The 144179-nt window shown below is 38.7% G+C and overlaps 1 protein-coding gene across 1 annotated transcript; it reads right to left on the reverse strand.

Annotated features, from left to right (window-relative positions):
- Positions 1-10494: 10494 nt before the first annotated feature.
- Positions 10495-71170, reverse strand: LOC119040711 (translation initiation factor IF-2-like). Its single transcript, XM_053663965.1, has 3 exons — positions 71123-71170; positions 13039-13883; positions 10495-12491 (listed from the first exon to the last, which is right to left on the reverse strand). The coding sequence occupies exons 1-3, from the start codon at positions 71168-71170 to the stop codon at positions 12368-12370; spliced, it is 1017 nt and encodes a 338-aa protein (XP_053519940.1). The 3' UTR covers positions 10495-12367.
- Positions 71171-144179: the final 73009 nt, after the last annotated feature.

Here is a 144179-nt window from a genome sequence, read left to right on the forward strand (position 1 = left end):
TTTCAAATATTAATAAATAAAACTTTTTAAGAGTAGGAAACAAATATCCAGATCCCTTGGTGACAAAACAATTCTCAATTACTCATTCATTCATTATATATTTTATTTATTTTCCAAAATCTCCTTTAAAAGAATACTGACTTATAATAGAGGCCAGAGTTCCCCAGAGAGGAGCTCTCCAAGCTTACCAGAGTTCTGTGGTTGTTATCACCATACTCCCTCATTTGTCTGGGACCCTCCTCTCCGACTTTGGCTGGCATTCTCACTAGGGAGGGAGATTCCTGAGGGTCAGGGCATCCCAGCCGTCAGGCTAATAAGGGATTTTCCATCCCACTCCTCCTGCCCTTCTCCCTCCCCTCCTTCAAGCCACCTCAACTGTCAGCAGTTCTCAGGCAGCATCCCTCAGACCACCTGCTGGCTCAGCTCTTCCCCCCCATCCTTAGGGGTTCCTGCTCTGTTAGAGTGAGCGCAAAGAGCAGCTCTTACCTAGGAATACCCTCCCGGTTCTGCTAACATTTAAGGTCCCATTTCTAAAGGGACATTAGAAATTCAAGAAGAATTTAATTATAACAATGACATGGCAGAATTCCAAATTTAAACAGTCCTTGTTTTTTAAAATTAAAACTACTAAATTCCCCGAGACAGTAAAAATTCATCATAATTAGTGTTGTAACTTCTGAGCAATGAGGAATTATTTTAGAGGAACATTTCATAATTTAAAATATTTGTTTTTAATTTAGGGTAGCTATCCATGGTTGATATTTCTATGGATATTTTAAGACAGTTAAATGATTTTTGAATGCTCTTAAAATTTTGAAAGTAATCTCCCATTTAGTTCACTTAAAAAATACTATTAGGAAGTATTTCTTAGTAGTAGCCAAGGTTAGTTTAGAGTATTTTATTAATAATTTTGTATAAATTAACATCAGTAATTGCCATAGAAAAATAGCCAGATTAGTAACATACTTAGAACCCAAGCCCTTCTAGAATTATGTAATCAGTAAAACAGGTTACAAAGCTCTGAAGTGATACAGAACATTAGATACCCCATCAAGTTAAAAAAAAAAAGACAAGAAAAACCTGCATCTGTGATATAAACAATATCATGTCAAAAATTTAGAAATACATGTTTTTCCTTGCCCCCTTTTTGGTATTTTATAAGTTTTCTTTAATGTGAATACTTTAATATGAATATTTAGAAAAAACTGATCGACCCATTTCAGATATAAGAATTAATATCTACCATATCTCAAGAGTAATGTATAGACAGTACCAGACATTTCTCAAGGACAGTTCTCTATCTGGATAAATCTTTGAAAAGAGAGAAGATTATATAAACTCTGAAGGCCATGATTCAGTTTCAAACACTATTGTGTTTACTGGGGCATAATGTGTCTTACACATAGTAGGTGCTCAAAGTATATGGGCTGAAGTTTTTAAAATGTTCATAAGGAGAGAGTCTTAAAATACACCCAACTTATAATTATCCAGCATCTTTCTTTTGAAAACTTATGGGCTCATAGTGCTTTAAAAAAATTAGGTTTTTTTTTTCCCCCTTTAAAAGTGCCAAAATAGACAAAAGGTAATCATTGGTCCATGGTTAGAGCCAGAGCTATAGTATGAGGATGTGATCACCAACCCTGTGGTTTAAGGACTGGTCCTGGTGCTTCTGCCAAGGTGGAAAGACAGGGAGCACTGGGCCCCTTTGACAGATGCCTGGAACAAGCAGGTCTCTGTCACTGAGCCTATTGTCCCTGTGAATGGAAACTATGATACCTACACCTCACAGACCTCTTATGAGAAATGACTGAGATGGGAGACCACCATGCACGTGTTAGTTATTTTTCCTTATTACCTTCTGATTATGAACATGTTAGGACATATTAATTAGAACAGTGCTTCCTAAAGGAAATAAACTACAAATGTCATTTGGGCTTTTAAACTTGCTACATGATCTCATTTGACCTCACCGGACATCAATTTCCTCAACTGTAATAAGAGGGTTAATCAGATTCTTTTTAAAATCCTTCCAGCTATAAAATCCTATGACTCTAATTCCTTCAATTGCTTGAATTTATAAGGTAGGAGGTGGGAACTGGAGTGAGAGACGGTTGGAAGAATTTTTTAAAATTAATCATGTACAAATCATGGATGCAGTCATTCCCCACTACAGCATTTTTTCTTAACACAAAGAAGCACCAAATATCCTGCTTCATTCACCATCACTTCCCACACCCACACTTTTTTTTAAAGCAGGACCATAAGATACTTTGGTAGTATATTTATGGACACAGTAGTTAGTTGCTGGCTTATGAAACTTTCAATAGAACTTAATTATCTCCAATACCATCTGACATGGAAATTGGGTTTTAAGTAGCAAAGGAGGCTCATATACCTTATACTTATGGCAAGCAGTGACACAGCACACAGAAAACAGGGATAAAAAATTCTTATTTAGAGTTGAACTTTGAAATCAGGTTGCAAGACCTCTACATCATTCTGTATAGAGAAAGGGTAACTTAACTTGAAACAGCCCACTGCACCTCAAAACCAAACACTTTCAGCAGAGTTTTACAAGTTAATGATTGGCTTACACCTTTTCGGGAAATTAGCAGCTTAGTTGCTTGTGTGATGGTATTTCCAGACTTTCAACAAAATAAGTGTAAACTCACAATACAAAAAAACATATTTCAAATAATAGTTACTAAAAAAACTCACATTATGATTTCATTATATTATATTCACTTAATTAATAAGTACTCAACAGCAGGTTTGTACTAAATTTGAACCACTAGGGACAACTGATGATGGAAACAGTGTGTCTGGCCCTAATTTCGTTTGTAGATTTAAGCATTAGAATGGAGGTAAAAAAGCTTAGGTCAACCAAACAGGGCAGCCACAGAAGCAACAGTGACAAACCACCCACTACTGCTTTGCTACTCTTTCCTCTAGGGAAGAAAAACAGTCTGAAAAGCATGGGATAATTTCCATAGCTTCTAAAGATCCAGATTCTATTTCTGCCGAAGAAACCTCAGTGTGGTGGTAATCTAGGATGTACAAATGGGGAACATCTGGTGAACAGTGCAGGAAACCAAAAATGTCTGTGATTGTAGGAAAGGCTGGGTAAGTGGAGAAAAAAATGGATAAATGAAAAAAGAACCAATGAGAAAGAAGAAAACTCCCTTCCCCCTTGATATTCCCTAAGGATAATTTATTAGTGATTCCTGAAATGGTAGGACAGTATGCTATCGCCATAGAATGATCAAGAAAAAACATCTTCAGTTTACTCTTTGTTTTACTGATGGGGATCCAGTGAAACCTGTTAATACTAGGCCCCTCTACCTGGAACATGAATAACAAATTAAAAATAAATTAATTTCTTCAAATCAATATTTTATCATTTAGATTAGCTCAACATTTGTGATTTAAAACAACTATTTTTCATAAATGCTACTGAATAATGTACCTTTCTACAGTGTTAGAGAATGAATAAAGAGAGAGACTCCAGGGGACCCTAAAATGAATTACCAGAAAGTTTAAAGGTAAAATCGACCACATTATTTTGGATGTTCTAGAAGCATCATGATTTAAATGATTCTATTCCAATAAAGTCATAAATCAGTAAAAAATACTTTCAGACTAGTGATCTGATCAAGAAAAGTCATTATACATGATTTAGGGAGCATCCGAAAAAATCCTCAATTCCCTAAAAAATTCATCTTAGTTTTATATTCTATGGGATGAAAGTTCCACACTTTTATTTTACCTAAACTATCTATTAAGAAAAGAGAATTTATATACAAGAAGAGAACTTTAAACCCATCTTAAAAAATAATTGATGACCTCACACCTGTCAGAATGGTTATCACCAATAAATCAACAAACGAGTGTGGTAAACAATGTGGAGAAAAGGGAACCTTAGTGCACTGCTGGTAGGAACACAGACTGGTGCAGCCACTGTGGAAAGCAGTGTGGAGTTGCCTCAAAAAAATTAAAAAATGGAACTGTCTTATGACCCAGAAATTCCACTTCTGGGACTATAGCCAAAGAAAGCTGAAACACTAATTCGAAAAAATACATGCACCCCTATGTTCGCTGTGGAGTTATTTACAATAGCCAAGATTTGCAGCCCAAGTGCCCATCAGTAGATGAGGGGACAAAAAAGCTGTGGTACATTTAAACAGTGGAACACTGCTATGCAGCTGTAAAAAAAGGACAAAATTTTACCTTTGTGACAGCACGGATGGACCCAGAGAGTATAATGCTAAGTGAAATAAGCCAGCTAGAGAAAGACAAGTGCTATATGATTTCACTTATACGTAGACCTAATGAACAAAATAAACAAAATAGATACAGAGAACAGACTCGCAGCTGTTGGAGGGAGGTGGCTTGCAGGACTGGGTGAAAAAGTGTAGGGATTACACAAAGAAAAAAAACCTCACAGGCACAGACAACAGTATGGTGATTACCAGAGGGAAAGAGGCAAATGGTTATGGAAGGAGACTTGACTTAGGGTGGAGAACACACAATACAATGTACAGATGATGTATTATCAACCCGTATACCTAAAACCTATATAACTTTATCAACCAATGCCACCCAATAATTCAATAAAAATTTTTAAAAATTGATGGAACTACCCTAATTTAGTGAAAACACTAATTAAAAAACCAAACAAAAAAACTAAACACATTGGTTAGCATTCCAGAATCTGACAGTCTAATTTTTCTTCTTATTTTTTCTTATTTTTTTTCAGTTTAAGTCCATCATTTTATTTTTCTTAATTTTATTTAGTTATTTTTAAAGTACAGTTTTTTGTCTATTTCTCCCATTTCAGCCCCCCCCACCCTGTGCCCCCCAACTCCCTCCCATTTCCACCCCCCTTAGTTCTCATCCCTGTGTCCTTCCTATTTGTTCCTCCAAATCCCTCCCCTTTTTTCCCCTTAAATTCCCTTCCCTCTCCCCTCTGGTCACTGTCCCCTTGTTCTATTTTTTCTTTCTTTCTAAAGCCCTTCTTAAAATTGCCTGTGGTATTTTTTAATGTACTCAGAAGTCCTAGGATTCTGGAAGTTTTTTAACTAGTAAAATAAACACAGCCATCAAGTGCCTGCAGTTCTGCTAACAGTATTGTTTGTATTCTAAACCCTGTTCACAAAGGGTACAGAGAAAAATATCCAGTATAAACAAATATTACTTAGATACCAGTGGCATCTTAAAGCAGCACACCCAAGTTTCAAAGTGCAAAAGGAGAAATTTTCCACTCCCACAGTGCATAACTCCCTGGTGAACCTCATGTCAGGAAAAGAGAGTGAAGTTGTCTGTTACTGCAAAGTTGGGGAGGGGGTGTGGATGTGAAAGTAATTGGCAAATATGTTTTCATTTTTTATCATCCTTTTCCCCCTCACTAAATAATCTCTTCTTTTTCATGATGTCTCTCTCCTTTCTCGACACTTCCTCCTTTTAGCTGTTCCCTCTCATCTTCCTCATTCCAAACAGAAACGATAGCTCTGTCCTTTAATCTCATTGCTTAACATCAGCCTCTAAACTTCATGCAACACTAAAGATAAACACCACTGAATAATATTTTCAAAGTAATACACAAACTAGAGCAAGGAGAAAGGATGAAGTGGGCTGAAATTAAAACTGGGAAAAAATATTCTCTACTGGTATTTGCAGTCTAAGCTTCCAGCAGAGAGGGAGAAACTAAACCCTTAAGGGAGAAGAAGCTTGAATCCTGAGAAATGTTAGGAGGTAAGGCGTTCATACAGCCCTGTGAGCATCACAAAGAACCGGTGTGGCCTACCTCGCCAGGCTTCCCAGGCAGCTGAAATCTACAGCAATGGTCTTTAGGCCTTTGCCTCTATGGCCCAAGGCTTCAAACTGAGGAAAGAAGACTTGTTGCTCGTTCAGACTGGGCCCTGCCGAGTTTCTGGTCCTTCCCACATAGACCCATAGACCCATTTTCCCAAAACTCTCCAGTATCTTTTTGTTGACCCTTAGCAGTACCATGTTATCCACTCTGCCTATACTTTCCACTCTCCCCCAACTTCAGGTGCTACCCTAAAATAAAACTCCATGTCTTAGTTTTCACAATTGCAAAATGATAATAACTATAACTATATAATAATAACTATAACTATAGAGTTAAATAAACTAATACCTGCAAAATATTTAGAACAGTGTTTGGTGCCTAAAAGAATTAGTTATTAGGTATAAGAATTAGTTAAATAAAATGAAGAGAAAATAAATTAATATATCCACATCCAAATAACAGAATGCAACTTCTGATGGCAAAACATATTTCAAACAGAAAAGAAGAGCCAATATACTAATTTCATAAACGTGTATCATCAGTCCAGTCAAATTACCAAGAGAGATTACCCAAGGAACCAGTCTTTAGCTTAACGTTCTTTATTTAACCTACTCTAGCTGGTCCTGAGATACTTAATTATCGAGGAAGAAATAAATCTATCTGCTGAAACCACAGTTTACAAAATGGAAGTCTGATAGTTCACCCTTAGTATGGGATATCCTGTATCTGACTATTCAGCATTGAAGTCATTTGCACTATTTACGTATTATTTGAAGCTTCATTGTCTAACCTTAAAAAGGATAGAGTTTGAACTTAAATGTTTGGATTAAGGGAAAAGGACTCATTTTCCTTCGGAGGTGGGACCATAATGGCATGAAAAAGATTGCTGTAATTTATAAAATTGTGAACAGAAAAAGGCAGAAGAAAAGGTAGGACAATATGGAAGGAGAGATGATGATGAGAAAGTCAGTGTCATGAAATGAGAATCTGTTATGCTTGTAATGTGTGAATGAAAAAATGATATAGTGACATCAAAACTTATAAACAGGGAACAAGATACATCTCAAATATAGAGCTACATATTGAAAAGTGTAAAAGTACTGCATGAAAATAAATTCTATTTTAAACTTTATCTTTCCTATTTTAAAATTTCCCTTAAGACAAAAATATTTTAAAAACCCATGTCTGGAGTCTCAAAGAGAAACTACCCAGAATTAGTCATTACAAGCTTTTAATATTCTATCAATATTCAGCAAAAAGTATAGCTACCTTTCTATAATTAGAAATATTAATTTAGAAATCTGTAAGACAGCTAACCATATTAAAAAGCTATTTCCATAGACTGATTTTATAAATTTCATACTCAGAAATTTTTTTGACATTTCAGCAAATGTCCTCTAGGTGATAGTAATAAAATGTTAAACTATGAAAAATAAATATATTTGAGTTTTTAAAAACAAATACCTTATTTATAATAAAATTCCACTCACAGCATTTCAAGGAATATAATTACTTTGTGATGAAAACAGATCCTTTGAATCTTTGTTTAATAAAAAGAATAGCACTGATAGTTTTAATCTATACAAAAATAATCAAAAGATTTGTGAAAGTTTATGTTAAAAATATGTAGTATCAAAATGTTAAGCTTCTTTAAATTTTAGCATTATACCTTGAAAAGTTCTGACTGCTGCCAGAAGCAAAGTACACTTTAACTAAGCAAAAAATTTCCATTGCTCTTATATGAAGAAGCCACACCCCATACAACTAATGACAGGAAAACATTTCAATTCAAACTTCTTGCACTATCCAGCCTGAAGCAAATTTTTTTTAAAAGACAGAAAAATAAAACACAACTCACATTTGCAGAGACGAAAGGAAACTCTGGCTAAATAAGTAGCAATTATGCTGAAGAATTTATATGCTAGGCACGACTGAATGTAAAAACATCCGAGCAGTCAACCATAGCGTTAGCACTTTGAGTATGATTAACAGAATGAACTTGCAAAGGTCAATTAAATGTCAACACACTTTAAAGACATATTCTTCTTAAGAACGGTCAGTGTATAATAGCACATAATAACTTAGGGGTACCCATCTTAATTCAAGGGTAATATGCACATGATATATGCACATACAACATGTCATGTCAAGAGTCAGATTACTATAGAAAGCCCTCTAGCATCTACCCTGGAGTTGTGATCATTTAAATGTTTTTAAGTTATAAAATAATTATAAAGAAAATATACTTATTATATAGCAATATCCACTGAAGTTGAAATGCAAACTACATCATAAATGCTAAGACTAAGGTTTATCCAATTAGCTGACCTTATTTATCCTATCATAAAAAGTCATTTACAAAGAAAACCCTTTATTGTCCCTAATACATCATCCAACTACTTAATACATCCCCCACTAACCTGCCTTGAATGATTGTGTTTTTAAAAATTACCAAAAAAGGTATAAGGCATTCAAAAATTGGCAAGTTTAACATTAGCAATCTGTGGGATAGACCAAGTCTTGAAAGCACTGAGTGCCCATTCCTGGCATTTTTCACTCAAGAATGCAGTAAAAACCTTCATCCCATCCCACCTAAGGAAGGCCAAGTTGTCCTAGAACCTCAGAATGAGAAGGGACCATCCATATCACCTGGCTCAAACCTCTCCACATTCACAGCTTGAGAAATGTAGAACTAAGGTAGAGCAACCTGGCTTAGCTCCCACAGCTACTTAACAGATGTCAACTCTTTAAAACTTAATTAGCTTAGTGCTCTTTCTCTATATCAAATCTATCATATACTTTCCCTTTATTAGGACTTTAAGACCAGATTAGAATGAACAAAATAGCTGTGGCTACCATTGGAAGTCAGAGGAAGATTAGAAGTTTTAAGGCATAAATGACCTAGGAAGGCTTCGAGGAGGAGATAAAAATAGAAGAATGGGTAGAATCTGGGTGGCTTGAGAGGAGGTGTTATGAATGAGGGAAGCAGTATGGGCTAAAGCATTGTAGTGAGTGAGATGGCCATGTTCCATGGACTATGGAGAGAAAGCTTTCAGAGGATGTAACAGCCTGGTTTCAAGATCACTATATAAGCCAGGCAGAGGAGGTTCATTAATTGGGGGACAAACATAAACTAAATAAAATTTTTTTATTTTGGAAAACTAATGTGCAGATAGCAAAGATTAGCACAGCAATAAATTTGCAAGACAGAATGGAGGTGTGAAAAGAGAAACATTTGTGGTGCCTCCTAGGGGTCTAGTAATGTTAATCATATTTTACAGGGTTAGTATAAGGAAAATGTGAGCTGATGTGCGAAAAGTATAAGAGCTCTAGAAAGTAAAAGCATTTTAAAAAGTCAGGAGCATGGGTCTCTGATCATGTCCCCACATCTTGATGGCATAAACTTCTCTGAAAAGGCAAATGTGGAGTTGAGAATTCTGGATGCATTCCTAAGGGGTTAGGCATAGAAATCTCTTCCTTTGAATAATTCTAAGACTTAAGATTCCCAAGAGAAAGCTTTCATTCCAAGCCCCTGCGAAGCTGAGGATTACTGATACTAACATACAAAACCAGGATTAATCATTTGAGGCCGACCACATAGTCAGTATCTCTCAGGGTGAGTCAAAAAAGTATATAAAGTGCTGAACAAGGTGGTACAAAAGGGAGGAGGGGGAGAGGAGCCCGGGCGGCACAGGAAGAAGCCCAGGTTATTACCAGGCACTGAAGTCTGCATTCTTCTCTGGTCCCTTTCCCTTTGCTCAACAATTACTATTTAGTGGCATGACCTTCCCATGCGTCCAGAGCTACTTATCTCCTCCTGTGTCATCTTCCTCTCTACAGCGACTTTCCGGGACTAAAAAAGAAAAATTTAAAAGTTACTGTAATAAATTAAAAGCCACAAGTATAAAGTATATAATGAGTGACAGTTATTATCTGTCACTAATTTGTATCTTACATAACTAATAACCTTACATAATTACCAAAACAACTCCTATGAGGCAGGTACTGTTATCCTCATTTTTCAAGTTAGATTGAAAGCTTAGAGGATCAGGGATGCAGCTCAAGGTCACCTGGGTAGTAAATGGCAAAGCTAGGATTTAAATCACATGTGGTGGACCCCTCAGTCTATGCTTTGAATCTCTCTCCTAAACTCTTCCTTTTTATTTCAATAAACATGAAAGTCCTCACTTATATGTCAGGGATTTTATACATAGAGACGGACATTACAGGACCCATTATATGGGTTTGTAGTCGGAAGTTTTAACAATACAGGGCCAGGGGCCAGGGTTTAGGCACATACTGGTTTACCAAATTATCTGATTTAGGACTGAAATATTCAAATGTGAGTGTTGAACTGTGTTGAGGGGATAGCTTCAAATTCAGCCTTCTTACTCGGTCTCTGTCAGGCCTTGGGATCAATACCCAATTATTTGCCTGAAACCTTATAGCCCTAGTAGAAAAGAAGGAGGTGACTGGGATTGCCACTCCCACAAATCACTTACAGGATAGGGGTGGTGGTGAGAGGATCCGATAGTAGGAGGGGCCTCTTGGGTCTTGTACCCCAAAGCAGCCTTAACTTTGTTTGTTGGTGGTGTGTTGGTTTGCTTGCAGAAATAGTTCATGAGACGGTGCCTGGCTACAAGGCCAACGAACAGATAAAACCAACGTGTCTGGTGCTGGTGGGAAAGTGACCAGAGCAGTGGGCTTGTCAGGATGCTTTTTTAATGCTACTAATGAAAGCAACAGCTGTCATTAAACACTGTCAAGAAAACTCTAACATTATTTCTTAAACTTTAGTGTAATTTGGGAAAGTTTTGTTAAGATTACAGGTTTTAGATTCTGCTAACAGCAATTCTAATTCTCTAAGCATAGAAAGATGCCCAAGAGTCTGAAGTTTTCCAAGTACTACAGAAGATTCTGACACAAATGGTCTAAGAACCACACTCACAGGGACATTAAACCCCCACGAGGCTGTCTAACCAGGAACCTGCTCTGAGAGAAACACATTCCACAAAGAAAGTATGTTCAAATTTTAATGCCAGGTTCTGGATTGAGTGGTCACTTTTAAATAAAGCCACTAGGCTTTCCAGAAGTTTCCAGGCTTAGAAACGTCGAGGACTTATTTTCCTGATATCAATAGAGAGGTCCCTTGGGAAAAACAAAATATCTCATGAATGATGCAGTCCATATAGGATCTCTTCACACAGAGTGCTTGTCTAGAGTGAAGACCTTCTTGGAAAGATGTTATTTCCAATGCTTATTTTATATTTGGTATAAGATTGGAGATAATTTTTCTCACTGCAGATTTACTTGATTTCAAAGATACATTTTCCTTCACACAACTGCAATGAAAGGCTTATTTCACGCTATTTTAAAAATGAGTTTAAAAATGAGACAGCACTCAAGTGAAATATTACAGTATGATTAGGCCATTTAATTATATATTCAATCACAATGCAAACACCTACTGATTATTTAAGGAATATACCTTTTCAAAGGTTAGTTCTTCAAAGAAGCTAGGTCATAAAGGGTATTATGTTAAATCAGTATTGCTATCTTTCTCCCAGAAACCCCTATCAACTGTCTTGGTCTCTTTCAAAATCTGAATCCTTATTTTAAGCTATAAACTTTCAGATTAGATACTAGAATTAAGCTCACCTCCCCCCCCCCCAGTGCTTTTATGATACCCTCTTTCTTTCCCCTAAAGTACGATAATAATTCTCTTTAAGGTTGGGCAAAAAAATTTTAAATTATTATCCAGCAAATATTTGTTGAGTATCTATATTTTAAAAATCAACTTTTGTTGTTATAGGCTCCATGAGAAGCTTATTAAGAAGCTTAATTCTTATGAGAAGGTAAAATGCCAGTGAAGGACCTGACATCTAGAAGGCACTCTCATGAATGGTGAGAAAACTGGGGAAACTCATCATTGAGAGAACAAAAAAATTTTTTTTTGTATTTAGTAGCAACAAGTAGATATTTAATATTTGAGAAAACTGTGGTTAGAAAAAATGTTTGATTTCACTTTTTGTGGAAAAAATGAGGGTTATCATAATAACCAAACGTTAACACTCCATTGTATTGCAACACAACCTGTGATGACAGTATTTCAATACTATTACCAGATCAAAGCTTTAACATAATTAATTCATCAAAATTATACATACCACTAACACATCCCCAACAAAGATTATGTAAGTGAGCCATCTTGGCGTCAGTGATACTAAACACAGAAGCTATTTTCAACCCTTCATTAAAATTAGATCAAGAGGTACTTTCATTATGTGTTACTGTTCCTGTAAGAAATATTTACACTAGTTTAAGATTAACTTTGGTTATAAGTGACATTTTCTTTTCCTTGTCAGAAGTTAGAGCCCATCCCCCACTGGCCCCCGCAAAAGTTTTCAGTAGAAAGAAGCAATACATAAAAACAACAGGGGAAAAAAACACCTGCCCCATGTACTCTCTTCCTTGTTTATTAAAAGCCTTATTCTCCCCCTAAACTGAATCCAAAGGGACGAAGGGATAGCTTAGGGTATCACTTGAGGGTACCTGTCACTTTACCCTCAAGCTTGGTTTTCTGTTCTCAGCCCCAGCCCTGAGAGCTTTAAGTGGTTCAGCAGCGTAGACAGTCTTGAGAAGCGTCTTTAAAACAAGTAATGGGTAATTTATTTTTTCACTGGAAAAAAAAAACAATCTTGAAATGTTACTGTTTTAAAACATTAGCCTTAAAAGTTACTTCTCAGTAGAATGAAAGGTGAATCCAGGCGCAGGTAAATCTATCCTGGCCTACCGCTTCACAACTCCTGTACCACCCTGAGGCCCAAGGAAATCTCAAACCGAGGTATATTTTTAAAAAGGCAAGACATGTATGTAGCTGTTGTAGCTCTAGCCTCCTGTATCACCCAAGAGGAGATCTAAATAGTTAAGTCTCTTGTCCAAGGTCATACAGAGCCACTTAGTGACAGGCAGGGATGGTGCGCGACCTTCTAATTTTTCCACCCCCACCCCCGCCCTCCCGCACAGGCCCTCCATGGCCCCAGCTCCTAAAGGGTTCCCACGGATACGGTTCACGAGTCAGCGGCATGTCAGCGCCTTTTAAGCTCTCGCACTTTTATTTGTTCTCCCCCCCTGCTCTAAGAAGTACTAAAAGCTCTCTCCACACCTTCTCCCCAAACCCAGGCGCCCCAAACCATTTAAGCCCATCGCACCCAAAGCCAACTCACCCGCAGCCCCGGGCGCCTGAGCCCTCGGACGGACTCCGGCCCTCCCCCGCCGTCCCCGCTGTCCGCGCCGCCGCCCTGGCTGACGACGAGTCCAGAAAGTCACCGACGGTGACCGCGGACGCCAGGGGCGGGCCGCACCGCCCCGCGGAGGGGGCGCAAACTTTTCCCGGCTGGCAAGTTGTCGGGCTCCGCGCCGGCGGACCGACTTCTGCACCGGCCGCGAGAACGAGGGGGCGCCCCTTTCCCGGCCAGGGGCCAGGCCGGCCGGGAGGGGGCTGGGCGAACCGGGGCACCGTCAAGTAGGGGCCGACACTCTCAGCCCGGCCGCATTGTCTCCACGGCCTCGGACCCAGCCCCGGCGGCGGCGGAGGCACGAGCGGGTGCGGCCGGGAGTTGCTGTCCCGAAATTGTCGCCCCCTTTCGCTGCCGCCGCTCACCGCGTTCTTTGTGTGTCTAACGCCTCCGTGGGTCGCTCCGCCGCTCGCCTGACAGCTGAAGGGCTCTCCGTGCCGGGTCCCGCGTCCCCCACTGGCAGAGCCCGGCCGGCCGACCGAAGGAGGAGGGGAGAGGAGGAGCGAGCGTTGACAGATGCTGGTTCCCAGCGGCCAACGCCGAAGGAAAACCGGGACTGCCCACGGGAGCCACGGCCAGGTAGCAGCCTCCGCACCTACTCCCGCTTCGAGACCCCTTCCGCACTGGGACCCTCCCGCCCTCCTTCCTCGGCGGTCTGCACGCCCAGCTCCGGCCCGGCGCCCAGCGCCCAGCTCCGCTACCGAGCGCGTTCGGTCAAGACTCCGGGGAACCCGCTCCGCCCCCTGCCTCCAGCAGCCTCCAATGGTCTCGGCCTACTGGGGCAGTTCCGTCCAATCAAGTGCTGGAAAGCTCGGCCAGTCCCCAGGAGTGTAGCCAATAAAAGACGACTCCGGCAACACACCCCGCCCTGATTCACTGGAACAAACCGCGCAGAGCCCGAGGTGGAACCCGGATCCCGGCGCCCAGAGCAAGTCAAGTCTGCCAGTCCTGTGTCACAAAGTGAGAGTCCATCAAGGGAATTCCGGTGCTTAAATTACTGTATTATAATATAGGGTCTGGACGAAAATAGGAATACTGGATTACTTTGATAGGTGAACTGAAACTCCTCTGCGAAAGTTCAAGGGTGAAGGAAAGCTGTACACATTGTAGCAGTATTAACTGTTCGAGTTAAAGACTTTCCTTTTAGAATACTGCATTCAAGTGTCTAAGTAGGCTGTGCTCAGATTGGTACATCCGCCGTCCTGAGCATTTGTATTCTTAATACATTTGCTAGAACACCACGTATCTAAAACAGTTCTCTATTCTCTAAAACGCAGGAGGTCATGGCACTGCCAACGTTTTTTCTTTCCTACTTCATTCATGAATGAAAATATAGAAGTTTTGTATTCAAGTCGTTTTTGTTGTGAACTTTATTCCTGCAATACAGTCACACACTATTTTAAATAGAGGTTGGATGAAATAGCTGAGAGGGCCTGAGAGAGGGAGGACTTGATTACACCACTGGCTATAAAAGACTCCAGGTCTCGATCACAGCACTTTGAAAATGATAGGCACTCTATAGTTGTTTATTTGATATGAATAAGATCATTCATTTATTGTTGGTCATATAAGATTTGTAAACTTTATTGAGCTTTTTACTGAAAGTGGACTACACTTTGAAGAAAACAGTTATTGGTGAAAATTTAACATAATTTGCATATGTTAAAATGAAATCTTATTTGTATTTCAAATAACTATCACATACAGTTTATTTCTTCTGGCAATAAATGAATTTAAACATTTTGTACACATATGACAAAAATTATGTTGGTGACTATATTTTTTAAAAGATATGTATGTAGAATGAATAATAATAATAATAATAATAATAATAATAGAAAAATCAACTAAGAAAACAATGGCTTGTATTACCGCTTTGCTTTTACAATTGATACTCATTACTTCTTATCACATTAGCTTCAAGGGGTAACATGGACCCCAAGACTAAGTTTTGTCAAAGGACTCTGGATTGATCTTGAGCAAATGTCTTAATGACTAACTCTGTTATGAAAGGACAGTATTCTAGACTGGTTGCCTCATCTAGGTGCTGTGAAATGCAAACGAGATAGTGATGGCGAAGAATTAGTTTCCTGTAAGTGTTGTGCCAAGTGCACAGCAGGCTTAAATGTGTCATTCCTCTTCTTTGCCTTCCTACAGTCAAGTAACATGATACTTGCCCACTAGCGGTCTATCGATATTTCCTGAATGAATATATATATTTTTTCAGTCTGAAAGTTTGCCCTCAAACTAAATGTAAATGGAACTCCTGCTTCTCAATTTTAGAGCAAAGAAATACTTCCAGCTTTTTCTGTTTCTCTCTTTCCCTCTCTCCCTCCTTCTCTCTTTCATGCAGATGTTAGAGGAGAAATTTAATTAACATAACCTATGACTACCAACAGGCATAGTTTCACATGGAAGTTGTTAATGGTTGGGTCAGATTTATATTCTTATAATCAAGTAATTTACAGCCACTTATCAGGGATCACTTAAGGTATTTGTATTTAATTTTCAAAGAGAAATAGCAAGTGTGTATTTTTAAAGATACTTCCATGTGTCATAATATAATTTGTTTACTTTGTTCCGAAATATGCAGTCTAGTACAGAAGTTTAATTATTACTTCAAACAAATGTGCATATGGTAACACTAGAATGTGAAATTTGCTAAATTTAATTGAACCAGCAGTTGTTATTTTCAACTAATTAACTACACAGATTTTCTTTTCTGAGTGAAAATTGTGGAAGAATTGATTTTTATGAATCTAATGTGTATGACTTATTAAATATATTTAAGTCAAAACCAGTATTTGGTTCATTGGCATGCCCACACCCATTTATTTCAGGGAATGAATGTTTTATCATTTGTCTGGATAATATAGGTGACTCCACTGTGATGATGTGTCATTCACTAAGTGATATTTTCAAAGTTTCTCATCGATGATTTCTTCATTAGTTGTACATTATCAAAAAGCTCTCTTCGAGAGAAGTATCAGTTTTAACAGATTTAAATGTTTACTAGAGAAACTGTGACTTGGGGGTAGTTTTAGCATATGGGAACATAATTGTTTGATTCACAGACATAAGTCCTTTATAAGTTGAATCATGTGATCTGACTAATGACAATATTGTTTTCTCTGAATTTTTACATTTAAACTACTGTCATGAGATTTCTTCATCAATGAATATAGCAACTGGATTCACAATATAGATTCTGATCATTGATATGCCTCTGAATTTTTGTGTGTCTTGGACAAATCAAACTTCCCATGTGACTTCTCTCCAATTTACTGAATCAAAGTCACTCATTCGAAAATGATGGTATTTGGAATACTGAAATGATATCCATTAGAGAGAATAGAAAAATAAGTCCCTCATTTTCTTTTCTATTTCTGAAGTGGATGAGGGAAACTTTTTTTCGTGAATCACAATATCAGATTTTTTTAACTCTCCTTTTATAAAACTTGTATTTTTTGTTTTTTTTAATCTGACCATGGAGTTTCCTCACTGTGGTGTATTTGTGGCAAGAGTCAAATCCATGTGAAAGAACAGAAAGAAAAGAACAAAAAACATTGATGAGGGGCACACTGGACTTCCCTTCTCGTTTTATCTTGGGTCATAGTCCCAAGGAAAATTATCTTTAGAGATCAGTATTAGGAGAAATAAAGTCTCTCCTGAATGGGCATCTTTTTAATGTCCCCTTTTTATTTCCACTATTAGGCACTTCTGAACTAAATTTATAGTTCAGTTAAGGAAGATATAGTGGACTGCCTCATTGTGACTTTTTAATAAAGATATTTACCTTGTCTTGGTTTATTATTTTATATACCACTTGTGTTTATATGTGTGCATTTTATTTAAGCTGTAACTAAAATACTTTCTGAAATAAGGTGAAGTATAAATGGAGGAATAATGTATTTTGAGCCACACATAAATCCTGGTTATAATGAACTGAGCATAACTCAAGTAGAATGTGTAGCGAGGACAACAGGAAGATTACTATGGTTTTTCTTCACAGAGGAAGAGGAATCTGATTTGTCAGGTATCTTCAAACTTTTTTCAAAGAGGCAGAAAAATATAGAGGTACAAGATGGGGAAAATTTATTACATTTATATTTTTAAAGTTAAAGTTATGGGAAATATAACTGAATGTTGTTGTCTGAAAAATCAGGAGTCTCACTCAAAAATATAATATTTGATTTAAATTTAACCTGAAATACGTATTATAAATTATGCTTAAAGCATGGTCACTTCCCATGTTATCCACCAGTAGCCTTTATAGTTAAGACAATAACCCTTAGAATATGTTTCAAAGGCAATCAATCTTTTCAGTAGGATTACTACTCATCTATTTCCTTCAATTTTAGTAGCCTCTTTTAGAAAATAAACAATGTGTTCCCTGTTTTCAAATAATATTCTGCAATGATTTATTTTTAAGTCTTTTTTTGCATAAATTTATTCTCTTAGAACTTCATCTTATTTTATTCTGTTGTGAGATACATTTTAATTAACTACAGCTAACAGTTTAAAAACCATTCATCCTTTTAAAATACAGCCATGAACACGAAGTAGGTGGCAGCGTGTCCTTTCCTGGCCGGCAGGGCAGCATGAAGCAGGTGCCCAGGGAAGTTAGGAGGGTTTCTGCTCTTGAGTATCAAAAATTCAATGTAACCTGACTTAAATATAAAAAAAATTATTAGCTCACATAATTAGTAGTTCGGTTACAACTTTGACAAAGTAAAAGTAAATGTAAAAAACAACAATAACAACAACAAAGAGTGGAAGGTGAGAGAAGGGAGTGAAAGTAGAAGATGAGGCAGTGAGAGCCTTATTCCACCTGGAGGGGCATCGAGAAACCGACTCCCATGTATTGGATGAGAAACAGAAGTGAAAGCAGATGTTTCTACATTACAACCAACCTAACTTAAAAAATAATAATATAATTATCAAAATTGCAGAGGATTGAGAAAAGAACTACGGGAAAGGAACTAAAACCTCATTTTCCATATCTAAGGGTCAAGCACATAGAGATAGGTAGATAAGGAGAAATTTATAAAAGTTAGTTATTTTATTATTTCTATTTCATATTTTTTCCAATAAAACTAAATAAATGATCTGGTTTTCTAAAAGCAGACATGGTTGAAAGACTTTTCCTTTGGGATAGGGGCTGGTGTTCTGATTGGGTGTAAAAAGGATTGTAGTCATTTCAAACCAAGTGTGGATATTGTTTTGATGAAATTTTTCAATAACACAAAAACAGTCTTAGCATGAAATCTGTTAAAAATATAAATGTTGGGTGTCAAATATGTTGGGAAACCACAACTGTAATTTTTAGATAAAGTAAAAGGAGGTTTTGGACTTCAGTGTGCTGAAATGCAAGCATTAGTCAGGAATATGTAGATAGTGGTTTTAAGAAAGCCACCAAATATAATGAAATGTATAGTTCAATCATTTCATTTCCTTCACAAACAATTCATAATGTAGTAGATTACTTTTTTGTGCTTGAGAACAACTGTGCCTTTGGATCCCACAGATTCTAGTACATATTGGGTACTGAGAGGGTGTGTTGTTAAATGCCTGTTTTTGATGAAGTAATTGTTTCATTTGAAACCCTTTGACTCAGCACACAGGAAAATTCAATAGAAAATGTATTCAATTGTAAGCTTTATAGCTTGAGAAATGAATGAAATTTATGGAAAGAAGATTCTGTGGAAAGTTAAAGAAGAAATTAGAAATCTGGAACGTAAAATATTTGAGTAATTAACATTTTTGAGCTTTGGGGAGTTCCATATTTTGCAGATATAATTCATTGTTAATTTTCTGTGCCGCCGAAGGAACATGTTGGGGCCACTGTGAAAGGCCCCAGGGGGTCTCTTAGAATCAGTTCATCTTGGGTAAGAGGGAAATCAATCTCTTGGACTTCCAGTTTGCATTTTAAATATTCAAAGACAAGAAAAAAATCATTACCAGGAACCACGGAGGAAGAAAATGTGCATGCCTGTGTGCATGTGTGTGCGTGTGTGTGTGTGTGTGAGGGACGAGGCTACATTAATGATCAGATCACCAAACATTTGGATCCGATGCCAGTTGATAAGGTGCAGGATAAATCTAAAAAGAAGGTCCAGAAAAGTTAAAGAATATGGTGAAAGTAAAAATGACTGTCAGAGGATAATGTTTTAATCTTATTATGTAAAGTTTTATTTTAGAAAGCACAGGCCATTTGGAGAGGATATTTGTGGAAACTACCTGAATTCTAACCAAAGCATTCTCATGTACGTGGCATCTCTAAACGTTTGTCTGAAAATAAGTATGGCAATAAGAACTGGAATTTCACTCACTTTTTAAAAAAATAATTTGGAAAGAACCTTTACATATGTAATGTCATTAGATCTTCATCGTTTCCCTCCAAATTATGAGAAGACAGTGCAGTGTTGGGATTCAGAGACATTTTTCAACTCTGCTACTTTATGGGACTCAACCAGGTCACTGATTCCTTTGGGCTTATAAATGAAGATGATCATAATTACAGATGTTATATCTCTCTTGCTGTATTGTTTTGAGGGTAGAGCAGCCAGTTTGTTAGACTGTACTTTGTCAATGTGCTCATTAGCATAGTTTCTATTCCCATATTATAGAGAATGGACAGGAGACACAGCGATTGAGATGAGTCCTCTGTTACCCATTTGGATAATGGTGGGTTCATGGCCCAGATTCCCAGGTCTCCTAATTATTCACAAATGTTCTCTTAACTACTTTGATGCATCCTTTGAACTCTGGTCATCCTTATATAACAGTAGAATAATCTGATATTTTCTCAATTAATTTTTTGTATTAAAGAGTTAGATTAGTAGGTTACCAGGACCTTTCTGGGTGGAAATCCTAAAATAATAAAGAACTCGGTCCTTCAACTTTCTCAGGGGTCTCTATTGACTTAGAGGGGACCCAGGCAACCCAGGTGGTAGATGAAGAACCCCGGGGGGAAAACAGAGAATTTCCCTTGCTCCTGAGAGAAGAAAAAGTGTGCAGAGAACCAGGGACCTGGTGTGAGATGGGAGTTACAAAGGTTATAAAACAGTTTCTGATGATATCCTGAATGAGGGGATAGAAAGAATGTGGATAGAGGATTTCTAAGGTTCAAGGGCAAATGTTCCAAGACATCTTTTGAACACACAGGTGGCCTTGTTTTTTTCCAGTGGATCCATATGGAGCAGAGGTGACCATGAAAATATAAGACACTCTCTTTCTTCCCCCAGAATTCTCAGAAAAATTGTTGGGATTTTTGCTGTCGATAGCCAGATGATACATAGCATAGGATGAATAAAAGCAGAGAAAGACAAGCCATAATTTTATTTAAGTGCCCACTTTTGTTATTACTAAAGCCTGTGGGTTAGAGAAACACAAAGGAAAATTGTAGCAGGTGGATAATATTGCTTAGATAACCAAACATTGTGTGCTTTACTGCTATAAAAATAATTATTTGAGAAAGCTAAGTATATTTATCATAACAAATTTTTCCCTTATTGTCCAGCAAACATTATATTTAGTTCACATAAGGTAGAATATATGTGATGTGTTAAGTACATATATGACTATATATGAATGAAATAAAATCTAGAATGATCAACACCTAAATATGGTTATTTCTGTGTAGTATAGTAGGATTATGATGAGCCATAAAGTCTTTTTTAAAGGTATATAACATACAGAAACTCATTTCATTGCTGAATTACTTACCAAGTTTCTGAACAAAAAAGAAAAGTGCATGCATTAGATGTATTAAATTATCCACTTCTTATTGAAAATCTCTTTACTTGGACTTTTGAATCAAAACTTTGAATGTTGATTGCAGTACAATAATTTAGATGGTTTTCATGACCAAGTAAAAGCAATAAAATCATGTAAGAAAAGTGAAATAAATTTTCAGTGTGGCAGTTATCTCTCACATCTAATTCCAGGTTTTTTTGGTCAGCTGTTTTACTTTGAAGGATATGAAAAATCTTAGTTGCTATTAGTTCATTTTAGGTACGATATTTAAGGACTAGTAAAAGACAAGAGAAGCAAGCAGTCCCAACATTTCAGAGACAGGAATTTTTACTTTTTGAAGACTTTGTGGTAGATAAAGTCTCTGGCTCTGTGTGAATGACATAATTTAGAACAGAGTTCTCAACTAGAAGATACTGTGCCCCTGAGGGGACTTTTGGCAAAGTCTGGAGACATTTGTGTTGTCACAAGCGGGAGGATGGGGATGCTAATGTCATCTGGTGAGTAGAGGCCAGGAACACTGCTGTATACATGCTGCAGTGCACAGCACAGACCCCCCCACAAGGAATTGTCACCCTGAAATGTCACTAGTGCCCAGGTTGAGGGAGCCTGCTTTAGACACCTTTTTATTTATAAATAAACAAAATGGTATCATCAACATCAACATTTACACAAAGAAAATAATTCTTATTTTTTCAAGCAATGGAAAATAGAAGTGACATTTCCCTCCCCCAGAAATCAAAAGTGAAAACACTTCTAGTACATTTTTGTGTTATAAAATAATATCTAAAAGTTAAGAAACCTAAGGTAGCTATTCAGAGTTTGAGAGAACAGAATTGGAATACTACAACTCACGGGAAAAAAATGTGCTTTGGCAAGTTAGTTGAGAATGGCTTTTTTCCCCCCAAACATTCCTCAGAGACTATTTTAGGTAGTAATTCAAAATGGTTGGGAAAGTGAATCCAATGATATGTCATGAACATACATTAATAATGACTGCCGTTCTCCCAAGAAATAATGAAAACACAAAATGCACTTATGACAATGTTTCATGTACCCTTCAGAATCACGGGCTATTGGAAAGGCAGTTTTGGTTCAAGATGCATGGGTACGGGGCACAAACCTTCCTCCCCACATCCCGGGGTGAGACTTGGGTTCTCGTAGGAAGATTCTTGGATTCAGAAAACACAATGACAACGACAGGATGTCTGGTGGCACTTTGTATTGTGCGAGACCCACAACCCTGAAACATTTTATTTCAGGGCATCTTAAAATATACTTTCAGTTGGTTAGTGTATGAAATTCAGTGAAGTTCAATAAAGGTCACTGCATGCCTTTTTCTTCTCCCTAGAGAAGGCATTAACTTAGTTCCCTATAAATAAGGATGAAGACTGTTAACTAAAGCATGCCTATTTGGTCTTTAATACTCCTTTCCTCAAAAAAAAAAAAAGGGCACACTTTCATGAAGGATGAAATGGGATGTCATGATTATATTTTGTTTTAGATTTTAGTTAAATGTATAGTGCTTAAGGAGCCACAAAATTATCTTTGGTAGTTTGGATGAAGACATACTGAGGATCAAGGTGCTTTATGTTGCCAAAGCCTTTGTTTTAGGGCACGATAGAATTGATTCTATGACCTTAATCAGAAAGGCATAAATCCCCTTCTGTAAATATTTGGTACGTGTTTTAATTGGTATAGTGATCAGGAAGGAAAGAGGATTACAGGATTACAGAATTACTTTGCAAACATTCTGTTCTTTAAAATTTTACAATATTTTTTGGTGAATGATTTTCATCTGGTCATAAAATACTACTTAACATTTGGAAAATTCAGGAAAGCGTAAGAAGAAACAATTCTCTGTGAGACTTCCATTTCCAACACGGGCCCACTTCCTTCCAGTTCCTCCATGAAGTGAGTCACAGTGTGACCAGTCCTGCCTTCTGCAGTGAACATTTACCCATCTCATGAAACTTCTTCCAAAACACAGTGTATGGCTGTATTGTGTATCTTAAATGGCCGTACCTAACTCAGCCTTATAAGTGGTGGATTTTTTTCTTCTCTGTGATACACATAAATGTAGAATTGTTCAGAAATCAATGAGTTCTGATGTACACATAGAGAACAAAGACTCTGGCTTATGTAGATTCCCCAGGGCATATGTCCCCGCTCAGTTCCTCCCTCCCACTCATATCACGTATTATTATATGAGTAAGAGTCACTAACATTATAGAGGCTGTACTCATTACAGAGACTGGACTGAACTCTAATTTATTAAATAGTGTTTAGAGTTTAGTACTTTTACTGTCAACAATAACAAATTACTCTTAACACCCCTCACAACTGATATTGAATATTTTGTGACATCTTGGGTGATTAACACTAAATTTAACTAATACAGGTATAATCTCATAATGAATGACTCTACCTTCAAACATCCCCTAATTATTTTTTAAGATGAATGGATAAAAGTAGAGTTATTCAATTTAAGAGTATTAATTCTTGATATAAATCATCAAACTTGTCTTCCAGAAAAGCCATTCCAATTTTAAATCTCACATCCAACAGTTATGGTCTTTAGAATTAAGTTTTGCTAATTTGATATGTAAAAATATAGCCTTTAACACAAAAGTACTTGAAAATGAATAATTTAACCTTTTATTTCATGTATAGTTTTTCCTTTTCTTTGCTTTACATATATGAAATATAAATTGAATGACTATTGCTTTCCTTGTGATATATCTTTATTAGTATGTAATGACTCTTTAGTCCTCATTAATATCTTTTACCCTTTCTGAAATTAATATTTCCTGTTTTTGTGAATATCCAATGAATATTTGCCCATTCTTTTATTTTTATTTTGTCTGTATCAGTTTGTTTTATTAGAGTCTCAGAAGTATCATGAAGTCCTATGTTTTTAACCTGGATATGAATTGTTTTCACCTTCTATGAGGGATTTTTCAGTTATTGAAATCATTTTGAAAAATGATGTTTACTCATATTTCTCTTATCTTTATTTCTCATGTTTTCTTATTAATGTTGCTAGTCATACATTTCTACACTCTCTAGTATTTGTATATTAATTGTACAGAGATTACCTTTAGATTTTTCAAAATTGTACTTTAGTTCATATTTTAAATAATCAGGTTAACTAAAAAAGAAAAAATATATAGCCCCCGATGACGTGGCTCAGTTGGTTGGGCGTCATCCTGCAAACCCAAAGGTTACTGGTTCCATTTCCTGGTCGGGGCACTTGACAGGGATGCAGGTTTGTTCCTGGTTGAAGCACGGGCAGAAGGCAACCAATCAGTGTTTCTCTCCCACATCAAAATTCCCTCCCTCTCTTTCTCCCTCCCTTCTCCTCTCTCTGAAAATAATAAAAAAATTAGAAATAAAATTAAAAAATTAAAAGATAGATTTTTATTCCCTTCCTACAAAAGGAGATATTTAGATTAGTTTCCTTCATAGTCTGTCTTTATCTCACTTCTGTGTTTCCCTTGCTAGAACCTCCAAAATTAGACCCAGGCAATTATCATTAAATTAAATTTTTACTCAGTATGTTAATTTTCTATTTTGTGTCAATATTAACACTAGCTCTTCTGATTACCCTTCTGTTGAACTGATTAGATGTATTCCATGACTTCCTTTTCTTGAGGTCTTTTGTAGGATTCATTTTTGTGTCAACAACTTTAACTTTTTCCAGAATCACACATGGATGCTTATTTTCTAAGTTCTTGCAAACCTAAGAATATTTTTCTTTTTTCCTCCATACCTGAAGGTTATATTCTCTACAAACACAAGTCTTAAAACTTTGACCCTCACGATTTTTTTCCTTAAGAGATGTTACACTGATTTCCATTATTTTGTTTGTAGAAAAGGTCATAAATAGCAGGGGGTTAAATTTTATTAGAAGTCATTATTTTTTTTTCTTTCTGGACGCTTAAAATAAACTTTCTTAATGTTTGAATTTGAAGTTTTTTCCAAAATATAACTGAATGTGGTTCTGTTTCATTTTTTTTTAGTGAATATTTGCCTTGAATATGGTAAATAATTTCAACCTTAATATTCAAATCTTTTAGTGTTTTTATTCATATAAAGATTTGAATTTCCCCCCTCTTGGGTTTCTTTCTTGATCATATCTACTCTAATTGCTTTTTCTTTTTTCTTGAGATTACTTGTAACTTCTGAGGTGAGTTTCGATTCTCTGTCTTCCTTTACTAGCATCTCCTTTCTTAGCATTTTCATTGTTTCATTAGTTTCCTCTGCTTTCTAAGAAAACTCTTCAAATTCGTCCTTAAGATCCCTGATCTGATTTTTCCTAGTAAAACTTATGGGATTTATTGCTTTTGCTGTGGGCATAATTTAACTATGGAATAGTTTAAATATTCAAAAATATACCTATTCATTATTTCTCTGATAGACATTAGGGTTGTTGTCAGATTTTTGCTATTACAAAATACTATATGATAAACATTCACATATATAACTTCTGGTACTCCCTAATAAGAGTCTTGCTAGGGTTAGGTACCTGTCTGTGAGTGGAATTTCTGAATTACATTTGCATTTTTAGTTTTCTTCTATGCCTTTTGTTTGTTACTCATGTCTCTCACATCTTTATCATACTTTGTTTCCTTTGATTCTCCTTATAATTTCCTACCCCTATTTAACAGACAAAATATTTTCTTGCATCTTATGAAAGATGACAAACATCATTCTAAAGTAATTAAAGTAACTTTAAGAGGTATAAATTATATACATACTCATACATATACATTTATGTTCCTTTTCCTTTTGCTGCAGTTATACCATTTTCAATTTATTGTGGCTTTGGGATTTTTTTTGTCTCTACTCATACTTAAATAAATAACCATACTTTTCTATGCAAATGGCATGTCAGGAGACTTTAGCATCAGTATTTTCCCACTGTTAGGATTATATTCCATCTCTTAGAACAATTATTACCATATGTTCTAATTGAGAATTCTGTTGACTTATGTTGAAGTTTTCTTCCTAAATCTGGAAAGTTGTACCCAAAAAGCTAAGGTTCCCAGCATGTCCTGCTATGAGGGTTGTTTCTCTCTCTGCCCAGTTGTTTGACATCCCTGGGGGATCCCTCCCAGATTCTGGCACAGGTTTGCCTGAGAATCTTAGTTTCCTTGCATTATATTCACCTTTTCTTTTAACCTTAAACAAATTTGGGTGAGGGTTGGGAAAAACTTTATCCTGGGCTGTTTAAGCCAAACAGATCCTTCCAAGCCAGAGCAACTTGCTGTTGTCTTAATATCTCAAGTTCTGGAGGGCACTTAGGATATTTGTACCTGTATTACTCAATTAAGCAATCAATGAAGAGAATGAATAATTCAAAGAATTGATCATCGCACACATGCTAGTGTTGGTTTTTTTCCTAGCTTGGTGCTTCCTGCTGACCTACTTATAAAATAGCACAACTATTCGCTGCCGGTCCTGCTGAAACTAACAGAGAGTGCCATCTGTTGATGCTCATAGTACACTCTCTAGTATCAGTCCTTGTTGCTCAGTTGGATTCAAAGCCCTCCTCCATTTTATTTTGTTTTTAAATTTCAAAATATCTCAGGGGCTCTTTAAGGAAAATTTAAAATTCCCATCTTACAGATGATCAACCTGAGGCAAAGAGCAAGGGACTAGTGCTATAATTGCTCTAAAAACTAACAGTGTACCCAAGTCACATGATTTCCAGGTAGACGGGTTTTTTTTTCATTCCTTAGCATCTGGTCAATCTCTTCTTTTATAATGGCTACTTAAAACAATTTGTGAAGTGCATCCCTGCATAGTGCTGCTCCCTCTGGGAAAGTGGCTCTCTCTAAAAGCACACCTTTGCAAGCATACCTTGGGGAACAGTGAGAAGGAAAGGGTCACTGGTCCAGCTAAGTGTGACACCCTCACATTTACTGTTTAAAGAATAAGCAATCATTAATTTTGATTAAATATTTTTGTTTAATAGGCTAGCCAATATTTTAGTAATCTTAACATATCTTTGATTAGAGAATTACTCATTGTTTGCATTCAGAGCAACCTGGCTTGTTCTGAAAATTAGAGGTCTTAATGGGGGTGTGTCAACTCAGACAAAAAATTGTGAAAAAATGTCTGATTTTTCTATTACCTTTCTAAAAGTTTTTGTATTTTTTTAGTGATTTGTGCTTTGGAGAGATATATGTACCTTTAGTAGTTGTGGCTCACATTTACAAAACTTAGGCTTCAGGACTATCAGTCAAGATAGAGGCTTAGGTAGACACACTTTGCCTCCTCACACAACCATAGAAAGAATTACAACCAGATCTCAAAACTAACAACACCCAGAACAGTCAGAATATCAAGCTGTATGGAAGTCTGATAACCAAAAATTTAAAGAAGACATATTCATTCAGGCTGATAGGAGGGGTAGAGTCATGGAGACAGGTGGGCAGGTGGTGTGGTTTGCAAAGGTGGTGGTGTTGGAATGGGCGGGAGAGATACCTTGGGAGAGAGCAACCCCAAGCCAGGCCACACAGCCATGGGTTCCAGTGCTGGGAAGATAGGAAATGGATAAAAAAAAACTGCGGTACATTTACTTGATGGAATACTATGCAGCAGAAAGAAAGAAGGAGCTCCCATCCTTTGTGACAGCATGGATGGAACTGGAGAGCATTATGTGAAGTGAAATAAGCCAGGTGGTGAAAGGCAAATACCATATGATCTCACCTTTATATGGAACCTAATCAACAAAGCAAACAAGCAAGCAAAATATAACCAGAGACATTGAAATTAAGAACAAATGGACAGTAACCAGAGGGGAGATGGGAGGAGATAATTGAAGGGTTTTCCGGAACAATTATGAAGGACAGACAGAAAAAACCAAGAGGATGGAATCAGGGGAGGAAGGTGGGGATGGCTGGGGTGGAGGGGAGAGGCAGAGGGAAAAGTCAGACAACTGCACTTGAACAACAATAAAATTTTTAAAAATGGGGGGAAAAGAACAAACTGACAGTAACCAGATGAAAGGTGGGAGGGCATAATGGGAGGAAAGGGAGTAAGGGTTTTCAGGAACATGTATAAAGGACACAAGGACAAAACTGAAGGGGGTAGGATCAAGGGTGGGAAGTGGGATGGCTGGGGTAGGGGGAGGGGTGGAGGGAACCGAGACAACTGTATTTGAACAACAACAAAAAAGAAGATAGATACCTGTTGTGGTAAGAACCAGTGGGGGTTGAGAGGGGGTGAAAGAAACTGCCATATTTTTGCTGCTTAAAGGCCCAGCACGGCCTTAGAACGGACACACACCCGCCTGCTCTGGGATTCACCACTGAGACAGCAACTGGAAGGGTGCTAGTTGCACCAGGGAAGGGGGTAAAGTGACTGGAGATTGGGCAAGCACTGGGTGAACTGCCAGAAGACAGGAGGAAGCATTGTCCCCCCTCTGAGCCCTTCCCACACAGCCAAAAAGCAATGAAGTGGTTTGCCCTGCCCTGGTGATAACCTAAGGCTCTGCCCCACACAATTTACAGGTGCTTTTTCTACATAGGACCTGTTCCTAAGACAGGGAGTGAAAGCAGCCCTACCTAATACACATAAGCAAACAGGGAGTTTGCTAAATTGATGAGACAAAGAAATATGGACCAAATGAAAGAACAGAACAAAACCCCAGAAAAAGAACTAAGTGAAATGGAGACAGGTAACCTACCAGATAAAGAGTTCAAAACACTGATTATCAGGATGATAGAGAGCTCCCTGAGTATGGCAAAAAATAAAGGAAGAAATCAAAGTTACACTAAGTGAAATAAAGAATAACCCACAAGAAACCAACAGAGAAGGCAAGGAAGCTGAGATTCAAACCAACAATTTGGAACATAAGGAAGAGATAAACACTTAACCGAAACAAAAAGAAGAAACTGTTTTAAAAAATGAGAATAAGCTTAGGAAGCCCTGGGACATCTCCAAATTTACCAATATCCAAGTCACAGGGATGGCCAAAGAAGAAGAGGATGAGCAAGAAATCAAAAATTATTTTAAAATGTTGAAAAAAAACTCCCCTAATTTGGTGAAGGAAATAGGCAAACAAGTCCAGGAAGCACAGAGAGTCTGAAACAAGTTGGACCCAAAGAGGACCACACAAAGACACATAATAATTAAAATGCCAAAGGTTAAAAATAAAGAGAGAATCTTAAAAGCTGAAAGAGACTGTGAACCAGCCAATCGAGGTTCGATTCCCAGTCAGGGCACATTCCTGGATGGCAGGCCGGTTCCCTGCAGGCCAATTCCCAGCAGGGGACACACAAAAGGCAACCACACATTGATGTTTCTCTCCCTCTCTCCTTCCCTTTCCCTCTAAAGATAAATAAATAAAATCTTTAAAAAAAAAGCTGCAAGAGAAAAGCAGAGAGTTACTATAAAGAAGTTCCCATAAGACTATCAGTTGATTTTTCAAAAGAAACCTTGCAGACAAGAAGGGACTGGCAATAAGTATTCAAAGTGGTGAAAAGCAAGGGCCTACAACAAAAATTACTCTATCCAGCAAAGCTATCATTTAGAATCGAAGAGCAAATAAAGTGCTTCCCAGACAAGGTGAAGCTAAAGGAGCAGCATCATCACCAAGCCCTTATTATATGAAATGTTAAAGGGTCTTATTCAAGAAAAAAAGATCAAAACCATGAACATTAAAAAGGTAACAACTCCACAACTATCGACAACCTAAAAAAATAAAAACAAAAACAAACTAAGCAAACAACCAGAACAGGAACAAAATCATAGGATCATTTGGAGGGTTATCAGCTGGGTGGAGGAAGGAGGGAATGGAAGAAAAAGTGCTGGGATTAAAAAGCATAATTGGTAGGTACAAAATAGAGGTATGTTAAGAATAGCATAGGAAATGGCGAAGTCAGAAACTTACATGCAAGTCCCATAGACATGAACTAAGTGGGGTGGATTGCTGGAGGGTAGGTGGGTACTAGGCAGAGGGTAAAATTGGGACAACCCTGTAATAGAATTATCAATAAAATATACTGAAAATATAAAATGAGCTAGACTTTATGTCTAGACAAGGAAAGATTACAGGTACATTGTTCAAGAAAAAAGCAAGATACTGAAAAAATAAAATAAAATAAAACTTAGGCTTCAGTAACAAAGGGGTATCTCCTCTTTTCTATTAAGGAATAGAAAGAGACAGGAAAACACAGGGTAGAACACTAGTAGTGGTAGTAGTAGTAGTAGTAAAAACAACTCAAATTTTCTGTGTGATTACTATATGTCAGGTCATTTTCTACAGGCATTAAAATTTATTTTATCTTCTGTACCCCATATGAGGCAGTTAACATTATCATCTTCATTTCAGAGATGAGAAAAATGACAATAAGAAACCCTCTCAAGACCTTCCAGCAAGTGTACCACAGGAGCCAGAGTCACACCCAGTCAGTCTCAGGCCAGTGCACAAACTCTTCCCCATCTTGCTATTCTTCTTGCAAAGAGTGAGCCAACAGATTTTTTCAAACTTGTGTATATCATTACATCTAGCTGATAAGTTTACCAACTAATCCTTGGTAGATGAAACAGTACTCAGTTCATATGAGAGAAATTAGCAAACCATTTCCCAAAAGAACAAATTCAGGAAAAAATAATAGTGCTATCGGGCACAAGCTTATGGAGATTAATTCAAAAGAAGAGTCTCTTTGAGACATCTCTCCACATTCCTTCATTTGTTTCACTCCACTGGGATTTGCCCAGCCCCCAGCTTACCCTTTGCTTCCCTGGCTTACTTAGTAGTCTCAAAAGTTGGAAACATTATGAAAAGAAGCACAAGTGTCCGAGCCACCAGCTGGCAGAGGAAATTCCAGTCATGTTGTGCATCCCCTTGCTAGCTTTTTATTTCAGTTGTTCTTTGGCACACACAAAGTCCAAAGCTCAGCCGGCTGTCTGCTTCTTGAGGAATGAAAATTCTGCAATATTCCAAATGTCCAGATGCACTTACCCAGACCTGGTCTTCGTGGACTTTGAGCAAACTTTAGTGAGGGGAAAAATTATAAGCCAGGGCTTGGGTCATAGGTTGTTGAGAAATAAAGCCACAAGAATAGAAAAGAACAACCCTCTTTATTCTGTGGCATTGGGTCTGCAGTAGGTTAAAGGCTGAGAAACAAGTTCCTAAACACAGCGCTGTTGTATCATAACCAGGCTCAGAACTGCTCTGGGGCTCACTGGGGCTGAGAGAATAAAGTCAAGGCATCACGTGTCGTTTGAGGCGGCTGGTGCTCTGGCTACACAGCCTTCTGTGCAGTCTCCTCCCTTGGACATGCCAGGCTTCTATTCATCAGCTATACAACTGCCACAGCCGTGCCCTTGTCTGCACGTGACATGCATTCTGATCGGTCAGGGTCGTGCCTTGATGGGTGTTAAATCTTTTTTAATGTATCACCATATTCACATATATTTCAAATACCATACTTTTAAAAATGAAATCCTGTTCACTTCTTCCACTGGACCGTATGCTTTTTACAATCACTGATTCTTTCTTATTCCATTTAATATTGACCAAATGCCTAGCTCTTTTTTGACCCCATAGTAAGTGGTAAACAAATTTATGGTATGAATAAAAGAATGAAGCCTGCTAGGAGAATATACTTCTGTGTTTCTTATGTCACCCTGAGAAGGTGAAACAGTTGTGGGCGTGCTATCCTGAGAAGAAAGCGAGTCTGTATCTCCTGATTCTATTGGCTCAGGCTTTCCTACAGCCTATGGGAGTTCAGGGAGACACTGTGAACCTGTTCTGTGTCTCCCTGCAGGGAGCTGGGAGGATCTCCTCAGAAGCTCAAACCGTTTCTGTGGAAAAAGCAAATGTTAGGGCAATACACAGGGCCCAAGGAAAGAAGAAGAAAAGGTTCCCAGCACAGAGAAATATTCAAGAGTTTCCCTCAAGGAGGACCCTCTCAGAGGGTCCTCTGAGCTCTGAGTGGCCATGACAGCAACCACCATTGTCTGCCCAGGTGCCAAGGAATGAAAGAAACTAATAATTATTCAATATCTAGTAGTGCTGATTAGAAATATTTTAGAGTCAATCTCAGACTCTCCTGTCAGGCCGCCCCAAATCAAGTTCTGCTTCTACCACTGCCTAGCTATATTACCTTGTGCCTCCCTTTCCTCCCAAGGTAATTTGGAAGAATAAGAGTATCTACCTCATAGGATGATCAATACAGTTATAAAATAAATAAGTGCTTAAAGAGTGAGAAACCTGCTCCAGACCACACAGAACTCTCCTTCTCTTCTGCCCTTCCTCTCTAAAGATAAATAAATAAAATATTAAAAAAAATAAAGTAGTGAGAATACAAGCTACTATGTACCAAATAACGTATAAACATTTATTAAATAGAAAATGTGAACACATTATTTCCCAAGAAACATTGTTTTACGTGGAGTTTGTTGTCATTTTATAGGCACTAGAATGTTCCTAGTGTTACTATCACAGTAGCCCCAAACAGAAAACTGTTCAGCTGGCCCTTAGAATTAGAATGGAGAAACACATTGTGCTATATATTCACACAACAGCACGCACAGAGCAATGAAAACAAAGGACCTACTAGTACTTGGGAGAGTATGAATGACTCTCACAAACATTATATAAAATGAAAAAAACCCAGATACACCAAAAATACATACTGCATGACTGGGTATATAAAGTACAATAACTAGCAGAACTACCCTGTGCTGTTGGGAGTCAGGGTAAGTGTCCCCATTGTGTACAGGAAGGGTCCTGAGATGCTGGCAACACAGGTGTGTTTATTTGTAAAAAAAAATCATCAAGTAGTTGGTTTAGGATATTTGTTTATGATATATTTAATTTTTGTGACTAGTGTACTTAAAGAAAGTTTTAAACATGATGTTATGGTGAAACAAAAAGTAGAATATATTATAATGGTGAGTTAGTAAATGATCATAGATTAGTATATCAATAGGAAGGTAATTAGATAATCAGTAAAATTTTTGGAGTATGTAGTTGGACACCTGCTACTGGTTAGAACCAACCAAAAAAGGACTCGCAAGGCTTTAGCTAATCCACTAGGTGAGTTGTCTCTCGGTCCTTTGTGGCCATCTCAGATTTGTGTCATTTTTGCTTCTCTTGAATATTTTAATTTTATTTAGCATAGGTTCAGGTGGTCTGGATGCACCGGAGAAGGTGCCCTCCTGTCTCAGCTTTCTTCTACTTCATTTCGTTCTCCCCACCAGCACCTGCACACCCACCTCCCCGTGCTCACGGAAGTCTCCCTCCTCTACTGACACTGACTTCCCTGACAGTTCATGCTGTTTTAGGGGCCTTTTCACATTTTTAAAAAATGTTTTAAATTTAATCTTTAGTGTGTTTTTTTTTACATTAACTTTTAGTCTCCTCATGCTCCCCTCTCCCTAGCAATCACCAAAGCCCATGGAATTCAGGGAGACATTGTGACACTGCTGTCCATGGCCATGAGTCCCTTTTCCTTTTGCTCGATCCCTCTACCCGCTAACTCCCTGGCACCACGCCATCTGCTCTCTATCTATGAGTCAGCCTCTATTTTGCTTGTTAGCTCAGTTTGTTCATTAGATTCCACATAGAAGTGAAAGCATATGGTATTTGTTTTTCTCTGACTAGCTTATTTCACTTAGCATAATGTTCTCTGTGTCCATCCATACTGTTGCAAATGGCAAAACTTTCTGTTTTTTTTTAATGTCTGAGTAGTATTCTATCGTGTAACTGTCCCATAGTTGTTTTATCCACTCAGCTACTGATGGACACTTGGGCTGCTTCCATATCTTGGCAATTGCAAATGACATAGGCTTGCTTATGTTCTTTCAAATTAGTACTCTGGGTTTCTTCAGATACATTCCCAGAAGTGGGATAGCAGGGTTGAAAGGCAATCCATTTTTAATTTTTTGAGGTATCTCCATACTGCTTTCCATGGTGGCTGCACCAGTCTGCCTTCCCACCAACAGTGCAAAACAGTTCCCCTTTCTCCACATTCTCATCAGCATTTGTTGTTTATTGATTTATTGATAATAGCCATTCTGGCAGGTGTGAGATGATATCTTGTGCGGGAGCTTTGCCCTCAGAGTCCCCTGTCATCTGCAGATGACAATAGGTATACCAAGACATTATCTGCTCAGGGAGGAAAGGTAGCTGATCTCTCAAAGGAGAAGGGCCAGTAGCCTGTTCCTCAATGGACTTTTATTGGGTTCAATTTGCACAGGAATACAGGTAAAGCTCATCAATAATCATCAGGCAGTAATGATCAAACAATAGACAACATACAAATAACTATGAGGGCTTATTCTGGGTCACGGTCAGTTAGCTAAAGGGCTATAAACCTTTGGGAAACCAACTTATTTTATGCTTGGACCCTTATCAGAAAATTGAGGACATTCTTAGCAAAGCAGGTTTCACAGGATTTTTTGCATTCTTTCTTAGGCCTGATTGCCTTGTGGAACCATCCATTCCTGCCCTGGGCTGCGTGAACCTCCAGCATTATTTCAGGCTTAAGTCTGTCATGGGAAGTAAGGCAGCCAAGAGATTAGGAGACTTCTTACAGACAGAATGAGTGCTCAGGCTATGTCAAAACCGAGGGGTGAGGGTCCATCACCCCCTTTTGCTATAGCCTCCCAAGTCCTTCCCTGAGGGAACCATGTGGGAACTTTTGTGACCATGCCTGTCTTAGGTCATCCCTCCCTTGAGGAATCTTACCCGTCATTGGCTAACCAGTCATCCACCCAGGGCCAAGCAGGGTGAAGTAAAATGGGGCAGATGCGACATCCCTGCCAGGAAGATAAGCTTTGTCTCCTTAGTGGCTTATGGTCCCAAGGTCTCTTTACTCAGTTTTAGCCATGGGGGTTACAGCTTCTGAAACCAGGCAGGGCAGTTCCCCAAAATGTGTCATTTTGATTTTAATAGATATTTCTCTTATGATTAGTTGTTGAGCACCTTTTCATATGTGTATTGGCCCTCTGTATGTCCTGTCTGAAGTAATGTCTATTCAGGTCCTTTGCCCATTTTTTAAATTGGATTGTTTGTTTTTTTGGTGTTGAATTTTGTAAGTATTTTGTAAATTTTGGATATTAGCCTCTTATCAGGTGTATTGGTGAATATGTTCTCTCATTCAGTGGATTGTCTTTATTTTATTGATATTTTTCCTTTGCTGTGCAAAAACTTTTTAGTTTGATGTAGTCCCATTTGTTTATTTTTTCTTTTGTTTTCTTTTCCTGGGGGGATACATCCAATAAAATATTGTTAGGAGCAATGTCCAAGATTTTGCTGCCTATGTTTTCTTCTAGGATTTTTATGGTTTTGGGTCTAACATTTAAGTGTTTGATCCACTTTGAATTTATTCTTGTGTGTGGTGTAAGAAGGTGGTCTATTTTTTCTTCCTATATCTGTCCAATATTCTCAACACCATTTTTAAAATAAACTATCTTTAGCCCATCATATGTGTTTTCTTCCTCTATTGAACATTAATTGACTATAAAGGTGTGTGTTTATTTCTGGACTCTCTATTCTGTTTCACTGATCTATGTGTCTGTTTTTTATGCCAGTGCCATGCTGCTTTCATGGCTACAGACTTATAGTATAGTTTAATATTAGGTAACATGATTACTCCAACTTTGTTCTTCTTTCTCAGGACTGTATTAGGGGTCTTTTAGCACAGTGATCCCTGTGACCAGTCAATAACCATTCTACATTTTTATCATTACTATAGCTTTCAACAGAAAATAACTATAGTTAAGGAATTAGAATTTATTATCACAAAAGCAATTAAATAACTTTCATGTGAAAGCATTGTTCATCTTACAATGAGCAAATTCTTAGGTAGTCTCTTTCTTTCCTTTAAAAAAATGCCATTGGTATCAATACAAATGACACAGATATCCAGAAAATAGTAAATTAATTGGTAAAGTTATTCTGGTAATTATATAATTTATTAATATATCCCAGAAAGTATGCATATATGAAGGAGTGACTTGAGGGATTCCAAAGAGTTGTGTAATTAGACAAAGGAGTGACTAGGAGAGTTTGCTAGTTTTGTACTGAAGTTAGAGTCCTTGGAGGAACTGGTAGTTCAGAAGAGGCTTAATTAGAGAAAGCCAGTTGGGTGATGGAAGGATAGGTAGATGAAAGACCCTTGGCCCGTGAGATACTTGTTTCTTTAGTGACCAAACAGATGAGTAATTAAAATATGGTTGGCTTTTGATGGTTCTTGAATTGAAAAATGAATAAATCATTGAATGAATGAAAGAAATAGGTTCATTTAAAACAAAGACTTTGAATCTGTTAATCATTTTACATTCTAATCTATTGTGTGTGGATCTTTAAGACTTCAGAAAGTTAAACTCAGAACCCATTCTTGTCTGGGTTCTAGATATTCAATTAAGAATGTTCTCAATATTTCACATGATTCTGAAGACCCTTTGTGAAGTGCAATGTATGTTCCTGTTGATATATTTGGGCACATGTAGATGAAATTTATATAAAAAACATTTAGACAAATTTTAAATCTTTGATAAAACTTAATTATGATGAGCACAAATTTTAAGTATAATTAGAACAAAATAGTTTATTGTATTTTAAGGAATTATAGAGTTATTTCAGTTCTTTCTGATAATTGCATTTCCAAAAAGATTTGAAAGACCTATAATTTTGAAAAATTGACAGCTTATTATCAGCTTATCAGTAGAGAAAACAATTATTTGTTATGTTTATTCTTATTATTTCTACTTTATGTATTTAAGCAATTCTTTTAACTACTGGGTGGTAGGTATTATAACTTTTACCAATGAGAATATTGAGATTCAATGAGTAACTTGTCCAGGTCACAGTATGCAAGTAAAAGAAGCAACATTCAAGACAGTTTTATCTGATTTCAAAATTTGCTTGGTTTATGCTGTGCAACCCCATCTCTTGAGAGAGTCACATGCATGTTAGATGAAGGGGCACACACAAACACGCCATACATATTAAAGTTCTCTCCATCCTAATCTAAAACCTGGTATTAGCATCAAAAGCATACAGGTGCTGTAATAATAATATAGCACATATGAGTTGGGTAGAGCATGATTCATTCTTATTATTAAACTGGAAGTAGTCTTTCCATTGACTCGTTGTAATCAAAGCACAGTGGAAATTTAGAAATTTTAAGGATGACGGTTCTTTTCACTTACCTCTCCCTTTGTAACTGTCACTGGGCACTAGTAATCATCCCACTCTGAAGGATTCCCTCGTTTCATGCCCCGGTTTTTCTGACACTGTGTTTATTCATATGATGACAAAGGTGGGGGGCACTTGATGAGCCCCCTTTTGCACTGGTATGTGCCAGTGAAATTTAATAGGACAGGTTCTCTCAGGTTTCTTCAAACACCATTTCTCCATTTCAAACTGCTACCAAGTATGTCCCTACTAAATCGAAATTTCTAGGGAAAGAAAGAAACCATATGTTGCTTTTCCCTTTAGCATATTTTAACCATATGGTACTAGAAATGGGAATGTAACAGTGCTAGTAATTCAGACTCCCTGCGCTGTCAACACCACCGCTCCCGAGCTAATTCAGAAAGAATCCTTACAACTGGCCTGGAAAAATTGTCTTTGCCAAGTAATTCGGGAACAGGGTTAGGAGAGAAAATGGAGCTGAAAGGTGCACTTACGACGAAGTGGGCCTGGGCTTGAGGACACCACACTAGACCTTAGTTTACACAACTCTTTGAAATCTCGTGAGAACTCTGTTCATTTGCATTTAATACCGCCCGGAGCAGAGCTCCCCCCGGGTTGTCCCTGATACACTTCTCGGTGTTGTTAACATAGGGCTAAGCCTGTAGCATTATATTTCGTCTGATTTACATTTACTGAATTCTTCAGAAGTGGCAGAAGTTATTCTGGGTAAGGCTATAAAAATATTTTTAACAGTGAAAGAATGACAGTATCTTTGACATAAAACTAATAGGATTTTAAGTTTCTTAAAAAGTGCACATTAAATAAAACTTTGTTAAGGTGACAAACTAGAAAAATTAGGAAATCAGTTAAGTAGAAATGCAATGTCCATTGGTCAAATACGGCAATTATTATACATTTTAAGAAGATCAAATATGATATGAAAATCATGTTAATTACACTTGCTCATATTTTATTTAGTGTTTCTGCATCTATGTTTATGAGTGAGTTTGGTCTATACCTGACTTACATCCTCCTTGCCTGGTATTGATTGTTATTTTGTTGTGATTGTTTTTGTGCTTTTCTGTACCATTTATATAAAACAATAATATTCTTTTTCCTTGCAGTCAGGTTACCTTCAACATCATCTGGGCTACAGATCCTTTGTGGGATCTAACAATAATCTAGTAATAATACAATTTTTAAAAGGTTTATTACCTTATTGTGGTTTTCTATTTTATCTTGAGTTTTTCCTAGTGATTTATATTTTTTCTAAATATTGCCATTTCATCAAATTTGTAAACTTTATTTACAATTTTCCCTAGTATTTCCTATGACTTTTTAAAGATTATTCTGGTATCTGTAGTTAGTCCTTTTTAATTTCTTTCTTTTTTTTTTCATGTCAACTCTGTCTCTGGAACAATATTTCTGGAAGTTCTAGTTCATTTTCTTGATTTGCTCTATTGGCTTCTTAGCTTTCCATTTAATTAATTTTCCTTCCTTTTTATTTTTTCTTTTAGTTTCTTTAAATTCGCCCTGCTATACTTTTTTTAGTTTTTTGAGTTAAACACAGTTTTTTAAAATTCTTTTTATTTGTTTTCAATACATGCACTTAAGCCTACAAAGTTACTGTAAATGTACTTTAGGTTCTCACACACATTTTTACATATAGTATGTGGAAAAATTACTCTAAATATTTGATAATTTTCATTGCTGTTTCCTCTTTGATTGAAAGATTATTTGGGAGTTCTCAGTTCCTATTTACACATAAATATTTCACTATATTTTCATTGGTAGTTTCTAATTTAGTTTAGTTATTGTCTGAATACATGTTCTATATAATAGGATTATATTATAATATAATCTACATTATATAATGTAATATAATCTATATAATATAATATAATTTCTTTACAAATTATTAAAACTAACTTTGTGGACATATTCTTCCTTGTGTACGAAATTTTTATTTCTTTTTTTGGCATATACATCTAATACATATATAAATATATATATTTATACTGTATGTATTAGATCATTATTATTAATATTACTTTCCAAATTTTTTATGCATTTAGTTTTTTTTGGACTACTTGTTTCCTCAATTTCTAATAAAATTGTGTTAAATGGTTAATACTTGTGATTTTGTGAGTGTCTCCTTGTCAGTTTTCCTACTTGTCCCACCACCTTTGAGAGTTCTGGTCTATCAGGTAGGGCATGATCAGAGAATCAGAAGTACTGTGAGCAGTGATGAAGGATGGATTTAATATAGGGGTTTGATGGAATACAATTGTGGACTCTGGTTAAACTGTTTGTGCAGCTTTTTGTCTGGTGATGGACCTAAGGAGAGCAGGGCAATGACCAGGAAGGAAAATGGACACGATGTGGACAGAGCAGGATCAGCTGGAACTCATGGGACAAGCTGAAAACTGGAGGTCAAATTTGAACTTGTGTTTGTATCTTACTGCCTTCAAGCCTGGACCTTTGATGATGCAGGTGGCCTGCAGGAGAAGCTGGTACTCTTCGCCACAGAACTGTGTACACTGGCACAGATGGCAAAGCTTCTGCAGGTGACGCAAGAGGAATCAGAGCTGCTCTGAGCCCAGGGGCTGCCCCAGGTGCTGCTGCTGCTGAGCTAAAGAGCACAAGGGTGACTATTACTTAACTTCTGACCTCCAAATTTCATGTGAATTTCTATTGAGGTTAACCTTGATCTGGAAACATTTAGGGAAGGAAATTCTGGGTAGCTTATTTCCAGTTAGGCTAAATTGATACAGTGCAAAGTCCCCATTGGTTCTTTTTTATTATTATTATTTAGTTTCTTTCCTTATTCCCTCACATTCTATTAACCTTTAACTATTTTGTCTCATATTCTTATTCTTTTTTCTTTTGTTTAGGTTTTGCTTGATAGAAATTTCCTATCCCTTTATTGTAATTCTGTCTGTGGTAGCCATGAAAATGCATGGCCGGAACTCCTGATCAGAAACCATGGTTGACGAGGTGCTCTAGCTACTGCTCTCTGCATCCACCACCACCCCCATGAGGTGCTGTAGCTGCTGCTTTCTGCATCCACCACCACCACAATGATGAGGCCACACTTGCCACAGGCACTCCCAGTGGAAGACTGGGCATATCCAGAGAATGCAGGCCCATTTCTGGGACAGGTAAGCCCCTTAACCAGGTGACTTTAACTTGAGGACTACTGATTATAGTGTTAAAAGACTCTTCCTACTTGGTCTCAGTCCAATATTCTTCCTACCTGGTCCTTCCTCCCCATTTTCTTTACAGGGTCCGGACCTGTGTCAGAAATGGAAGGCTCCTACTCCTTCCCCTACTTTTCCCTTTTGTCTTCACAGGTGTTTTCTCCAATACATTTCCTACATATCTAACCTTGTCTTAGTGTCTGCTTCTTGGAAAATGTGAACTAATGCATTATGTATGTATGTGATATTGGTGTATTTTAAAGAAACACATAAGTCAGCCTACCAGACCTTTTTTTTAATAAATGGATTTAATCTACTTAAACTTTATTATGATTTATAACATAGGTAATCTTACTATTGCCTTGTTTTCTGTTTGCCAGTCTTTTTTGTTATGTTTAATTTTCCCCTTGCATGATTTCAATTTGACTGCTAATGCCTATCAGTCAAAAAATCTTGAGATACTAGAATGATGCACCCAAACTTTTGCTGGCTTCAAATCAAGGTCATTTCTCATTCATTCTACATGATCATTGTGGGTTAGCTCATTGAGTCGCTCAGGAACCCAAAGTGATGCAAACACCATCTCAACACAGGCTTCCTTAAGAGGGCAGAGGAAAGAGACTGTGCCGAACACTCATTTGTCTCTTAAAGTCGCCATGTACAAATGACACAGGTCACTTTCTCCTCCATTTCATTGACCAAAATAAGTGATTTGCTCACTCATGAATTCAAGTAGAGGGAAATGCAATGCTATCACTGGTCCAGATAGAGCAGGATGTTTGTATATGGCCCTTTAACTCTATACCATTTATCCCCTGCTGGGTCAGAGGCTATAAAATAGAATTTTTGTTATTATAATGGTTATTCCTAAGCGGGTTTTTTTGTCTTCCTGATAAAGTCTAACATGCATATAATATTTTATCTTCTACCCAAATTCAGCAAAAGCCTTAATGGTCTTTAACTGTATATTTTTGCTTTTTTTTAAGTTATAGATTCCTTTTTTGACCATTGTTATATATCAATGACCATATTTTTTATTTAGAGATTTCTAATTGTTTTATTTTTTATATATCTACCAGTTCCTATTGCATTCCTGCCTGTTTTTGTTTTAGAATTTTTATGTTCCTTTAAATCAGAAGCCTGAAACTACAGTTCATGGTCCATATCTGGTTTGCCGTCATTTCTATAAATAAAGTCTTATTGGAACACAACTACACCCATTCATTTGAGTGTTGTACTTGGCTGCTTTCACTCTATAACAACAGAGTTGAGAAGTTACAAAAGAGGCAGTAAGACCAGCAAAACTAAAAAATGTTTACTACTTGGCATTTTATTTAAAAAAACATTTGCAGATCCATGTTGTAAACAAATAATAGGGCTTTATTAGTCATTTGCTGTTCAACTGTATTAAAATAATCATGGTGATCAAGTTGTTATATGACAGTGTAAGTTCAAGTTACCTCTCCCATGGGTTACATCACATTTTGAAAATGCTAAGTGTTTAATGGAATTACCAAAATAAATCAGATCTTCAATTCAGCAGAAAAGAACTATTTTCACAGAACACAATATAAAATTGATTTCAACAGAGAATCTTAGTTCTGCATTTGAAAATGACAAAAGAAAAATAAAATCAGTTACTTAGTAGAGCTGTAAGTTTTTTAACAAGGCAAAGAAGCAAAGGCAATTATATGAACAAAGAGTAAGTCATGAACTATGATACCAGTAATGTCTATTAATAGTTTTTCATTTCATCCCCAAATTTTAATTTTAGTTCTCTGATAGTTAATGTCCAGCTGTTAGTTTATTGCTTAATAGCTAGGAAAACAAAAGAAGTGATCATTGTTTTTCTTTTAAGATTGGATTTAATTGCCTCATGTAATGTTTTTGTTCTCCTTGATTTCGATGAACCCTGAGTAGCCTGTGTTGAAGGACCGCAGGTGTTTGGGAACTGAGTCCCTGGGTCACTGTTGACCAGAAACACCCACAGCAGACTGTTAGATGAGCGAGACGTGAACTCGTGTTGCGTCACTAGGACTGGGCGGTTTATCTGCTACTGTAGCAACGCAGCCACGAGGCTGCCATCGCATACCCATTGTCCCAGAAAAACTTTTTAAAAGTGTTTTTAGCGTATAGACATATGATTTCCTGTAGCTTTAATGCACGTATGTCAGAGGAAAGCAGGAAAAAATTTTCCCTATATTCATAAAGCGTACTTCTACATAACCAACTCATGAGTTTTTACTACCAAAAGTGAGCTATTTTCAGGTAATAAGATTTTATTTTTATTTTCCATTAAAGCAAAATTAGATATTTTTATTTATTAAGAGGTCTCTTGGTGATCTCTTTCTATTCTATGGATGCTTATTTAATTCTTTAAAATTAAATAGAGTCTACAAAGCTGAAATGGGGTTTGAATAAGGTCTATGGGATTTTAAAAGTTACCATCGGATGGATACGCTGCTCGGAGCACTAAATCCTGGATAACCAAGAACTGGGTTTGCCTAGTGAAGCTTCAGAAAGACTATTTTAGAACCAATAAAATAAAGGAGTTTCAACACTTATGTAAACAATTTGCACTACACTCTCTTGAAATTGCTTATCTCTCTCTCCTAACAGATATTTATGGTGCCATTGCCATGTATAAACTATCACTCTGGGCCCTGCAGGCCATGAACAAGAAATATGAGTCACTGTCTCACAGCCTCTGCCCTCCAGGTTCTTAAATTTTGGAGGCAAGATGTACTCAAATACATCATATGAAATAGTGTGTGATAAATGCCAAGAGTTACAGAGCAATAAGCAATACAGGCACGTAATCCAGGAGGGGTACAAAACCTTCTCTAGGTATAGAACGTGTTTGTTTTTTTCTTATTCTGTGACCATGGATTTAGGTTTCTTCTCTCTTAGGAAGGGTTCTTCCATTTCTGGAATTTAATTCATTTATATTTCCTTTAATCTTCAGCTTTCTAATGAAAAAAAAGTATAATTTGTCTGTCTTGTGTTTTTCTTTTTTAGAGGGGGACTGGTGGTCTCATGACCTCATACATCCTAACTGGAATCATCTGTGTCCTTATAGTAAACTCTTTTTCTGCTTTAAATAGAATTATTTTTGGTGTTTATAAACAGGGAGCAGAATTCACATTATTCATCGTGCAACTTAGTGGCAATCACATAAATTGAAATATAAAATCGCCAAATTTTAGATAATATTTAAATAATTACCATAGGGAATTACAGTAGCCTAGTACATAAAAATATGACTAGTGCCTCCATAAGATCTTAAATTTTTTGATTCAACTAAATCCCATTTCTTTTGATTCTGTCCTAAAGCAAGATTTAAAAAAATACAACACAGAGTAGTCTTTTTTAAATAAACACATGAGTATCATCTTTTTATATATTTCAAAGCTTCTATTTACTATATACACTAATATATATATATAATTGTAATATTTTACATACACACATTTTTAAGCCATCAATGATTTTTTTCGGCCTCTTCTTTGGGACTTCTATAGTATCTTATAATTCTATGATCATAGAAAGACCAAAATGAGATATTGTGTTTAAGAGAGAGAGAGAGAGGAGAAATGCAATGCATGTATTAGTTTTATTATTTCTATTTCTTTCAAGAATCACTGTATATTCCACAAGATGTCATTACTTTAAATTATTATGTGTTGATCTTCTAAATAGATTCTTAATCCTCTATCTTATATCCTTGCATTTTATTTTATGTTTTTTTATCCAGTGGATACATGATTGGAAATAAATATTACTAGGTTATCAAGTACTTGTATGAATTTTCCAGCTTTAACCTTTCTGAATGGTTACAGTGCACTCATGCAATGCAGCAGTGCAGTTCATTTCTTAAAGAAGATATTTGAAATAGCTACATACAGAGGTATCTTAGTTTTTAGTTAAATTATTAAAATAATTTAAAACGTGATTTCAGAAATGTCTGAATAGTCTTTTCCTTTGTTTTTATTTTATATTTATTGTTGGTTTATTACCTGATGGTGATGGACCTTTCTGCCCACTGACAAGGGCCTCATTATCTTTTGTTTACCAATATATTTTCATAAGATCCTAATTCTTCTACTGTTTAATGTATTCATTAACCTCTATCATAATCAAATCCTATTTCCTCTCCAAGAGACACTTCCCATTTGGTAGGGGTGGCCCTCTCCTAGCTGAGGGGACTGGTTCACCACTTGTTCCACACAGCAAGACTGACTCAGGAAGGGCAGGGCACCTGGTCAATGAAGAACATAAACCATAGAATCAGGAACCGAGTGATAAATTGTATTAATGTCAAAATTTGCTGCCTGTTCATACTGGACACTACTATACGTCCCCCATGTGTGTAGATACGTTTACCTGATATCAGGTTTTAGCATATACCTTGCTTTGGCTAAGGAAATTTGAGTAGCAGTTGATGAGCCAGTTCTGGGCAGACTCACTGGAAGCCACTGCATGGTTCTGCCATTATCCTCTTCCCTCTACTTTAAGAGTAGCAATGTCCCAGGTAAGGATTGATCCTTCCGTCTGTATCAGAAAAAAAAAGACATGGCCCTGGTTGGGTAGCTCAGTAGGTTAGACATCATCTTGATATGCAAGGTTGTGGGTTCAATCCCCACTTGGGGCACATACGAGGAGCAACCAATGGATGTATAAGTAAGTGGAACGACAAATTGATGTTTCTCTCTCTGTCTCTTCTTCTCTTTTTCTCTAAAATCTATAAACAAAAATAGAAAAGAAGACATATGAACAGTCTCTGTGTAACATGAGCAAGAAATAAACCATTTTACTGTACACCACTGAAATTTAGGCTTTATTTCTTACTGCAAAATAATTTGGTAAAGTTTAATTTTACCCAGAGGGGATTTTGGAGGTTTAGAATTATATGTTATTTTATGGCTTGGTTCCCAAAAGCAAGTATAGGAATACAATTCTTCTGGAAGTGTTTGAAATATTTATATATGTTGATTCATTAAAATATTTCTTGTAAGATTAGAGGTGGAAACTTCTTTAAGAATTTTTTTCTGATTTCCCAGTGTCCTCTAGAGACTCTTTCCCTTTTTTCTTTAGCATGCAGGGCTACACGTATGTATTAGTTTGCTTAAGTGCCTCATCAACTAGACCATACGTTCCCTGGGGAGAAGGGTTTTGTCATATTTGATTTTAGGCAGAGCGTCTAGCAAAGTACCCAGACCATCCAGGCACTCATAGCTGCTTATTGATATGTAGGCACAAATTCACAACCTCAGAAAAGCCAGTGTCTAATGGGCAGCCAGACCTGGCCTGATCTGAACTCTTTTGCCAAAAAACCTGATCTAAATGGAACCAAAAGTGTTTATAGTTATTAACCCAAACAGAATGAAAGTTTATAAATTTGGCTGGAGAAATATTAAACGTTTCATTGTAGGGTGCTCTTTAGGCCCCCAAGGTGACGTTATGTTACATCGTACATAGTACACAAGAGTATATTAGATTACCTCCCCGAAGTCTGCCCAATCCTGGTTTCTAAAACACTTCTGGCTCCAAGAGTTTGAGATAAGAGATTATGGATGTGCATTGGCAAAGAACGTTTTCTGGACTGCGACCAATCCTTTTTCCTTCGTAGTCATGTCACATGCTCTTGTCCTTCATATCAGAAAAGTGCCCTTTTGGTTCTTCACAGAGCCATCTTGAATTAATTTCTAACTTTCAGATTTAGGCAAGGACATGGAGAAAAGGGAACCCTCGTACACTGTGGGTGGGATTGTAAACTGGTGCAGCCAGTGTGAAAAACAGTATGAAGCTTCCTCAAAAAATTAAAAATAGAAATACCACGTGACTGAGCAATTCAACTTCTGGGTATTTGTCTGAAAAGATCCAAAACACTAATTCAAAAGGATGCATGCACCCCTAAGTTCCTTGCACTGTTATTTGCAATTTCCAAGATATGGAAGTAACCATATCTTGAAGTGGTTCAGCCAGGGCCAAGTGGCTCAGTTGGTTGGAGAGTCATCCATACACCAAAAGGCTGCAGATTCCATCCCTGGTCAGGGCACATACCTAGGCTGCAGGTTCGATCTCAGTCAGGGCATGTATGGAAGGCAACAGATTGATGCTTCTCACAATGTTTCTCTCTCTCTCTGTCAAAATCAATGAATATATCCTTGGCTGAGGAATGCACACACACACGAGCTGTGGTAACGTGTGCAATAGAATATTTCTTAACCATGACAAAGAAAGAAATCTTACCATTTGCAACAATGTGGATCAACCTAGGGTATTATGCCAAGTGAAGTAAGTCAGGAAGAAAGCTATCATATGATTTTATTTATATGTGGAATCTAAAAACAAAATAAACAGACAAAACAGAAGCAAACTCATAAATACAGAGAACAAATTGGTAGCCACCAGATGGGAGAAGTGTTGGTATTAATAGGATGGGTGAAAAGGGGAAAAGGATTAAGAAGTACAGGCTGCTAGTTATAAAAACAGTTACGGGGACAAAAAATACAGCATAGTGAATACAGCCAGTAATAGTATAACAACTATGTATGGTGCCAGATGGATACTAGACTTATCAGGGAGATCACTTTGTAAATTATATAAATTTCTAACCACCATGCTATATATCTGAAACTAACGTAATATTAAATGTCAACTGTAAAAGAAAACTAAACTTAAAAAAGCATGAAAGGGGCATGCTTGCAGTGCCAGCAGCCACCGTTGGATAATGGCACCTCACTGACAGGTAGGTAGACATTCCGAAGACCCCCGTGTACAAGGTCTGCCGCACTGACATGAAGGGACACGTGTAAATACTAAGATGCTTCTAATCTATAGAGTAAGTTCACAGAGAGAAAGTAATTTGGCAGTATAACATAAAAGTTAACTGTGAACAAACATTTGTTTCTAATGCCTCTATTTATGTAACAAATAACACTCATCCTAGATCAGGAATTCACAGCCCGTATAGTCTTACACAGTTGGTAGACGATCACACACCTCCACAAATGGCATGCGCAAGAACACAGAGAGTACAAATTGAAGCTGGGCATCTCAGTTTATAGTGATGTGATTCCAATTTTTTTTCTGATTTATAAATGGCACTGATAGGTTAATGCTGGTCATGCTCAGATCTGTACAGCTCCTATATTTTGTATAAAATCTTATTTAATCATAGGTAAAATGGCAATAAAATATACACTGGAATTTTAATGCAGCTTACGCCATTCATTGCTTTGTGATATGAACTGCTTTATATTCTGATTATGTTGCTGCTATAAAATGAACAAAGAGTAACGGAATTTGATAAAGACAAGAAAACTTTTATTAAACTTTTACAACAGTGAAATAAATTATTCATGCAATTGCATGAATAATGGTATCCATGCTGATTAAATCAGCTAAGAGGAGGCAAAATATTCACGTGCATGGCATGAGTTCCATTTTCAAACAGTTCTGAAATGGAAATGTAATATAAAACAACACAGTAGTTGGTCTCCAAAAATGGAAAGAAAAAAAGGTGGAGTACAGTATTAATTCAAAAGGGGAGGGAAAAGTTTAAAGCATTTGCAGTCCTGAAATCCACTGGCCAGAAGGAATTTTCAAAGACAGAAAAAATAATCCACTACTTCAAAGGATTTTAATGAAAGAGAGAAATAGCAAAGATGACTAGGGTGCAAGGGGGACAGACCTGGGGCTTAGAGGAGGGAGAGAATGGGTATTTATGCAATGAGCTATTGCATAGCTTATTCCATTTGGGGCTTGAGTAAAACAGGAGTCTCTCCAAATTGAACTGTTGGGCACACGCCAGCATCTGGGGATGATCTGAGAGGGGACCTGCTGCTGGTAATAAATAAGGTGTCTTCCAGAGCTCCTCTGCCACCTGCTTTAAGATTTGTGACTATCACTTGTCCTGTCATCAAAATGTTCTCAAAAAGAAAGTGTCAGAGTTCATACTTCTTCCCTTTCCACATCACTGAACATATGAATGGAGGAGAAAACCCCTGCCACCCACAGAATTCCAAAGAGCTGAGTGCATGCTGCAGAATGCACTGAAAAAGTAGGGGGGAGAGGAAAGTAGTACAGCCTCACAAAGAAGGGGGGAGGAAAACACGGGCGTATGGGGAAGAAGACTGCTCAAGTGGTCCAATTCCTTATGAGCCATGCACAAATCCACCTTCTGAAAAATTCTTCACCACAGGCAGGATGCTTTTCATTATTAGGCAGTCCCCCTGATGAGAGCCGTGGCATCTAGGCCAATATGTAGGGACAACTGGAGACCACTGGTGTCTGCAGGACTTATGGTGACATTCAGACAGCCTCCACGGCATCTTCCTGCCTGCTCACGGTGCTGGCAATGACGGTTAGTTCATTCACTGCCCTGGCCATTCTGATTGGTGCACTCACCCCTCTGGCCATTCTGATTGGTTTGTTCAATGCCCTGGCCACACTGAATGGTTTGTTCTTCCCCATCCCCTGGCCACTCTGATTGGTTTCTTCACCTTTGTGGCCATTCTGAATGGTTTCTCCTCTGTTCATCTGTCCCCCTTTCTCAGTGCTGGTGCCATGTCACCTGTTTGCTGACACTGTCACCTCTGTTCTTAATCCTAGCTGCTCAGAGCACCCTGAGGAATTCTTTTACCACCCAGGGAAACTCCCATTTCCCCTCTGTCCCCTCTGTCCCTCTTCTCTTTTGGCTATCCATGTGGTTTCTTTGCAGCATCTGTGGGCCTCCAGGGCTTTTTTGGTCTAGGAGGCCCTTTGTTAGGTCTAGGAGTAAAGATGAAAAGGTTATGGACCCTTACTGGAAACCCTTTGCTCCTCAGAAGAGACATTGTAACATATACCAATTTTAGTCTTACCTTAAACTTACCTAAACTTACCTAAACAGTCCAGGAATGTTCTCAGACATTTCTAAGTGTCCCAGGTGAGGGTCTCAATGCTGCATAAGGCTATTCTGGCTTCTGCTTGACACTTCTTTACCAGGCTCCACTGTTCCAAAGCCAAGCCACCCCCGCAACTATCTCATAATTCTTTTTCAGGCCACTGCCACTGTCCCTCCATTCCCCAAACCTGAAGACATCATGTTTGGCAGAATCAATGAAGCTCAGTAGATTACAAGGGGGAGGGAGGGGATTTATAATACAGATTGAGAAATCCTTTTAAACTATCTCTTTCAGAAATTATGTACTATCTTTTAAAGAACCCCTTTAGTCTCTCTTTTTGCTTGTCCCTCAGAGCTGCCACATATGGGGCTCTGACATATAGTTATTCCTTAGGTCCCTTCCTCCTGGAACAGAGTCCCAACCCAAAGGAAGCATAAAACATTATTGAGTGTCATAGTAACCCTAGCAGTGTCAGGCTTCCCCTCAGGATGTCAACCAATACTTTAGAAAAATAGAATATAGTATATGCAAATCTTATTCCTAACTATGGGCATGTAGATGTTGCTCTTCTCAGGGCTTCTCCAAGAACAGTGGTTGAGTAAATCCATTACATGTGCATGTTTTTAAAAGGCTCAGCAAAGTGGTTTTTTTTTTTTTTTTTTTTTTTACAAAAAGCAGAGTTTGCAAGAAAGACAAATCTTAGCTGAACATTTACAGCCGCTGAAAGTGGGTTTTTTAATTGATGATATCGCTGGAGAGAATATGAGAGAAGTTCTATTGGCTAAATGCCTTGTAACATAATGCTGAAACAGACATATTTTAAGGCTACCCATCCCATCATTGCTTGTACACTAAAGTCTACTGCCTCTAGTGGTAGCTCTGTTGTGTAATGATGCTCCCTCTGAGAAAGAAGAACGATCTTGGCATTTCCCAAACGATAAAGCTGGACTAGGCTTTATTCTTTTTTTTTTTTTTTAAATATTTTATTTATTTATCTTTAAGGGGGAAGGGAAGGAGAGAGGGAGAGAAACATCAATGTATGGTTGCCTTTAGTGGGTCCCCTGCTGGGAACTGGCCTGCAGGGAACTGGTCTGCAACCCAGGCATGTGCCCTGACTGGGAATCAAACCGCGATTGTCTGGTTCGCAGGCCCGCGCTCAATCCACTGAGCTACACCAGCCAGGGGCTTTATTCTTATATAACATGATGTTATACCTTCTGAATATGACAAGATTGAACTGTCAACAATATTGCTTAAATCCTATGCACTAGGCATTTTGCTTCGTGTTCAGGATGAACCAATGATTAAATTGTGGTCCTTGCCCTTAAACTGCTTCCAGTCTCATAGGAGAAACATACTTATAAGTACATAGTGCCTATTAGGGAGTAATAAAAGTATATTTAGGGTAAAATGAGTGCATTGTCAATTCTGGGAGAGATGAGAAGAAGAAGGTATTTCTCCATTGAGTAGGTCATACTTGAGTTGAATCTTGACGATGAGTGTTGTTTTCCAGGCAAACTGGGGAATGAATTTTCGGATGTGTCTGGAGTGAGGCGTGTGAAAAAGGATGCATGTGAGCCCTTGCCTAATTGTGTCGGACAACTTTCTCTCCGTAGCACATGACTGGGACTCTTTCCCATGGTAACTACTAATATTTAGAAAATAATATAAGGTATAGGAGTTGCTACCTCTCTGAAATCAAACAGAATCAGCTTTGGGTTCAGGATGACACATTTCTGCAGCAGATGAAGTAATTCCTTCAGTTTTCTACACCCATCGCCAACTCCTTACCGTATTCTACGCACTACTCTCTCTAAATGTTATCGGTAACAACATCAAATTCATGACCAAGGTAGGAGAAAATGAAGATAGGGTAATTAGGTCAGTGATCGATCAATATTTACTTGGAAAGGCATGACTGGACTAGATCATGAGGCCTGTGTGTCAAACCGCACAATATTTAGTCGAGCTGCTGATCTCAAGATTTATAACATGTGCTGTTTTTATATTTGAACTTCTCATAAAAAAGAAGTTTTAGGACTTCATCCCAGTAGAAATTTATAACTGTGCTATACTTTAAAACATATTTCCATCAGGTAAACAAAATTTATGAAGAAAAACTAGTTGAAATATATTTAATGTATTAAAGTTAAAATATTTCTTGTCCTGTGGTAGGAAGCTACAGGAAATTCTGGAATTTGCATGGGCAGGGAAAACTGTATCCCCAACTGCATGTAAGTACATTAGTCTCTCCTGTCCCTGCCATGTTTTCAGGCACAGGGAGACCCAGTTCTGTTAGAGGATGTGATCAGGGAAGAATTAGGTATTGCCTCAAAAACTCAACCACATATAAGCTGCATTTCTGAGGGCCTATTTCTCTGCAGTGAACATATGTTAAGGTCAGAAGTCACCTACATTTAAAGGATCATGGAGAAAACTGTGGAAAGCAGTGAGGGAAGCGGTTGCCCCCTTCACAATCAATCAACAATAATATATTGAGCAGGCTTTCTCTTCTCAGTGATTGTCTTGTCCTTTGAGACATGAAAGAAGAAAAACTAGTTAAATGATTGATCATTTTTCTGCCCAAATCTCTTCAGTTTGTTCCCAAATCTTCGTTAAAAATCAAAGGCTTGAAAGCCCCGCACAGTTCACATTCCAGCCTCTGTGTCTCAGTGAGACCCCGTCTCCGTCCATGCTTCCCCTCACTCGCTATGGCCGTACTGGAGCCTTTGCTGTCCTTGAACATGAGGACATTTTCCTGCTACACATTTACGGCACTTGTCAGTCTCTCCATCTCTAAACTCCTTCACTGGGTATCCTCATGGTTCACTCCTTTAGTTTCGATACCTAATGTCATCCTCTTGGTGAGGCCGCTTCTCACCACGTTTACAATTTCAGTGCAGTGCCCCCAACCCCATCACTCTGCACTTTCCTTCCTTCATCCCCTGCTTAGGCTCTCTTCATCATCCTCTTTATTCTCTGTCATACTAAGTAGTTTACATGTTGTATATTGACTGTCCCTAGGATGTAAGACGGGGCTCTTCTCCTTGTCCCCCAACTGCTGCATGCCTAGAGCCTGGAACAGCACCTGGCACGTAGTATGAGCTCAATACATTGTTTATTGAATGGGTAAATTTAGCTGCTGATCTCAAGAAGTGTTGTATAAGGCCAAAACTAAGGCTCAATACTATGTACTACTTTGACATCTGGTAAAATTGGGAGAACCCCAAATGGCCTAACCACATTTCCCTTCCCACTATGCCCCAGTGGAAAAGGACCCTAGACCCAGTGAGTAGTGGGTTTCAGTTTCTTGACAGCTGTGGAATTATTTAAAAAGGCCATCAGTCACATCCTTCTGAGGCAACCTGGCAAGAAGGCTGGAGTTGCAGGTAAGGGCTCATTCTCTTGGTGCCACAAAACCTGCCTTTTACAGCCCTGGCTGTTTACTCTGTTCCCAAATGCAGCCCCTGTGTGGCCTTGTGTGGCATGGTGTTCTCCTCCCCTCGGATGTGCGTGTGTATGTGACTTAGGAACTGCTGCTGAGTGCATCTGTCCAGTGTCAGGTGCTGCGTGCTTGGCCATTCCCATAATCCTAGGGAAGGATTATGGCAGGAATCCCTCCCTCCCCAACAGGGTGAATCAGAGGCACTTAAACCAGGGAGGTGCAGCAAGGCGAGACATCTCTGAGAAGCAACGATGTAATTGAGATTGCCTGTGGAAGCGGTATGTTTGGTGAGATTAAGTAAAAGTACTTAAGGTACTTAAGGAGGTTAAAAAATTCTTGTACACATAAGTAATTTTCATTTAGTAAACACAAGTTTTTTAAAATAAAAATTATAATGAAGACTTTGAAATTGGATCAAAAAGACTAACAAGTGTCCTGTCTGGTGCATGCTTCTGGGGTTTTTTTTGCTGCCTTCCAGTGTTCTTGAGCTATTTTATAAGTCTGGAAATTTCAGAAAACCAGTACTAATACAAATGACTCCTGCCCACAGAAATAAAAAATAATTGTGTCTAGTAAAATGTCATTGACTAATACGCTTTGGTTAGACCTTTTTTCATCTATTTGTAAAATTCATGTATGTGTGTGTATATGTATATATCCATATAAAGTTCTTAGAAATCTCCTTTGAACCAGTTGTAACATGTTACTGTTTTCCACTAATTAATGAATGAAATGAAATCTCTGATGTGTGTTTATTTTATATTTGTATGAGAGACATAAGTTCATCTTTTAAAAATTATTTGTCAACAATGTTATTTTTTACTAAAACATAAAAAACAGCTTGTATTATCCTATCCTTATACTTTTCATAAACCACTTGAAATTTTGAACAACATAGTACATAGTACATTTTGAATAACATGAGACTATGGTTATATCTACCTAAAAGCAAATATCTGCAGGAAACATGAAAATTTCAGGCAGCCAAAATTCAGATACTTGGCTCTGAGTAGATAAAACATCTGGATTTTGTGATCTGATCAATTCCCATCCACCTGTCCTATGTTGTCTTTATTCAGACACAACCTACCTTTGTGCTGATCTCATACATTTTTCTAGCACTACACAGACAATCTGTTATGTAGAAGGTATTTATATTTATTTTTCTACATTTCTCCACTCCACTTGATAATAGATTCTATTTTTATTTAATTTTTACTTAACCATTGTTTGAGGACATCATCAAAGGAAAAAATAATACTCACTTATATTTAGTATACCTGAGAAATAGTTTTGTTCTGGTCTTTGGCTATGCAATTATGGGAAGATCATTTCATTTATTTTTATATAATCTAGTGGGTTCTTGGTTCTCTTTCTGAGAGAGATGTTTCTGCTTAATATTCAACAATACAACACATGTACAAATAAAAAATTGTACCTGTTTATTTTGTATTCAGTGTCACACTCTGCAAAAAGAAGAAAAACAGGGGAAAACACTGAAGGCTTGTAATGTGCTTTAAAAAGTACCCAGACGTATTGCACACACTCAAGGCCATGATCAGACAGGAAGGTGACAGAGCCAAAAATATACCCAGACCTGCAAGTCCAGTGTGGCCCTCATCTCAGTACCTTGAATATTCTGAGTGGTCAAAGACAAACTGTGAAATCAATGACTTTCATTTTTACTTTTTATTCCAGATTTACCACTATGCAACTCTCAGAACAACAGCAAAGACAACAAAATCCCAAAGAAGGTAGAAAGAACTAGTGCCGTGGGCTGTTCCAATTTACATTCAGTTCCAGTTTATATTCAGTTTCTGTCAATTTGACCTTCACAGGTCTGTAATTACTGTAATCACAGCCTGCTGAACACGCTAACAATCAGAGCATCCCCATCTGAATGGTTCAACAATAGCCTTCTTAATAGGGATAAAACCACACCAGAAAGACTGGCGGCTTCGCTTCCCGCCTTTTCTGAAGACACTGGTAATAGGGAACAGGTATGAAACTATTGACCTCTTAAAGAACAAGCTGTTCAGAGAGTGACCCCAACTCTGTTAGTGACAGATTTACCACGTGACAAAAAAGAGGGTTGTCAGTACCCCTCTGTGGCTCTGGTTCTTCCTAATGTTGCCTGACGATGTGGACAAAATGTTAGCTACCTACAAGACCTTCGCTTTGAACACCCAATGGTGCCTTTGACATTTTTAAAGGTCAAAAAGAATTAGCACAGTAGGTAAATGCGAGATAGCCCAAAATGCATTTCTGGTATCAGGAACTATTTTCCCCCTGAGCTATAGGAAGAACCATGCTGATTTACAAGCACGCTAACCTCATCTTGAGATGCACTTTTTGTCGTTTCCTTCAACTAATTGTCATTGATTTATTGTGAATTATCTATGGCATTCTTCCCAATACCACGTGGACCAAAATAGATATTTTTGACTAAGATTAGAATAGTCTTTAATCCTGAAACAGGGTTTGTAGTTCATGTTTTTGATGTTTTGTTTTTGCTAATTGGCTCTTACTTGAATTCCAATCTATAAATCTGTACTTATACAATACCATCAAGGCTCGAAAAAAATAGAAAGTATCTAGCTGATACCTTTAGATTTTTCTTTTTTGCCAAGTTAAATGGGTTTATAATATCAGATAAAAGCAGAGCTTCTCTACAAACCCAGAGCTTCAAACCTAGAATCCCACCTATTAGGTTTCTCTTTCATCAACTCTCCCCAGCTCCCAGGAGAAACTTTCAAGCTCCATGGAGCCTAAATTTAAAAACCTGTTACCTAATCCAAGTTTCCAAAGCCTGGGGAGATAAAATGACTCAGCCAAGGTCACTCCTTACTCCCAGAGTCACCTTTCTCTGAGCAGCTGTGAGAACAACGAATACGCATCAAACATTTTCAGGCAGGCAGTTTCTAATCACTCAGTCACATTTTTCCTCCACTGTTTCCCCTGGGCTATTCCTTTCCAAAAGGTAATCAAGTTCTTTCCTAGTGACTCTGGCTCTCCTGGCAGCTGGCCTAGTCAATCGACTGGGTGAGCCAGTGCCCACCTTCCAGAGCAAGCCTTGGTTAGAAAAGGAAGGGGCTGGTCATGACTGATGGCACTAAAAACGAGAACCAGTTTCTGTTGAGGGTACCCGGTGCGCACACACGGTGGGACAAACGTCCAGCTTGAGAAATAAGCTCCCCGCAGCCTGACCTCATTTGCTGCCAAAGTGCATGTTGTGCTGGGCCAGTGAGAACATCACAAGCTGTAGCTCCGCTGTGATTGTCAGAGGATTTGGAAAATTACCCTGCTTGCTTGTACAGCTCAGATCGTTTGTTTAACAATCTCACAAGCACTCCAGAAAGTGCCCAGAGAGCGCATTCACTGGAAATCCTTACACTTTTATTAAGATTTACCTCTATTTCCTATCAGGAAAGATAATGGTTGGGACTCACTTGAACATGAAGGTTCTATCTCCGACCACTTCTGAGTCCAGGAGCGCTGGTAAGCTAGGAGCGGATCAAACTACATTGAATGCCAAAATAACAGAACGGAGAGGACATGTAGAGGAAAGAAGCAAAACTAATATTTATTTATCATCTACTATGCAATATTTATTCTATTAGGTACTCTCTTTACACACTTTATGGGCAAAGTAACTCAGTGTGAGAGTCATGTTGGCCCTCTGACACACAAGGGCCACAGAGGAAAGGTCACCCGGCTCCCTGGGTCTTGGGTCAGTCTGGCAGCACTCACTGCAGTCCCTTCACAGAATTATGATCCTAAGAAGTTGAGTAATGTTAGTTATTTTGAGATTCACCATTCAGAGGCTGTAAAGAGAAATAAAGAGTCCCCAGGACGGCCTTGTCTATATTCCTCAAGAACAGTGCAATTTAATTAAAGGCAAAAGAGCATGACACCTTAAAGTCCCAGCTTGCTAATATATTGTTTTTAATAACCATTTAACCTTTAAGGACTAACTAGAACATGCAATTTGTAAGCCAAATATAGCACTTTTATTTAGGATAAGTGAGTGGATCAAGATAAATTGGTAATCGGGATGAATGACAAATGAATATCATTTAAGACGTTGTCAAAAAATTAAATTGCATTACTTATTCAGAGTAAACAACGAGACTTCAATTATCAAACAAGCCTTTTTATAAGTTTCTAGTATCCAACGTATCCAAGGGAAGCAAATAGTTATGAATATTGTATGTAACGTTCTAACTTCTGACATTCGAAAGTCCTTATATTAATCACTATTTAGGACCACTCTGTATATCTTCATTTTCATGAAGGGGTGGAAAGTGGCCTGTAGGCATGAGGAAAACTGATGTACAAAGTGAGGAAGGAAATTTTAAATACAAAGCAATTTCACTAATGAAATGCTCAAGCAGTCTGGAGTAATTTGGGTGCTTGGTGAATCATTGCTTAGCAATTCATGAACACTGTGGGTGCTTGGAATTCAATTCCATTGTCCTTTATCTGAATTGCTTTGAAAAAAGGTCACATGAGAAGGAAAGGAAGTTTTGACTTTCACATGCCTGTTATTGCTAAGGAAACCACTTCCTCAGTATTCACGTATTCAGCATGTCTCTAGTTTTGGCTTCCCGACAAATTACGTCTTGGTGCTGCATTAAGAAACAAACAAGGGTGGAAAATATTTTAAAAACTCAAATCAACTATGACATGTTCACAGAACAAAAAGAGGAGGCTTTTCAGATGCCCTCTCTTTTCCCAAGTATGCTAGGTATGCCTGGATGCAGCCTGTAAGAGCTAACAGGACGTCCGAGATGTGAGGGAAGTGGCTTGTGATCTGCCAGTAAACAAATGAGAGGCTGGTAGGGCTTATGTTGTATTTTCTGATTGGCAATGGCTCTGAACTATCTCCTACTTGTAGTTGTGGACAAAGGAGCAGGAGATGAATTACAATGTTCTAGGACTGAGTGTTCCTTTCCATTTCAAATCGCAATAAGAAATAAATCTGGTTAGTCTTTTAGTGTGTAGATTATATAACTGACTCCTCTTTTTAAAAAATTTTGTTTTGTTTTGGTTTGGGTATCTTATTTTAAGAAGAAAAAATAATAAAGTAAAGGGATCCTTTTGAATGACTGGAATCCTCTGTGGCCCTCACTGCAAGCAGAGCTGAACTCCAAAGTGGCTGTTTCTGCACAAGTCGATCTTAACTCTTTGGTGGTTTCTTTGCTTTCATGTGTATTTCTTTTTAACCCAAATAGACTTTGTGTAAATTATACTTCCTTATCCTTTGAAGACATCCAACAATTTTTAATTCTCACTGTTGCTAAAAATAATGATCAGGACCCAGAAGATCACAAATATTAAAAGTCTGGGGTTCATCTGTTTGAATATCCTGATTCTGTCCCCCAGCACCGGGATTTGTGGTTCATCCTCTGTCTTGTTCATGAATCACAGGTTCAGAACTACACTGCTGTATTATTAACAGCAATCTACAAGTAGCTACTCAATAGTGAACCTATAACAGAAAAGCGCTCATTTTATATAACATGGTAGCAACTATGAAAAAGACTATTCTTATAATAAAACAGAAAGCATAGTGGTAGCTGAGCCTGTGAAAAATTTTATACTAATACACACTAGAATTAATACCAGTGGCACCTTAAACATGTAAAATGCATTGCTTTCCAGAGAATAAAGTGTCGCTTACCAGGGACTGAAGGAGGTGGTGGAATGGGGGATATACTTTTTACGAGAACACAATTGCAACTAGGAAATAAATACCTCCTGGTGATTTAAGACACATTACAGTGATTCTAGATAATAAAACTGTATTATAAACATTAAATCTACTAAGAGACTAGATCTTAATTGTTCCCAAAGCAAAAGAAATAATAATTATGTGACATGATCAAGGTGTGAGCTAATGCCACAATAGCAACCATATTGTAATGTAAATGTAACTAATCAATATTTTATACACTGTAAATGTAATCAATGTTGCATATCAAATACATCTTTTTAAAAGTTGAAAAATGCATTGCTTTAGAAATCATGGTTTTAATTTTTATTTTTAGTGTACATGGAAACTAAAGATTTTAAGTTTGACAGAGAAAATATAGAAAAGAGACAGTTCAGAGCCATTGCCAATCAGAAAATGAAACAATGCCCCACTGGCTTCTCACTGGTTTACCGGCAGATCACAAGCCATTTATTTACTCCATTTATACACATTTTAGAAATTGTTCTAAAGCACTCTACTTCTGGGTTGATGATATAAAATTTGTAAAGACTATAGTATGCCTTGGTTTCAGAAAGAATTGGGATGATAATAATGATAACAACAACGAAAACAATAATAATAATAATAGAAAATAGAATAGTAGAAAAAATATATTGAGAATTTAATGAGCACCAGTCACTGGAACAAACATTTTACACATATTATCTCAGTTAAATCCTCACGACAACCTTTTGAAATTGATAGTTATTGCTCTGAATCTTCACAAACTGAAACTCTGAGGTTAAGTAAACATTTAAGTGCATTTATTTAGGAAGCAGCAGGGCGAAGACCTGAAAACTAGAGATCGCTCCCCAAAATCTGAGCTCTTAACCATTATAGTAGGTTTCTTTAGACAGAACACCTTTAACATAGACTGATTTGAGATGCCAAAAGGCTAAAGTAAGGAAAGGACCCCACCCCTTCCTGCCTCAGGATGAGTCTGTGTGCAGCCTGCATATGATTCTTTGAAACTTAAAGCAACAGAGAGCACAGTCTTCTGGATAGAAAGGGGTCATCCCCAGCATCAATATCAGGAAAGAGGAGACCTGGCATGAGGAAAAGAGGGGAATTTGGGCAGCAAACTAGATGAGAGGACTCGAGGTCTTGGGGTGGGTATTTGGGTAGTAGTGGTGCTGAGACAGCAGTGACTCCCACTCTCCCCACATCCCTGCCCCCTGGGGACAGACTAGGGATTTAAGAGGGATCTCTGTGGCAGACAAAAAGCTGAGGAAGAGAAATTACGTCCTGTTAAATTGGAAAATTCAGTTTCATGCTATGCCCTCCACCTATTTTCATTAGGAAAGTTATGTTTAAACATTCCCTCTGTCAAAGAGATGCTCCAAGCATTCTGAAGAAAGGTTCATGTGGCTATGTTTTGTGGAAATAACTTTCTAGGGCCAAGATGGTGTTGCTTCTCCCCAAGACTTAGGTAATGTTTCTGTCCCTGTAAATACTTTGCTTGAACAGAAACACAATATATCCAGCCAGCCAATCCACCAAAGCCAGTCAAACTCTGGGTCTTCTCACTCCAAACAAGGCTGACTATGTGGTCCTAGCCAATTGGATATTTTCTGTTTTTTTTCCTTCTTGTTCTTTATTTTTTCTTGTGTAAAAGCATCCTGCCTTCTACCCCATTTCACAGTTCTCTGAAAGGAGACTGTATACTTCATGAAGTGTTCAAGTTTTCTAGGCTCACCTAAATTGTCTTATATAATCATTCTTTTGACAGTTGGGATTTAACATTCAAGGAAGATACGAATTTTCCTTACCTTCTCATTCTTTGGGTCAAAGGGTCAAGGGTAAGATTTCACCAAGGGGAGGGGTTGGCTAGTGGAGGACTGAAGCTTCTAGGTCAGATCACTTAATGCCATGAAGAGATCCTCCTTTCATTGCCAAGTTAGAAAACTCAGCCAGTCTTCCTTCCTTCTTACCTCCGCCCCACAGTGCCTCCCTCCTTTCCTTCCTCCTCCCTCCCTTCTTCCCTTTCTTCCTTCCTTCTTTTCAACTTCCCTCCATGCTTTATAAAAGCAGGGGCCTTAAACTGTCTCGTTCACAGTAAGATTATACTTGAGGCCTAGAAATGTGCTGGTACAGTAGAGGACCTTGCAGAATCTTTCTGGAAGGAGAAACAAACACTTGTCATTAGCCATTAGTTCAATTCAGATAATAGGCAACCACTAAGCTGGGGAAGCCCAAGACAGATATTTTTCATTGGATAAGGGGATAATGGGAGGATAAAAATAATTGAATCAAATTCTATTTGTTTCACAGTTAACAGGGTCCTGCAGAATGACAATGGGGATATTGAAATAGAAGATTTTAAAGTTATTGTTTTCACCTGAGCATTTGCTATTACATAGTCTAAACTGTAGGCGTTAATTCACTGTATACACCTATCAGTCAGGACTGGCTAGATTAGGGAGGGGTAAAAACAGGCGATCTCTGAATCTCTCACTGATTAAAATTTACTTCTTGCTCATGACATATATTCATCACTTCCACTTAGTGTAAAATGTCAGCAACCAAATCAGATGGAGAAGTCACCATCTTGAACTTGGACAGGACAAGAGTACAATGAAATACTTACTATTACTTTAGGATTTCACCCAGAAGTGACACCTTATTGCCTTGCTCACAGCAAGTTACGTTGCTGCCTAAATTCAAATGGGGCACACCACTGGCCATCAGAAAGAGGGTTAAAAAAAGAGACACAGAGTAATCACTGGTTCATAAAATCTACGAAAACTTGCTGGGCACAAGTGATGGCCCTTGTCTCCTACCTCCCTCCATTTAAGTTGACCGTCCATGCTACCTCCCTCCTAAGTATCGCTTGGCTCTCAAACTCCACTTGATGTGTCTGTTGGAAGTCCCCTTTCTTTCTTTTATGTCCCCGAACACCTCACCACCTGTCCTTCCCTTGCCTTGCTCTTTTGCATTCCTTGATTAAAGCCAAATTCCTCAACTAGAAAGAATTCTAGTATCCAATTGTAGTTCGCTTACTATCCACTGCCCAGGACTTAACCACAAACATATGTTTTAGGTTTATTTGTTGTGGTAGCACTCCATGCATAAGTACCAGTTTTGGTATCATTCAAGATAGGCTAGTTTTGCTGCAAAAGAAATATGCATTCACTTTTGGCTTATGTTGCATGTCCACCAAGTCTCCAATGGGCCTCTGGTCATCACTCAGAGACCCAGACTAATGGAGTATGTTCAAAGCCACCACCCTGAACATACCCATTGGCTATGCCATTGTCTCTTAAAACCTCTCCTTGTATATGACATATATCACTTTGTTTTAATAGTTAATTGACCAAAGTGAGTAACATGGGTTCTTTTAACTTTCAGGGAACAGGAAATTGCTGCCCTATCCTGTCCTTGGGAAGAGAAGCAGGAATTTTTGGTGAATAGCACTGATGATTACCACATAGCATCAACCCTCAATGTGCTATTTAGTTCTGGAAAATAAAAAAAATAATTGTGAAAAAAAATGGGATTATCTGTGGTGTCAATCATGTATATAGATAATATTTTTGTTTTCTAAACACTGTTCCACTATTTCTCCCTTACACACGCACACTAAAATAATCATCCCTTTCTGTAAAGCCATAGAATTACACGTTCACCTCGAAGAAGGTCAGCGGGCTGTTGTGTGTCATTTGGTCATTTTTATACTTTTCCTTTCTTAATACTAGAGAAATCTGAAAAGCCTACGTAAAAAAAGTCAGGTGCAACTATCTTATGTGTTATTGTATTTGTGATATGTTTGGTATGTATTCTGTTTCCTTCTAAATGCATTTAACAATAGTGGTATTTAAATATGTCATTTTCATCAAGAAAGATATTTATTGTCACGTACTGACAAGCAGATTGGCAGATGCCACTAACAAATAGTAAAGAATTCTTCTATGATTCATTATTTCCTTAAAAACAAACATTTTTTCTCTTATCATTTCTGAAATGCAATATAAACCCACATCGATGACAAACATACAATGCCCGTCAAAGCCCAGTGCAGTGTGTCTTCAGGAAGTTAGTGAGGAAAGTGAAGTTAATCCCCATATCTCAAATTCTGAAGGGAATTCATAATCCAGACTATTAATTACAATAGTTTTCAGTCTAAAATAGATGTGTCTTTAATGAGAATCACTAACATGGGTTAAAAATGGAACTAGGTATAAAGCATGCAGTGGAAAAATGTGCATAAAATTAAATGGTTTTGATTAGGTACAATCTTTTCTCAGAACCTTCTCTGGGAATAAATTATTTTGTTTGAAATCTTTCTCCTGTTATTCTATTTTTTCCTCTGACTCCAAGTGATGTTTCTAAAATACAAATGTGATCATGTCTTAGCCCTACTGAAAAGTAGTCAGCTCCGGAACTAGGTTACCGTAAGAAAAGATGACCTCACCTTAGCTCTTAAAGCTTAACAGCGTAACCTTTCTGAACCAGTCAAACAATGAAAGGTCCTCTACACACCAGCGTCTCCTACCTCCCTCCATTCAAGTTGGCCTTCTATGCTACCTCCCTCCTAAGCATCGCTTGGCTCTCAAACTCCACTTGATGTGTCTGTTGGAAGTCCCCTTTCTTTCTTTTATGTCCCGAACACCTCACCACCTGTCCTTCCCTTGCCTTGCTCTTTTGCATTCAAACATGGTTATTTTCTGCCTGCATTATTTTCCTGTCACAGATTTGCTCTGAGCTCCGGTCTGGGCAAGGCTGGACTTCCACTTGCTTCCTGGCTGCTGACTCACTGGCTTGCTCTATCTTTTGAAGTGTGGGACACTCTGCATTTCTGAGCATGTGGCGCTGCCCCCCCCACACACCTCTGCTTTCACCATGTTGGGGGGCCTGACACCATCACACACTCGGACACTTTCCCAATCTTTTCAAACCTGAGCTCCTTTGATACACTGATTTGTTGTGCAATCCTGTGCAAGGCATTTAACTTTTTTTTTGTTTTCTCATTTTACACATATGAGTCTAAATAAGCCTTAAAACTGTCCTCACAGGGTTTGTAAAAATCAAGTAAAACAAATCACGTGAAAACATTTTGTTAAGTGCAAAGCATTAAACTAATATATTTTGACTGCAATGCTGTTTTCTCTGAAACATCACTCTTGGATGCCATTTTCTTTGTACAGAGTTTTGTGATTTGAAAAGTATTGACTGCTAGTTTGATAGACTCGTATGTAGGTAAGAAGGAAAATAATAACCATTGCTATTTACCATATACACAATGCTGAGCACTGTGCTGGATGCTTTCCACATGTCACCTAGTTTAATCTTTACACCTACTGTGCAAGATAGGTATTGTTATCTCCCTTCTACAGTTGAAGAAACAGAGGCTCAGAGATACAAAGTAACCTGTAAGTCACAGAACAGGGGAGAGTGTTCACTTCTGTTTCCTTCCAGAGTGGGGATGCTCGTCACATGCCCTCCTGGAGGTACTAATACGCTCTGCTGGGTTTTGCCTCTCTTCCCGTCCTACCGTGCAGGTCTCCACCCCGTGGACTCTCTGCTCCATGGCTGTCATCGGGTAGTAAGCAGCCCTTTAAGGCGGCCCAGAGATCACCACCAGCTGGTAGTCATGCCTTTATACGATCTCTTAGGTTTGAATGTGAAATGGATCTAATGATTTACTTCTAATTAATAGAATACAGCAAAGGCAATGGGATGTTGCTCCTGCAATTAGTTTACAAAGACTGTGACCTCTGTCTTTGTTGGCCTTCTCTTGCTCTCGCTTGCTTGTTCAATCTGATGAAAGCAATAGCTGTGTTGCGAGCCTGAAAGGCTGTGTGGCAGGGAACTAATAGCAGCCACTAACTAACCAGCAGTCTCCAGAACCCGAATCCTGCCTTGGACTCAGCTCTCATCCCAGTTGAGCTGTAGATTCAGCTGGCATCTCGAGAGCCTGCAGACTCTACTGCCAGTTTGATTATATATGCAAGAGACCCTGAACTGGAGAACTCAGCTAAGCCATGCCTAGATTCCTGAGCCACAAAATTATGAGATAGAAAATGTGGTCTTTTGAAATTGCTACATTTTAGGGGTCATAGCTAATCAATACAGATGCTGTCTACTGAGAAACATTATTTACAGAGGTCTGCAGTGCGTATGGTTGTTGAGTGAGAACGTAAACTCCGACATACTCACCTTCTTCACTTAACAAGCTGAGACTGGCACACGTGTCATACTGTAGAGTGCATGTTGATTTTTTAATTTTTGTTTGATTTTAAAGAGAGGGGACGGAAAGGAGAAAGAGGAGAGAAACATCAGTGTGTAGCTGCCTCTCATATGCTCCCTACTGGGGACCTGGCTCACAACCCAGGCATGTGCCCTGATTGGGAATTGAACTGGTGACCCTTTGGTTCACAGGCCTGCACTCAGTCCACTGAGCCACACCCAGGCAGAGTGAGGGCATGCGAATTATGTAGGCCTTTGGTGGAAGATAAACAAGGTAAGACTGTTGTTTTGATGTACCTATACAAATGAAAAAAAGATAAAGAGTTTATACCTGGAAGTATGTCTGCAGGGAAGAGTTTGGGAACCATGGATTGCAGAGGTTTTCTTAAATATTATCAGGTAAATTAATCCCACTCCTCTAGAGCAGAGGTCAAAACTGTTCTCCAAAAAGTCATGCAGTACATATTATAGGCATCATAGGCTACGTATAGTCTTTTGTATATTCTATTTTTAAAAAACCTTTAAAAATATAAAAGCGTTCTTAGTTCAGAGGCCTTATACAAACAGGCTGTAAGCTGCCACTCCTGACTGAAGTCCAGGCAGTACTGAAAGACCACAGATCTCTCCAGGCACGTTATCTATGGGGGTGGAAGAGGGAAGTGAGCCCCCATGCCCCGAGGCATCCATTGTAATGAATCACTTCCTCTCCAGGGGTCTAGAAAGGTATTTGCTTTGCACATACTTGAGAGAATTGAGTAAATAATCACTCCAAATATTTCTGTGTTCTGTGGTTCAGATGACAGGAGAAAAACTGGTGGAGAAGAATTAGGGGTGCACTCGCACTATTCGTTCTGCAGTCGCTCAGCAGGCACTGCCCACGGGCTCGGTGTTACCTTCGGGGTGTTGCAGAGATAAACGAGGCGTGGCCTTTTGTTTCCCTCAACAACCTCACACTGAGTGTACTACAGGAAATCCTGAACATGACTTGATTTCTGAAGACACGTTCAAGCAGAAACAGTGTGATAATTCTAATAACAATTTCCTTTTCACTAATGTGAAATTCTTGCTAAAAAATGAGAGTGTTCCCTCTCCTCCCCGCAGAACCGTGGTCTGTGCTCTGCAGATTCGCGGACAGCTGTCTGAGAGCTAGAAAGACCCCAGCAATGTGTGCTCACAGGCGGTTACAATCAGTCCTGCCTGCCACTGGCCATAGGCTCTGGGAAACTAGTTAACTTTTTTGAGGCACCATTTCACCATAAAATGGAGAAAATAAAACACTTACTTGAGGGATGGCTGTGTAAATTAAATGAGACAAATGTGAAGCTTACAAGGGTAATGCTTAATAAGTAGCAAAAACTCAACAGAAGTGATTATTACTTTCAGCTAGCTCCCATGACTTCAGGGTCATCAGGCGCATAATCTTAATTTTTTCTTTAGGTCAGATCCACATATCACCCCCATATATTCTCTGTGTGGTGTATCAATATGAAAGCACATCTGAAGTTTTGTCTAATTGCACTGACCTCCTCAGAGAACTGGGTCCAGCTATGGAGAATAAAAATGGCTATAACAACTCTACAAAGCTTGAAAATGGTTCACTTTAGAGGGGTCGTTTTATTTTTTCTTAATGTAATAAATTAACTGCAGTAGCTTGGAAGAGGGAGTAGATGAAGCCTTAGTTAATCAAATTTATGATTCTAACTTATTTTTTCATTCCTTTTGAGGGCTTTTTTTTTTTCAGAAAAAATGTGTCTCACTCTTCTGATTTCTGAAGTGAGAATAAGGGAACAAACTGTCAGTGAACTCTTGCTTTGCACCAGGTTCTATACACTTAGTCCTCACATAGCCCTATGAAATAGGGGATATTTTATCATTTTATATGTATATATATATATATATGTATGTATATATATGCACACACACACATACACATATAAACTTGAAGCACAGATTACCTATGTTACTTGCCCAGCATCGCACGGTCCGTGCATCTGTAGTCTGGATTAAATCCAGGTAGGTTATTTCAAAGCTAATCTCTTATTCTCACTGCTCTGCCACAGCGCTCTCCAGTAGAAAGATTTTGTGAGTCATAATTGCGATTAAAAATTCCCTGTAGTCACATTTTAAAAAGGAAAAAGAAACAGGTGCAATTAATTTTAATCATATTTTATTTAACCAACGATGTCTAAAACATTAGCATTTCAGCACATGATCAGTATAAAAATTTGAATAATTTAGTATTTTTAATACTTAATTTTTGGAATCCAGAGAGTATTTAACATTTCTGCGTGTTTCAGTTAGGACTAGCCCCCATTAAAGTGCTCAGTATCCACACCCGGAGGGTGTCTTCCACGGTGGAGAGCACAGCTCTGCTACACGGTGAGCTGAAGGTCTGGACTTTCTATTTATACCACAATGTTTACATAATCTTCATTTTCTTTGTTTTGGCATCATCAAAACTGTAGAGGTTTTGAGTACTAAAACTGAAAGTAAGTTTTAAAGAAAGGAGAAAAGAAACCAGTAATAATATTGTTTGGGATTTCTAATAATTCTTAGGAAAGCTGATGTTCTTCACTATCTTCTGGCAGATTTCTGAAATATTACGAGTTCGACTGCATGTCCATTTAAGAACATAAGTTTCATTTACCATATTTCCCCCTTGGCCAGGCAGAAATCTAAAAATAAACTCTTAAGTTGTTAGGTTTGACCTAACTCGTTGTATAAATATCCCTTTGCAGTTGTTTTAGCAAAAGAAAAATCCAATCCCTTAAGTGTTTTGGTTCTAAAAAGTTTAGAAAGCTGATTTCTCCCCTGAACAGTTCCTACCTCTAACCACGGACAAACTTAAAAGGGAAAAAAGAAAGTGAAAATTAGATTTTCTTTTCTTTTTTTCCCACAAGAAGACAAAAAAGACAACCCCCCACCCTACAACATTCTTTCTCCATTTCTCTTTCTGGCACCGCATTGTAAATGATGATTAGTGCATCAAGAATTAGCCCCCAATTGCCAGTCTTCTCTCCGTAAACGCTGTGGTTTTGGTTTCGGGAGCCACTTCCTGTCTCACAAGTTTGGAAGTGCCCTGTGGGAAATGACCACGCGGCACAGACCCCTGCCTGCCTGTGTCTCGGACGATGTGCCCCCAATACCTGACACACGGCAGACAAACACAGACAGTGAGTGCTTGCTGAATTAAACCTATTTTAACTAATTGGAGGAGAGCCAAGAAAATTTCTATAGACTTTACTAAATAAAAGTGGTTATGTATTTTCAAATATATTCATGGAAACACTTAGGAGATACATTTTGATTAGAATGACATAAGATGTGGTAGAAACTCCTGAAACTTAAAAGGGTGATTAGGTTCTACAGGTTCTCCCATGAAACTGTCTTTAAATGCAGTTTTAATGTGTACGAAATATAAAAACTAAGTTTACGAATAAAAATGGAAGATTATATAAAACAACATTTGCAAAATTTTGGTCAAGGGAAACACCTTATATAGTAGGAAGGAAAATGAGAAAGAAAACAGTTATATTTAACCTAGCTTTATATATAGAATCTATATGTGTGTGTGTGCATGTATATGATGGGGACCCAAAAAACCCAGGATTTATTTATAAAAATGGTGTATTTATTCTTACATATTTAAACTTCGGTCACCTTCAAAGTACTCTCTATTTGATGCTATAGACCTATTGAGACTTTTTTCCCACTGTTCAAAAGTTTTTGAATTGGTCGATTTTGGTGCCTTTTAGTTCTTTGATGGTTTTTGTTTCACTTCTTCCACATGGGCAAAACGTTCCCCTTTGAAGACTTTCTTCATCCAAGGAAAACAAAAAAAGTCTATAGGGGTGAGATTGAGTGAATAGGGAGGGTGTGGCACAGGGTCTTTCATGCTCAAAAGACCTAGTTATTGGCAGGTGCAGTTGTAAATTACCCATCATGAAATGGACAAACCTATTCAAAGAGTCTTCCAAAAAAATTACTGAAGTTGAATGCTGCCTCTCTCAACAATGCCAGCTGGTACACTGATACAGATGGGTTCCTAGACCACTCACCTAATGGGGGAAGCCTGTACTACAAGGGGTCCACTCTTCAGAAGGTAATTCTGTTTTGTGTGTGTGTGTGTGCACATACATATATATGTGTATTTAATACCTACCTTATACAAAACAATGAATCGAGAAAAATATATGCAATTAGATGCTATTAGAAGACAGATGACAGGTTATTATTTCTGTATACAATTGGCTACTAAGTAAATGTGTTACAAATTAAAAAAAAGAAAATGTACAGCAAACATTGTCTTTCTCTCTGATGAACCAGGGAAATGAAAAGCACACAAAATTAGGTGAAAATTTTCACTCATCACGTAAGTGTACACACAACAAAGGTAACATCAGATACCGAGTGGCCTCGGAAAGTGTGAATTGCTTGAGGAAATACAACAGACTTCACAGAGACCCCTGTTGAGTAATACCTGCTAATACCATTACTCCTCGCTGTCTTAGCTCAAAACACTTTAGTAAAGTGTCAGAACTGTGTGTGGGGTAAAGTAAAATCACTATTAAAGTGATAGGTCCTTATATATTTTTACATTTAAAGTTATATTTACCAGCTCACTAATGTGCCTTATGCAAGAAACGTAACTTCAAACAACACTTGGTGGCTTCAGATCAGATTCTTCCTTTCAGAACACTGATTTGTCATCATTCAGGACAACTCGATGTTGTCTGTGAAGGTGATTCCAAAGGAGGAGTTTCCGAAAATGTTTGGGAAGTAACAATAATCAAGTTAGCACTAGTTTTTTACAATCGTGCCAAAATTTATTCACCCAAAGTCATGCTTACAGTAGTCACCTTTAGAAAGTGTGGGCTAATTTGATTGTTTGATTATAGATAGGTTGTAGTGTGGTCTGTTGAAGGCTGTTGAAGGCCACTCACAATGCCTAATTAAAATCTTTATTCTTTTAGCATAAAAAATTAGTGACAGTACACTATAAGCAGATTGAAGACAGAGGAATGAAAAGTAGTGGAAGCAATCTATCTAGTAGTGGGTAAGATTCTTCTGCTGCAGCCTCAGAAGTTCTCTTTAAATCTCCATTTTCCTGGAGATTTCCATTTTAGTTCCAAAATGTTGGTGTCTGTGTTTATTTTTTCATTTGTTTCTTTGCTTACATTTTTAGCCCAGCAGCTAAATTATTTTATTAGTTTTTTTAACCTCTTCTCCAAAAGAAGGCTTTAGACAAGAATTCTAATTTAACTTCCCGTTTGCTCTGTCTTGAGAGCCCTTAACAACAGTTCCTAAGGCAGATGTTTTCTAATAAAGAGTAAACAGATACTTCCCCAGCTTTCCACTTGGGGTGGCTGCATCACACAACTCCAGGGAGACACCCATCTTTCTCGGTTTGGATGACCCTGCACCACACTGCTCACCTGCAGGAAACATAGATGACGCTCTCTGGGCTGTGGCTGCAGCCGCCTTTTCTACCTCACTCTTATTTGAGGTGCTTCATGCCCAGATCGTTCAAGTTTCCACTCCGAAAGGGATCTCCTTCACCGCTGTTGTTGTACAGGACTGAATGCTTTGTCCATACTACTTTAAAAGCCAATGTTATGTCCAATGAGATTATTTTAAATTAATTATATTTGCTAGTTCACAAAGGACTATGCCATTATATACTATTAAGCTAAAAGAAGGTGCTACTTACTTTCCAAAGATACATCTTGGGCAAATGTTGAAGCACAGATGTCAATTACAGAGTCAGTTGACTTCATTGATTGTTTCTGATGAAAACACTCACGGTATTTGGAAGGATTTTTGTCTGTGTAGATAAAGCCTTTTGATTCACTACTGACATGCCAGAGACAGTGTTCAAAGCATTCATTGTCATTCCCTAGAGCCCCCAGCTTCCCCTGCAGATCAGTTTGCCTAGATGACCACCTCTTTGTTGCTACAGAGCCCGGGAGGCATGGGGGTGCAGATGGTGTCGCTCCCAGACCGAGGAAGCTTCCCGAAGGGCGACAGACTGGGATGTGAGGGAAAGGTCACCCTTCTTGGATCTGAGGGTCAGTTTGTGGTCATTGTGCTCTAGCCGACCTAACTAAAACAATGCATTTAGCATTTTCTAACAACTATATATATATATATATATATATATATATATATATATATACACACACACACACATTTGAAATGTATACATATATACATTTGAAATGTATACATATATACATATGAAATGTATTTATATATACATTTCAAAGCAGTTAAAGATCACTTTTCCCCCTAAGTTTCCTCCTTACCTTTAGGTCTCTTCCTTGACCAAAATTGTGCAAATATTCTTCTATATAATCTGTTTGTATTTTAAGTTTAGTTTTTATATTGTTCATATTAAAATTTCATTTAAAGTATTCAATGCATCTTACACAAGGTGGCATGTGAAATTAGATAAAATATTCTTGATTATTTGGAAGCATTTTTTATATCTTATATTACCTTCAGGTTATTATTGGATAAATGCATTATCATTGGCCTATCATTACCCTTGTTAATAGAGTGCCAAGCCACGGTCCCTTTAAGTGGCTGTACCCGCTTTAAATCTACTTCTTATACCTGTTCTGAACATTCTGTTCTAACACATTTTTTGAATTCTGACGCCATCGCAAGTTCTTTCAGTTTCAGCCTCACGTTTCATGTGAGACTTTGTCCTCAGCCTTGCTTTTCTAGCTATGCCTTTTTGATCCCCAAACCACTGATTTCAAAATGTGATCCACAGAAGATTCAACTTCCTCTCCCCTCTCCACAGTTGCCTCTGGCTTCCAGACCCCAGCCTTGGACCCAGGAGCTCCGTGGCTCTGCAGGCAGTGAAGCCTTTAGTCACTGAGTTTCCTGTTGTGCTGATTTGGATTCCTCAGTCACTCAACATCAAACCTTGGGGAGGTGGGGAGAAGGGTTCACCCCCTTAGGTGGTAATAGCAAATCGAGTGCAAAAACCATAATCATACCTTCTTTTCCAAAGTGAAGGTTTATAATCAAACATCATAATACACTGTGAAAATTCTAGGAATCTTGGATTGTTAAGCAATTTCCACAACTACTGGATTTTTCATAGGTCCTGAATTCCCATGTGAACAGAGTTTGAAAAATTCTTGTTTGTAGGTTTATTATTAACAGGTAGGTAACTTTTAACATCCTGCACATAGTTTTACAGACTTGATTAGAGTGCATGGAAGACATTAGCTGATACTCTGAGATCCTGCAAGAAATAATTACTTCATAGAGATAATCCTTTCTCGAGAGAGACAGGATTAGTTATATTTCAATAATTTCCTTTTTTGAAGATACCATGGTAGTAATTTTTCCTTAGTGAAGATAAGCTGATGCTTGGACAAAAAAAAAAATCCTAAATGTCCAGCAATAAAAGAGTAGTTATCTAAATTATTTTATCTGTTTAATGTAATCTCATGCAACTATTAACACTAGAAAGACACTGTTGATACATGAAAGATTAGCCTGCAGTAACGGTAAGAGAAAGGGCAGAGCAGTGTCTTCTATGCTTTCAGGCTGAAGTCCCAACCACAGCTCTGAGTCAGGGCTTCAGCTGTGCAGCTATTTGGAATGCAAGTGGATCTGAAAAAGAAGGGGGTCCTGCTGGGGGTTCTGTTTCCATGAGAACTTGAGTAGCTTTCCCGAGAGGCCATGGTTGAGCACAAAGGGTTCATGGTTGGTCCCTATGTAACAATAACTGTGGGGAAGGTCGATGGGGAGGGCACAGGGGTTGCATGCTGCCCCCAGAACGTTTACCAGGTAGACATGAGAGAGTGTCATGATACTTTGCATAGAGACACTGACAAAAGTTTGGGGAGGGGGTAAGGGCAGGTGGGCAGGGGCAGTGGACGCGTACGACATGTTTGTCCTCAATTCTGAACATCACTCGGTATTTTCTTCAAGCATAACCTCTTCTATATGCCCCTCCTCATATTTCCAAACACTTGTGGCAAATTTGGGGTGAAGCTGAAAACTAAAAAGAAAGTCAAAGAATATGCTGAACAGTATTTGGTATGTGCGTGTGTGTATCTGTGTGTGGGAGCAAGTAATACACCGAAGGTAAAGACTCCCTAATCTGTGATATAAAAAGGACTTTCAATTATGTCAAGAGAAGGATCAGTTTTCCTGTTCAAAGCATTAGCAGTTGGTATAGAAGTGAGGCCAGGATCACACCTATCACAGGGGTGCAAGCTATGGCCAAAGAGATGGAACTGGACAACAGAGAGGAGGATAATAGTCATTTGGATGCTCATGGCTTCCAACTTAAATGGGAGACCTACATGTGGTCTTGGAAACACGAGTTATATAACCACATACAAATGTGCATAGAAGACGACATTGAATAGGATGTTCCTCCAAGTTCTGTAGCCAGTGAGAGTACTTTGAAATTGGGGACTGTCTACCACAGTCATTAAAAATTGGGGATGTAGAGCGAGACTGCCTGGTTTTGCATCCTGCTTGCCCACTTCCTGGTATATAATTTGTAGATTTCATAAACTTTGTGCTTCAGTTTCTTCATCTGTAAAAGGTGGTTGTTTTGAGGATTAAATGATCTAATACATATAACATGACAAGAATAGTTTTTGGCACATAAAAATTAGCTATGAGGAAGGAGATAATGATAATGTTTAGAACTCCAAGATGAAGAAAGAAAGCCAGTTCATCACCCATGTTTAAAAGAAAATATTCAACATTTGGAACTAGGCATCTCTAGATTTCATTTTGAGATGGCAGAAGTGGCTTTTCAGTTTCTAGCAAACACCTCAATACTCCTCTGCCTATCTTACAGATATTATAAGTATTATGTGAAGGTAATTCTGGATAACAGAATGTAGAATAGGCTTAACACAATAGCGGTTTTTATTCTTGCACACTCAAAGTCTGTGTGTGCATTCATCAGAGGGTGGCATTCCTCTGTGAAGTCATTTGGGAACCAAAACTCCTTGTGAGCAGTACTCTGACCATTGCTCAGGGCATAACACTCCTTTGATTCAACTGACAGATGGGGAAGAGAAAGTGAGGAGTCACCAGCTTATCCTAAGTGTCAGGCTAAGTCATACAATCCCACATACATGCCAGTGGGGCTTGAACGCTTAGTCTGCTAAGAAAACTCACGTCTGTTGTGTTCTCCCAGGAACATGAGAGGGGCAGCATGGACTACTGCCAACAGTTAACTCTGAAGTAGAGAAAGGAAGAGGTTAGGAGAGGAAGATGTGACTTGCAAGAAGGGGACACCAGGCACCTCATTCTTGACTAAATGCTCACTGAGCTGCTAATTGGCAGAGTCCTCCCAGCGGGACGCCTAAAAGAGAAGGTGAAGGACATGTTGGGAGAGCTTAATGTGTGTTCTTTACAGCCAAGGGGTCAAATGTGAACAAGAAGACTGGTGCTTAGTCTCACATGGTGATTTCATCAGGCAGAGACCAGAGACCTCACTAGAGCAGGTGAATCACAACGTGTGTGGCAACCCTTGTTTTGGACACATGAGAAAAAAATGGGGGACAGGCTGCTAATCTATCAGAAGCCTCACACAAGGACCTCAGAGGTTCCTGTGACTCTATAAGAAGGAGCATAGAGTTGACAAGGAGGCAGAAGATACGGAGTTTTTTTGGCAGCTGCGGGTTAGGTGAAAGGATTCCCCACTCAGAGAAGATTTAGATCCCTGATGTCGCCCAAAAGGAGATGTGCTTGACACTCCATGAAGGGTTCCTCGGTAAAGGAGGAGGGTGAGGTGAAGCGGAGGGGTGCCCCTGAGAAGTCACGCACGAAATCTGTTCAGAAACCGTTGTTGGTTGAAACTCTGAGGACTAGACTTCAGGGTCACCTCCCTTTAATAGGCAACCAGCTATGTCAGATCCCTGCCACTTTTTCTATTTCTTCTTCTCGCATGGCACTCACAGGAAGTGAGGTGGGACAGGTAAAGAGCAGACTGTACCTCTTTGGAAAATCCAGGTCCCAAAGGCCAGAGACTAAGCCTGAGCAGTGGGGAAGGGAACCAGGAAGGCAGAATTCACAATGAGGATTGAATGATGCCGTTCTAGAATCTGAAGGGGGCCAGAAAGCTATGTAATCTCCAGAGATACAAGGGATCAAACAAGGAGATCCCATGGTTATGGTTAAATACAGGGATAAGAAAAATAAAACAAAACAAAAAACAATCAACGCCCCCAACATGTCATGTATGCCCCTACAGGACCAGACTGTTGGGTGAACTGTGTACAAAAACTTGTATAAAAGCTGGAGGTGAGGCTAGAAGACACAGCTTTTCCCCTAGAATCTGTTTGTATTGGTGGACTTACTTGGGGCTTATCAATTGACTACGTGCCAACAAGCATTTGCCAGGGGGAGGAAGTGGACTGTGTGCCTGGTAAGCTTTGTGATGTTCCAGGGCATGAGCATCCCTGCTGTGGGGCAGAGAGAGGAGGGAAGGAGAGAGGAAGAAAAGGGGCAGTTTCTCTCCCTCCAGGTGGTGTGAAGAGTCCTGGGGCTGGGGACTGGAGAGCAGCCCTTTGGAGGAACAGAGACCAGGGAGAATCTTGGGAATTTAAATATTTAGAAGACTTGCGAGTTTCAGAGGTGAATAATTAAGAGGGAGGTTGTTTTATTCATTTTTTATTAAGAAACATGTATCGAATATGTACTGTGTGTCCACACCAGGCATATAATGGAGGGTAAAAGGTCTAAGCTCTGCCCAGGGCATTCGTGAAAATAAACACGGAGAGCTTGAAATGAGCACCTGATCTCTTTGAGGTCAGAAGAGGACGGTTCAGGGAGGTGGCGCAAATTGCCTGGTGTTAGGGTAAGGAAAAGCAGTGTTTCATGTTTAGGAATTCCTTTAATGTTGTTTTAATAGTCCTCTTATAATAAATAATAATCATAAAAGGAAAGAAAAGAAAATCTTGGCACTGTGAACCAAATGGATAACTGCTTTTCTGTTTCTCCCTAGAGTCCAAGTACATTAAAAATCATTTAACTCTCTGATGAAAGGTCTTCATCACCTCATTTCTACTTTCACTGTTCGATCCAGAGAACATCTTCCATTTGCTCATTCCATTTCATGCGGGGTCCTACCACATCTTGTTCATTTCCCCTTGAAACAAATTATGGCAAAGACTTCCTCTTGATCTCTATTGTAATTTCAAAGTCTTTAAGTAGTTTCAGAAGAAGACTGTTTAACAAAGTTGTAGATCTATTGCCTTTGCTAGTTTACGCCTTGAAAGCTCAGGAACCAGAGAGCTGTAGTGGAGATGAAGAAATGAATCAAGCTGTTATCTAAGGAATGCAAGACACCAGTGCCTAGAAAGCAATGAGGAGTCTCTTGTGATTGTCAAGCTAAGCCTGAGAAAGTAGATTTAGATGCTCAGGTGGATTGCAGAAGCTGAAAAGGCATTTAAGCTAAGGGTGAATTAGAGTATCCTGAATTCGCTCCTATTCCTTACCCCCACCCCCCCACTCACGTACCTTCAAGATGTATAGGTTCAAGAAGAGCTTGGACAGTTCTGACTCTACTGAGGGCAGAATATCGGCTGAAAATGTGAAATTATTTGTAAATTTAGGCCGTAATGGCAACACGATGGTTTTCTGTTCATTGTAATGCAACACCACGGGCCTTCCTCCCTCCGTGAGGTGCGTGCAACTCTCCCAGCTTCATGATATCAGTATCAAACCAGCCACAGGAGCACAAAACAAACATATTGAAGTCAAACTACAATATTTTCACGGACTCACTTGCATGTTTGAATTGAGGAAGCTCTCAAAGGCTTGCGTAATTCCAGGCCAACTTCTGTCCGAGGCAGGACGCCGTCCCTGACAGTGGCTGTCACTAGGGAAGTGGAACCTTTGACCATGATTTCAAAGCGTAGGACAAAGTGTGTGTGTGTGTGTGGGGGGGGGTGGGGGTGGGGAGGAGAAGTGACAGGAACACAGATAAGGGAGAAAACCAATCGGGTTTGTTCTCTCCGTGGTGACTGGATGACATAGCTGCAGAGTTGTAGACAATGCACTTGCTGACCACAAAACAACTGTTTTGCTGTCTGTAAATACTTTCTTTTCCCTAAATTGGCTCCTGGGCTAAGTAAAATTTTCACTTCACTCTTAAAGTTCCATTTAATAATCTAAATTAAATAATTATAGAAAAATTGCTGTGGTTGTACACAAAGCGGGAGGGCTTTGCTTTGGACACCGATTGCTTTGAAAATATATACAACATATTATTTCTGTAGGGAGAAAACTAATTAAAACATGAAAGATCTTTTATAAAAGTCAGTTAAAGTGCTCACGAATAAGCACAAAAATGGACTCACTCGGGTGCTTAAGAAAGTGTTTAAAATGTACAAATGTTTACATTCCTCTTTTCACTTATGGTATCAAGGTAATTTTCTTGTCTTAACCTTAACTACTTTCTTAGCGTGTATATTTCTTCAAACCTGGCATATAGCTGCAAGTATTGGCTGGGTTCAGGGATATGCTCTGTGGAAACTTCTGTTAATTAGGTTATTCATTAGTGAAAACTGTTGGGGCCTTGAGAAGTAAGGTAAAGATTGACAGATGGAAACCCAAAACACTGGCAGGGTTGTGAGAGGTAAGTAGGCCTGCTAACCGACCTTCAGAGAGACTTGCCCACCCCATTTTCAATACTGCAGCGAGGCGACTCTCTCCACCAGGGAGGACTTACGGATGGAAAAGCAGAGGGCGTCACTCCCGAAGATGATGGAGGGTGGAACAGAGCTGAGCATGCTAAATTTATTATTAAATTCCCAACCCCAAAAATTACTCCCTCTCTGGGTAAAAGGGAGTAAAGGGAAGAGAGCTGGAGGTTTTAGGGAAAATCCCTCTTCACTGAAATCTGAACAGCTGTGAAAATGTGTTTCTCTCTGGTGGAAATGACTCCTTAATCCTTTCAGATTTTTTTATTCAACATTCTTGGTGGCTGTAGCGCCTGGTTCATGATGGCTTTGAGGGATTAAGCATCAAAATTTAAAACATGTAGCGTAGTGCAGTTGGTAGTATTGCTTCACAATGCTTTGAAGCCTAACATTTTCTCTCATGTCCTAGGCTCTGAGCTATGCTAATATGCTTGGATGTAGTAACTAATTATAAACCAACTAACTGGTAAGAATGATGACAAAAAAGCCACTAAGATCTTCGTAATTTACTTTAAATGGTCCAGTTCCACAAACAAATCAATGACACTTTGTCTTGCCCTGCAGATGGTTGTTCAAATATATCAGTTATGTCATCGTTCAGAATTTTACATTCCAGGCTTTATTCTAAACACAAATGAAAGTCATGTTTGAGGTCTTTGAACCATGGAAAATGTGATATTCTTACAAGATACAAACATTAAAATTTCTTCATACATACCCATTTTTGTCACAATATAAACCGAAAAGAAAACCAAAAAAACCCCTATATACATACATATAATCATATTGTCTTCTATAAGAACCATGTGGGTTATGACTGCCCTAAAATGAAGTGGTTTTTAGAAAGACAAGCAATGAATGAGAGATATAAAAGCTAAGCCGTCTCAATGCCATATCAACACATTGTTTTAATAAAATCTACAAATCTTAGTTTTCAAAATGACATTGAAGAAACAAACATGACTGAAGTAAATATAAGGTAGGTGTTACCGTCTCAATTTCTATTGAGCTCTGCTGGACAAGGTTTAAAACAAAGCAGTGAGGACTGAGCCAGGAGTCGTAACGTTTGATACTTTGGTGACTGCTAGGCAATTTCTTACAGTTTTGAGGGGGAAAATTGTTCTTGGCTCTGGTCTGTGAGTATACGCGGAGACCGAGGGCAGCTAACTAGAATTCCACAATGAAAGTGCCTATTTGCAGTGCATGCAGCACTGTATCGAGGCTGACCTGTAGGTGGGGCTGTTTCCCCTTCATTTAGAGAAAGGTGCAAGGGTGCCCTCTTGGGCACTGGTGCAAAAGTTTTCCTCTTTTTTGAATTCTCTGAGCTCTCAGGTCAGAAACCTCAAGGGCCCACAGGTTTTAGCCAGCTGAAATAGGGATAGCAGCAGCATAATTGCCAAGGTCAGGTTTGCCAGGAATTGCCAATCCCACCTCCAACTAACAGTGCGTGACATTATCATGCCGGCTAGGCCCAGCTCTGAAATCAGAACACGTTACAGCTGCTTCAGTAGCTGAATGACTGTTTTTTTACTGTATTTTGACTCTTTTGGCAATAATAATTATGTTCCTTCAGTAAACCACACAATAATGTTTCTTAAAATGCCTCAAGTTGATATCATGCAATTGTTGTTTTAGCCATGAAAACTGCAGAATCCAAGGATTGGAGTACATTATAGATGATGTAATCTAAACTAATCGTTCTATCAAAGGCAAAATAAAAGGTTGGGACTAATATAACATACTTTAAAAACCATAAGACTTGAATCTAGAGTCTGGTTTCAAACCTCAGTCAAACTAAGTTCTTATTACATAAGCTTTATAATAAACATGTGAATGAGTCATCATAGACATTCTTTCTATTTTATATATAAAGCTATTAAAGACCAGGGAGTTTGAATGACTTATCCCATATCAAATCACTAACTAGGATCAAAGCTAGAAAGGAACCAGTTTCCTGACTTCCAGCTAGATTTTTTTTACACACCTACATGTATGAGCACAAACTCAAACTAACACACAAGTCTACCCCTAACCAGCTAGACTACTGTTAATCAAACATTGATTGAATGTCAAATACTTGGGACAAGGGATATTGTTGAATGGGACAGTCCGTGATATCCAGGGATCCAGCCTCCAATATGGACCCCCAGTGATTTGCTTCCTGGTGTTCATGCCCTTGTCCAGTCCGTCCCTTCTCACACTGAACAGGGGTGACCTGCGTAATCAGTAGGATGTTATTGGATGACCATGTGTTACCTCTAAGGCTAAGTCATCAACGTACTGTGGTTTTGGCCTTGCTTACTCTTGCATGGATCACGTACTCTCAGAGAATTCAGCTGCCACCTTGTGTGGACACTCCAGTAGCACACGAAGAAGGCCATGTATACACCTGTAACCTCTGCTGGATGATGAGCCAAAACCTGCCAGTCTGGTGTGTTAGCTAGCTCGAAATCAGATTTTCCAGCCCCAGGCAAGCCTTCAGGTGACTGCAGTGCAGTCCACGTCTAAAAACTGTAACCTCCCTTGAGACCCTGAGCCAGGACATCCCACCTGAGCCATTCCCAAATTCCCAACTCAAAAAAACTGTGTGAGACACAAATGTTTGTGGTTGTTTCAAGTTGCTGAGTTTTGGGTGATTTATCATGCAGCAACTGATAACTAATCTAGAGGAAGCGATAAATACATAAATTAATAAGTAGACTAGTTTCAAATATCAGTGCTATGAAGAAGATAAAATAGAATGATATGGTGGAGGGAAGGTGGAAAAGCTGCTTTGCTAAGGGTGGGGAGGAAAGGCTTCTCTGCGGAAGTAACATTTGAGCTGAGACATCACTGCTCATGAAGAGGCAACCATGGAGAGATCTGGGGCCAAAAAACGCAGACGGAAGCAGCAGTAGGTGCAAAAGCCCCACGGCAATAAAAAAGCTTGGCTCCATTAAAGAACAGAAAGAAGGTCAGTTTGGCTGAAGTGCAGTGAATTAGGGAGAACATTCGGGAAGATGAAGTAAGAGATGTAGGCAGGGCCGAATCACCAAAAACCTTGAGGGTCATGGGAAGCCATTGAGGACTGGTAAATAGAAGAGACCCTTGATCTTATTCACCCTTTACAAAGATCTCGCTGGGTGTTGCGTGGACACTAAAGATGCAGCCAGGAATACCATCAACTAGAGGCTGAAGAGAGGTAGCCTCCACCTGAAGCAGGGGTGGTAGTGGCAGAAGTGGGAGACTAGTTGGCCTTGGGACGCATTTTGAAGATAGGACTGAAAAGATTTGGGCTGGGTTTGAAGTGTGAGGGAAAGTGGAATCAAGGACAGCTCATGGCTGCCAGACCTGTGGCTGAGAAACCACCCTAGGCCTCAATTTTTTTCATCTGAGAAAGAAAGAGGGAGAGGGAGAGGGAGAGGGGGAGAGAGAGAGAGAGAGAGAGAGAGAGAGAGAGAGAGAGAGGGAAAGAGAGAGAAAAAAAGAAAGAAAGAAAGAAAGAAAGAAAGAAAGAAAGAAAGAAAAAAGGAGAGGGAAAGAGAGAAAGAAAGAGGAAAAGAGAGGAAGGAGGTATGGAAGGAAGGAAGGAAGGAAGGAAGGATAATAATTGAGTCTTTGCTTGTGAAATGCCGCACTCTATGGGAAATTTCTTTAAAAAGTATTCAGCACTTTGCAGCTTCAAGAGATTCTTACTACTAATGACCTCGCTCAAGTTCATTAGAGATTTTCTGTTTGAGGAAGGCAGTGAATACTGGCACAAACCTGGCTGGTGAGATGCACTCGTGATTCAGAAGGACTCCCTGCTATGGAAAAAAGGCCTTATTAAAGTACGTCTGTAGGGGCGGCAGTCGCCTGGAGTCCAGTCCAGCATTAAGCCATGCCCCTTAAAGGAGAAGTAATTTTCAGAGAAATAAATTATTTTTTTCTCTAGAGAAGAAAATGTTTAGGATTACAATTATAAATAGCTTTTATAAAATTTTTGTGTTTTATGGAGATTTGTTTAATTAGGATTTTCTAAGTGTTATAGTTACTGCTTCATGAAGACAGCAGTAAAAAGTAACTTATTTGTCCATTGTTACCTTCTTTCCATATAGGAAATTTGGTTCATACAAATAATAAAGTCAAAAGGCAGTTTTTACTGTTGTACAATCAGGTCCTGTACTTAGGTATTAAGTACTTATGTATCAAGCCAACAAGTATTTCTAAAAATAGCACATCATGATTCGAAGATGACAAGGCACACAGATACGTGTTCTGTTTATGTTTGGGAAAGTAGTAAAAAGTTCCATTACACTTTATCCCACGAGGGAAGCCCCCCCCCCCCACGGGCCACTGAGGCTGCGCTGTGCTACAGCCTCACACTCACACGCTCTCTGTGTCAGCTGCTCCCTCGCTCACTCACACACACTCCCCAGCTACTCCACACACCGTTAGGCCCATTTTCTAAAACACAAGGAAAATTCATTAAAACACAAACAGATGTGAACGAAAAGGAGAGGGTGGTTCAAAAATATTTCTGTTGCTATCAGCAATCATCTCGTCTCGTGAACAGCGTTTGGCTATCAGTGTAGAATATGAATGAGGCTGGTCTGGTTACTGTGGATGTTGGAAGAACAGCAAGTTTTCCATTTGCAAACTTGAGAATGTTTATTGAAAGTTCATTATGCTTTAAAACTATATTTTAAAGAAAAGATCAAGTTAAAATGGAGAGTAATTTATATAGATCAAGAAATGGTTTTGTTCCACATATTCCCAAAGATACAGCCATGTAAAAATGTTACAGAAGGTAATTTTTAAAAATACCATTTTGGGAAAATTTTCTTAATCTGCAAAAACTTAAAAAATTAAAGTTTAGCGTGGTTGTGAACCAAAGTGTTGCTGGTTCGATTCCCAGTCAGGGCACATGCCTGGGTTGCAGGGCCAAGTCCCCACTTGGGGCACACAAGAGGCAACCACACATTGATGTTTCTTTCCTTCCCTTCCTCTCTCTCTAAATATAAATTTGAAAATTAAAAAAGTTAAAGTTTAATGCTTTAAAAATTTCCTCTTGAACCACTTTCAACCAGACACTTTAAATAATTAGAAATAGTTTTTTTTCTTTCAAAAGATACTGTTTTAAGTAACAATTACCATTAGATTACTGGAAAATTAGAAAACATAAATATACTCTAGCAAATTGATTGCATATGTCATTTATTTGATAATTCAGAGTAGTAAAAGATTTGATGGTGGAAATAAACTTCCCAAGTACAAAACCTTTATGAATATGGACATAGTCATAAGAAGTCCATCCTAATTAAATGCCAACCAACCCAAGGCAAGGACAACTACGGTGATAAAAGGAGCAGGAGGAGAAAGTGACTCTACACTTCAAATTAAAAATATGACCTGGATAGAAGACTGGAATTGGAAAGCCTGACCTCTCAGATTAATTATGGGTGACATGGGCATGTATGTATCTAACCCTTACGTGGAAAATAATCCTTGTATCACAGAACTGCATTAGTCAGAGTTCTCCAGAGACACAAAACTGATAGGATGTGCACATATAAAAAGACACATTTTAAAAAATTGGTTCAGTCTGATTGTGGAGGCTGGCAAGTCCAAAGTCTGCGGAGCAGGGCTGCGGAAGACCAGGAGGAGCTGGTGTCACAGCTTGAGTCCGAAGGCTGTTTGCTGAGAGTTTCTCCCTCTTTGGAAGAGGTCAGTTTTTCCTTAAGACCTTTAACTGATGGGAGGAGGCCCACCCACATTATGAAGAATAATTAATGTATTTCCTAAAAGCCTACTGATTAAAATGTTGTTATAAAAAAATACCTTCACAGTAACTCCAGATGTGTTTGACCAAACATCTGGGTACTGAGGCTCAGAGGAGCTGACACATTAAATTGAGCATCACAAAAACATAGTGTATAAGATGCTTTCATGCACTGATGGTAGGTATATTAACATTTCAACAATTTTGGAAAATAATCTGACCATTTCATTAAGAGCTTCAAAATGTTTATAGTCATTTTTACCAAATAGCTATATTTCTTTATTATAGAAATAAAGCTAAATGTCAGCACAAAAAGCATAAACCACAAAGGAAAAGATTGATAAATGTGGCATATTAAGATTAAAAATTTGTGTGATGTAAAACGCCATCAGCAAAGTTAGAAATGAGCTGTCAACCAGGAAAGATATTTGAGACACATGTAGCAGATAAAGGATCAGTAGCCAAAATACATGAACTGCTATTCTCCTACAATCAATGAGAACAAGACTTAAAACCCAATGGAAAAATGAGCAAAAGTTACAGGGCAGTTCTTGGAAGAAGACACCCGAGTGGCTAGTAATCATGTAAAAAGATGTTCGGATTAACTTGTAGAGGTGCACAATTTAAACCAAGATTTACTTGTCAAAATATCAGAATGATCAAAATTAAAAATTTAACAATGCCAACTGTTGCTGAGATAATAAAATTGTACAACCACAATGGAGGACAATTTGCCAATACCTAGAAAAACTGAAGCGGTACATACCATATGTATGTCTATTCCTAGGCATACATAACCCAGAAAATTCTAAATTTAAATTCTGAAAAATGATTATTGTTTGTAGAATTTTTTATACAGATCGAAAGCATATAATTTAAATAGCCATCAGCGGAAAAATCAATATATCCTGACATAGTCAGAAAGCAGGGTACTACATGGTGATTTAAATAAATAAATAAGATTTGCATTTATCAACATGGATTTATCATGAAAACATGCCCAGTGAAGCAGGTTACAAAATTATATATATATATAGTATGGTTTGTTCACATAGTATAGTATGTTCACATTGATATATATATAGTATGGTTTTCTTCATGCCAACTTTAACTATATTTAATTGAGAATGTCAACTATGAGTTTAAGAAATCATGATACTACACTACACATCTATGTGTACTAAAATTATTTTTTAAAATAATAGAATGAAAGGGCACCACCAACCTTAACATGTCATTTGCCTCTGCAAAGACTGTGAAGGAGACAGGCAGCTGCGTGTGTGGCAGCCGAATGGGCACACGCGTGTGCAATAGAAGGGAGTGGGGTGGCACAAAAGGGTTTTAACTGGATATGCAGTGTTTTATTTCTTAAAATTAAAAAGGGTTAAACAAATATGGCAAAATGGCATGTTAAGAATGTGCACCAAGGGAGAACTCTAGTGTAAACTATGGACTTTCGTTGATAATGATGCATCGGTGCAGCTCATGGGTTGTAGCAAACCTGCCACTCGGATGGGGGATGTTGACAGCGCGGGAGGCTGTGCGTGTGTGGGGACAGGGGTGTGTGGGGACTCTCTGTGCCTTCTGCTTAATTTTGCTGCAAACCCAAAGCTGCTCTGAAAAATAAAGTTTATTAATTAAAAATATATTAAGTCTAGGTAGTGGTTATGTTTTAAAGGTTGCTTTTTGGATGTTAGTGAATGTCTGAAAATTTAATAATGATAAAATGCAGTATAGAAATCGTAGGTCATTTCAAGACTTTTATTTCATGTGCATGTATTACTGTTATATTAAATATAAATATATATAAACTTGAAAATAAATATTTACTTCTCTAAAAGCTGGGAATGAACTCTGGTTTATTTCAGGGGAGTAGAACATGTCAGATGATGCATCCACACATTTATTGTATATACATATACGCGCATTTTTATTTCAGGAACATTTTGTTATTATAATTTAAAATATTTAAAGTTTTTAGGCCAAATATGAATGGTGTACATGTTAAATCTTTACTTTATGGTCTCTGTAAGGGAAAAACACGATTTCCTAAACTGTCGTTGACTTTCTACAGCCCTTACGGAATTTTGCACTTTATTCCCAAACATGAGTCACTGTTTCTTTCTTGCCAGCTGAGCAAGCACCTCAGAATAAAGTTAAAATGGCATATACTCGTTAGAAAAAGCAGATGCCCTTTCCGCTCACGCCAGAAATCTCACTCAGCTGTTGGGCAGGGAGGTTGCAGGATCCTCCAGGGATCTCACACCTGGCTGCGTAGTAGCATCATCTGAGAGCCTTTTAACATCTTGATGCCAGGCACCTTTCACACCAATTAGGCCAGAATCTCTGGGAGTGGGACTCAGGCATCATTTTTTTAAAACTTCTAATTGGGCAACTAAAAATCTCTTGATATTATGGCAATTCAGAACCATGCTTTTTTTCTTTCCTCTTGAACACAGACACATCCTGTGAGATTTCACACTCAGGTCCTTGCAAGCAGCCGTGGATGGTCTAAAATCGCAATGGTCTTCGCAGCTTCGAACCGTAAATGAGGACTCCTGGGTCAGGAGGGTGACCAATCATTTTTTGAGATTTGCCTTCCGGATACTGCGTGAATTATGCATTCCCTTTGTTGTTAATGGCAACAGCACCAACTGCTTCAAGTTTTGGCCAAGTAGAATATGGCAAAAACAGATTATTTTGGAAACGCCCCAAATACATACCTACAGGAGCTTTTGAGAATGACCTAGATAAAACTGAAAATTAAAAGGCAGTTAAAAAAATCTCATTTACTTAAATATCTGGATGATATTTATGGCATTATTCATAGACATAATATTTTAATTTTCATTGACCTTTTCATCATTTCTTGAATGTCAGGTTTTAAATTTCCTATCACTGATTTATAGTTTTGTTTCCTGTATAAAACAATAAAAACCGAAGAGGGGCGATTAACCTATTTCAAAAGGCAAACTATTCTTCCTGTATAAGGTTTATTTCACGGAAGCCTAGTTACTACTGTTGGATATTATAATTCAGTTTTGGGAACTGCTGTGAGGTTAGAATCTTATTCAGGGTTTCCGACTTAACAGTTATAGAGGTGTATCACCCCTTAGTATGTGCACGAGTATCATGATATGCACTGACATGTAAAGTCTCTTCTGCAGTGTGATGAGGTGCTTTATGTATACCGTATCATCTGAGAAACTGATCTTGAAATTAATCTCCACAAATCCAAAGAGCTTGGAAAGAGGGCCACACATGTGCTGTGGTGGAACATGCAGCCGCTGATGGAGCACAAATTAAATGATGCCAGAAAGCTGCCATATTTTCATTCATTGACTTATTTGTTTCCTAAAATTATACCTATGGAGTACCTATTTTATACCCTTTTTCTATCCTTTTTAATGTAACATTGCAAAAATGATCTATCTTGCAGTAATACTGCTCCTGTGGAAGAAAGCGTTGGATCTCCTTGCCTTCAGCCTAGAGGAAATCGACATGGGCTAATGGAAAACCTTTGTACCTGTTTGCATGTTGACATGCATTTATTTCACAGATTGATTAGCTGCTATGCATGAAAACAGAGTTCAGGAATCTGTGAGGAAAAAGCACAGGGTTCTTCCACAACTCTGTTTTACATATTTATAGATTCTCCCTTTTTATAAAAACTCTTGCCCTCCTTTAACATGCTTCACTGTCATGTTATAATTTTGTGCTTCTATTTGCCGTCAACTTTATAAAAGAAATGTTCTACAATGGCATTTTATGTCCTCATTAACAGTTCCCTTTCAAAATTGATTTATTGACTTTGTGAAAATTATGTATGGCTATTATAAAAATGTAAATAATATAGAAAAGTAAAAACGAAAACCAAAACCCCTCATTTTCAAACTTCCATCTTCCTAAACTCAGATAAAATGTTGTAAATGCAGATAAAATATCTTAAACTCAGATGAAAACATCATTATATTTGAGGAATATCACTGAGGAACACTAAGCATGCACAAAACAATAGATAAATTTTAAAATGTCACAAAAATTAGATCATACTATTGATGCTCTTTTGAAATTAAAGGTATTCAATCTCTATTCTTCTTATCAATGCTATTGGAGAATAATTTATGTACAATAAATACATTCATTAGGTGCTTGACAAATTTTGTCAGTTGGATACATTCATGAAAACAGCATCACAAAAAAAGACAGCAGTTTTATCAGCTCCAAAGGATTCCTCACGCCCCTTTGCCCTTCATGTCTCCCTCTGACCCCGGCCTTAGGCAACACTGATCTGTTTTTTGTCACTACGGATCTGTCTGCCTTTGACATAGGCGAGTCATAGAGGCAATACCATTCTGTGTCACTCATGGAGAGATTTTCTTACTATAATGATGCATAAGTATCAATCAGGTTAATGTGATAGTATTTTTTAGGTCTTTTGTGTTCGAGCTCCTTTTTTTAAAGATTAGTTGTTCAGACAGAGGTATAAAATTCTTCTTTTATAACTGTGGAATTATTCATTCCTCTAGTTAAATCTATAATTTTTTTGCTTCATGTGTTTTGAGGCTCTCTTTTTAGGGAGAGGACGTAAGGATTTTCACGGGTCTCAGTTTTCTAAACCACTTTCTCTGACGGGGCTTTCTATACCACATGGGTTGCTTTAATTCAGACTACGCACGTGGGTGTCGCAGACCTGCTTTTTATATCGCTCACAGGTCAGTGTTTTCTACCCATGTCTCTGGGAAGTCGGCAAGCTGGTTACATGCTTTCCAGGGCCTGCTGGCTGTAGGTTTCCTCTTATCTGTGTTGCCTACCGGCCTCCCTGCCTGATTCTACATTGTGAGTTCAGTTTCAGCTTTCAGTGACCTTCCTGAGGCAAGTTTTAATGTCCATCCCAATTATTTTGTTAAGCCTTCAGATTCACCTCCCTATTACTACTCTGATTTTTAGTTTGGCTCAGCTACGGATTTCATTTTGTGGTTGTGTCTATTTCTCAGTGGTTAAAATAGGAGAGGCTATTTCATTCAGCATCTTACTGTGCCTTATTAACTAGAAGTCTCCTTTCTCTTCTTCTCCCACTTGCAGTCAGTGTAGGAAGCCTGACTTTTATTCCGCCCTTTATAACCTTGCTAATACCTAATATTTATTTTTGTTCTAGGACTGTCCTTTGGTTCTCAGTCCAGACTCTTGTCATACGGTTACCGAACAAGAGGTCCGGGGAGGGGTGGGAAATACAATGTCTGGCCCACCTAGGGATGCCAAAAACTGCTATACAACAGGGACGCCTCCCAAGGACAAAATACTAAAATCTACTGGGCCCTTCTGTCTGCCGCCAATTGGAAAGACATCTCTCAATGCCAGAGATTTGTGAAAAGGAAACAAAATGTTTATTTAGTGCTATTCAGGCCTAACGCCTCCACTAAAATATCAAAGTCCTTTAGGGTAATACACCTACACCCACACAGCTGCCTTCTCCCACGGTCCCAACTCCGGGTACCGTAAATCAGGAAAAGAGCACACGTCTGTGTTGCAGGCCGCTGGCACCGTCAGCTGTGTCACTGTGCAGGATCTCGAGTTAATCCAAAGTACTGTGGTACCCTCTCATGGTCCACTGGCAAGAGTTCTTTGTACCCAGTTCCAGTCAAAGTCTCTCCTGCTTTCCAGGCCCCGTGGTCAAAGGGGGCACCCCAAAGCCGTGTGGGCCTGTTCTACCAAAGCTGCAGGGGTTCGCACTCCACCAAAAGCATGTGGCTTTCTTCTTCACTTGGCTGCAGGGATCTCCATTCTGGCAAAGCTACGTGGTTTTCCCTTTCATTTGGGCAGTTATTGCCTCATGTCCTGGAACCAGTCTTTTCCAAGCTCTCACACAGGCCTCCTCACTCTGGGGCGCAGCCCCCTAGTTCCATCTTGAGTCCCAGCTGCTCCCTTCTCCCTGGCTCCAAACTTGGCCACAGCTATTTAACATATCTATGAAACCAGTTAAGGGTTATAGATATGTTAAATAACCATTCCAGAGGTTAGCTGCAAAACTATTGCTATGCAAAACAGTTCTCAATGGCCCTGCTCCATTGTCCATTCCCCCTGGGGGGGGGCGGTGAGGACATCTTATATGTCTCTCCAATATTCCTATACACTTTGAATTCTGGACACCATTCCAAATCTTTTGGGGGCCCCCCCTGGCTGCACCCCGTATCAATACCACACCGAGTCAGTGCATTCAGCCTCTAATTATTCTCTCTGTAGCCACTGTGTTACTAGTCCACTTCATCTTAGCTGCTCCTGTCATAATATTTGTCCTAAAAATTGACTTCGACCGTGTCACTGTTCTCTGCAGAAGTCTTCAGTGGCTCTTCAACAACAGTTCCAAACTCTTGGCAGCATAACATGACTCAAATATCTTTTAAAGTCTCTCTGTCATTACTTATAGCACAAAATATTGGTTTTCAGCCAAGTTTCTCTACTCATTGTTCCCTTAGTTATATGACTTTCTCTCATTACCACCTTACCATTGCTTACAATATGTCCCAAGTGTAGAACAAATATGGAATGTCTGGCCCCAGTCAGCATAGTTTTCCAAGCAGTATACCTTTTTAAAAACAAAGCCGAAGGCTCTCTCCTTTTATGAACTCTGTTCTGTGATTCTAGTCTATGTATATTCCGATTCTGTTAGTCGCCTCTGTTGATGCGTGTCTTTTTTTGATTCTTGTTGTGATCCATTCTGTTTCTCTCTGTCTGTCTCTCTCCTCCTCTGTATATAAGATCTTTGAAGGCCAAAAAAAGAGGTAAAAAACTTTATTGTATAAGAAAAACTTTATTTGTAAAGTTTATTTTTTCATATTTACAAAGTGCCTTGCACATAGGTGTTTTTTAAAATGATATTTTTATTGATTATGCTATTACAGTTGTCCTGATTTTCCCCCTTTGTCACCCTCCACCCAGCACCCTCACTTCCCCAGGCAAACCCTCTGCCAGTGTTCCTGTCCACGGGTCATGTGAGTAAGTACTTTGGCTACTCCATTTCCTATACTGGACTTTAACCTCCCCATGGCTATTCTGTAACTACCTATTCATACTTAATCCCCTCACCGCTTCACCGGTTGCCCTCTGAGCCCCTCTTACCAATGTAGGTGGATGTGATTTCTTTAATTCTATAGTTGTCAGACTTGCACTTAGCCAGATTTCTGACAGTTCTGAGTGATGGTTGTTCTATATTTTAGCTGTACTTTTGATGTGGGTGTGTGAAGAGGCAAGCCATCTCTGCCTACGCCACCATCTTGACTGGAATGATCCTGTTTATTCCAGTTGTTTTTTTTTAAATCTAGAAAATGAGAAGGTAAATTTTGATGTGGCAAAAGAGTATAAAGAGGGACAGGAAGTAAAATGATAACTGTCACTGAAATCAAGAGGAAACCTGAGACAGTTTCTTGAGAATAAAAGCTGTTGAAAACTCCAGCAACTTGATTTTCACCTTCTTGATCAGAAATTGCACTTAGGAAGTCTCAGTAGCTTCATGGAGGTATTCCATTTAAACCACAACAAAAGAACCCCCCCCAAATACAGGTTAATTCCTATGTAACTCATATTTTTAAGAACCATAAACTATAACTTATTTTATATTACCTTTGCTTTGCTATATTTCTTTTCAATTTCTCTTACACAGAACAAAAGTGCATTATTTATATGACAAATTGACAAATTCTATCCATCAATTTCTAATCCTTGATAAAACACAAAGATTTTCTTGCTTTCCTGAGAACTGTGGAAAAAGTAGCCCAGGATTTGGCTGGCCACAGATTTAATGTCAGTGCACAGAATGATGTGACAAAAAAAAATGAGACCGTATTGATGTGGACACTGGCCCACAGTGTCCGCGTCATAATGGATGAAAGGAGACATTCACACACACTACCCCGGTGGAGGAAAAGGGACAGCATGGCTTTTTCTCTCAAGGGGAGGAAAAGCTGTGGCCCTGATGACCGGCCTTTATTGGTTTTCTCAACACCATACAGGGTGGTCCTCATTTACTATGCACAGGTTGCTTTAGGTGATTACCTTTTATAGAAAACAAAAGAGCCAATGCTGCTAATCACATCACAGAAGAGGGGTATTTGCAAATGAAAAGGGAAAAGTGGTTGGACCGGTTACACTGGTCCCTACACTGTATTGAAGAATTTATGCTTAGATCTGGGGCCACTGCCTTACCAAGGACTGTGATCCCATTGGATTCTTTAAAATGGTCAGTGACAAACTGCAGAGTCTTGAGAAGGAAGGATGGTTTGATAAATGTATTACTAATTTTCTCATGCCAGAAATGGTAAGAGGAATTTAGAGAGAATTACTTCATTTTCTCTGTGGAGGAGGGAATGAAGTGGCAGTGTGTTGACCAAAGATGCAGAACAAGGACCACTGTCAGGTCATTACAACGAGGTGATTTCAGCTCAGTGTGGCAGCTCCAAGGTGGACCCCAAGATGCTTACCACATATTCAGTTCTTCCTCTTTATTTCCTGGTCCTCTTGAATTTCGATAGTGCCTGTATCTCGTTCCGGCCGGTGAACTGTGGGCAGAAGAGATGGGTATGACTTCCAGGCTGAGACAGTCAACAGGCATGATTCTCCAGTCCCTCTTCTTCCCTCAAAGACCCTTTTCTTCCACTCCTAAATGCTCACAGCCTTGATGGGCGCACCAAGAAAAATCTTACTGTGGCCCATATTCTTGTTTATTTCAGCTACCACCAGAAGCTCCCGGGGCTCTCTTTTGACTCTGTCTCCTACCTCTGCTCCTATCTAAAAATTGAAAACCCTTCTACCACCCCCTCTGCAGCTCTTCATTGGTCATTGACACAAATCCTTGTCCCCTCCCCCCCAGCCCCCCTATTTTCTGAGTTCTCTGACAGCTGGTTCTCCCCTGAGGACATTTTCTCTTTCAAGCCCCTGGCTAGGAGTGGGGTCGGGGTAGAATAGTTATCCATCAAGCTCCTCACTGTCGCTTTCAGACTCGGGCCTTTTCTCATTCCTAGAAATCTTCAGCACTGAAGTTCTCGTTCAGATTCTACCACCCACCTTTTGCGGCAATTGTCTACCAACCTCTGGGCCATTCTCCCCTTTCTTCAAGACTGGATCTCAGAGAAATACAAGACAGTTTCTTGCACTCTGGATCACTGCCACTCTCCAGAACACACTGCTGTTACACTGCCCGATGATTTCGAAATCCCAGTCACCTGGCCTTTCAGGAAACTGACCTCTTATCTACTCATAGAATGAGTAGCTTTTTTAAGTCTTAATTTCCTTTTGTCAGTAAAATAGATATAATAATGACTTCCTCTTAGGGTTGCTCTAAGAATTATTAAGTGATGTTGAAAAACTTGTGGCATAAAGGCTCCTTGAAGTTGAACCTGAATGGCCTAAAGTAACCATTTCTGATGGTCCTGATCTAGCTTGGAAACCGCTCTCAATGCAATTTCATGCAGAAGGCTACAATGTTTGAGAGTGGAGGTGCTTTTGCTGAAAAGGGGGAGAGTGGTGAGAATGGGTAGTTCTGAAGACCACCACCTGCTCAGTCAGGAGGCCTCAGCACAGAATTTTTGGGGCTCAGCCTAAACCAGTTGGAAAGCCACTGAACTCTAAATCATTTTATCCTTGACCTTTTCTGTGCATGAACTAGTCCCAGTTGAAGTCATGTATCTACAACATTATACTTCAGTGCTTTAAAAACAGTATTTTTACAAGAGAAATGCTTAACATTTATTCCTCCACTATCAATAGTTAGTAAGTAAAAGCTGGTCACGTGATAGATTTTTGAAAACTTTGATAGATTTTAATAAACTTAATTTTCTTATATAGAATTTAAAACAATCTTTAAAGATTAGTTTGGAAAATGTGTGTATCTTTTGAGTAATTATACTTTTGTTGGATGATGATTGCGTAATATACTATGCTTTTTTTTTTTGTCTTACCTGGCAAAATTTATAGTAGCTAACTTTAGCTTTTTACCTTCTGGTATAATTATCTTAATATTTTTTTACTCGGATTAGGGTGTTTTATCCTAACAATTTTAATGGTATATATGTTATTATGAACACTTGTAAATTCTTTTGGTAATAGAAAGCATGTGGATTAAAATGAACATGAGCTGAGTGATAATGTGCAACTAATTGTAAGACAACCAAACTCAACTTTGTTAGATGTTTACTTTGTAACTATTTATAAACACTTAAACTCCCAGCAGGTGAAAATATTGCTTGAATTCTCCTTTTATAGAATTCTAGGGAAGGAAGTCAATGGTATAACCTCAGGAATTATGGAATCATTATGTCTTTGACAAAAGTGGCCATACCTTGTAAGTCAACAAAGCCATCTTTTGATGAAATGAGGGAATGAGAACAGATTAAATTTATTCTGTTCACTTCTGAGTGTTAGGTGTTGTGATTTTATTTTAGATTATTTGAAACACAGGCTCTAGTATCGTAACGACTAATGTTCCTTTCAAGAAAAAGAAAAATGTTAAATTTTAAGACAAAGTGCCAGTAAACAGTACTCAAAATATGTTGTTTTCTTATTAAATTATTTAGAAAATACACTTCTTATAGCTGATTAGTGCTAACATACAGTGCATTGTAACACAGATTAGCACTATTCTAAAATAAGTTTATATGACTCTTCTTATAAATTCACTCAAAATGATAAATTTATGCAAGCTTTTATAACAAATTGCATGAATTTAATCCGAGATTGCCTTATAACCACTACTCTAAGTTTATTTCCCTCTGAAAAATTTATGGCAAAACAAAAAGAAAGTAATATAGAGTTTTTAAAAGATTGGCATTAACTTTTTCTTTTTCCTTTTTGTATTGAATTTATCAGGGTGACAGTGGTTAATAAAGTTGTATGTTTTGGGTGTGCAGATCCATAACACATCATCTGTCTACTGTGTGCTCACCACCCCGAGTGAAGTCTCCTTCCATCACCATTTATTCCCCTTTTGAATTGGGTTCTGAATTTTAAGTACAAAAGAAAAAAATTAAGTTGGACAAATAGAAATAATCATCTGGAAGAAAATTTCAACATCTGAAAACACACTATAAAAACTCACATTAGTAATGAATTGTAACTAAGCAACATAGTGTGGCATGTAAAAATAATAAACTTAACCCTTCCAGAAATAAAATAAAGAAAAAATATTTTGCTTTAAAAGGAAAGGCAGGGGAGAAAACTTGACCTTTTGTATTTATTTGAGTAAATGTCTATTTGGCACATTTCCAGGAAGACTTGGGATGGAAGGAAACAGCTACAAAGAGGCCTATGTTTAAATCCCGCGGTTGTGACACACACTGACAAACACCAGGCCGTCCCCTCTGTCACTCTCCCAGCCGAAGAAAACAAAGCAGAGACCTGAAGGAAGAGTGGCATGTCCCTCAGAATGCACAATTTTCTGGCTTTTGTCACTATGTCACACATTGTATTTCTTTTAAAATTTGCTTTTGTATTTTATACAAACCTCTCACGGATCCGGGGCATGTGACAAGCAGTCTAGAAAATAAAAAAATAAAAACAAAGGCTGTGGTGAAATTTTAAAATGTATCCCCTAATCAATCATATTAGGTGACATGGGACCTGCCAGTGTGGGCCGCATGCTAATGCCGCCGTCTGGGAGGCCGAGGGGGGCGGAGGACGGGGGTCTGTAGCCAGCCACGCTTTCACGTGTTTGATCCGTCTGACACCAGAGCTGGTTCTGTTGTTCATTTCCATCCAGGTATTTCTAGCATCATCATCTGGTAGAAGAGTGACGAACAGTGTCAGAGATTGCCAAAAAAATATCGCAGCATAAAAAAACTATGTTGGGCCATTTTGCTAAATGTTTTTTCCAAATATTCTAAAAAAGATTGACCCAGGGCAAGGTAGCTTTGTTACTGAACGTCAGAACGGAGGAGTGTCTGCTGTGGTGATGATGTCAGCCATCACTGGAACACTTGTAGGATCTGATCAACCTGACGCTCATTTTCTAGCCCAGGGTCCTGTGGACGCAGTAAGTGCCTGATACATCCCTGACTAAACTTTACTCCTGGACATTGTTTTAGGAGATTGTGAATTACCTGTGATGACCAAAGGGCTTCAGTTAGGCAAATCACTCTCAGTCACTGCAGCGGTCAGGACTATACTGACCACAAGTGACTGAACAGAACTCTACCTGACTTAAGGCATTTACTGTCCCATGTTTCTGAAAACTTCAGATACCCGAGGCCAGAGGCCTGATCCAGCTCTTCATCTTTTTGTTCTGCTTCCCTGTATTTCCCTCTTTATCAGAGAGGCTTCTCCCGTGCAGTGGCAAGGATAGAGGCTTCTACCTTAGCAGTTCAGAAAAACCCAGCAGAAAGAGACCTTCTCTTTCAAAAACTTCCAGTGAAGTTCTCAGGCTTACACTCATTTCTGTCCCTGGCCCATTTGGAAGCCATCATCATGGTCAGAGGGTGGAGGGCGGAGGAGCTGACCAGCCAGGCTTGTATTGTGTTTCCAGCACAGAGTGGGGCCTGGGAGGGGTGGAGAAGGACGGACGTTTGGGATTCGGTCAGATCCACACAAACAACCACTGAAGAGGGAGAGAGGACTGGCTTTCCAATGGAAAATAACCGCCAAAATGATCCAACCTCACCATCTCCAGCACCACTCATACTCTATTGCTTAGGTGTCTCTGGATGCCTAAGGGAGGAAAACATATTTGACTAGTTAGATAAGAATTCTCAAGATGTCCCATAGTTGTGTCTTTACTTTACACCTTTAAATGATAGTTCCATTGAATGAATATCTGATTATAAGGTTTTGTGAATCACACACACACAAATTGGCACTGCTTGCATAAATCCTGCCAATTAAAAGTTAGTCTCTATTCTTCATACATTTAAAATCCTTGTAAAGAAAAATCAGGAAGCCAAACAACTGTATGCAGCCAGACCAAATGTTCTATAGAATTAATGCAATCTAGTCATTATTCTTCTCAGTGTATTAATAGATTCCTTTACATGTCTTAGGCTGTTAATAGTCTGGGTCTAATGAGGATAGCATCCACCATTCAACCAGTAAATTGAATCGTGAAAGTTTAATATAAAAAACTTAGTAATTATAACAAGGGATCAGAGTGCAAGCAGTTGGGTAGTAAGAAATGGCAAGAATCTAAAGAATACAGGAACGGTGGTACCAGGACCCGTGACAGACCACCAAGAGAAGAGGCCCAGGCTCAGATCCAGACCTTGTTGGGAGGGTCCACTGGCCTGGCTCCTGGGTAGAAAAGAAATCCCTGTGGTGTCATGTGGGCAGAACTTGCTGGCAACTCACCTTCTAGAAAGACAGGGCAAATTTTTATGAGGAACTGCTTCATAAAAGCTTGTAGGAGGAACTGCTTCCTCCGTTTGTTGGAGGCAGGCACAACAAAACCACACAGGAGGACCCTGGGGAAGCTGGCTGCTGGGTGCCACTGACCACACTCTACTGCAGGAGATGGACACTGCAGAAGTTGGGGTAGTTGGCTACAAAGTCCCTGAGGGGGAGGGGAGGGTTGCTGGAGAAAGCTGCTGGCTCCTGTGTGCGCTGACCCCTGGGCAGGGCTGGAGCCTCGGGCCAGAGAAACCAGAAGCAGCCGAGTGAGCAGCCCGGAACCAGGAAGAAAAAGCTTTTTCTCCTGCAGTGTCTGTCCAGCACCCTCTACTCACAAAGCTTTCAGATCAGCTGGCAGAGAAAATACATGCAAAAGGCCCAGATTTGTTTCTATAGAGCAGGAAAACAAGGTGAATCTGGAGCTGAGAGACAAAAAACAGACAACCAGCACAGAGGAATTACAAAAGCCATGTTTTGACTTTGATGCTATAATAACATTATCTAAAGTGTGCATGATCTTTCATTTTCTTTCTTTTCCCAAGGTTTTTTTCCTTGTGGAACAGTGAGACTAAATATGTAATTCTATTCCTCGGGCAGTGCAGCAAGGATTCCCAACACCACTTGACCAGCTGTGGAGGAAGAACTGGTGAGAAGCAGCAGCTTTCAGAATCAAGCGGAGATCGGGTTCCAGTCCATTTTTATTTTATAGTAATTTACTTAACAGCCCAAGCGAGGTTATTCATACTTTACCATTAGAGAAATTTAGTGTAAAATGTTTTAATAACCTTTTCAGTATATGTACCATAGCACATGAAGAGGCTTTACTTTATATATTTAAGTCTGGGAACACAAATGGTTCTTAAATTGCTAAAAACTTTGTTTTAAAAGTATAACCTATTAGTATATCTTAGGCACACAACTTGGGAAATTTTCATAAACAGAACCCAGTTGTGTAATTAGTACTCAGGGTTTCATAAACAATTAAGGTGCCAGAAACTCCTTTGAGGCTCTGAAGAAAGTCGAGGCTCATTACTCTCAAATATGCACAAACATAAAAAGTTTAGCTTCGATCTTCAAAGTTTTTACATCCTAGGTAAGAACTCTTTTTTTTTCACCCAAAGATTGTATTTATTTTTAGGGCAAGGGGAAGGGAGGGAGAAAGAGAAGAAGAGAAACATCAATGTGTGATTGCCTCTCACACCCCCTACTGGGGACCTGGCCTGCAACCCAGGCATGTGCCCAGCCTGGAACTCAAAGCGGTGACCCTTTGGTTTGTAGGCCCACACTCAATCCACTGAGTTATACCAGCCAGAAAGAGAACTATTGCACTAAATAAACCCAAAATAGGTTTTTCCACCCTATGTGAATAGAACACCCCACTCATTAGGATTTAGTTTCTTAGGCCAAAGAATAGGAAAAAAATACCAAAGCCATGTATTTTTAGAATTAATGCATAACTGATGTTTTACATTTTATTGGCAATGTATTTTAAATAGTAAATCGGGGCTAATTATATTGCCTCGATTTAAAAAGTATTAATTTTGCCGCTATTTTTAAACAATAACATATCAATATGTTTTTAGATGAACACACATTTTTCTTGGAAGATAGGGGGTAAAACGCCTTAATTTTTCTATACTGGATTTTTGCCTCTAGTATAGAGGCAAAAATTCAATTCCAGTATAAAGAACAATTTATTAATCATATATCTTTGAAAGGGGCTACTAACAGGTAGAAGTGGTTATGTTTTCAAAACTATATTTGTATTTCAAAATCTTCAGATATTTGGACCCAGTTGGGTATTTCCAGTTGGCTATTAACCGGAAATTATTATTCTGACCACAAGATGGCGCCAGTATTGTTTAAGAACTGCAACGGATCCTGGCATTTTTCACATCTTTCCAGCATCTCTTAACCTAGGATTTTAATTTTTTTTAAAGATTTTATTTATTTATCTTTAGAGGGGAAGGGAAGGAGAGAGGGAGAGAAACATCAATTAGTTCCTTTCCCCATGTCTGTTCAGTCCCACGTCATCCACTACTACACCAGCCAGGGCGGATTTTAATTTTTTAAAGATTTTTCTTTCTTTCTCTCTTTTTGGAGAGAGGGTAAGGGAGAGAGAAAGAGAGGAAGAGAAACATCAGTGTGCGTTTGTCTCTTGCATTGCCCCCCTTCTCCTCCCCGCCGCAGGAGACCTGGCCCACAACCCCGGCATGTGTCCTGACTGGGAATCGAACTGGAGACCCTTTGCTTTGGGCCCGCGTTCAATCCACTGAGACTGACTTACACCAGCCAGGGCTCAACCTGGGATTTTTAAAAGTTTGATTCCGGGTTAGCTCAGGGATTCCAGAACTACTACTATAAATGAAATATGTTCTTGTTAACTAAAAGCTATTTAATTATTTCCTATAAACAACATCCACATTTCTAAGGTATAAATGAAAGCACTATTTCAGGTAACTTAGGACTCTTCCCAATTTAGAAATCTTTTATATGAGAATTTCTGAGAGTACCATTTGAATTCCATTATGCTACCTAGGAGAGATCCTTTGATATTTTATTATTTTCTTGGTACTCATCATGGCAGTCAAAACTGATGCTATATATGAGGATTTAAAGCATACATTAGGGAATAAGATGGAGAGAAACAGAGTTAAGTTACAAAAACCTCTTAATGGTATCTATTATGAATGTTTACTGAATACAGGAACAATTTCAAAATGTTGATCAACTTGGTCCAAGAGAATGCAAGTTATATATTATACATATTGGTTTTTGCTCTGCACAGTACATATCTCTTATTCCAAGACCTTGATTTATATAGTTTTTAAATTTTAACTGCACTATTTTTCAGTTCACATATCCTGGACAAACTAGCATTGTTGCTGTATCTGAACAGGAAGTTGCTGGTGAAAGGGAACATTGGAGCTGAGAGAAGAATGAATGCCCTAATAGTAGCACAAAAGGGTTCATTCAAAACGAGGCCAAGAGATCATTTTAGGAAGATCATGTGTGTATTGGCGGCCAGGTGGTGACAGAGCTCAGCAACCTTGCAGACTCGGTAACTCAGAGGGATGGAATTCACACAATTAGCCTAAGCGTGTCCTGTGAGAAAGGATTTGACAGCACGTGAAAGGCAAGAGCATGAGGCTGTAATTGATTTCACTGATAAGAGGCCAGAAGGGAAGCAGCAGATGAATAATTGGAGAAGTTTAGTGTTTGATGTTATATAAACTTAATGGGCATAGTTTGGAAAGAGTGAGTAGTTTCCAGGTTACTGTCAGTTAGAATTTATAAATAAGGCATGGTGGCTGTTGCTAGGATGGTATCTCCGTTGGTTGAATTGACCAATGATTAAGCTAATGGAATATAAAATCTGTTTGGGGGGCATGTTCTACAAATGTAAAACTGGATATGAACAAAGATGAGGAGGGACCGGGAAGCAGAGTTAGTGGCAATAATGCAGCCTGGGGGGTAGAACTGGGGGCCCTAACTCTGCTCTGTCATCTCCAAGCCGGGTCAGTTCAACTCTCTGTTTGTGTTTTCTTCTCTGGAAAATGAAATCAAAGTGGCACTATCACAATCAGTTGTTGTCCGGATGAAATAAGATGATGTGCAGCCCCAGTGCTCAATTTGTGACATATGCTTGGTTAGCTCATGACAGTACTAATGAGTAATATTAATATTTCCAAGCTCTTTGCTCCAGGGGACCCTGGGGTGCCACTGGACAACAAAGGGCACCTCAGAGAAGGAGGCAGGCTTATCCAAGTATTTAGGCAAGGAAATACTAAATGGCCAAGACTTGCCAAAGGACTAAGCGCTTCTTAATATGGAAGGAGAAAGAATTCCATTCAAGGAATGAAGTCCCCTAGGGAAATTCTCAGAGGAGACGAGCCTTTTAGAACGTCCATTTACTAAGTGGCTTGCTGGTGGATCCGTATTCCTGTCCCCCCTCACTAGCAGGGATCCTTCAGAAATGTTGCTCAGGGACCTGGGAGGAGCGGACAGGAGCAACTCCCAGGGCATTTCTCTGAAGCCTTGTAATTTGGGAAGGGTCTAATTCTTCAGAGGACTTGTAACCAATAAGGAAATTTTATTGACAGTGAAAAAGGACATAAGCAAATGTAATTATCTGCCAGAAATATCATTTTGCAAAAAGCAAAATCTCTGAAAATTCTTGACTTTCCTGAGGACATTTTCGTCACTCAGCAGGTAGAAGAAACAATAAAATGAGTGGAAGCTTCAGGCATGATTTTGAACGGATGACGTGCTATGGAGAGCAAGCAAGTAGATGGCAAAGATGGGTCTTGGCACTGTGGGATCCCAGCAACTCCAGTCATGAAAGCGAACACAGGAGCCTGACCGAGAAAGATGTCCCTGCGCCAGTCCAGGGGGTTAAGAACGTGGGGTGTCAATTTGTTTTGAAATCAGTCTTTAAGAAATGTAAGGGAGCGACAATTTATATGTCTTATTGGGAAAATGAAAGTGAACTTATGTTCCTTAAAAAGGATATCTGTTCCAGCACCATATGAAAAGTGACCGGAAGGAGCAGCAGTGGGTTAGCGCAGTGCTGACACCCCGAGTCTGCGCGCCCCTGTGCGGGGACTGGGCTCTCAGACGTGACTGCAGGGAACCAGCAGGTTCCTAGGGAGCAGTTCATCTGATACCATGGACAAGAGAAAATTCAGAATAAGCAAAGAACATCCTATTGTTTCAGGAAAGACAGGGATTTTATTTTTCAGGGATGTTGGAGTTATACTAAAGAATGAAAGAACAACTTAGAAAAACTTTTTTTTGGGCCAAGTTGTGACAATTTTTGATGAGAATGAAAGGAAATAACTATTTTTTTTAATCCTGGAAGATTCAAACAAAGTTAATGTGAAGGGCACAATAACTCTGAGAGCAAAGAAAGGAACATATAATGGTATGTATTTATTTTATTGATTTTCATAAGGAGAAGAATATTTATAGGTATATATGTAGGTTTTCTTACTAACTTTATATTTATAAAGTATAGATAGGCACTTTTATTCTTTATAAGTAAGAAGTGAGTGAGCCAAACAGACCTGAGCGATGTGGGCACCGGACAAGAATTCTGATGCTGGTCAGTGCATCCAGGTGTACAACCAGGTGGGAGGGGTTTGCACATGTCAGAGGGGCGGAGTCACCTAATGACCATGTAGAAGACAATAAACATGGGAGATACTGAGGTAATGATTTAGTTGACTAATAAGGCATAAAAAATCAATAATGGGGCACACTCTATGCCTTATTTCGAGGAGGTGAAAGCTCAGTGGTGCCTCCAGTAACACGATATAACAAAGCATACACGAGTTTTTTAAAATGCTAGCAGATCAGGTAGTTTTAGCTTGGCTAGAGGGTTACGATAAGATGAGTTGCACTGGCCATGCCAGAGTTAAAAAGGTTCACAAGAGGGGGTGAGATGCCAAGTTGCAAAAAACCTAGGTGAAAGCGGGAAGAAGCTTCAGTGACTGAAAAAATGAGGCATAATTATAAAAAGAAAAACCAACAAACAAAAACTCAGATGGGGTGACTACTATTTTAAGAATAATTTACTTTGAGAGAAGCAACCAGTTTCCTCACCTTTGCCAGAAATCAACTGGCTGGTTACTCAGATCCTGGGGCCTCAACTAGTCTGGGATGTTAATTGGGGAGAGAGAGAAGCAGGTTAGATTTCAAAAAATGGGATAACAAAAAAGACATATAAACAGTAATGAGAAAAATGTAAAATAAGAAGAACTACTGAGAGAAAGTAAACATAGGATGTTATTTTTTACAAGTAGGTGTGAGTCTAGAAATAAATTTTATACTTGTATTTGTATACATTTTGCTGTTTTAGAAGTTATTTACATATTTAATTGGAGTTATTAATGCTTAAAAATAGTCAAAAGACAGGTAAAAAAGTGAAGGGATTGAGAAATACAGATGGGCAGTTATGAAATAGTCAGGGAATATGGTCCATAGTAGTGTAATAACTATGTACGATGCCCCGTGGGTACCGGGAATATCGGGGGACACTCTGTGAAGTTTATGGCTGTCTGACCACTGTGCAGTACACCTGAGACTATCTAAAATGATGTTGAATGTATGCTGTAATTAAAAAATTAGAATAAGTAAAACAACAAATGAAATAGTCAAAAATTAGTTATGATAAACTTAGCACTATTGTGTAAATAATTTAAAAGATTTTGATTAAGGCTTTAATCAATGTTTAATTGTTTAGAAAACTATTTGTCCTAGTTTTGGTAATTAGATATCAGTTGAGTATGTTGGGCATTAAATAAAATAAAAATGATGTGTGTTTCTTTCAAAGTACAAAGGAAATCCTCCTAGATATTAACTAATATAATCACCGAGTTAATAAAATCAGTAATTTAATTCAGTAATTTAATTCCAACATTAAGGAATGAGGACGATGAGCAGCAAAGCAGGGTTCGATTTCATCAGTCACTAGCAGGTGTTCACAGTGCGACCTTTGATCAGGATGGAGCTGGGGGTCAGGATCACAGGCAGTGACACTGCCCCGGCTCCCAATGTCTGTCATTGATGGTCAGGGATGGAGATTCTGATAAAAACTTATTTCAAGTTCTTCCTGAAGATGGACAACAATGAGGGGAAGCTTGCTACCCTATCATGTGTCAGTTCATTTTTTGGTCGTGACCCGTGGTTCGTATGGGGCTGGCTGGGGAGTGCCTATAGGTTGCCCCGAGGTGAGAGGCAAAGAGGCAGAGCCTGGGCCTCCGCCAGCCAGGGCCCTGTCCCCGCCTCGCCATCCCCCACCCGATGCAGGATGGATCTGTGAGTCAGGATTTCAAGGCACATTCTTGAAGCTGTCCTGTATTCTGCACGAGCAGCTTTTCAATTCAAATCTAAATGTACTGCTTGATCTGTCATCCTGACAAACACAACATTGTTCGTGTTCTGCCTTGGACTGCAGAGATTTCCAGCAGCTTGAATTGAATAACAAGGAAATTCTTCCTGTTTCTTCACCATTTCAATGACCTTATTTTGGCTGGAAAACCTTTAACTTCTATTTCCTGAGCCATCTAAAGAGAAGGCAGGCAAATGACTTTCTTGTTCCTCATCACCACAGCCTCATTCCCAGTTTGTCCCTCAGAAATAGTCTGAATGTCAAATGTTATTTTCCAATAAAAGGGCTGTAAGGTCAAGTAATTTTGGAGACTACCAGATTGAACCCAATTTAAAATATGTTCTTTACTATAAGAGTTTATTTGGCCAAGATACCATTTTCAGGGTAGCTCTTTTTAAGCCGAGTGTTCTGCAGACCGTATTTTGGGAATTGTGGCTAATTCTGGTGGCCTTCCCATTTCCAGTTCCTGGAATTCTGCTGGAGGGTCAAGAGTGAATCAATAAACAACAAGTTTGTTTTTGTCAGTTACAAGTAAATAAGATCCATCATTTGCACGATAGTGAAACATAGTCAAAGCCAATCAAAACACACTGAAACAACCTCCTCTACTCTCTGCTAAAACAAAGAAATGAGAACAACAGCAAAAGCATGGGTGAAGGCAGGAGAGAAGCCTGGCTTCACAAGTTTTTTGAGGCTTATGAGTCATATACAGACCCTTCGTGATTCTGGGTTCCTCAGCGCCCAGCTCAGCTAACCGTGCCTTGAATGATCGTTCTGATGGCGAAACGAGATTACACTATGAAGAACGTCTACTACAATGCCTTTTGCATAGGAGCTGTGACAAAAAAAGGTAGATGTTCTTATGATTTTAATCCAATCATAATTTAAAAAGTTGCTTTTGATCTAACCAATGTCCTTGAATAAAAGCAGATTTTCTCAGATTTTATACACTACAGAGCATGGTCAGTGTTGTAAACTAGTTTGTTGGAATTAAAGTAATACTGCTGCTAAATTCCCCAAGATGTCTAGGTGATTCCCAATTTTCGATGTTTACTGTATTTTGATGAAAGAAAAACAATTGGGAAAATCAGGATGTGTTCAGGAGAGACTGACCATCTACTCAAAGGGCCTCGGAAGTGACAGCCTTTTGGGGAATATGAGGCAGGGCAGGTGTGGGCCCACTGGCTCCATTCCTCACACTGCTCAGTTGACCGCTCTCTCAAGGCTGTGTCCTGAGTATGAGATTGAAGCAGAAAACGGGGCTGTGTCCTGCTCCGAGACTGAAGCAGAAACCTGGAATGACGGTGTTTACACTGAAAACTGTAACTTCCAAGTGGCCGACATTACCAGATTCTTGTGCTTCTTGGCTGACGTAGTCTTCTTCTGGAGGCAAACATGATAGGAGACTCAATCATAGTCTGTAGTTGGCTTGAGGAACCAACCATTAAGAAAGGGAAGTAGCTTATAATGACCACTGGTGATGCCTACCATGTACCAGAGGCTTTGCAAATAGTATCTCACTTAATAGTCTCACAACCATCCTGCATAACAGGTAGCTTTTGAGCCCCATTTTACAGAGGAAAAGACTAAGAGGTAAAGTAAGTGACCAAAAGTGACATGGCTAGTGGAGCCAGGGTTTAAATTCAGTTGTTTAGGTCCAAAGCCTTGGAGTAGTCCTTTTTAAAAAAAGATTGTATTTATTTATTTTTAGAATGAAGGGAAGGGAGAAAGAAAGGGAGAAAGAGAGAAAGAGAAATAGTGATGTATGGTTGCCTCTTGCACGCCCCCAACTGGAGACCCAGCCCACAACCCAGGCATGTGCCCTGACTGGGAATGGAACTGGCGACCCTTTGGTTTGCAGGCTGGCACTCAATTCACTGAGCCACACCAGCAGGGCTGGAGTCGTTCTTGACACCTGTCTCTCTCACATCCCCACCCAATCTTTCAAGAAGTTTTATTTGTTCTACCTTCTCAATGTGTGGAAAATACAACTTCTTACCACCTTCATTACTACTACCCCAGACCCTGCCACCGTCATCTTACACTTGAATTGCTCCATTTGTCCTCGCAGTAGTCCACAGTGACTACCCTTTGACCTTATCTCTTTTTACTTTCCCTCTCTTCACTTATCTTCTGCCATCTTGGCTTCCTTGAAATTCTTCAAATGTGCCAGGAATGTTCCATCTCTGGGCAGTTGCTCTAGCTGCTCCCTCTGCATGGAATAATCCCTACCAGGTATGCACTTGTAAATTCCCTCACCACCTCAGATCATCGCTCTAATGTCACTTCTCAACAAGGATTCCTTGACCAGTCAAGTTAAAACCACATTCAACCTTTCCCTCCAGTGCCCTCCCAATTCCTTCTATCTTGTTTAATGTTTTTCTTTTTATAACACTTTTTTGGTTTCTAACATAAATAAGACTTACTTATTTATTTAATGCTTATTCTCTACCTGTGACATTGGGCAGTGATCTTGGTGCATTTTGTTCGCAGACACATCCTAAGTGTCTAAAAAAATATTGGGCGCACAGTAGGTGCTAAGTAAATATTTGTATAATGAATGGCTTACCTGGTGGTCAAGCCCATCATCCTTGTACTGCACAATTATTACTTTAACAACTGAGAATCAAATAAATCGGATTATCTGTTCAAGGATATCTGTTACCCAAAGACTTCTTAGGATGAATAACGCTGAAGTTTTCCTTTCTAATTTTACTTCCATATCTGATCAGTTCCCTTATGACACATTCCTCCTTTAAACAGAGAAGAATTTTTTAATATGTTATAGCCAGTCCTGTTATATTCAGAGGTACTGTCTTTAAGGTGATTTTGTATATTTCTTTTGTATATCTGCCGAGAGTTTTCTTAGATCCCAGTTTTTAAGAAGGGGACACATTTCATGGCACCCTATAAAGTACCAAAATCTTAGTGCCCATAAATCATCAAAATGCACCAAATCTCCAATTTCATATTTGAAAAAAAAAACAATTTCCTAACACCTAGAAAGAGCATTAAATTTTTTTGTCAAACCTTTTGTCCAGGTTTCAGTGAGGTAAATATAGTTATTATTCATATTAATGGCAGCTTTGGTTCCAGGTGCATTTCTTTCCTTTGCACATTTTGAGCAGATGAGTAAACCACTGGCACTCAAAGTCTCTAAGCTGCAGGAAGGTGGTTGTTCTCCCAGTCAGTAGAGGCTCATGGGAGAAAAGAGGGACGAGGGAGGAGGAGGAGGAGGATCTCTTGCCCCCACGTTAGCAGTCCCACAGCTTGCTCTGGGAAACTGCAGGGGAAGGCGCCATCAGAGCTTTGACTATCTCAACATAACTAGCAGGAATTATCCTGCAATATGTTTTTGCTTTTCCTACAGTCTGCTGTGAGGATCCAAGAGGCAATGTCCTGGGAGGCTATTTGGAAGTAGTGAAATGAGTAGGCAATTGCAGCAGGCGTCTGCCACTTCTCTTGTCCTGCTGCACAGCCTTTCTTGTGGGGAAGAGAACCAGGACGTCAACCCGTTGTCCGTCTCCCATGTGGGGCAGACAGATGACATGAGCTGGTTAACCAAAGCATTCTCTCCTCCTAGGCAGAGAGATCGGTCCAGCTGGGCTATGTGACTCAAGTAAAGGTCATCCACCTGGTGGACAGATACGGATACGGAGGAATGAGGGGTGTGGCCTTTTCTCGGGAACATGGCTTCTCAGGAACACGTAAGGCTGCAGATACAGGTGGCCGTCATCTCCGAGGCATGGAAGACACCGACCTAAGAATTAGGTCATTACTGAGAATAGCAAAACTAAGGGGGCAAGGAGAAAAAAATGATATTATGTGAACTTCCAGATCTGGTCACGGCCAAAACACTAGCCTCTTTCCTTAGACATCCCAATTACATAAGTCAGATCATTTTTTCTCTCTCTCTTTTTAAGCTGGTTTGATTTAAGTTTTATTTCTCTTGCAACCAAAAGAGTCCCGACTACTAAAATGATGTTTCACAATAGAATCACCTCAGTATTCTGCATCTTACTGAATTACAACTGGAACTTATGTGTAAAATAACAACTCGATCCTCTGGAAAAACAAAGGAAAATCAATTCTGTTTAGGTTTCTTTTTTTCCTTTCCTCTTTTGTGTCCTTTCTTCCTTTCCTCTCAGCCTGTCTTTATTTCAAAAGGTTTTAAAGCACCTGTATTGACTACATGAAAAAAATGGACATTGTGAAAAGATATTGTCCATGATTATAACAAAAATTTTCTGATTATTCTTCAGTTATCAAGAAAATTAGAGAAAACAATACTCCCATTTTCCAAATGTCCTGCTACCTTGTTAACAGATTTTACTGACAAATGGAGTCATTCAGTAAGATCATTTTTCCCTACTTTGCCTCTTACTATTTGTGTTGCCTGATCAAATTATTTAACCTTTCTGAGACTAAGTTTTTTTTTTTCTGTAAATGAAAATTGCGATACCTAATTGGAAAGCTTCCAAAGAGGACTAATGTAATGAGACAATGGCTATCAACTGCCTGGTCCAGAGTAGAAGCTCAATAAATGGTAGCTATTTTTATATCATCACTATCACATTACTTTTGTTCACTATTTTTAGAATCCGGAAGGAGAATGCTGTTAAAAGGTGTCCTTATTCAGCCTTTAAGAATAGCTAAGGAAAATAGGACATTGCTAAGTAAGCGAGAAAATGTGTGTCTGTTTCATGCCTACATTAGCAATAATGTGAAGAAGCTACAAAATTATGTCTCTTTTAGGAGTAGCCTTTATGTACCACTGATTGACCAATCCTGTGCCAATGATTTCCCATTTACTGCTGTTTTAAAAATTCTGTTTGAATGACTAAAGCAGCGAGTTGCATCAGCAGAAGTGATAAAGTCCTAAGGGAGAGAATGTTCTTGACTCACATGCAGATTCAGCACACCTTTTCCGTCCTGGAGCAAACCAAGCTTTCCTGGGGTGGCGGTGCGTCTGACTGCAGACACTGCTCCTGAAGCTAGATTTCTACCGGCTGTGATAATGGCATCTATTTCTGATGCATCATTACCCTTCGAATTATATACATATATATATATAATTTATACATAACTATATATATTTTTTCGATGGCCTGAGACTCTAAGTATGCAGCAGGAAGGGTGGGAAGATGCTGAAGGAAGATTAAGAAAGAAACATGGCATGATTCTCTTTATCAGCTTTTCTTAGGCAAAGCTCTTTTGGGATGTGTTTTTATTTTTCTTCCAGTGACTGATTAAATGTTTATGCCCGTGGCAATGAGGATCCTGAAAAATAACTGAATATGGTAAAGTACAAAGTTTTTCATAACCATGAAGCATGGTCTTGAATTAATCGTTTACTTTTCCCATAATAGGTATCAGTACAAAAATAATGTCTCACATCAGCACAGTGCTCAAGGCTCTACAGAGTGCTTTCATGTGCATTGGCTCACTTTGTTCTCCTAACGAAATAATAATGAAGGTAGAGTTTGCAGGCATCTCCTCTGTTTTAAAGGTGTACAATTTTGAGGCTTCACACATTTAAATATTTTGCTAAAGTTTACAAAAATAGTAAGCAACATATGCGGGATAGATTTTTAGGCTTACGTGCAGTGCCTTTTTGGCTATCCCATATTTCAGAGGGTTTTGTTGTTATTGTTTAATGCTCATTATGCATTTTATTTGTTTTAAAGCATTTAACTTGATTATCTTCTTTCTGCTAAGAAAGTCTTATTTCTTGGGTGAATGCAGGAGAACTTTGTATTCATTCAAGCAAAGGAAAGAATCAATTTACTCTCCTACCAGAGCTGGCTCCTAAAGAAAGTGATTTGCCTTATCATCTTTTAATAAGCAGAGAGTGGCTATTAGGAAAGCACAATAGCTGGCTGATAGTACGCACACACTCCAGTCACTTGCCAACTAAAATACTCCTTTAAGTTACACAGAGACCATGCAGGGAATCTAGCACATTCTTGGAGCATGTATTCTAAAGCTGCCGGGAACTGGGAGATCCTATGAAAGTTCTCCCATCCTAAATTATTGAACTCACATAGTGGATGAGAGAGAATACAAGTGCTGCATCTTCATTATTTTTAATCCATCTTCCTTCTTTTCATAGTTGGGTAATGATAAGAACTGGGTGATAAAATACTATGCTAAACTAGAAATAGTATTTCTAGTCTGGAAAAACTATGTCTGGAAAAACTGTATGGACCAAGGATGCTGGCATGAAAATGAAAGAAGTGCTAATATTTCTTAATTCAGATTTTGTGCACTATGCCTCCCTCTCCAAATGCACTGTGTCCCCTTCTTCTAATCCCACCCTTTTAATTTTCCCATAAAGGGCTTTTCTTTTTGCTTGATATCCACCTAACTTCTCTTCAGCCACAGGGTGTCATTAGCTGCTACCCAACACTAAATCCACCCTTTTATTCCTGGACCAAATAGTCCAAGGAACCTACAAACTCACCCGAACAAGTTATGGACATTCTGCTACATCTCAGCTCACCTGAGTCTGTTTGCTTCTGCTCTGCTATCGTTAGCAAGGTTCCTGTGGAATCCACAAGTCCTAAAGAGGAAATGAAAATACAAGAGATGTGTGAGACTCAGTGAGAAGATCTAATGTTTGTATAATTTAAATTTCAGAAAGAGGGAAGAGAGAGGATGAGGTGGAAAGAATATCTACAGACATAACAGTGAGGAAGCACTCCCAAATCCAGACACATTCATACCAAATTACAAAGTCAGAAAATGCAAGAGAGGAAAGCAAAGGATTAGGAAGCTAATAATCAGGACTGGTCTTCATGAGGGAATAGTCCCTTTTCTCAGAGTGGTGGGACTGGACAACGTGTGCCTGGCAGGACTGCACAATTGTTCTGGGCCAGGGAAGGCTGTGTGCCTCTGCTCCTCTCTTGTCCATGTATGAGTGGCTGGTTGGAGTTATCCTTTCCGTATCTCACCAGTGTACGTTGGGAGTGTGGAGCAAAGATAACTAATTTATTTCACAGGTGTATGTTGTTCAATAGGGGCCACTCCCACAGAGCTTCCCTTGAGAAATTTCACCTGTGAAACCTCATTTGCACTAGGGCCACGTATAGGTTAATAAGTCCTAGAGTTCGAGCTTCCTGTAGTGATGAGATGAGATCTGGGGGATTTGGGAAGGGGCCAGTTTATTTTTCATGTAGGAGAGATATGAATACATAGAGCCAAAAGAAGGACTAGAATAGATTTTTGCAATAATGACCCCACGTGAATCAAAGCTTCCAGTATCCAGGCACTTACATAATCCCCTGTCAGCTGGCTCTGAGATTGGCTGAATGACTTCTGGCCAATGGGATAACAGCAAACACGGTGCTAGCAGAGGCCTAATCAGAGCTTATCTCTCAAAGTTTGCCCTCTCCCAATGCTTCCTTGATGGGGCCCTGGATAGAATGCCACATGGACATATCGGCCCAGCAACTGCACTGGTCACAGCTGAGCCCATCCTCAGGTTACCTACCAGGAGAACACACCCACGTAAGTAATGCACACAAGACCCACAGGAGAATCAGGCAGCCCACAGGCTGTGCTTAGAAACAAGAAACTGTTGGGATTGAAGTCTTTAAGTTTTAGGTTGATTCAGTAATTAGCAATATATAACTGAAATAATATGCTATATTCAGTAAAAATAGTTCACTCAAAAAAATCTCTTAAGGAAAGTAATTGTCATAGCTTTTCAGGAATATCTTTTTCAACTATATGTCTTAAGCAAAAACGATCAGAAATCTACATTTATGGCTGGAATTTCATAGTTGTACAAAAGTCTCTTAAACTATGAGGATCTCTTAGTCTGCAGTTTGTAGATTTCAGAGATCTTGCCTTTTGATGGCTGATAACTATCTACTTTAAGAAATATGAATTATCACTTACCATAGAAAAATAAAACAACTCCCAGAAAATGCTTTATTGCTGCCTCAGTTATTTAGCCCCTGTTTGCACCCCCCACCCCACCTGCCCCACTCTCCCCGCCTGTAGTCACCGGTATGATCCATCCCTCAGGACGGGGCAGCGGGGCAACAATCCAGACTGGGTAGATTCCTGAACGTACCTGCCGAAAGTGGATGGTTCCTCTTTAATAAATTACTGAAGCACAATTCTGAGAACCAAAATATTATGGTACTAAAACCATAGCAGAATGCTGCTCCAGAGTTATGGTCAATGAAACAGCTAAGATCACCTTAGGGCTATTTGCAGCATTTTTCAGGTTAACCTTATGGATTTTCTTTAAAAAAAAAATACAGGTCAGAGTGTTTAATTTAGGCTTCTCGGATTTTAATGCCCTGCTGTCTCAGAGCTAGTAACAGAATACATAGTGAGAAAACAGTCCTGTGACAAATGTAAATCCAACCTTAAATGATATATGGTACTGAATATTATTAACTTTCCTTTTTATTGTATTTTAAAACAATGTGTGTAAGTGTTAAGTGAATTTAATGCACACTATTGCTCTAGTCAATTGAAAGGTAAGAGTTTCTTTTTATTAAAATGTATGTTCATTTTCTCTGAACAACTGAAAATGAATGCCTTTCTTGGACTCATCAGAGAATTGAAGTGGCAGGGTAAGCAATCTATTTTAAAAATAAGGACTTGAGCTCTGAGTGGTGTGGCTCAGTGGTTGAGTGCCCGCCTGCAAACCAAAGGGCCGCCACTTCGATTCCCAGTCAGGGCACATGCCTGGGTTGCAGACCAGGTCCCCAGTAGGTGGCGCACAAGAGGCAACCACACATTGATGTTTCTCTTCTTCTCTTTCTCTCCCTTTTCCCCTCTCTTAAAAATGAATAAATAAAATCTTTAAACACAAAGACTCATAAGTTAAAAGTGAAGAGAGATGGAGGAAGGCAAGCAAAATTGGAGACGATCTTGCAGAAGGTACCCACTGGGTATTCAGCAGAGTCCTGATCAGTGTTTTCAAGAGAGCAAGTCACTTGAGACCCCAAAAAGGACTTCCTGGAAGGATTTGATGTAACAGTATCTGGCACTCACATAGGGTCGGAAATAGTGCCAGCTTCTAGCTACTACACAGGGGGATTTCATAACTAGTAGGGCACTGAGTAGAGTACACGAAGGTCTTCCTTTAGTTGTTGGGAATAATTAGCCTTAGACTGAGCACTGCTCCAGTTGAAATGGTCAAAATTCTTGAGAATAACTACACTGTACACTACAACGAAAGCCATGAGTATGTGTTGTAATGCAGAATCATCCGGCACTCAACAAGGTAAAACTCAAATGTGTTACAGCTAATAAAATGTTACAATGCGTGCAAAGAAGCAGGACATTTTAATCCATGGTTAGGAGAATCAGGAGTCTATCGAAACTGACCAAAAGCTGACAAAATATAATTAGCAGAGGAGGACATTAAATTATTATTATGGTCATATTTCAAATGTTCAAAATATTAAGTGACACATGCAAGATATAACAGAGACCCAAATTGAATTTCTAGAGATGAAAACTACAATGTGTGAAATGAAAAGTGAAAATTGTTAGGTGTAATAATTAGAGACAGTCTTAGAAGACACAGTGCAGAATTAGGATTAGTTACATTAGTATCAGCAATACTAAATTTCAGAGCAGCAGACATTACCAGAGATCAAGAAACTCATTCACAATGATAAAGAGCCAACTGATCAAGAGGTATAATCATCTTAAGTGTTTGTGCACCTAAGAGCTTTAAACTATATAAAGGAAAAACTGATAAATAAAATCGGCAAAAAAAATTGTAGTGCTTTTAACAAGGTTGCCAGATACAAGATTGGTTTTTTGGAAATCAATTGAATTTCTATATAGTAACAATGAAATTTTCAAATTGAAATTTAAAAATACGATTTATGATGGCTTTGAAGATATTTAATACCTGAGGATAAATCTGTCAGAAGATGCCGAAGACCTGGACTCTGAAAATTACCAGATGTAACTGAGAGAAATTCAATTTTGAAAAAGAAACAAGCCAAAGGACTAAAATGATCAGATTTCAAGACTGTTTATAGACACACAGTAATTGAGGCAGTGTGGTATTGACATAAAAATGGCCCCCCCAAAATAGAACAGAATAAAAAACCCAGAAATACCTCCACACATAATGGACAAAGAGTTTTTGACAAGGGTGAAAAAGCACTTCAGTGGAGAAGGATACTTTTTGGTAAATGGTCCTTAAAAATATAGTAAACCTCTATTCTCAAAAGTGAGCTTCCACTCATACCTCATAACATGTACAGAAATTTACAACTAAATGTAAACATCCAAACTATGCAACTTATTGAAGAAAGCACAGGAGAAAATCCTGGTGACCTGGGGTTCAGTGTGGATTTCTTAGACAATATACTAAAATAATGATAAATTAGACTTCATCAAAATTAAACAAACACTGCTTTTTAAAGACAGTGCTAAGAGATTGAAAAGTCACAGATGAGAAAATATATGCAAATCTGTTAAAAGACTTTACCCAGCTTCTATAAAGAACTCACAAAACTCAGTATTAAGAAAATCACCAATAAAAAATTGGCAAATGAATACACATTTCAGCAGACAAGATATAAGGGTGGAAATTGAGCACACACAAAAAGATGCTCGATATCAATAGGACCAGGAATCCTGTGCTGAGCAGGTGAGAGACAGAGCAAGCAAGATTGGGTATTAGTGTTTAATGTGGGCCCCATTCTTAGCGTTGGTGTGTTTGTAGGTACATTCAAGTCACATGAGAATCCAGTGAGAAGATAAATGGGAAAGGCTCAGTACTAGGCTGACTGTGCAAGGGACTCATTTTATCTCTTGCTTGCTCTCTTTTGCATATATAAGAATAAGATATATACACACATATATATATATTGTCACATTGTGAAGTATTAATCAACATTTTTTCAGAAGAAATAAAATATGGCATGAAAGGTATGAAAGGTGCTGGAAAGTGATGAGAAAAAATTGTACTCATTTCTAAATTAGTTATATTTTAATTACATTTTTATCATATTTTATCATATAAACTCTATGAAGAAAAAGTCTTTTTAGTAAGTTTAATACATGTATCTGACATTCAATAATTTATAATATAAGAAGCCTTGCTAAATTTAGTATAATGTCTAAATAGATTTATTACTTTCAAATGTGAAGAAGAATCTATAACTATTTAATTCCTCTTCCCAATAGGCTGTAGAAGCGGTGCCTCCCTGGGGAGTAGAACGATTTTCAGTCCGTACCCACAGGGCCTACAGCTCCGCAGACGCCGTCTCAAAGGTGTGGGGTCTGGGAGGTGGAGGACAAAAGATCCCACGTTTTCTGTGATTCCAAGCAGGATTTCATTTGAAAAATGATTCTGCTACTGGAGAAAAAGAGAGAGAGAGAGAGAGAGAGAGAGAACAAAGAGGAGGAGGAATAAAAGCCACCGTGATAACAGCAGGATCATAAACTAGGAATCAAGTCACCTGCAGTGACAGTTAGTTTTATGGGTCCACCTGACCGGGCCAAGGGATCACCAAAGGTAGCTGGTGCAGCAGGTAGTAGTCTGTGCAGGTGTGTTTGGAAGAGACTAGTATTCAAACCCGCAGACTGAGTAGAGAAGATTGCAGTCCCCAGTGTGGGTGAGCACTGTCTGATCTCTTGAGGGCCTGACCAGAACAAAAAGGCAGAGAAGTTTGAATTTACTCATTGCCTAATTGCTTGATTTGTAACATCAACTTTCCCCCACCTGTTGGTGTTTCCTGATTCTCAAGTCTCCAAACCTGAGCTGGAATCTGTACCGTTGGTTTTTGGGCTCCTAGGCCTTTGAATGACACATAAGAGTCTTCTTGTGTCTCCAGCTTCCTGATGGCAGATCGTCAAATTTTTCAGCCTCCATAATCACTCAAACCAACATTTCAAAGCAAATCTCTTCACATGTGTAAATGTATATTTGTATTTTTCTCCTATCAGTTCTGTTTCTTTGGAGAACCTTAATAATATTTACGATATGTCTTCTAGCTATGTGGTTTTGAGCAAATTATTTACTTTTTGAATTTGCAAAGATTAAGATTAAGGACCTGCAAAGATTGAGAGTAACTTAGCTTATCTAGCAACCACTAAGTAACCCTAGAATAGCTCAACAGGTGATGTTGTTTTCAGCTTGAAAAAAATTACCTCAATTTCAATATCCTAAATTATGTTCAAAAGACTACTATGAAAATATTTCTCTTAGACCAAATGTTTGTTTCTAATATGCTACTATCATTACCTTGCTTATAATAAAAGTTACTATTTATTGAAGTATTATCTCATTTAATTGATTCCTTCCAGCAATCGTTTGAATTGGTATTATATCCATTTTCCTAATGGAGGACAATGAAGCTCAGAGACATTCAATGACTACCAAACTTGCATGGCTCTCCAGCCCTTGGTGGGCCCAAGTCTTGCTTTTCTACCCCACCCCCTGCCCTCAGGCAGCCTTGTTTTAGGGTAATTTTGAGCCACTGATGGGGTTTATTTGTGGGATTAGTACCTGTAGAATGAGTATTAGGGATATACTTGGGTTCTGGGATTTAGTGAATCATTGTCTACTTGAGTCAGAGTCTGGAAAAGAAAGTATACATGTCACTGTGTGTCCAAGACGTTCTTGAGCTGACTCAATTGCAAGTACTTTCCTCCTTCTGTTCGTTAAGGCAGCATTTCATTAAATAGAACTTACCCAGCTAGGCAAACAGCAGAGCTAGGACGCAACCCACATTAGCTTCAGTCCAATAGCCATGCTGTTCTGCCTTGCAAATAGTTTTTATCGAGTGAATTTCAACACACCCTACAACTAACACTTTAATTTCAAAATAACGATGCAGTTGTAAAAATCTAACGTAAAAGTGTCTCTAAGACACTGAGTTTCTTTTCCTCTCAGCACTCAACTCATTTAAAGGCTGCATTATTCATCCAAACAGAAATTTTGTGTCTGAGCAGTTTCAAAAATATTTAGTGTTTGTATTAATCTACTCTCTAAACTAGTGATGTCTGCATTGATGAGGTATATTTATATGTACACATAGAATTATATGAAATACTGTGCATTAGAAGGATACATTTGTATATTTTATAGGCTTTCTCATTCTTGCGTTATCTAATGGTTGCTAGATAAACTACGTTAAAGAATCATTTTAATTGTTGACAATTTGAGACAATGGGAAAAATGTTACCATTATTTGGATTGTAGCTCAAAGTTATAACAACCAGTCAATTACACTGTTTAATGATTGTCAATTTAATTGTGCTTCTGAGGTGGAATGTTATTTTTCCTGATTGTGAAACCAGTACCACAGGTGGGTCTAAACTATCACAGATCTCCTGAATCTAAGTATTATTACTCTAGACTGGTTAGAATGTAGAGTGGCTGAGTCACAGGCTGCTATCTTAAGGCTGCAGTTTGGGTTTTCTTTCTTTTTTTTTTCCTCTGTAAATTAAATACAACATAGGGAGCCTCTTAACATTGGTGCTTTCTAGTTATGGGATCTTTGTTTTACCGCAAGAGGGACAAACAAGATTGCTAGGTTGCTATAACGAAACGTCTTATCATTGGGTTGTATTTCATGATATCCAAAGCAGACGTGGGGAGAATTAGAGTACAGACTTTCTCCTCAAAATTCAGAATAGTGTTACTTACTAGTGCAACTAGAATTCCTGTTCCTTCCTCATGACCAAAAAATTACAAATTTATATTGTTGTGACAGCTCTCCTTCAAGGAGCCTAAGGCACTTTCCACAGAGTAATTCTCCACAAGCCTCTGGGAAAGGGGGAAGAAATTTACCAGAAACCCTATTTATTATGGGCCTAGCTCACAGTCTCAGTGATCCCAATAATATCATGGAATGGTTATATTTCCAACCATGAGAAGCCAATGGCTCTATACTGTATCATAATAATAGTATATAATCACAGGAAACCAACAAATTAAAAATAGATACATTGTTAATATTATTAAGTACTCTTGGGGAGGTAGTTTTGCATAAGAGTCAAAACATAGTTTTTAAGACTGCCTGAGTTTGAATTCAGTTATAAGGACTGACCTTGATGGATTAGTTAGGGAATACAAATGATTCGTTCTCTCTTTCCCTCTCTCCCTTCTCCCTCCATCACTTCTTCTCCATCTTTCTGTAAGGAACAGTGTAAGGAAGGGCAACTCTGCCTGCATTGCGGCAGCATAAGTAGCGTTCCAGTGGAGACCAGGCTACTCGACATCTCATTTTAGTTCTGCATCCCAACCCACTGCACAATCTGGGCCTCATCTGTGAAATAAGGGAATACACTGAACATGAATCTTCTTTACTCATTCTGAATCTGTGCCAACAGTTCAGCCATCTCCTGGCACAGATGCTGTAAATATTGCTCACCTGGGTTCCCAAGGAATCCTCTTGGTACAAGACACTATTTGGATCTTGCAATGAGATCAGAGTTGGAGCGCTACCTACCATTCTTTGCCTATCTTCTCTATTTGTTTTTGATTTTGCCAAGTTGTAATGACAGTTATGGCAATAATACCACTACCTACTTATTGAAAGACATTGCATGGTGTTTAAGCTTCCAGTCCCATCAGAACTATGGCCTGCTTATTATCCCCAATAACTATCTTCGATGATCATTCAAGAAAATAGATCAATGAGACATACATAGAATTGTGTCACTAAATAATCATAAACAGCTACTCTAACAAATTCATATGTGATGTGGTTGTAAAATACAGCAATTCAACACTGTTGAATCCAACATCATAGGATTCTGGTGCAGTGGAAAGAAGCCAGGTCTGGGAGTCAGGAGATGAAGACACAGTTTTGACTTAGCCATTGATTCTTGTGTTGAATGTGGTGAATTCACTTCATTCCCCTGGGCCTCAAAAGAATACAGAGAAAAGCCATTTCAAAAATTGGTTACAGCTTGAGCAGTAAGTCATGGCTATACATATTCATCCAATCCAGTTAGTGTCTAGCCCTGTGTCTTCATTAAAATCAGCTGCAAAGGTTCTAAAACATACAAGCACCTGAACCCCCTCCCTGGAGATTCCTATTCAGTAGGACTGAGGTTGGGGGCCAGTCACCAATGGGTTCAAAACTCCCCAGACAATTGTAATGTGAAGCTGCATTTAAGAATTGCTGCTTTGAGTGATCAGCAGAGTCCCTCTCCCACTAGGTTGTCATTTAGAGTGACAGTCTCGCTATAGTCAGTTCTGGTAGCTTTGACATTCTGCTAAAAATTTGGATATTATCCTTCAACTTAATTGCCCTTTTTGTTTGGGAAGACAATTTATGTTTCCTTTTAATAATAATAAAAATGACCATATGGCTAATTTGGGTAAGAAGAATTAAGACCGAGAGAGAGAGAGAGAACAATTTACTCCATGGCATAAAGTAATAAGATGCCGAATTTTCTGATGGGGTCCATATGGCTGATTGGAGACCCAAGACAATGACTAAGACGTGAAGAGTTGGGAAGAGAACTTTGGGGAGACAACACGTTCAGCAAATGGCAGCAGGCAATAGCCTACAGAATTAAAGACTACCGAAGCACCAAGGACAGATTTGCCACCGCATGGACAATAGGTGTCCAGGGGCTGACAGGGGAAGGGATGAAGAGGAGGGAATGAGCTGGTGGGAGGCTGGCGGTGGAGAATTGATTAAAAATAGTTCAGAGTAAAACGAGATAGAGAAATCATTACCAATAGGTAGCTTCTCCATAAATACTGGACAAGGACTATGTTCTGTGTGCTTGTCTGGGTTGAACTGAACTTATTTGCTTTGGAACAAATGGTAAAGGAAAGTACTATTTTTGTAATTTTGAAAGATATGAACCGAGATTTATTCCAGTTGTAGAAAATTTTGTAATTTAAATTAAATTTACTTTAATATACATTAGTTTCATAATTTGAGGCTGGAGCGTACCCTCTTCCAGGGGTAGAAATATTATGACTTAATTAAATGCATTCCCATCCTAGGTTTGAACAAAAATTTCCAATCATCCATCATTCTATCCCCTTGTCTGTCTATCTCAACAGTGGTATCTTTACCTTGTTCTTTTTTTTCCAGCTTGTGAATGAGTTTTAGCAAAAGCCTTCAGCTGTCATGACTCCTTATACATTTTAGCATTCTCTCATTCAGTTTTAGTTCCCCTATCTTTTGTAAATAGAACATGGTCCTTAAGAATGAATTATTATTAATGTTGTGTCATTAAGCTGAAGGAAGGACGAATATTTCAGAAGCATGTATTATAATGAATAAAATATGGCAACTAGCACTCATACTGAGGATAGCATGCTGAACAGAAATGCCTGCTGCTGTATTTGGGGCTTGTTTTCGCCTTTGTCATTAACTTGGAAGGTGTGATTTAATGTTGTGTCTCGACCTCCCATCTGAGGAGGAAAACCAATATCGATTCTGTTTAAATTGCAACATGAGAGTTGCTGCTGTAGAGTTTAGTCATAGGTAAACTGTATTCTCAGTAAACTAGAAAACAATCAGAATCTTTAAGCAGTTAAACAGAGATAATCACTTACTTTATCCAAGATGTATTCCAGTCATTTGTCTAGCCCCAGACTAGGAATGTCAGTGGGCCTGTATGTGAAGAAAAATACTGTGGAGAAGTACAGGGGACAAAAGGGACACATAAATATGCAACATAACAAAGCAGAAGGTGAGGTGCGCTTCAGCATGCGTCCCAAGTTCCAGAGGAACTGAGGGGAAGAGGCTCAAGGGACAATGTTACTCTTTCAGTGGCAATATAACCGGAGTCACCTGAGTAGGCAAAAACTAGGAGTGACTCAATAAATACCTAAGGCTGCACAAAAACCAGATAAGGCTGCCCTGTAAGGATCCTTCTTGAGAATACGTGGGTTGTATATTGAGTTACCATATAATTTGCCTTCCAAATAGGGACATTTTTGAGAATGAGGTAAGGTATACTAATAATGATTGTGTACAACTGGTGTAAACTAAGATTATCTTGGGCAATCTGGGATATAGTGCTAAGTCTGAAAATGGACAGGGTTTGAGACGCCATCCTCCTTTCAAGCTAACAAGTGAGCCTGCCACTGTAATAGGAGAAGAGAGCCACATGGTGAAACCCACAGCTTATACAAGGCAGCTGGCCTGTCTGCCCATCCTCTGCTGGAGGGTGGTGTGTGTGGAGAGATTGAGAAAGAAAAGAGGGAGAAGCCTTTGCTTTGGAATAAACCTCTGAGGTGGGGATGGTCTGTACTTCACTTAACCCCCAGAAGTAAAGAAATGGCTCCAGGGAGTCAGTATCTCTCCGCTCTCCAGAGGGCTGCTCTGTGGGGGGCTCCATCTTAAGAGTATCTATCTATTCAATCCTGCTTTAACCCAAGTGCCAGTGCTCTTTGCACAGGAACATTCCAATACCCAGGGGATATTTTCAGCCAACAGTTAGGCTGCCCTAATTGAATGTCACTAGTGTGCATGACTCAGTTTCCAAAACCAGGCAGTTAAGGTTATGTTCTGGGTTTGCAGTGGGACCTAGTGCTTTCCTGGTCCTCTCAGATAGCTTCTTCGGGGCTACATACATGGATATGTTCATGTTTGAATTGCACACTCCGAGTGAATCCAGTTGAATTCCCCACAGAATTCTGGGATGAGAAATACAGGTGTTGGCTCTATTTTTGGTGGCACATCTGATTTGAGCTAGCTTAGGCCCCCCAAAAGTAGAATGTTATAAAGCCACGGAGTGTCTCAGAAAATTCAAGGAGAGGAACAGCTGAAATGGGGGGATTTCAACTCTGTATCTTCTTTCTTGTTTTCTCTGCCTCTCTGCCTCATTTTACCCACTCATGGCAGATCAGCTGTCTCTGTCTCCGCTTATATGTGGTTTCATATGTAAAGTATGGGGTGTTTTTGTTTCAAAAGACTAACAGAGGTCTTGATTGATAATTTACATAGCTCCTTGTCTCAGTTGATGGTTGCAAGAAACAGATGCAATCAAGTTACCTTGAAACATTTGTGTGACAACAAGAGCGACCCTGCGGAACTTGAAAAAGAGTTAGGGTTTCCCAAATAGGCAGGGTTCAACCCTGAGATGGAAACTAGAACCAGGCTAACGTTTTGGCCCTGGGGGTAAGGTCCCGCTGATCTTCCGCCTTTATCACAGTTCAGAAACCTGTTCTGCTCCTGCGGCTGTGACTGTGCCGTCAGCAATAGCTGCAGTGCCAGCAGGCAGCCTTTATGAAAAGCGCGTCCTCCCCTGGGCGCCTTTAGCCTCCTTCCATATGCTTTTCAGCTTCTGTTCTTGGTAAGAACCATTCACGTCTCCTTTCAGTGGCCCCTTTAGAATTTCTGTATAGGCAGGACTCAGGGGCAACAATCATGTTTGAAGAGGGGCCTTAAAGGACGTGTTCATTATTAAGAAAATTGCCCATTTTAAGAAATTCAGATGGGAAGAAATAAAGATTATGGAGGAGGAGTAAGCCTCCTTTCCCACACTACCTGTCAGATGTAGAAATGTTCTAATTTCCAAAAGTGAAAATCTGTTTAAAATGGAAAGTGGTTTACCCTGTGTGTTTGGGCAGAGCTTTTGCACTGCCCTCAAGTCATGTGCTCTCCTGGTCCAATCAGAGGCATCCAGGAAGGTATGACCATGTGGCATGGCTCAGGAACACCTGCACGGGAGGTGTCTGGGCTTCATTACAATGTAAGGCGGGCGAATTATCGCTGTCAGTGTTCCTCTTGCAATAGCGGAGGGAAGCTTATTGTCAAGAGCACCAAGTTATTGACTGGAGTCCTGGCTCTATGGTCAGCAGTCTTAGGTAAGTTATTTTCTATCTCTGGGCCTCAGTACGCTTGCCTTTAAAATGGGAATATTACCCTAATTTAGAACTGTAGCAACAACCAAATAAGATAGTGAGTATAGAAGAGTTTTGTGATTGGTGAAGCTGTGGAAAAGTAAGAGATTAACATTTGTAGTGCTGTAAAATGTAAGATGGGTGATATTAATAATGAAGCAGCCTACAGTTCCTGAGTGCTTCTGCTTTAAAAAATTTATGCATTATTATTTTAATTAATTATTATAAGTACTATATGGGGTATATACTGTTCCTATCTATGGATTTTATTGCTCCTATTTTCAGATGGCAAATCTAATACATGCAAAGGCTAAATTGCTCAAGGTCACACATCCAGCAAATAAAGTTAGGATTTAAATTCAGTTGATCTGGCTCCAAAACTCTAATAAAGTTCCACATTAATGGACAATATTAAAAGTATGAACTCAATCACCGAGTAGAAAGATCAGCTTCCTGCACTGTCCTGAAGGGCTAATAATCTTAAGAACCCCAGGATTTCGTGTATAAGAAAAGCCCTTACTTTATGCACTCTTGATCATTCCAAAGTTTTGTCACTTTAAGATTTAAAAGAATGTCTTCATTTATTTCACTTCCATTTTCACATTTTGGTTAAGAGGATGTCTTTATTCCCTTAGAAGTACCCATGAGTGTTAATGATTGTTTTGGACAGCAAATTAAACCCTTTGGTCTTTTGTAAAGAAAATTGTTTTATTGATACAATAGTCAACTCTGTAATTGTCAAATTTTGTTAAGAAATGATTTATTTTAAATATACACCAAAGGAAACATTGATTTTTCTGAATTCCAGGATTTCCTAGTTTCTCAATTAATACAAAAAGTCTTATTTTTGTTCTTTTTACTTTCAATGATTTCAAAGTTAAAAAAAATAACATGCATTTTATATATATAAGTAATTAGATTTTTTTAAGTTAAATGGTCTAAATACTTCACATGATTCTCACTGTTCACAAAACATATATTTAAAAATCAAGGGAAAAGGCATAATAACTCAGCATTAATATTTTAAAGCATATTTTATTGATTATGCTATTACAGTTTTCCCAATTTTCTCTCCTCTTTCCCCCCCCTCCACCCCACATCCCTTGGCCCTCCAGGATCCCACCCTTTACTTCATGTCCATGGGTTCTACATATAAGTTCTTTGGCTTCTTTGTTTCCTATACTATTCTTAACCTTCCCCATCTATTTTATGCCTACCAATTATGCCTCTTATTCCCTGTACCTTACCCCTCCCATTCTTCTCCTCCCCCTCCCCACTGAAAACGCTTCATATGATCTCCATTTCTCTGGTTCTGTTCCTGTTCTAGTCATTTGCTTCATTTTTGTTTTTGTTTTTTAGGTTCAGTCATTGATAGTTATGAGTTTGTTGTAATTTTACTGTTTATAGTTTTTGATCTTCTTCAATTTCTTAGATAAGATCCTTTAACATTTCATGTAATAAGGGCTTGGTAATAATGAACTACTTTAACTTGACCTTATCTGGGAAGTACTTTATCTGCCCTTGCATTCTAAATGAGAAGTTTGCTGGATAGAGTAATCTTGGATGTATGTCCTTGCCTTTCTTGACTTTGAATACTTTTTTCCATCCCCTTCTTGCCTGCAAAAAATTCCTTTGAGAAATCAGCTGACAGTCTTATGGACACTCCTTTGTAGGTAACTGTCTCCATTTCTCTTGCTACTTTTAAGATTCCCTCCTTATCTTTAATCTTGGGTAATGTAATTATGATGGCCTTAGTATGTACTTCCTTGTGTCCAACTTCTTTGGGACTCTTTGAGCTTCCTGGACTTCCTGGAAGTCTATTTCCTTCACCAGATTGAGGAAGTTTTTCTTCATTATTTGTTCAAATAAGTTTTCGATTTCTTGCTCTTGTTCTTCCCCTTCTGGCACCCCTATGATTAGAATGTTAGAGTGCTTAAAGTTATACCATTGGTTCCTAAGCCTCTCCTCATTTTTTTGAATTCTTGTTTCTTTATTCTGTTCTGGTTGATGTTTATTTCTTCCTTTTGTTCCAAATCATTGATTTGAGTTCCATTTCCTTCCCTTCACTGTTGGTTCCCTATATATTTTGCTTTATTTGACTTTGAGTAGCCCTCATCTCTTCCTTCATTTTTTGACCAAGCTCACTCAGTTCTGTGAGCATTCTGATTACTAGTGTTTTGAACTCTGCATCAGATAAAGTTGTCTGTTTCCTCATTGCTCAGTTACTTTTCTGGAGTTTTGATCTCTTCTTTCTTTTATGCCATATTTCTTTGTCTCAGTGCACCTGTTATATTGTAGGGGGGTGGGGCCTTAGGTATTCACCAGGGCAGGGCAACCCTCTTTGCTGCACTGTGGCACTGTCTATGTTGGGGGTGGGTCAGAGAGGGATCAATGCCACTTGCTTGCTCTAGAACCAGTTTCCGATGAACTCTCCTGTGAGACTGGGAGTTTCTCCCACTGTCGCAACCCACACAGTATTTTACAGCTGAAGGTTTTGAGTCTTTAGTTTCTTGTTCAGCCAGCCCCACGTCACCTGTGTGGTCTGCTGCCTTGTCACCTGTCCTCTGCACTCGGCTGACCGTCTCCCATTTCCAACCCTCCTACTGGTCTGGGTGAAGATTTCTTTAACTCCTTGGTTGTCATAGTTCCATGCAGTTTGATTTTCTAGCACTTCTGGTTGTTTATTGTTTTTTAAATTGGTTGTTATCTTTCTTTTGGTTGTATGAGGAAGTGAAGCGTTTTCATGTATACCTCCATCTTGGCTGGAACTCAGTATTAATATTGTTTTAAAAGCTAACAATCATCAAGGATTTTCTGTGTCCTAGTCACTGCTTTAACTGCTTCACATGTGTACTTTGTTTAATCTACGTACCTCTACAACAATGGTGTGGCAGAGATTATTGAGTTTTTTCTCCAATTTCTATCTTCCTGTTTTGATATTGTTATAGAAGTTTTAGCAAAGCATATGGCATCTTTTCAAACTAGTATTCTGACTGGATTCTGGCCAATGGGATGTGAGTGGAAGTAATTTGAGGGAATTCCTAGATCATACTTTTAATGAAAATGAGGACATGTTCCTCTTTCTCTTACTCTGCTGTCTGGAGTGTGGACATCACCGTGGGAGCTGGAGGAGCTATCATGGTCCATGGGATGGAAGCACACGTTGAGAAGAGCAGAAGGCTTAGACACAGGAGACTAATCCCCCAGGGCCAGGGATCCATATCATCAGCCCTACTCTCCTCCATCAGAGAGAAGTAAACGTCTATTTCATTTAAGTGACTATTTTTGCCCTTAATATTATACTGCCAAAACACTATTCTAACTAATGCAGTTGGAATCATCAGCATTTTTACTTTAAAGTTGGGTAAACTGAGGCACACAGAGGTTGAGTGATGGAGCAGTAAAGTCAGGATTTGGACCACAACTCTGTACTGCCTCTGATAAAGTATTAGGTATGTGTCTACCTAATTTTAACACACATGATTTTCTGCCATTTGGGGCTAAGGAATGGGAAGTCAAGAAGTTTTTCTTTGCCTTTCTGCATTTTGACACAAGTAAGGGTATGGCTGAAATCAATCTGGATGTGGCTAGACCTATGAAGGCAAAAATAGTAAGACTGATTGTGGAAACCAGCAAAGGAAAGGCACAAGGGATGGTGGGCAGACGACTGGGACGGGGCCATCACGAAGTGGAGAAGGAGTGTGATGAAAGAGGTTCAGTTCCTACACAGCAGACGTGGCACGTGAATAACAAGTATGGTGAAGTGGAAGGGGATGAAATGAGTGTTTTCATAGTTGTGGCTCCTCTGGCTCTGCATCTGGGGGTGTCAAGGTTTCCTGGCACCTCGCACTTGATCTGATTAGCTACAAATTCCCTAAGACAACAACGACAATCTTCTCTAAGGCCGAAAAGAACATAGGCTGCTCCCAAATTTGAGTTTCAGTACGACTCTCTCTACAGCAGTCTCTTCAGTTTTAATGCCTTCCTGGCTCACTTCCTGGAAACCACCAAAAGCAGCATTTGATGGGGCAGCATTTAAAAGCCACTATTTTACTCTCCTCTTTATCCTGGCTTCTCTCTCAGCTTTTTAACAGCAAGGGCAAGATAACCTTTGGAGTGAAAAAGGGATGATGCCTAAATTTAGAAGATTTTTGAAACCCTCTCATATTGACCCCACGCTTGTCAATTTGAGATTGACCTAAATGTATCTCATAACAAAAATGTTTCTTCTCGCCACACAGTTTTTGAGCATGTTTCTTTCCCTTCTCTGGCTTTTATTTTCTTTAAGTGTGAATGGGAGGCTTGACTGAGTGTGGAAGTCATTCACAGGAGTGGCCTTCCATGGTTTGCCCTTCTCCACCCCTTCCAATTCCCAAAACACTGAAACAGAAGTGATAGACTGTGCATTCTCTTGAGTATTTCCTTAACTCTTCACTGGCCCAGTTACTTACATAATCAGAAGTGTTATGCACTCATGTTTTTGTCCAAGAAACTGTAAAAGAGGAAATGTCTCATTAGAAATGCTGACTTGTATGCTACAACTGAGGCAAAAAGACAATTGCATCTTAGGAAAGTGGAACTGTTCCAGTGAGTAGATGCTTCTGGGATCCACATTTCTGCCATCGCGGCAAGCCTTCTTACTGATGGAAGAATTTCCAAACTTCTTACTCTGTAAACATTACCACCACTCTAGGACAGGGGTGGTATTGACCCTCACTAACAAAGACATGCAATGCAGTTCATAATATGCTTGATGCAAATCATCATCAAGTTGATGGGGCTTTATGTTTGGCAGATTGCTTTCACAGTGCAAGGCCCACTGCCCAGTGTGGGTGAGACGCATGAATAAAATATGATCCCTGTGCAGAAGGGGTCCATAATCCAGGGTAGAAAATAGACACATGCATAAATAATTCTAACTCAGGGCAGACTCTGATATGTGCTTCATGAGAGGTACAAAGGAAATGCTAGGAAAATGGCTGAGAGGGAGAGATTATTTCCTGTCGTGTTTTAAATGAAGGTTTCATAGAAAAAGTAAGAATTTTTAAGGACTACTGCTAAGAGCAAATGTAATTTGTTACCTATTTTATATAGATTATTTATTTTATGTCTTTTAATTCTCACCAATAACCCAGTGAAAAGTAGAATATAAATCCCAAACTGGAACATGTAGGAAATTTACTAGGCTACAGGTACTTATAGCAGAAATTGATGCTGCTACTCACCTTGGAGCAAAGCACACGGAGTTGCTTGTGTGAGAAGCATCTAGATTTTAGATCATTGCCAGGAATTGGAGACTGGGCCCTAAGGCTTTTTTGTTTTAGGTTTTTAAAATATTTTATTTATTTATTTTTTTAGAGAGAGGGGAAGGGAAGGAGAAAGAGTGGGAGAGAAACATCAATGTATGGTTGCCTCTCATGTGTCCCCTACTGGGGACATGGCCTGCAACCCAGGCATGTGCCCTGACTGGGAATCGAACCTGCAACCCTTTGCTTCACAGGCCTGTGCCCAATCTACTGAGCTACACCAGCCAGGGCTTTGTTTTAGGTTTTATAAGGTGAATTTTATGCATGCCTCATAGTCTACATTTTAAGTCTGACTATACCTAACATGCCTTTCAGATTTGGGAAAGATCCTTCTCCAGATTTTTACATAATATAATAGCCAACAAGTAGGAAAATGGAAACTTTGTTTTTACAACATTCAGCTACATAAAATTGTCATATTTGGAGGCATATTAACAATTTCAGGTAGTTCAACATAAATGTATAGGGCTACACTAGGCAGCCACCACTTGAGTTTAGGCCAGAAGATGACATGATCAGGTTTGGGGTTTGAATGGTTAAGTACGAGAAGTTTAGAAGAGGCACTGGAGTAAAAGGGAGGGGAGACAGGAAAGACCTAACGCAGTGCGGTCTTGGGGAGAGATGGTGAGGCTCGTGGGTGAGTCTCATCAGCACTGGTGTGGGCTTCTCCTGGATAAATACCATGTCTCTGATGAATGTCTACTGTGAATGAAGTAGAAGACTCTCAAAACGAGTTCTTAAGTGAATGAGTGAGAGGGTGGGAGTAGAAAGGGAAGAAAGGACATGAGGGATTTTCCAATTGTGGGACTGTTTGTACTTGAATGTAGAAATAGCAGTAGGGTGACACAAGCCAAGAGTGCTGTAAAGGCGTCAGGGCTAAGAAGAAAGTATGTAAGAAGAAAGGAGAAATCTTCAAATGATGCCAACACTTCACCTTCCACTAATATGACTTCTCCAGGTTTCTTCCATTTCTTCCAAATGGAAGAAATTCTCTCAGACGAGAATTTTTCCTCGTCTGAGAGGAAAAATTCAGAATCTTGAAATGCTATGTTCAACAAAGACTTTGAAACCCTGAGAGGGCTGAATGCTGAATGCTTTACTCCTTGATGCAGTTTCCAAGAGCTCAGAGTTCCTGGGTGTCCCCCTTTTCTCTTTCCCTTTCCAGATCAGCCCAGCTGGTCTGGAAGCTCCCTGTCTTCTGGCCCCTGCATGGCACGGGTAGCCATGACTCACATTGTGGTCCTTTAAAACCCAGCACTGGACATAACTCTGGAAGAAATTCAAGTGGCATGTCCCCAAATTTGTTCCTATCCCAGAAAATATTACTAGGTATAAAAAAATGTTTTTAAATTTGTGCACAAATAAATTTAGAAAATTTTATGCCAAACAAAGTTTAAAGGAATTTTTCTTTTTCTTAAACATTGCTTCTCTCAGATTTTTGTAAAGTGGTTTTTAAATCTCCCAAATGGTGTGAGAATCTAAAATGTTTCCTCGCTTATTTTACTACCAAACCTTTTTCTTAATGAACATTTCGTGGACTTAGTGTTTTATGGTCCATACTTGAAGAAATGTTGATCTAAGATTGCTTATCTGGTCTGTTTATTAAGTTTTCCACTTGGAGCTGTTCCCTTACTAAAGTTTTAATAATAACTATGCATATTATTTTACATATATAATTATAACAGAAATCAACTAAAAACTTACAATTGGGTATACAGTATAATAATATATTTTTTAAAAATCCTAACTCTAGAGAGAAGAGTAAAAGAAAGCATTCCATAATGTTGATGTTAGTAATTTTAGTGGAATATATAATTTTTCCCTTACTTATTTACCAAATACTACTTAAGGATATGTTTTAAATAGTAATAAAATTTTAAAAGGAAGAAATAAAAATGAAGAATGAAACAAGAGAGTTAAAAGCAACACAGTCAAATTCAAATTATTGAAGATTTTCTTAAGCAGGTTTCTTTCATTTCCTTTTTTGTGTGTGTGAATATTTTGCAGTTCTTACCTTGATCTTCAAGCTTGTCCATTTTAGTTATTAACAATCACTGTTGGATGGTGGAAAGGGCCTGAAATGCAAAGATTTGGAGGACTTAGGTTTTCATCCTGAGTGTCCTATTTAAAAAAAAAGAAAAGAAATACTTTGGTAGCATGCCACTGTGTCTTTCAGATTGTTCCCCCAGCCCCCATGATGCTTCTATAATCTTAATAAGTAAACTTGAACCTGGAATGAAGGTTGCTCATCTGTTGAGCAGTCAACTCCCTCATAGAGCTATTATGTAAAACTACTCTGATAAACACAAATTTTGATATTGATATGCAGTCACTTTAAAAAATACATTCTTACAAAACAATACAAGGTCTGTTGATAAAGCATCAAGACATGTAATATGAAAAATAGACATTTATTGAAGAAGACACAAGATACAAGAAACATTGTACATAGGACAATGATGCCTTAGTCCCCTTCAAAGTAGGCACCTTGGGACCTCACACAGGTCTCCCAGTCACCATCAGCTGCCTTGTCATATTTTCCTGAATCTCATCAACAGTTTGAAATCTCTTCCCCTCAAAGGTGATTTAGTTTTGGGAAAAGACAGAAGTCACAGGGTGCCAAATCTGGGTTGTAGGGAGATTGAGTCACCTAAGTGATTTGATGTTTTGCCAAAAAACTGCAGGAGGAGTGATGGAAGAGCTGGTGCATTGTTGTGATGAAGTTGCCAATCACCAGTTGCCCATAGCTGTGGCCTTCTGAATCATCTGAATAGTTTCCATGGAGGAATGTTCAAGATAAACACAAAATTTGATGCAGATTTGTTACCCTACTTTCAGTCACTTTCTGGTTTTTTTTTTGGAAAGATTTTATTTATTTTTAGACAAAGGGCAAGGGAGGGAGAAAGCAAGAGAGAGAAATATCAATGTGTAGTTTCCTCTCTCACATCCCCTACTGGGGACCTGGCCTGCAACCCAGGCATGAGCCCTGACTGGGAATCAAATTAGTGACACTTTGGTTCACAAGCCAGTGCTCAATCCACTGAACCATACTAGCCAGGGCTCTCTCAGTCATTTTCAATTCAGCAGCCACATGACACACATGCTCTCTCAATGGCATCTACTACCCCCCTGACTAGTACAGTGAAATCATCATTGTTCACACATGTGCATTCTAGTTCATTCTCCTTGGCTGCCAGGTAACACTGATGTTGAGCAAACCATTCTCATTATATTAGCAATGGCTGGACTTTTTCTAAAAATATCTCATACATACTCATTATAAAAAACTTAGCACAGAAAACTAATCACAAAGTTATAAATATCACCCATAACTTTTTACCACTTACAGATGTCTACATGGCTTGAACTTGTTTCAACCTGCTTCACATTTGTTTGTCTGTACCTCTACACTGTAAAAAGGTGAGAGCAGGGAATCTGTCTGCTCTCATCCCACCTAGTGTGTGTTCCAAGCATCTGGCTAGGTAAGGAAACACTAAATTTACTGAATAAATAAGGTGAAAGCACATTCTCCTTATTATCTTCCTGAATCTTCTTTTTATTTGTGACTTATTCTGAATGATTCCATGCCTTAAAAACAGACCTTAAATTTTCTACTCTTCACTTTTTTCAGAGCTTGGTTGCTGTTTACCACCTGGTCCCCCAACCATCTACTGCAGCTTCTGTTACAGCCTTTGCTGTGCAGTACTTGTAGAATGATAGAATTTTAGCTGTGGCTGGGCCCAGGGAATATTATGTTTCTCTCCTGTTTCCAAGAGGGGAATCTGAGGCATCAGGAAGGTGCTAAATCAAAGTTATAGAGACACATATTAATGGATTCCTGACTCACTTTAGAACTCCTGTAGTCCCTACACTAAAATACATTTAATATTTAAAAGACTCCATATAGCCACAGCAATCTTTAGGAAGAAGAATGTAGTTTGAAATATCATGCTACCTGATATAAAACTATACTACAAGACTATAGGAGTCAAAGCAGCATGGTACTGGCATAAAAACAAACACAAAGATCAATGAAACTGAATAGAGAGCCCATAAATAAACCCACATCTATATGGTCAATTAATATATAACAAAGGAGGCAAGAACATACCATGAGGTAAAGACAGTCTATTCAATACATGGTATTGGGAAAATTGGACAGATACATGCAAAAAAAAAAAAAAGACCACCTTTTTTACACCATAGACAAGAATAAACTCAAAATAAATTAAAAACTTAAAGGTAAGACTCAAGCCATAAAACTCCAAGAAGAAAACATAGGCAGTACAATCTCAGACATTTCTCTTAGTAAATATATATATATTTTTGATATATTTCCTCAGGCAAGGAAAATAAAAAAAACTAAACAAATGGAACTACATCGAACTAAAAAGCTTTTGCACAGCAAAAAGCTTTTGAATAGAAGAAGGTATTTGCCAACAGTATATCCAGTAAGGGATTAATATTCAAAACTTATAAAGAACTCATACATAGACAGAAAACTGTACTTGAAAAATAATTAAATAAAATTTTAAAAAAAGAACTCATACAAATCAATATTAAAAAACAAAGAAAGAACTTGATTAAAAAGTGGGCAGAAGACCTGAATAGATACTTTTCCAAACAAGACCTACAGATGGCCAATAGACATACAAAAAGATGTTCAACATTACTAATCATAAGAGAAACACAAATTAAAACCACAATGAGATAATACCTCACACCTAACAGAATGACTATTGGTAATAAATCAATAAATGACAAGTGTTGGCAAGGATGTGGAGAAAAGGGAACCCTCATGCACTGTTGGTGGGAATGCAGACTGGTGCAGCCACTATGGAAAACAGTACTTAGGGTCCTCAAAAAGTTAAAAAGGAAACTGCCTTTTGACCCAGAGATTCCATTTCTGGGTACATACCTGAAGAAACTCAAGACGGTAATTCAAAAGAATATATATACCCCTCTGTTCATTGCAGCATTATTTCTAATAGCCAAGATATGGAAACAACTCAAGTGCCCATCCATAGATGAGTGGACAAAAACTGGTGGTACATATGTACAATGGAACACTACTTGGTCACAAAATGAATGAAATTTTACCATTTATGACAGCATGGATGCACCAGAGGATATTTGCTAAGTGACATAAGTCAGACCGAGAAAGACAAATAACATGATTTCACTATAGTAAAATCTGAAGAGCAAAATAAACAAAATTGACACAGATTCATAGAGAACAGACTGACAGCTGACAGAGGAAGTGGGGTTGGGAGGCTGGGGCGGGGTTGCCTACACAGCTGTAACACTAATGTTTATTGACTTCAGTTTTCCTCTCTGCATACCCTGGCTTGCTTTGTTTGCATGCTTCCAATCTTAACCTCTCTGAAATATTAAATGTTCTATTACATAGTCTGTGTGCTTTATGTGAACATAGTCTTTAACAGTGGCGATAACCAGGATCAATAAAGGAGCTCAGTCAGCAAACATAAAATGTGGCAGTTCTTTTTTCTTTTTCTTTTTTAAAATTTTCACCCAAGGATATGTTTATGTATTTTAGAGAGAGAGGAACATCGATGTGAGAGAGAAACATTGATTGGTTGCCTCCCTCCCACGCATGCTACAATTAGGGATCAAACCACAACCTGTGGTGTACAGGAAGATGCTCCAACCCACTGAGCCATCTGGCCAGGGCTAAAGCAATTTTTGAAAGGAACTGCCTTATTACCTAGTGTTCTAATAACTTTTATTAAAGCACTTGAAACTATGGTGTCCATTTTAATGTAAATGATACAGTTTGGGCATAAACATGATATTTTGGGCTCAGCTGCACAAAAATTTGCTCCTTAAAAGTGACGATACATAAGTTTTCATGTTCATGAGGTTCAGTGTGGAAAGGCCGAAGAGTCTGTCTGCTAGTCAATGCTTAGTTTTCTGTCAAGTGTCTCTTGCGAAGCTGCCAGTCAACTCATTGACCTTGATCAGAGGCTGCTGGACAGTCTGGGTTAGAAACCCAGGCAGGCATGTGCGGAGAGTTTTAGAAACATTTCTTCGTGGCAACTGCTTCAGTCACATAACCTCCCACTTCCACGGTTCTTCATGCCTCCTTTTGGACGATTATGCTTCTAAAAATTTTTATGCGACTGTGTGTTATATTTTTATCTTTTAATGTAGTGCATTTTCACTAACGTGTAGGTCCTCAGACCTGTAGTCAGTGTCAGGGAACGATAAAGTAAGGGGTATGTATTGTGGACCGCACAGTTTCGGACACTTTATAACCTTACTTCCTCTCAATCCTAGCGATGACCAAAATTAATTTTCATATGTTGTGAGCTCTTTAAAAACAAAAAGGAAAAAGAAAAAAGAAACAAATGGGGAAAATGTGGCCATATTGTTCCAAATGGCTTTTTTATTTTATTTTTTTTTTAGCAGCAAACAGCAGTTGCAGGCACACACCAACTTACTCACCCACCAATCTGCGCGCAGGCAAACCCAGCGCTCTCCTTGCGCTCTGCAGGCAGCAGCGTGACATTCCTGAGACCCAGGCCAGCGCAGGCTGCCCCTCCCTCCGGGTTCACCCAGGAACCTGCGCCGAGCTCTCTGGTGGTGAACTCAGCGCTTGCTCAGCCTGGCAGCAGAGCCTGCCCGAGTGCTTTTCAGCCCAGGGTTGGTTGAGGCGGCCTGAGAGGGCAGGAGGGGGAAAAGGGCAAGGGCCGCTTGTCAGCTTGGAGACCCAGCTGGTGTGCCTCATGGAGGGATTGCAGTCAGTGGCTGCAGACCGCGGGAACCGAAGGCCTGGTGGTCTCCCAGGGCGGGGCTCGAGGTCCTCTTCTTTCCAGCTTGAGCCGGGTTGGGCGGCCACAGTTACAGCGGGGTACCGCAGGCCTGGTCCTTGCTCACCTGTCTGGCCACGAGACTTAGTTCTGCAGAATTCTAGCCATATTTCCAAGACTCCGCTACAGGCACCCCCGTTCGTGATTATGATTCACTTTTTTTTTTTTTTTTTTAACCCGCAGCAATCGTTTCCTTACAGGTGGCACTCCTCAATAAATAACTTTTTTGTGGACCATTGCACCAGATTTTTGGCCTGAACTTCCACGACATACCTTCCATGTAGCTCCTTATGTACAGTGTCCTATAATCTGGCTGCTTAAACATCCTCAAAAACGCTGCTGCGCTCTTGGAGTGCAGTTGGGGCATATTTCTAAATTAGTGTGTTTGACTTAGTGTCAAAATTGTAACAATTACACGAAGTGTAAAATACTGCTTATCATTTAGCTCCCTCCCCCCATATATGGAGCATGAATCACACTAGAATAGCTAGGAAATTATAACCTTGTTAATTAACATATCCTCATCACTTCTGTGAGTCATGATCATGTGAAAACTGATGCCAGTTAGAAATAAAGTTCAATCCACACACCTTTTCTAAATGCAGATGCACTCTCCTGCCCCCTCTCTCCAACCCAGTTTCTCTGGGGATTCATAGCACTTTAACTAGAGACAGGGGCATACCAGAGAAAAAGCTGCTAATTTGATTGGGCTTGGTGCTCAATTAACTCATCTAATTGGCAAAATAACAAAGACACACATTGTTGAAATATAGCAACTGGTGCAGTTTGCTGCCGGGGAGCAAGACCCGAGTGGGATGTGAGCAGAGATGAAGCTTTGGTACTCAAGGAGAAGACGGAGGTCCGGGGTGAGATGATGGAAGGAAGGGCCTGTAGTTTCTAGGTCCTCTCCTTATCTCTGAAGAAGCAGTTAGATGAAGGGGTCCCACTGCCTGCTCCTTTTTGGGGGTGGGCAGTGGGGAGCTCCCCTTCCAGAGGCCGTGGGATTCCTATGAACTTCCTGCCAGGATGAACTCCACCTAGCAATTTCTTCACTGCTTAATGCCTCACTGGCATAGGGCTGGGGCTTACCCCTCCCCAGTTCCTGCTGGGACCTAAGCTCAAGCAGGAATGTCTCCCCAAGCTTCCTGGAGCAGAAAGATGTAAATATGCCAGCTTCTCCTCTCTTGACTCCCAACAGATGTCTGGACCTTCTAGAGTTTTCGAAGTTCCCCCCTACTCACCATGCACAAATAGGAAATGGGGAAGTTATAGAGGGAGGTACTTGTATAAAGTTTGCCCGGAATCTGATGAAGCACTTTGGACTTGGCAACTGCTAGTGGGAAATTTATTCTCTTAGAGTTTGTAGACACCTAGACAATGACTTAGCTCACTAAGCCTCAGAGTTCTTCATTTAAAATCAGGTTGCTCCTATTTCATCCTCCTTATGTCTCAGGATTGTTGTGAAGATTCACCTGACTTCATACATGTATTTGTATATGCTTTCTAAATAAATGCTATTCAAAAATAGTCATTTGACCACTGAGAAGCAACACAATGATGGATATAGTTCAGAGCACGGAGTATGGGGCCAGGCTGCTGGGTCCAAGCCCAGGTGCAGCCATTTTTTAAATTGCGTTCCTGAGAAAATTGGTTAGTATCGCCTGCCTTCAGTGTCCTCAAATGAAAAGTGACAATAGTAATAGTAATAATAATAGTAATTGTACCCACTCATAGAGGGTCAAATGAATCAACATACATAAAGTACTTAGAAGCATGTAGGGATTCCATGAATGTTAGCCTCTTCATGACCCCGGCATCTGTGTGTGAAGAGGACAGAGGCATGCAGGTGGGACTGGAATCCTGCATTGAAATTCTGGCCCTGTCACTGATTGGTCACTGTATGGGTCAGCTACAGAGTTATTTTCAGACAGTTATCTGCAGTTGTGAAATGGCAACAATAATAGTGCCCATTTTACAGGCTTGTGGTAAAAACTAAATGAAATATTACATATAAAGCCTTAACACATAATGAGCTATCAATAGCTATTATTTCTCTTATTTCCCTGGCTCCACCTCTTACAAGCTGTTACCTTGGGCATTGTTCATTCACGGAATAGAGGAGGGAAAGGTGATACTAATGCCCACTTTAAGAGTTGTTGTGAAGATTAAGTTAAAAGATGAAAAGCACTCAGAAGGACTTGGGTCACAGTGAATGTTCAGAATGTTAGCTCGCTTCGTTTCGTTCAGAGATGTTTAGATCTGAACCCCGGAGTAGTGGACGAAGCAGAAGGAAGCCAGAGAACGGTTTTCCCCAGGTGCCCAGTGGGGAAGCAAGGATCACAGAAACTCCATACGAATTCTCTGGGCTACTCTCTCTTCCTCAGTGTCCAGTATCTACTTTCAGCGGGCCTCACAGGCTTTGCCATGTCAGTCCATGGCGCTGTTATAACAAAAATACCATACACTGGGTGGTTTAAACAACAGAACTTTATTCCTCACAGTTTCGGAGGCTGGGTAGTCTACCTAGATTTGGTGCCTAGTAAGAGCCAGCTTTCTCTCATGCCACATGGTGGAATGGGGTAAAGGAGTTCTCTGGGGTCTCTTTTATAAGGGCTCCCATTTATGAAAGCTCCACCCTCATGACTGAATCCCCTCCCATGGGCCTCCCTCTGCTACTGTCACATTGGGGACTGGGCTTCCACATGTGAATTTGGGGGAGACACGGGCATTCAGTCTATAGCACCATCCTCATTCTTTGACATAGGGGAGAGATTAACTGGAGGTGGGGCCAATGTTTTGTCTGGCCCTTAACCGGGGAGTATAAGATAGGCAGAGAACACCTACCCTGAAGATACAGAACCATCTCTAAATGTAAGCGACACGGAGGATCCTTGGGCTTTTGGTGGTCTCCCGGGACTCTCACGCTTCTGCTGTCAAACTGATTGGTTGCTGAAATACAACTTCAGGCTCTGGCACAAGCCCTTGGAAGCATGAACACTTTCAAGTTGTCCTCAGTTAAAATTCATTCATTTCTTCACCAGCAGTGACTGAGCATCTGTTATAAGTAAGATTGGCTACTGGAATCCGTGGGTGCCAAGGTGAACAGAGATCAAATGCGTAATTCCAGTCACTTCCCAGCATCTGTGGTGCGGGTTAGGCAATGATGACAGTGGATGTTCCTGAAGGAGCGACAGCAAGGCCTGCAGATGAGACGAGTGGCAGAATGGTACAGAAGAAGGCCTTTCTGAACATATTTTTAGGCTTAGCTGAGTTTTCACATCTGGCTGCTTAACTTCCAGGTAAGACATCAGAGACATGTTTTCCTTCTGTCACTTTCCTAAAGTTTTTTATTGTACACCAATATACCTCAGATTTTTGAGAGGCAAAGCTTAGTGTCTTATCTGTGGCCTGAGGAAGACAGATTCTCTTCCAGTTGGAAAAGGCTGCTTCTTGCTCTTACGGCTAAATGTTTCTCTCTATAGCATTTTGAAAATAGTATCAAAATTGTTTATTTGGCATCAAGGAGTAGGGTAGTGATGGAGGAGATGAGAGAGAATATGTTTCTACTACAAATTCAAAATGTTTAAAAAATATTTAGATGTCAAATCTCCTTGGCTGCCAAATTCTTGATTCAACTTTTTCCTTATTTTTGCTAAAATTAAATATATTTCTGAAGATAGAAACCTTAGTATCTCCTAACATATAGTGCTAGATTTTTCTTTACATTATTGGCCAATGTTTTAGGGTTCAAATATATTTGGCTATGTGGGTATCCGAGAAAAGAAATCTTCATACAAATTTAGTTCTGAAAAAAAAGTGTGTGTGTTTTTTTTAAGGGATGAAGAAGGATGGCAATGAGACTCATTCCCCAGAAAAATCTAACAAGGAGACTGCCTGTGGGTGAGCGCTTCCTAAATGCAGGCGTGCTGCTGAGAGTTTCAGATCCAGTGATTACACGATCTGCTGTAACATAAACAGATATCAATTTTAAGTTCAAAATGGATTTTCGTGTAAAAGCTCGTTCCAAATAAAAAAAAAAGATCTGATTATAGTTAACTGTGAAATATTTTAGCTAAATAGAACCATAAAAGAGATTGATCCCATTAAGAACTCAACCTGTTTTCCGTATAATTTTTTTCCTGAAACAAAAAGCAAAACCAAACAGTGTTGTGTGTGGCTTAGTTAACAGATTAATCAAGGGAAAGGTGTCAGTTATGCTGGTGATTATATTGGTAAGAAGTGTTTGTGCATTAAAACACTTTTTTCCTGTTCAAATTGTGTGTGCTTTTACTTTCGCAGGAAATCATCTAGTGCATACTGGATTGTCTGTAGGTGAGTTCGGAATTTGTACTATCGCAGAAGAGAGTCAAATTGCTGGCAAGACCAGGCAAAGGGAGCGGGTAGCCTTAAAAACACTCATAAACTGATATATCGGAATTCAGTTAGCCCGGACCAGTGTGGCTCAGTTGGTTGGGCATGGCCAGAGTACATGCCTGGGTGGTGGGTTCCAGTCCCGAATGGGGTGCATACAAAAGGCTCCGGATCCAATGTTTCTCGCTCTTTCTCCTCCCTTCCCCTCTCTCTAAAAATAAAATAAATAAAATGCTTTTTAAAAAGTATTTATTTATATCACATTACAAGATTTATAGGAATTGTGGAAATTATTTGGAAACAGCATTATTGCTCATTTCTAAAGAGAAGAGATAAAGGTTTTGACCAAAGTTCCTGAAACATTTGTGAGGCTGCTGCTTTGAATTCCAGAGAAACTTTGGCAAAGGTTGAAGAGAGCTCTCTCGAAAAGACTCCGCATCGGCACCGCACCCTGCGGTGTCTGTTCACTAACAGAATTTTGAAGTAACGTTCGATAATTCATAGTTTTCAGCCACATTTAATTAATTTTTACCTCATTAGTGTTTACTAATATGATCTTATTTTGAATAATGGTTTTGTTTCTGCTTGTTTACTGGATACAAAAATTACAGTCAGAATGACAGGTGCAAATATGCAAATGTTCAGAAGTGTTAAACTACCAAAAACATTGGACTGGGGGAGCTCAAATTATCCTATGTCCTCTAATTGTGTTAATTAGGAATTTTCATGATAACTGAAAACAGATGTTCTTAACCTGGGGTTTGTGGACTAGAGGTCAGTTCTTCAGCTGCGCGGAATCAGCAGGTTTTGTGAACAGGATTTCAAATGTGTGGACGCATGTGCTCTTTCTTCACTGGATACAGATTTTCTCACTTTTGTCAGTTTCCCAATGGTGTGCAAGATTAAAAAACCATTAAAATTATGCATGCTAAGGCTTAAATAAAAAATAAAGATATAGATGATTTTCAAAAGTTGCCATAGAATCAATTTTCTCCCAAATGATAATCTAAGGATATTGAAGAACATCTCCTATTAAAGTATTTATTAGTGTTTATTACAAGCAAATAATACTCTGCACTTAATTGTGATAAAGTGCTCATTCTAGTATTTAAGTCATGGGCTCTGTCTCATTGAGTAATGAGAGCCATTTGCAAAACTGATGACATAAAAATAGAACAAAATTGCTCTTTCACAGGTAATTGAATATTTTGGTCATTAAAGAATTACCTTATGTAATTCAATAAACATCAATAAGCAAATTTTCAGCAATTTAATAGAATGTTTTCTCTCACTTCTCTTAGCATTTCAGGTTTCCCAGTAACTTTCTTATTTACTATCCTGTTTGATCTTCACAATTATCTTTTGATGCATATGTGACAGGAATTATAATGCAGTTGCCACAGATGAGCGAAGTGAAGTTGCTAGGTGAGTTGGCCAAAGCTGACATAAGCCAGACTTGAATGTAAGTCTTTTAACCTGTATGAGTGTGGGTTTTAAAAACTGGAACATGTTGCTTCTCTCTATATATAGCAACAGGTGTCATTCTTACTTTAATAATTCAGAGCACTCCCAGAACCCATGTTGATTGTTCTTATGACTCTGTAATCATTGCAGTTCAAAACAAAATCTCTGATAACTTAAGCCTCTGATAACTTGGATTCTAAACCAGGTGATAATGCCGTCATAAGATTATTTTCTTATAATACAAGTGATTGTAAAACAAAGTGTACTTTTAACATTACATGGCAAGTTTCAGAGTCATTTTTAGTCATATCAGTAAAATTACTAACTTCATCATGTAGTAATTTTAGCACTTTCCATGTTTTGCTTATATGTCACCTATAACAAGAAACATCAATTTCTTCAAAACAGAAGCATAAAATAAATGTTCATAGGATAAAGATGGGAAAGGGAGGAAAGAGAGGTAGGAAAATTGTTCAGATGATTTACATATGCTAATTTTGTGCTATGAAATTATAAATTTAGCTCAAATTTATTGATGGGACACCTAAATTGAAGGCACAGTGAAGGGCTGTGTGGATACAATGGTGAATATGATGGGTTTTGTCCTTACCATCAGGGAATTTGTATCACATGGAGATTTGGGATTCCGAAATTTGGGTTGTGTCAATCTACATTTTTGTATTCAATATTTGTGTGGTGCATATGTGTGAAGTAGTTTCCACTTCCAACTAGAAGCTGATCTGGGGCTTCCAGAAACTACTGTGTCTGAGATTTTGACCAGGATCTTGGCATGCAACATGTCATGGCAAAATTCTTTCCAAGGCTTCTGCTACCAGAACAGAAGAAACATCAGGCTGCAGTTGCTAATGGTTTGATTCAAACTGCTACCAATGAACCAGATTTCCTCAAGAAGGTCATAACTGGAATTGATGGTGCGTCTACAGCTATGATCCAGAAAAGAAGGCCCAGTCATCCCAGTGGAAGTTGCTTGGTTCTATACACTCGAAGAAGGCATGGCAAAACTGCGGCAATATCAAGACCATATCAACTGTGTTTTTTGATTGGGAAGGTGTTGTCCACCACAGGTACAACTCTCCAGGGCAAACAATTACTAAGGAGTACTACCTCAATGTTCTCCAATGGCTGAGAAATGCAATACGATGTAAATGTCTGCAGCTATGGGCAACTGGTGATTGGCAGCTTCATCATGACAATGTGCCTGCTCATGCATCACGTCTCATGCAGAATTTTTTGGTGAAACATCAAATCACCCAGGTGACTCAGCCCCTCTACAACCCAGATGTGGCACCCTGTGACTTCTGCTTCTTCCCAAAACTAAAATCACCTTTGAAAGGGAAGATATTTCAGACCATTGATGAGATGTACGAAAATACAACAGGACAGCTAATGGCAATTGGGAGAACTGTATGAGTTTCCTAAGGTGCCTACTTCGAAGGGGACTGAGTGATTATGGTCTTATGCACAATGTTTTGTGTATCTTGTATCTTCATCAATAAATGTGTTTATTTCCTCATATTAAATGGCTGGATACTTTCTGGACAGGCCTCATATAGTGGTGTAAAATTGCCGAAGATAAGTAATTTGTCTTGAAAATATTTTGCTTAGCTACAGTTTTGTTTTCTAGAAAAGGGAATTGATAGTTTTTATACCTCTTCAACCTGAATATAAAAGCTCAATTCACTATTTCTTGAGAAAATTTCTTTTACTTTTGGAAAAAAAGAACTCACTAATATAAACTCATTAAATTTACTTTTGATATTAATTTATTAAAGGTAATAGGGAAGGAAATTAAGAATATTCATTTTTTAAAAATTAGTCTTACTAAGTTTTATATTTTATATACAATTAAATCCCCCTTTGTGACTATTGATTTTTTATTAAATTTCTAGAATTGTGTATCCATAATCCAAATCTAGTTTTAGAACCTTCCACCACTCTAACAGACCATTCAGATCCATTTGCAATCACTTCTTATTTCAAACATCAAGCAAAGGGAACCAATGATTTGCTTACTGTTTTTATAGATTTATTTTTATTGGAAATTTCAGATAAATGGAATAATACAACCTAGCCTTGAGAGTATAGGTAGAGCATCACCTATGTTATAGCATGTATTAGTATTTTATTCCTTTTCACTGGTGAATAATATTTCATGGTATGGACATGCACATATTGTTGAAACATCCATCACTGATGAACATTTGGATTTTTTCTAGTTTTTTGACTATTATGAATAACAGTGCTATAAATGTTTATTTGCAAGTCTTTTTGTGGACATTTCTCTCAGGGAAGTAGATATCTAAGAATATAATTACTGAATGTATGGTAAGCTTATGTTTAATATTTTTAGAAACTGGCCCTGTTTTTCAAAGTGGCTATAGCTTTTACATTACCACCAGCAATGACTAAGTGTCCTAGTTTCTCCAAATCTTTACCAACACTTGGCCTCGTCAGTCTTTTTGATTATAGCAATTCCAACTGATGTGTATATAGTTGTATCTCATTGTGGTTTCAATTTTTATTTTCCTAATGGCTAATGATATTAAACACATATTCTCAATACTTATTAGCCACTTCTATATTTTCTTTGGAACAATATTTATTCAAATCTTTTGCCCATTTTTACATTGCATTGATTATGTTTTTATTATTGAGCTGAAGGATTTGTTTATACAATATCGTGGGTAAAAATTCTTTATTTGATATGCGATTTGATAATATTTTCTCCCACTGCATGGGTTGACTTTAAAAAAGTCCTTTCTTAATGGAGCCTTTTGATGGCAAGTGTTTAATATTGATGAAGTCCAATTTATTACTTTTAATTTTGGGAATTATCCTTTTGTTCTCTCTAATCAATCTTTGACTCTAGGTATCAAATATTGCTTATGTTCACTTTCAGACATTCAACAGTTTTAGGTTTTACATTTAGGTTTGTGACCAACTTTTAGTTAAATTTTGTATGTAATAGGAAGTGAGACCTAATTTATTTTTTTGCATATGGCAATCCAATTATTTCAGCATTTGCTGAAAAAAATTTATGCTTTCTCCACTCAATTGATTTTGCATTTGTGTTAAAAATTATTTGTTCATAAATGTTTTAATCTATTCTGGGCAGTCTATCATGTTCCATTGACCTACTTTTCTTCTGTCTTTACACAGCTAACATCACACAGCTTGATCACTGTAGCTTCATAGAAAGTTTTGAAATCAGGCAGTGGAAGTCCTCCTATATGTATTGTTCTTTGTCAAATTTACTTCGGATATTCCATGTCCTTTGCATTTTCATACAAATTTTAGTACCAACTTTCAATTTCTAACAAGTTTTTATGAATTTTTAATAGAGATTGTGTTGAATCTATAACTTGGGTATAATTGGCTTCTTAATATTGAACCTTCTGATTAATAAGCATAGTGTATTTTATATTTATTTAGGTCTTCTTTAACTTCTATCATCAATGTTTTACAGAGTTTAGTGTACTGGTCTTTCACATCTTTTGTCAACTTTATTCCTAACAATTCCATATTTTTAGATTTTCATGTAAGTGCTATTATTTTCAAAATGTCAATTTCTGATAGTATGTTGCTAAATACCTAAATAACAATTGGTATTTATATATTCATTTTGACTTGTGCAATTTAAGTAAACTCACTTGTTAGTTTTTGTAACTTTTTGAGATTTTATACATAAGTGGTCATGTGTGTGAAAAAAAATTTTAATCCTTCCTTTCCAATGTGGATGCTTCATATTTCTTTGTTTTTCCTTATTGCACTTGCTATTACCTCCTGTAAAATGCTGAACAAATGTGGTGAGAGCAGGTGTCCTTGTCTGTTTTTAATCTAAGGAGGAAAGCACTCAGCCTTTTACCGTAAGTATGGTGTCAGCCATGGGCTTTTCATTGATGTCTCCTACCAGACTGAGCGAGTTCCCTTCTATTCCTGGTCTGCAGAGCATTTTTATCAGGAATAACTATGGGATTTTGTCAAATGTCTTTTCTGTGTCTATTGAGATGATCATTGTAGTTTTTCTTTCTTTTTTTTTTTTAGTTCATTAATATAGTGAATTATACTGATTGATTTTTGGCCATAAAACCAACTTTCACTCTTAGCAATAACCACTTGCTCATGTATTATGCTTTTTAGATAATTGTTAGATCTAATTTGCTAAAATTTT

Source organism: Artibeus jamaicensis, unplaced genomic scaffold (assembly GCF_021234435.1).
Source record: "Artibeus jamaicensis isolate MK-2021 breed Jamaican fruit bat unplaced genomic scaffold, CSHL_Jam_final contig_1127, whole genome shotgun sequence".
In the NCBI taxonomy this organism is placed as follows: domain Eukaryota; kingdom Metazoa; phylum Chordata; class Mammalia; order Chiroptera; family Phyllostomidae; genus Artibeus; species Artibeus jamaicensis.

Coding starts and splice junctions, on each gene's coding strand:
- LOC119040711 (XM_053663965.1), bottom strand. CDS start 71,170: ATGGCGTCAGAATTCAAAAAATGTGTTAGAACAGAATGTTCAGAACAG. Junction 13,884..71,122: donor GAACAGAATGTTCAGAACAG/GTATAAGAAGTA, acceptor CTGCCCCAGTAG/GCCGAGACCATTGGAGGCTG. Junction 12,492..13,038: donor TCAGGCGCCCGGGGCTGCGG/GTGAGTTGGCTT, acceptor TTTTTTTTCCAG/TGAAAAAATAAATTACCCAT.